General features: G+C 39.1%; 7 protein-coding genes across 7 annotated transcripts; 3 read left to right on the top strand and 4 right to left on the bottom strand.

Moving 5' to 3' along the window:
* The first annotated feature begins 1268 nt into the window (after positions 1-1268).
* On the top strand, positions 1269-6369 carry LOC125178373. The gene is made up of 3 exons (XM_047881956.1): positions 1269-1276; positions 5528-5699; positions 6139-6369. Exons 1-3 carry the CDS (start codon positions 1269-1271, stop codon positions 6352-6354), a joined length of 396 nt encoding a protein of 131 aa, XP_047737912.1. The 3' UTR covers positions 6355-6369.
* An 8355-nt stretch (positions 6370-14724) lies between these two features.
* On the bottom strand, positions 14725-25492 carry LOC108665303. The gene is made up of 12 exons (XM_018152041.2): positions 25086-25492; positions 24375-24559; positions 23740-23885; positions 22966-23087; positions 22146-22325; positions 21621-21835; positions 21211-21374; positions 20581-20690; positions 19917-20038; positions 16071-16412; positions 15196-15625; positions 14725-14745 (listed from the first exon to the last, which is right to left on the bottom strand). The coding sequence occupies exons 1-12, from the start codon at positions 25281-25283 to the stop codon at positions 14725-14727; spliced, it is 2235 nt and encodes a 744-aa protein (XP_018007530.1). The 5' UTR covers positions 25284-25492.
* Positions 25493-39370: 13878 nt separating this feature from the next.
* Positions 39371-40605, bottom strand: LOC108665306 (myosin regulatory light chain 2). Its single transcript, XM_018152044.2, has one exon. The coding sequence runs from the start codon at positions 40550-40552 to the stop codon at positions 40043-40045; it is 510 nt and encodes a 169-aa protein (XP_018007533.1). The 5' UTR covers positions 40553-40605; the 3' UTR covers positions 39371-40042.
* A 78-nt stretch (positions 40606-40683) lies between these two features.
* LOC108665302 (BLOC-1-related complex subunit 5-like) lies at positions 40684-49937 on the bottom strand. Its single transcript, XM_047881955.1, has 6 exons — positions 49910-49937; positions 49120-49293; positions 48174-48281; positions 47509-47684; positions 44928-45116; positions 40684-43657 (listed from the first exon to the last, which is right to left on the bottom strand). The coding sequence occupies exons 1-6, from the start codon at positions 49935-49937 to the stop codon at positions 43442-43444; spliced, it is 891 nt and encodes a 296-aa protein (XP_047737911.1). The 3' UTR covers positions 40684-43441.
* Positions 49938-66538: 16601 nt separating this feature from the next.
* On the top strand, positions 66539-75132 carry LOC108665301. Its single transcript, XM_047881954.1, has 11 exons — positions 66539-68437; positions 69046-69093; positions 69811-70131; positions 70395-70513; positions 71157-71265; positions 71591-71685; positions 71929-72042; positions 72501-72520; positions 72591-72694; positions 73739-73897; positions 74523-75132. Exons 1-11 carry the CDS (start codon positions 66859-66861, stop codon positions 74615-74617), a joined length of 2763 nt encoding a protein of 920 aa, XP_047737910.1. The 5' UTR covers positions 66539-66858; the 3' UTR covers positions 74618-75132.
* Positions 75133-77737: 2605 nt separating this feature from the next.
* On the top strand, positions 77738-85773 carry LOC108665300 (cytochrome P450 302a1, mitochondrial). The gene is made up of 11 exons (XM_018152038.2): positions 77738-78071; positions 78567-78804; positions 79367-79460; positions 79820-79916; positions 80209-80407; positions 80635-80800; positions 81596-81703; positions 82038-82178; positions 82952-83152; positions 83816-83921; positions 85042-85773. The coding sequence occupies exons 1-11, from the start codon at positions 77882-77884 to the stop codon at positions 85077-85079; spliced, it is 1578 nt and encodes a 525-aa protein (XP_018007527.1). The 5' UTR covers positions 77738-77881; the 3' UTR covers positions 85080-85773.
* On the bottom strand, positions 84558-99386 carry LOC108665304 (the record flags this gene model as incomplete). Its single annotated transcript, XM_018152042.2, is given in 12 exon segments — positions 84558-86695; positions 86864-87460; positions 87762-89181; positions 89529-89640; positions 89805-92161; positions 95343-95543; positions 96289-96372; positions 96375-96458; positions 96917-97051; positions 97315-97490; positions 97895-98480; positions 99171-99386. Coding segments are annotated over 12 exon segments (6234 nt in total), but the record flags the coding sequence as incomplete, so codon positions are not given.
* Positions 99387-105560: the final 6174 nt, after the last annotated feature.

Below are 105560 nucleotides of genomic sequence, written 5' to 3'. Positions count from 1 at the left end.
TAGAACGCACTAGATCGCATTAGAAGGCACTAGATCGTAATAGAACGCACTAGATCGCATTAGAAGGCACTAGATCGTAATAGAACGCACTAGATTGTAATAGAACGCACTAGATCGCAGTAGAAGGCACTAGATCGTAATAGAACGCACTAGATTGTAATAGAACGCACTAGATCGCATTAGAAGGCCCTAAATCGCTATAAAATGCATTAGTATGCACTAAAATGCTCAAAACCAGATGAGGACGTACGCCGGGACAAACCAGATCACCCAGATGCGGACATACGCCAAGACAAGCCAGATGCGGAAGTACGGTACGTCGGGACAAGCCAGATGCGGACGTATGCCGGGCGTGTGCGCCAGTAACGTTATATAAGCTCTTTGTATGCCGCGTTGTACGCTAGTCGCCAGTAGAAGGGCTTGGAGCCTCGTTTACGCCGGATTAATCCGCGGAAAAAGGCACCATCCTGGGTATGGGCCATGTGGATTGTCGCCTTCTACTATTCAGTTTTGTAATTAATTTCCAACCGAATTGTGATCTATGAATAATTATTCATAATATTGCCAACTCTTAGAACCTGAGTTAACACATTAGAAATCTAGTCAACGTGATGCAGATATTTGTTCGTGTGTGATAGCGTTGCCGCGCATTCATCTTTAAACAATTTTAGGAGCACGGCGCAGGCTGGCGCACGGTGCACTTTTTTACCGGCATATTACGGCGCACGGCGCAAATTGATGCAATGATAATAAAAATTCCCACGCACCTGGCACATCTTCCTGACTGTGGAAAAATAGGCAATTTTCCTTATCTATTTATATGGCATATAAATAAGGAAAATTGCCTATTTTCATCTGTAATTTCTAAAAATCTTCCAATCATTTTTACCTGTGATTTTAGGAAACTTTTGTTAAATATTCCAAATTGCTTTTGAAGATATTAGACATATTTAATATTTTGATGCTAAAATGTTGCAAAAGACCTCTAACCCTCCTTACGAGTTACGCCTTCATTTTCAGTAGAAGGCCAAATTCCCGAATGAACTCTAGGAATAGGGGTTGAAATTCCAGGCCACACTGTACTCAGTCCATAGTGGCAAACCACAGCTTTTTCAGAATCAGTTCATTTTCAATTTCCTCATTTACCCAAGATTTAAATCAATTCCTTATGTATGATACTGCTGGTGTCCAGAATACTTTACTGGTCTACTTATAGGACTCACAAATGAACTTGAGGGAGAGTCTAAAAAACTCTCTGCTTTGCCACTATGACTCAGTGAGTCTCAGTCTACTGACTCTAGTCAGTCTAACTGTCTAGTGAGATGAAATTTGTAACTGGCATAAATTCTTCATTTACCCAACTCATGGTTGTCTTCCCAGAATTCTTCACAGCATCTGCCAAGACTGCCATTCTTGTTCTCTCAGTTACATACACTCACTTGCATTGTTTGGTCCTAACCTTAGCAAAGGTTGAGCAATAAAATCAAATAGCCTATCTCTCATAGTGGCAAAGCAGAGAGTTTTTTAGACTCTCCTTCAAGTTCAATTTCAAGTCCTATAAGTAGGTAGACTAGAAAAGTATCATGGATACCAGCATCATCATACATAAGATATTGGCTTTAATGGCTTAAATCTTGGGTAAATGAGAAAATTAAAAATGAACTGATTCTAAAAAATAACTGGTTTGCCACTATGCTATCTCTTGCTTAATGGTTTGGGTGCTGGTCCAGACTCCAGAGTGGTCCTATAAAGTATAAATTTTGTATTGTGCAACCATTTAAATTAAATAGTATTTCTTATATTATCACCTATAATTAATTTCTGCTTTGTATTTATCTATCTGCAAAATTAATTATCTGTCGAATTCGTTCATGAATAAAATTATAAATTTTAAATAGGTACCTACTCATTACTAGGGGGTAGGGTAGGGTCCCGGCGGCACGCGCAATATCCGGTAGCGGAACGGGCCGGAACCATGACAGTTTCTGTAACTTTCTGATAGGCTCAATTGTCACTGCACTGAATAGTGTAACGTAATGGGCTTTTCAATTAATTGTCTTATATAAACTTGAGAATATATTACCTATCCTGAATTCCTTGCTGGACTCACTAACTAGTAACTACGGCAGTCAGCAACCACTAACCAGTGAGCCAGAAAGCAGGTGGCAAGTGCATCACCACCAATTTCCGGATCATACTAGGCCTCATCTATTATACCGGAAAGCCTGAAACATTGTATTTCGCCGCAGGAGATGCTCATGCGATTTCAAACAAGTCTCATCAACATATGCTTTTAGGCAACCATGTTTTTAGATCCAAACTTAATTACAATTAACGAACGTGAAGTAACGTAACGAAAAACGTGAAGCAACTGCGACTATTCACCGTAATAAAGGTTTAAGGGAAATGGCCAATCACGCCACGAATTTTCATAATGGAACCAATTTAAAATGGGTCAACTGATGCAGAAATTGGCCACTATTATTCAAGCTTAGAAATGTTAGTGGCGCAATCAAAAGGAATTTTTCGGTTGATGTGGTCCAGTNTATTATTATTATTATTATTATTATTATTGTTTGCCTCCAATTAGTGTGCTTTTACCTATATTGTTCTTGAGATTGCATCAGTATATCACATAGGGTTAGAACGTTTATATAACATGAGACAAGATTTAAGCCCTAACGACTGGCTCAATATAAGGCCACCTCTTTGTATTTATCTTGTAGAGTGCACTTTGAAGCAAAAATACAATGTTTTTTAATCATCATTATCTATCCAACGTCTAATGACTCTTTAAATTTCGAACAGATTATTTTCACTACTTATTTTTCGTTGGCTGTCATACATAATAATACGTCTCGGACAAATTAACGGCCGGACTCGCGGCCGGCCGTTAGTTAACAGTGAAAAAACTACATAAATTTATAACTTGCAAAAAACTACAATTTTATTTAATAAGATTCAGGTGAAATTGCCCCAATATTTTATAATATTCCTAAGAGATGCATCCATGGAGATTTTATAAGTTTATGTAATTATAAAAATATCGAAAATATTGATCTAATACTAATAGCTGACTCGCAGTCGTAAAAACCAAAAGAAATGACACCATACTTATGACTTTCGTGTATGAGAAGAAATGAATGTAAACGTAGGTAGTAATGCAATTATTCCTTAGTTTCATTCACGATAATTCTCACGATTCCATATTAGCGAACCCAGTCCACGTTGAACTCTTATAAGGGGTCAGGGGAACATGCAAAGCACCTGGAAAATGGACGATTCTCGTTCCAAGTAAATGGATTTTCTTAAGTTGGGTTCGTATTTTTTCAATCATCGGGTGAAAAACAATTTTTTTACATTGGATCAACAGCCAGCATTTGCAGAACTGTTCTGCCATCAAGGTATTATCGACGCGGCTGGTCATGGCTATTAAATGAACTGGTCATTAAACCAATTTTATTTTTTGTTGCTCCAACAGCAGAGAACAATTCCCTAAGTTTCTTTAATGTTTTTCAACGTTAAGCTGTGGAATTCAGTTAGTGGACATTCAAAGCAATCGATCGAACTCGAACTTCTTCGACTCTAGCATTAGAGTGCATGTGCCTTTGATAGCATTCTGCATACTAAAGTTGTTGACGAAGCTTGAAACGTTGAAGCAAACTATTTCAAGTTCATACTTAGCTCTAATTATCAAACTTTTGTCCCAGTCCAAACAGAGTATTCAACTTTTTTATTTAGCTGTGTCACGTCAACCAAATTTGTTATACTCTGTCTCCTTGACACTGGGGAGTCGTGAATTCGCCACCGTAACCCCAGCACAATTCTCCGTACAAAGGAAATTAGTTGGTGCGGACGGAAAAAGTACATCTTAAAGCAAAATTCAAGAAGCTTAAACCAACAACTCATAAAAAGAGAAGTGAAATGCATTCTTGTGCTTCTGCCGGGATCCTGTTTTTCTGGCATTTCATTCTGTGGGGGGAAGGGAAGTCGACCTTTTGGGTAGACTCCCGACGAACCACCACCTGCAACTCGCCGTCGGACGAGCTGTTGACCGTTACAGTGAGCACCCACCTTGTGTGTAGCATGGTCTGTGCTACTAAACACTGTGAGGCGTTCGAATTCGAAAACGGTAAGCGGCGACTCGTTCCAAAATTTGATGAATGAGCCAACAGAGCTTTGACAATATACTTTAAGTTGAAATATGTCTGAATACTCTAGCCGTTCTTCAGCCATTCATTGCGAGTCGAAAAAAAATTTTGATCGGAAACTATGCAATTCATATACATTACAACGTTATTATGCTGAAAAACATTTTAAAAGTCCATATATATTGAATCTGTTGAGTATGATCAATCCTTGCAAGCTCCAGCAGCTATTTTATTTATATATTGCGACGGCCTGCGTTAAATTTCAAACAGTTTCATGAGGTGGATTCAATATAATATAATATAATGTAATATAATATAATATAATATAATATAATATAATATAATATAATATGGCTGCTAATCTACAATGATATTTTGGCTGCTAATCGACAATGATATTTCGGCTGCTAATCTACAATGATATTTTGGCTGCTAATCTACAATGATATTTTGGCTGCTAATCTACAATGATATTTTGGCTGCTAATCTACAATGATATTTTGGCTGCTAATCTACAATTGAGTTATATACTTAATAAACAATAATAGCAGTTTCAGCGTTTATTTGGCCATAAGCCTGTCGATGATAATTAACATTGGAGAATCGATCATAACATCGCTCATGACGGTACCTTCATTGATAAAATGATCTGTAAAATTATATATCAAGCATCTTTTCCTACCAAAATAAATGCCTTCATTTCATTTGTTCTATATTAACGCCGAATCTTTAACTTCTCGAATTTCTGAGTCGATCAGTAGCTTCTCGCAAGCATAAATTCCATGTTTCTAGTAAAGCATGTATAAATTTATTCATGAAAGTATAAATTCTTTGTATCTAACAAAGCCAACATAAATTTATTCCTCAAAGTATAAATTCTTTGTTTCTAATAAAGCAGGTATGAATTTATTTAATAAAGTGTAAATTCTTTGTTTCTTGTAAAGCAAGAATAAATTTATTTATGCAAGTATAAATTCTTTGTTTCTAATAAAGTAAGTATAAATTTATTTATGAAACTATAAATTCTTAGTTTCTAATAAAGCAAGTATAAATTTATTTATGCAAGTATAAATTCTTTGTTTATAATAAAGCAAGTATAAATTTATTTTTGAAAGTATAAATTCTTTGTTACTAATAAAGTAAATATAAATTTTTGTTCCTAATAACCAAGTATAAATTTTTTGTTCCCAATAAAGCAAGTATAAATTCCTTCGCGCAAGTATAAATTATTTGTTTCTATTAAAGCAGGAAAAAAGTTATTTATGAAAGTATAAATTCTTTGTTTCTAATAAAGCAGGTATGAATCTACTAATGAAAGTATTAATTTTTTGTTTCAATATCGTGTAATAATTTGGCTTGTCCAATCCTCCGCTCAGCACCAAGGAGTTCGCTGTTGACGGCCGCAATGACACCAAGTATCACTCGGACGCGACAGGAGCGTATAAGACCCCGTGGCTCCTCGTCAACTTGGAGGGAGCCATGTTGGTGCAGAAAGTCCGACTGCTTCCTAACGTTGGTGTAATGCCACAGCGAATTAACAACTACCAGGTGAGTTAAACAGTTGATCAAATAAGTTAACGCACCATACATAAGGAAAGTACAATGATGAGAAACGTGAATATATAGCATATAATAAATAACATCTAATAGGAAAAAAATATAACTCAGTACTCCCTGCAGTGAGTGACAGAGCGTATTTTCTCGTCGACGAAAACGTTAAGTCACGGACGGACAGACGGACGGACAGACGGACATATGGCGAGCACAATAGTGCATTTTTCCATAAATGAGAAAATGCGCTAAAAATTATTCTCCTAATTTAAGACTACGATGCGACGCCCCAGCTTTGGGTTTTATCAAGTAAATAGTTCTAGATTTGATGTTAATCAAACATGAACATCATTTCCATAGTTAAAGCTTCTGTCTTCAAAATTGTGAACAAATTCGAGGATTAATTAATTATTTTAGTCTCTGAATCCAATCTCAGATTCTGCTTGGCAACGACGAGCCTCCCACTGCGATGGACTTCAGCCAGTACGAATTGGTGGGGGCCATCCCCGGGCCGGTCCCCTTGGGGGAGAAGTGGTACGAGTTCGACGTGTCGCCCCCCCGCTGCAGCCGCTACGTCGCTGTGTACAAACACGTCGCGACTTCTGACTACATCATGGAGATCACGGAGATGGAAGTCTTTGTCTGGAACTAAGACATTGAGGCGGGAACCAGGGCTGCCAGACGGTCTTTTTTCCTGACAAATTCCACGGTTTAGTTTTTTTAAATCGCGTTGGGAGGGTAAAATTTATGATAGGGGTACTTCCTAATTATTTTTTAAAAACTGCAATAGAAAAAGAAATTGAATTTTTATACCGGGACCTACAGATATAATAGTATATATTGAGTTATAGGCCTTTTTTGCCTTTTTGTTCAATGACATGGCCGTTTTTTGGGCCGTCTGGCAACCCTGGCGGGAACAGCATCGTCATGGAGATCTCGGAGATGGAAGTCTTTGTCTTGAGCTAAGACATTGAGGCGGGAACGACATCGTCATGGAGATCACGGAGATGGAAGTCTTTGTCTTGAACTAAGACATTGAGGCGGGAACTAATAAACCAAATCCATTCGTCATGGAGTTCACGGAGATGGAAGTCTTTGTCTTGAACTAAAACATTGAGGCGGGAACTAATAAAGAAAATTCATTCGTCATGGAGGTCACGGAGATGGAAGTCTTTGTCTTGAACTAAGACATTGAGGCGGGAACGGCATCGTCATGGAGTTCACGGAGATGGAAGTCTTTGTCTTGAACTTGGTTCTTGTTTCAAGTTCTAGTAATCCTTCGGGGACCTTGTATAAACCATGAGTATACTTGTATACTTTACTGAGGTCCCCACGCAGACGTCGATAACTGAGGCTTGGAAGCTTCATAATCTTCAATCTTTCTACATAGGACTTGCCCTTCAAGCCTGGAATTATCCTTGCAGCACGTCTTTGAACATTCTCTAGTAAATTTCTGTCCATTCTCTAGTAAATTTTCTCATGTAAATTTCTTTGTCTTGAACTAAGATATAGAGGCGGGAACAGTATCGTCACGGAGATCACGGAGATGGAAGTCTTTGTCTTGAACTAAGACATTGAGGCGGGAACGGCATCGTCTTGGAGATCTCGGAGATCGAAGTCTTTGTTTTGAACTAAGACATTGAGGCGGGAACGGCATCGTCATGGAGATCTCGGAGATGGAAGTCTTTGTCTTGAACTAAGACATTGAGGCGGGAACAGCATCGTCATGGAGATCTCGGAGATGGAAGTCTTTGTCTGGAACTAAGACATTGAGGCGGGAACAGCATCGTCATGGAGATCACGGAGATGGCAGTCTTTGTTTTGAACTAAGACATTGAGGCGGGAACAGCATCGTCATGGAGATCACGGAGATGGAAGTCTTTGTCTTGAACTAAGACATTGAGGCGGGAACAGCATCGTCATGGAGATCTCGGAGATGGAAGTCTTTGTCTTGAACTAAGACATTGAGGCGGTAGCGTGCAAAGAATCCTACACTCACTGTCACAGTAAAAAGAAGAACCGAAACTGCAGGAAGAGTGAGGAGTGTAGTATTGGAGCTTATGTCAGATCGGACTTACGAACGGGATGCTTTGATACTTATTCTTTGACTATAGTCATCGATGATGTAATCTCAAATGATAGGCACGCACTGTGTTGATAAATATCTATAGAAAATATTTTAAACTGCATCCATTTTCGTGTCAATTGATTCGCCGAAAGCAGGCAACTCTGGGCAAGCGGGCCTTCCGCAAGCATAATTTGACAGAATTAGCCAAGCGACGATCGTGGGCCACAAAATTTGCTGCCAGCAGGCATGATAAGCGACACTTCCCTCGCTCACTCACACTCTCCTCACATATACACCTCTCACTTACACTCCCCTCACATATACACCTCTCACTCACACTCCCCTCACATATACACCTCTCACTTACACTCCCCTCACATATACACCTCTCACTTACACTCCCCTCACATATACACCTCTCACTTACACTCTCCTCACATTTCTCTGCCACGTTAGACCCATTATATTATATTGGTTTATAATTATATTGGTTTATTTCCATTCTTAAGTAAACCCTGCATTCCCCTTGGCGGTCCCCTCCTGAAAAGGTCCCTATGCAAGCAGCGCCATGCTTATCTGACATTTTATTACTGTTATAAAATTTTGGATTCCCAATATACAGAATGTGCAAATAGAAGACATATAAGTTATCAAATGGCCTGAGTAATCTCCCGCCAATAAATCCTGTTTGCTGTGCAGAACTTTTCTTCTTCAGTTATTAATGCTCTGTAATAAGTAGCGTTAGAATGAAATTATAACAGAAATGTTAATCAAGTAGGTAATGTTAACCGAAAAATTTATTTCGGGCCGTGATGATTTTTTGTGGCATTTGAATATCAAAAAGTATATTTTAAATATCAAACTGACCGTTGAATGGGTGTTGGTTTCAAACTAACTTTATGTTCGAACCGATCTTTCCATAATTATAGTAAATTAGTTTGGATTTAGGCATTTCCAATCTCTTATAGTATCGTCTTTACCTAGCATCGTCGTGTTAGCCTGATCACTATTTTACTTCTTTAATCGTTACGTAGGTGACATGAAATTTTATGTACTCGTATAATATTGTGTGTTCATCATATTTCTACACCAATAAACGTTTAGCACCTATTTGACTCCTACATCACGTACACCTTTTGTGAGGCTGTCGTTCCGTCAAGAAGTTGAATTTTCAGTTTATGTCTGTAAGTGTAACGTTCTCATGGAAGGAAACCTCAAAATTAAGATCCTGGAATTAAAATGGCAGCTTGGTTTCGACTCGATCGATATTTTGTTCACCTTCCTAGATCGACCGAATGTTTAATTTCTTTACTCATTTCTTTAGAAGCCGCGCTAGAGGGAAGAGGCGATAAAAGAAACATGTCATGGTTTTCGAGACGCTGATACTGGTGATGTCGACATCACGTTCCATAGAACAGCTGACGGAGGCTATGCAAACAACGCACTCTACGGAGGAGCCGAAATAGGTGAAAGAGGCATTATAATAGAGGTTTAAACGTTCAAATGGTCGTTACACCTGTCGCCGATTCTTCACATCGCAGAACACTCGCAGCTCATTGCAGTCTTAAACACGCAACTCACTGATCCAATTCAGCGGTGCTTAACCGCCCGGCCTCCTTGCCGATTCTGACCAGAAACAGGCGCACAGAGCTGGGATCGAACCCGCGCCTCTCTGCGCCAATCTTGGTACTCTGAACTTTAACCACTGTGCCACCCTGCCCTGTGTTCTATTGTGAGTTTACGGCGATCCACGAAGTAAAATTCATCGTGCTCTGTGCTAGAACCGATGTATTAGCAGTTGAGACTGAGCAGTAAATCACTGTGCTCGACTCATCGCCACGCGGTGGTACGTTAATGGAGGCCTTAACGAACACGTGTCTTCAAGATGAGTCACACGCATGGTCGGAAGCTGGCGAAGAAGAGATCGCCGTCACGTTTATAAAGATTGTGATGCATTTCGCTTAGACTTTTCCTTTAAAAAACAGCACGAATACTTTTCCATACCTAAATTTTTGGATTTGATAAAGTAATGTTTGGATTTCTCCCCGAGAAGAATCGGAATTCGTCCCGGAGCGTGTTGGAACGCTGATATTGACCTGAAGATGGAAAAGGTTATTAATTTGTTGTATAATTGGTTTGAAAATTTATTTATACAAGAAAAAACCCAGTTTGGTCACTGTCAAGTAATATTCATTAAAAGTAACGGACAATTTTTCCTATAAATTTTCTCTCGAAACGACTTCTGACATATACTCCCCTGCCTTCAACCTCATCGACTCAGAAATGTGAACAGATTCTAAAAAATCTCTGATTTGCCACTATCATGAATATGGGATGCCACAGAGGCCTTTGCCCTCAGGTTTGTCCGGTCCAACCCCTGCTGCCTGTCCGGATGTGAGGCGAGTGGTGTCTGGTGAAGAACTAAGTCCTCAGAAAGCGGACAAAAGAAGAAGAATATGGAAGGCATAGTGATAAAAAGCATGATAGATCAGTTGAGTTAGAAAATCTTAACAACAACAGTTTGCTGAGCAGATTAAGTAGTTAGGTTGGTGGGTGCCGACAGAAAATTTAGCCTTTTGATCTTGTACAGAATATGAGAACTTGAAGTTAGTTCCTCCACTCAAATTCCAAGTCCAGGTAGGCCCAGGTCGGGGAAGCGGGTAGTTGAAGGAATCTAGGGTCTGAAAAGTTGTACATGACAGTGGAATGAGAGGGAAGTAATGCTAAATTTGTTACTTGTCCTAACCTGTTACTTAACAGGCAACAGCGACAGAGTTATGCGTGCTTGAGTGAACTCTGCACAACGAAGATTCTGCCCATTGGCTATAAATTTGAGACTGACGCTGTGGCCACTGTTCACAATCATCACAAAGCAGTGAACGAAATCAATAAATTCTAAGTCTTCAGTCCTTCGTTGCTCTCTTTATAGGAAAAAACTGGTCCAGACGAACATAATTGAGCCATTTAAAAACTGGCACGCAGAACCACGGAACAACATCACTTGTATCTTCAGAGACACGCTTGTCATGATTGTACGGTTAAGGCACATTTCAAAGGCACCTACAAATTATAATACACTTCGTTACGACAAGTAATGGCAAGTCATATCACATGGTATTACGATCATTAAGCTACCGCAGATTCTCGAATTAATGCATTTAAATTTTACATAATCATATAAGTTACATCATCTAATAAAACTTATTCTCAGACTTCATTAGATATTTTTGGCTGAGAGTTCCAGACAATCAAAAAAAATTTGTTATTCTGGTTGGAAATGAACAATGCATGACCGCCTGCTGTAAAAATTTAGACTAACTACTTCGGCATCTAGTGAATAACTCTAGTGAATTTAATAATAATTAAAACCAAATATTCCTGATAGCAAGCCGAAATATGAGTGTGACAACAATATGTTCGGCATAAGTACACATTAAAATGCCATACAACGTATCCAAGTAAAAATATCCCTACAACTCTATCATACAGAATATCATTATAGATTTTCAAAATAAATACTGGAATAAGGTAATCGTAGATTGAATACCAGCTCAATAAGAAGATTGCATCAATTGACAGTTAATTGTGACAACATTAGGAACGAAAGCGTTGCAATTAACCGACTGCTCTGTAACAAATTTTGCTCCCGTTGTATTAAAGTAGATTTTTAAAAAGTGGTTTGCGTAACAACATTTGAAACTTCTAGATAACTAAACACTTGTAGAATTAATGATTGTGCTAAAATAGAGCAACAAGTGCATTAAGGCATCACTTTTTTGCAACAAAATAACAAACGCCGGTAGAATAGGTTGGCAGGAAACGAAAAATCACATTAATGCTGAATGCAAAAGATAAGACAACTGAATTCTATCATTTGAACTGTAACCTAATACGTCACTCACGCGAGGTATTGACAAAAAATGGCAGTGTACGTAGTTCAATTGAGTGACATAATTGAATGAACATGAAAATAAATAAGCTATCAATGTAGCAAAGATACAGAGTACCCTATGGTTTTCCCTCTCCATGAAGGGCAATATACTCGAATTCGTCTGTATCTTATAGACTTAAATGTACTACAGACACATGAAATTACTATAAAATATAATTATAATATCCAGATCATTCTCACAGCAGCACAAGTTCTTGCATCACGTGGTCGTTGATTATTCAAAAAATACTTCAATTATTCAATATTAAAAATACTGATAGCTAAACGCAAATTACTCAATTAGTCTATGAAGCAAGAAATAATTTACACAACTGCCTGAAGCAAAGGAATAAACTCAAGACAAAGACTTGGCATCTAAACAATCTAATACAGAGAACTTAAAATCGAAGCCACAAACGCCAACAAATTTCTCATACCGGACAAAAACCACGTATTGGTCCCAAACCGTTAGCAATCTTACTTTTAAATTATCTTAGAGACAAAACGAAAAATCTCTATTTGGGTACCAAGAGAATTTCTCAGACTCTTACATAGCCCCTGAATGCAACGAAACTAATTGGTCATAAGAATTATGATATTAATTACAATTAGGCATTGAATAACGGAGAGATNACGTACCCCCGTGATGCTTCGTTCATGCTGTAAATTTGTTCACAGACTCGACAAGGACATCGGTATAGTAGCAACACCTAATAAGGCACGTACAAAAAGCTCAATAAATATTTGATACTAAATCTACAGATGAATATAGCGAGACCAACCAGCCATCCAATGACGACGCAAAATCACACAGATCAGGCCGTAGACAACTACAGCTTGTGACAGAAGAGAATTGTTCGCCATTATTGGAAAGTTAAAGAAAGTATGAAAACTTTAAATTCACGAATAAATTCTAAACAGCTGCGCAGGAACCGTTATGAAATAATCTGATATTTGGGAATTCAATTATTTTGCCGTTCATGTCGAGTTCTTAAGGCAATTAGGGGGAAATTGTAGCCAAGTATTAGGTTATTCATAAGGAAGGTAGCTAGTTCACGGACATGGCACTGACGGCGATAACAAATTCGAAATATTGTCGGAATATTTTGAGAAGGTTCACAGCTAGAAAAATAGGTTTACATTTACTCTTACGTACAAAATAATATTTAATTGAGAGATTATGCTCTTCACAAGCGACTCAAGTTGACGCCAACGAATACCTTACGGTGACAATTCATTTCAGTTCAGTGGTTGGCAACGTAGAACAAAACTGAGGATTCATTTACATGTATAATGATTGCCAATCTAATCTACAAATTGGCACGAATGAGAGAAAGAAGATAAAGAGCACCCATTTGTTGTCATGTAGTCGCCACCATGAGCCATAATTGGTATTGATGATCCCACATTACAGGTGAATTATGAAATAGGAGCTGAATGGGGTTATATGAAAAAGGAGGTGAAAGGATATATGAAACAGGAGCTGAAAAGGTATATGAAATAAGAGGTGAAAGGATATATGAAACAGGAGCTAAAAGGATATATGAAACAGGAGGTGAAAGGATATATGAAACAGGAGCTAAAAGGATATATGAAACAGGAGCTAAAAGGATATATGAAACAGGAGCTAAAAGGATATATGAAACAGGAGGTGAAAGGATACATGAAAAATGAGGTGAAAGGGTATATGAAACAGGAGGTGAAAGGAAACAGGAGGTGAAAGGAAACAGGAGGTGGAAGAGGATCTGAACCAGAAGCTGAAAGGGGATTTAAAACAGGAGATAAAAGAAATGTAAAACAGGAGCTGAATGGGATAAGGAATGTAATGAGTCGAAGAAATATGATATTACGCCTCAATATTTCTCAATATTTTTAAACAATCTATGAAAAATTTCTGATGATTTACATGAATCATCACATTGACCGGTTCATCAATAGCTAAAAATATGACATTCTTCCAGTAAAAATATTAAATTTAATGTTTAAAATTGTAACATGATGAAACAACTCCGAAAATTTATATGAATTACTAATATATTAGGCAAATCGCACATCGAATTTCCAGAAGCTTGAGCATTTGAAAAAAGAATGTTTTTGTTCGTCGGTCAGAATATTAGTTATTTTAAATGACAACCGTGAAAGGAAAACGTTCACAGATCCAATCATTTAAGTTTTAGATGGTTGATGACTAACAGCAATCGGCGGTGTCTAGCTTAAGATTTCGTAAGAGGACTTTTCGTATCACAAACATCGATCGTGCAAGTCAATTAAGAAAAAGAAAGATTCTCAAGAACAGATCCAGTCGACTGAAGAAGAGCAAGCAAACAAATAACAAATGCTAAAACAAAACAAGCGTTTAACGGATAACACAAAAGACGGGCAACAAAATGTACATAATTACACTACAAGAAGCTACCTAAAATGATCAAGAAGAGATTTTAGAGCAGAAACGTAAGCACAACTATCAGTTCGACACTCACGGATAATGGGACCTCAAGAAAATGAACCCCACTGCAGAACTAATATTTACGAAGAACTGAATGGTTTCAAGAACCGAAAACTCAAAAGAACAGATGATTCTGATGAACTGAATATTTTGTTGAACACTCTAAATAACTTAACGTTTTGAAGAACTCTACGCACTGCAGAACTTAAAGCTCAATAGGAGTCAACTGAGTACAGCTCTCAGTTTCCTGAACGTTCTAACAATTACGTGACCAGTGCTAACGATGACGTCATCAGTCCTGGCGATGACGTCATCAGTCTTGACGATGACGTCATCAGTCCTGGCGATGACTTCATCAGTCCTGGCGATGACGTCATCAGTCTTGACGATGACGTCATCAGTCCTGGCGATGACGTCATCAGTCCTGGCGATGACGTCATCAGTCCTGGCGATGACGTCATCAGNGGACAGTGTAACATCACGCAGGACAGTGTAACATCACGCAGGACAGTGCAACATCACGCAGGACAGTGCAACATCACGCAGGACAGTATAACATCACGCACGTTTGCCTGAGTCACTCGTCTCGCGCGTTGTCCTAGCGGCATCAAGGGAATAATGAGATGCGTTAGCCAGAGCTTCACGAGTCTGTATGAATATAGCAGCTATAGCTGTTCAAATTCTGCATACAGTACTTGGTACGTTCACGATAAAATAAGAACTTTCACTGAGGTGGACCAGCATATAATTAATATATGACGATAGGAAGTAACTTAAGCCCCTGAGAAAATAACGAAATATGTAACACGTTCCCATTAGAAGATTTTTGTTCAAAATACAAGTTTGACTCGACAGAAGATAATGTTACACGTTATATTGTTCTAACATGTAGGTATTTGGAACTAATCTTATCTTCTAGCACGAAAATAATCGAACTAGCTACAGAATACAAGGCATGATGTTAAAAAATTCTAACAATGCTGAAAATGACACAAATTTTCTTCATAAAGACAAAAACGAAAACCGGCTTATTTTATGGATCACTTACGGTAATTTGAGACTTCAGCTTATTCAGCTGCTTGAGCGGTTCTCCGACAGACTCAGTGGAGAGCAGTCGCTTGAGAGCTGTCACGTCATAGCATCTTCCTAGGCCAGCATCCAAGCTCTTCTGACGTCGGTACTCCTGATACGTGAGCTCCCCAGCAGCGGCGCCCAGCGGCTCCATGGAGCGCTGACGGTGCTTGTACCGTACCTGGCGGTGCACAGGAACGTCGTTCGTCTCATCCACTCCTGCACCTGCGACTTGTCCTGACAGGCTAGGGTGCTCATCGTATAGAGTGCCACCAGCAGCACCTTGGTAGTCGCCGTAAGCACTAAACCCAGGCGCCGCGCTAGGAGCAACGTTCAGGCCTTGGGTGACATTACTCACAACTCGTCCGCGGTTGACGGGACTGTCGACAATATCGGCCGGATTGGATCTGTAAAACCATGACAATTAAATACAATGTTCAATGTAACTGTTCTCATATAATAAAACTCGTTTGTAGAATTCGTAAAAGATTTATATTAGATGATGAGATGTCGCCCCTCATTAATGCTCAAACCAGCAGAATGTTGCCCTCATGCCCCGCACGCTACCTCATGCCCCGGACTCACAGGTCAGGACTGTACAGCGCAGGGCAGTAGCTGTTGACGAACTCGACGGGGTCGTCATGTCCCAGGGCGCTGGGTTGCAGGCCTCATGCCTCGCGCTACCTCATGCCCCGCACAGCTCCCTCATGCCCCGGACTCACAGGTCAGGACAGTGCTACCTCATGCCCCGCACGCTACCTCATGCCCCGGACTCACAGGTCAGGACTGCGCTACCTCATGCCCCGCATGCTCCCTCATGCCCCCTACAGCTCCCTCATGCCCCGGACTCACAGGTCAGGACTGTACAGCGCAGGGCAGTAGCTGTTGACGAACTCGACGGGGTCGTCATGTCCCAGTGCGCTGGGTTGCAGGAACTGCAGGTCGGCGCTGCCCCGCTTGTCGGCGCCGGGGGGGAAGAGTTCGTTGGCGAAACTGACTGGGGGAGTGGGCCCTGGGACTGGGGACCCGCTGGTGCGCCGGGACCGTGACTTTTTTTGTCTCATGACGACATTAGACTGAGGTAACTCATAATTGATCTCAGGGCGAGGGGAGTAGTAAGGGGAAGTGGGGATTGAAGTCGCACTTTCAGGGGACCGTCTTAAAGCCGACGACAATTCCGACATGTCCAGGAACCTGTTAAGTAAAATAGGATATTATAGTGAGCTGTAAACAAAATGGATCTAAAAAAGAAGTGAAACACAAACTGGACCTGAAAAAGAGCGTTGTTAATATTGGGTCTCTTATAGTCAGACCCCAACTAATAATTACGTGGAGACCAAAAGCCATTTCTTCTGCAGATTCGTTCACCCACTGGAGTGCGGTGGCATACACGGCCATTAATCTTGCTTATTGAAATTAACAATTAATTAACAATGAGTATTAATCGGACGTTCCTCGCTAATTCGGGTTATTGTTTGGAAATATTCACTGTCATATTTGTATTTACAAGTCCGTAAATGCATTTACAAATACTATTTTCAAATCGATCGTTGACATAGTTTCGGCGATAGCTTCAAAATCAGAATTGCGTTTCTCTGGTTTCTAAATTTGTCTACAGAGAATTAAATTTGATGCTTTAGGTCACTAGTTTTCTTTTCTATCAACATAGCCACTCTTCCAGTTACTGGAACTAAATGCCCACTTTAATACTATTGATTTTTGGAGGTAACTTATTCAAAATAGTATAATTTTAATTACTGAAATAACATTTTTTACCTGCTGTCTGAGTTTCATCCATTGATGTAAATGCTCCATGTATGAGAGAATTTATCTTGATCTACCAACTCCAAAAGTAAACACATAATCGGTCTAAATTAGTCTGCCTAACTCGGCGTGCATTGATTTGCTTAACTCGGTCTACATTGGTCTACCTAATAAACAGGCATGGACCACATACTTGTTTGCAACACACGCACCTTATTTGAACTTATTTTCGCCCAGTAAAAGCCAGAGTCTGGCTCCGATCATCCGTATTACAAAGTGTAAAACTCACTTTTTATTACTCGCATACGCAGTACAAAATTTACAGTGTACTCTACTCTAAAGTTGACTACAAGGCAATATAAAAATTCAAAATGATCGGTGGTGCAATACTATAATAATATCCAAAGTTTCAGTTACTCGCCTCGTGACTGCACATGCTTGGAAAACTCCGGTAGGTAACAACAAACAGCTCACTGAGGCCAACTTTATTGGGTACAAAAGTACAAAAGCCTAGTTGAGTTTACGATCTTAATCTCATTATAAATTATCCATAATAAATAATTCTATTATTCTAGAAAATTCTTTCTTGGATCAAAACTGTGAGGCAATTTTCCAATGAAAAAAATTCTGACAACTCTTTTATACTTGGAAAATTCCCATATATATTTATTTTGACAACTCTATATTTTTGACAAATCTTTTATCACTCTTCCGCCTGCAGATGCAGCATAGACATAACAATAAAATACGCGCAAAGTTTTCCAAACATGAGCAAGACCGGCGTCCTACAGTCAGTATAAACCATTTATGATACTCAAATATGACAAAAAATTTTGTTGAAAAAGATGACTACGTTCCCAGTTCCCATCTCGCAAAGTAGCATTAGCAACTTGCCCCAAAAAGAGATTTTTAATTAAACCAAACTAAAGTTGAAAATTCGTCATGATAAATGATTACCCACATCAGAAAATTTACGGTGGCATTATTTTTAGAAACTGTAAGATGATTTAGAGTATCAAAGAACAGAATTGAATAAATATGTCAATAACAGAATTAGAAACCCAGTCGTTAAACTCATACATATTGCCAGTCATAAACTATTTGTACAAAAATATGAATTCAGAAGATAGAGAGCAACGTATGCGATAAAATTTACAATCAAAATCAACCCTGAGGGTTACAATGAAAGTTGTTTTGAGACTCGTACAAAATAATAATAGATAAGACACCAATGTATGCACATGTGAGCTCCTCTCAGATCCCACATAGACATACTGAAAATTGACTATTTACATCAAACACATACCCTTCATTTTAATCATTATTAGAATGAACTGTACAATGTACAAGGACAGACAAATTCTTGACAGAAATAAAGGGCAAAGGGAACAAATGTATATAAATATAATTAACTTTAGAACGAGATCAGACAATTGTACGCAACAAATACTCTCCGGTACCAAAAAAAAAAAACATTTGGTGGAAATTAAACTAAAATAAGCAAATGATATTTATGTACTAATACCATTACTGACTCCAAGAGGGAAGGGAGAGATGAAACTATCTAGTGTGAGAGTGTGAGAGAATCAGAGAAATGTACAAGTGCTAATCTATTAGAGAGATACTACTAGCCTTTGATCAGAAGAAATGAACATAAACAGGAAGACTAACATCTAATTTGAGCAAAGGCATGTCTTCTCACAATAGAGATTTATCTTCACTATGATATGCATGAATTTGAAAAAGTGAAGGAGGCTCATAACATATTTTGTTTCATAAGCTAAAGAATCTATACTTTAAAATATAAAGTATTAAGGCACCCATTAGCAAAACACGCACGTGAATAAAACAAATCCAAAACAAGCAATAGTTACGCAAAACAATAAAGGGTCTGATCTAAAGGCTCAGATCCTTTATTAACTCAAAATTCAACATAGTAGTGAAGTCATTTTCCCCAAGTATTGCTTTATTTATAGATCAAATGTTCTCGGATGTGCCTCAGTTCCATTATTTCATATAAGCATTAGCTGGAGACTTGAATTATTGTTTGCCTAATTTCTTTGGTAGGCAAATAAGTCGTACAACTAATGGCATACATCAGCTACAAAACATGAATCCGTAAGATTTTCCATACAATATTGTGGTGCATACAAGCCCACAACACGCAAACAACGTTCATTGTGTTAAACGGTTAAATTTATATCTAACAGGCTCTTTAATAGAGTTCAGGCATCCATTATCTGGTCCGCAAATGACATGGCCTCAACGCTGCCCGATATATCAGCTAAAGAAACACTGCTCTGGTCCCTTACCAAGCCCGGCGGCAGAGGGAACACCTCGTCTGAGTAGCCACTAGAGATGCTGTCTCTGGCTGTCAAACTTCCAGTCTCAGAAAACTTGCTGCAATCACGAGAATTTTCCGACAGCGAATCAACTCCTGAGCTGCTATTTTGCAGCTCAAAACTATTTCCCAAAGACATACTACGTCCAGAAACAGATTCTCTCGTGTGATCAGATGACCACGAACTGTAATTATTTGGCAGTAACTCAATTGAACAAACTTCCTTCGTAAACCTACGCCGTTCTTCGAGTGTGAGCTCTCGATCAACACCACGGTTGGCACCAATACCCTCGGTTTTTTCAAGCTCCAATTCTTTAACCATGTCATCAAGGACGATACGAGACTTGGCGACTTCAAGAGTCTCTTCATCACAATTTTGTTCATCATGCAGATAATTTAAGGAAGGTTTACGTTCGATTTCTTTATCTGCAAAGGCAGCACTACCATGCATAGGAATATTATTTACATTGACGGAAGAACCGTGGATACCATTAGGATTGAATTCAGAATGCCCGGAAATACTCGCACCATTAAGCTGTAAGTTAGAACTAAGACAAGGAGGAGACAGGTCAGGAACATTACAAGCCATGCACCTGTTCTCGTTCTTCAGGTCAACGGGGTTGAAGTAGAAGCTCTTGATGATACCCATGCATCGGTTCTCGCAGCTCTGTTTCATCCCTGAGGAGCTCTCATTGTTGATTATTTCTTTCGACACCTGTTGAGAAATCGGAAACGTAAGATTATTTTTTTCGACACCTGTTGAGACATCGCAAACGTAGAGGTACAGCTTGAACATGAAGCTAAATATTCCTGTGTATATGTTTAAGTACAATAGAGTATTAAATGTAAGCTGTACTATCGCAAAGTTCAGAATATTTTTCATAAATCACAGGCTAGAGGCACAGCCAATTGCAAATTGGCTCAAATGTTAAATTTCTCGGCATCTTCTCAGAGCAGCACCACGCAGGGTAGAGAGGTGACCTTGAATTTTAGGCCAGTACATGATCAATAAAAAAACAAGACTGAATGCTCCAAAAAGCAGCAAATGATTCACTTTAGACTACCAATTACTAAAATCTAATGTAAACAAAAGAAACCCGTTTACTTACGAAATAAGTTCAAAAACAAAGTTAATAACTTATTTTGAAAGTAAGCAATATAAACACTGAACTTAATTCAACTATTGAGTGGCTAGTGAGCTCATTCAATTAGATTCAATACTAGTAATGTTATTCAATTAAGCATGCGTGTAGGTACCAGCTGCACAAGTTTGTTGAGGTCCTTATCACAGGCGTGGTTCATGAAGACTTTACACAGAGCCTCTATGAGCCACGTACCGCGGTCGGGGTCACGTAGAGACACGTATCCTGCGCAACAAAACTGAAGATTAATCACTGTCATCAGGCAACATATTGGGCAGCATATTCGCCTTGGTTTCAACAGTTAGTATCTAGCTTCACAAAAAAAAGATGCTTCAAGATTCCAGTGTTGACAGGTGCTGAAAATACCTCGATACTAAGTAAAGAAGTGTGTATAGGATGAACAATTGATAGATGTATCGTGTATGTATCCACATGTATACTTTTTGGTTCAATGAAGAAAACTTGTCAATGCTTCTCCTAACCAAGTAAGTCTTCAGATCTGTCCTGACATTAGCAATGTTAGGTGCAGAAATGCTCACCTCTATTCTTCATCTCTTTTGTAATACCGTACTATCATAAGAATAGTTATTGATTCAAGTACATTAATCCCCTCAACACAAATGATACTGAGACCTGTCATTTAATAAATGTACAAAAATTGTTTCCATTTCTTGTATTAATTTTCAATATAAATCAATGAGTGATTGAAGCAGCATTTCTCTTCCGGACCAGACAGCAGGCTGACCTTCAATACATGGGTAGAGGCAGAATTGGTCTGAGTGCGTGGGCAGGTTCTCCAGACTATCGGTAGAGCCCTTCTTAGCAGAGTCAGTCTGGATGTTTAGCGATACTTTAGTGAGAGATAGTTTACTAGGGTTGCCGGCCACTCCACCGTCCCACAGCACACCTCTGTGGATATGCTATAATATTAATCAAGCTTATAAGACATGAACAGTAAGTAACAAAAAACACACTAATTTTAATTGCTGCAAAGGTTCAAGCCTCAAAATCAGAAGTACCCCACATGTTCAAGAAATTAAAAGATGAATGTTTATGAACTAACTAACTTGGGCATTAACAAGTAATAAATGGATCCCATTAAAATTTACAAATATTTCCTGCTGACAGCCAAGCAGGCACGATGGAACTTCTCACCTACAAAACTGGAAAATGAAGAGCTTGAGTTTGGACATAAGGGCTGGGCAGTTGAGGTTGTTGAACAAGTCCTGCACGTCACGGGTCTTGATGATGAGTCCGTCATCTGTGATGAATCCATCGCCTTTACCGTGACTCATGATGACAACAATGCACGAGTGAACGTCTTCGTGCTGGGAGTCTTCCCGAAACTTGCGTAGAGCAGCAAGTGTATCCTGAAGATAATGTTCATTAAAAATATCTGAATTGAATTGCTAGGTGACAACAAGGAATTAATTTTTGGATATAATTAGACAAGGGAGTTAAGTGAGAATTACTCAACAATGTTTGGCTCTCTAGATAACTCAACAAATTTGTTGACTTCTGCAATAATTTTAAAGAAAGAATTGGATTGAATAAGATTATGCAGATGGAGAGCAATGTACTCGTTAATAATTCAACTAAATATACAGAGAATTCTATGTATGAATGAAGAGCATGGTTTAAGTAGTCTGTAAATAGAGCTAATTAGCGATGAAACATTACTTTCTTGTCGAGGTCAACGTAGACGTGAGGAACATGGTAGCCCATCTGCTCAAAGAGTTCCTTGAGGTTGCGCACATCAATGTGCGAGCCTTGCCTCGGCTCGTGGTTTGTTCTACTGTTCTTGAAGGAATAGTCAGCCAGGAAGACAAGACCTCGAGGAGAGGAACAGTTCCGGTAAATCTAAAACAAATAACAGCAATCATTGAAACCTGTTTATACATATAGTGTATATAATTGGCTAAGGAAACTTTAGTTTAACCTTTAAGAGTTAGATTAAGATTAAGGTTACATTTAGATCAAGATTACGCTAAGGTAAGATTGGTTGTTAAATTGCTGGAAATTATTTGCAGATGAAGTCACCTGTTCTAAAGCTGAATTCATCATTTCAATATGTCACAATGTCACATTTCAATACGTCACTAATCTCAAATCATATAATTGTCTAACTTCTGATTATGAAGAAATGAATTTAGATTGATCTCTCAGCTATAAAGTATAAAAATGACCCAATGGCAAACTATTAGAATCCAAATTAATGAGAGTTAAATTAGGGTCAAACTGGACAACCACAAAAGAAGATTATCAAAGTCCTTACATGGAGTAACCCATCAATTAAATCATTTCATTTTTACATGATTGTCTCTGATGTGATAATGAGAAAACAAACAAATTTATGGCATTACACTACAACAATGAAAAATTTAAAATTTACTACACTTTCACCCATAATTGCCTAAGTATAAATGAACATAATAAAATTCTTAAAATCATTCTCAATGCAAAATTTGAAAGCTTCATTGAGTTCATGATGTTAACAAACCTCTTCATCAGAGTCTTCTCCGTCCTGAGGCCCGTGAATCTTGTTATTATATCGCACTCTGATGTTCAAAGGAGCCTGGGAATTGTCCAGACCAAAGCCCTGTGAAGTACTCTGCTGCAGCCCTGGAGGAAATATAACAAACATGTTGAATTTTTTTATTTTAATGCAGTAGATACACGTGTGTACATGTACAATAACAAGATATATGCTCTACTGTTGTGTAAATAAAAAACTTTCAAAAACCATGTTTTCTTAATGGACAAAAAATAAAAAATTTAACTCTCACATAACATTAAAGTTATGAAGAATGTTATGTAAGAGTTAATGTTTTTCTTTTTTGTCCGTTAAGAAAATGTGGTTTTAAGGTTTTTTTATTTATTTTATTTTCTATCTTTTAGTTTAGCAATCGAAATCATTTTCCAGGGTTGGCAATTCTGGATGTTTGACAAAAAAACTCGATTCCCAAACCCAACCCTGAATTTTCAATTTTTTTTTAATTGAAAAATTTTATATTTAACACATATTTTTATTATTACTTCTGATGATCAAATCTTGAATTGTTAGGCAACATAAGCGTACATGCCAAATTTCAAGTTTCTAGGATCTTCAGAACTGCTCTAAATCAAGGTTCAAATTTTTGGCGAGACAGACGGACATGAAGCAAAACTAAGAAAAATGTGGTGAAAATAAATGAATTAGCAATGAATAATGGTGAAGTGAAAAGATTTATTTAGAAATACTGCAATGAAGAGCACACGGAAGATAAATACAAACCAGCAGAATTGAGAGAATCTCCTGAGGCAGCACCAGGGTACGAGGCACTTTCTCGTAAGCGAGGCGTGTGTTCCGAGGAGAGCGCGTTGCCTCTTGCCAAGTCTGGGGAGTGGATGTCAGCAGAATAACTGTCTTCTTTGTCTTTCCTGGAAGCAATGGGCAAGAAAATTAATAACAGTTGCCCTGATGCATCCCTTTACTAGTCTTATCTGCAATGTATGTACATTGAGGATATAGTTAATAAATAACAAAAACAATTGCATGAAAATTCATTGAGATAGAATTTTTTTAATAGCTTTTACACTTGCTGCAATTCTACATTTTGGCTATTGCAAGATTATGTATTGAACCACAGCCATTATGAGAGTTACATAATATTCATAACCTAAACTGATAAATGACCTCACCAATCCAAAGCAATTTTTAAACTGCTATAGAATGAAGTTGCTGGAGCTTACAATAGCACTAGTAACTGGCAGGTAAAAGCAACAGCTATAATGTTCACATTTAAAAATGTGCAGATTCCAATACATTCATAATATAACACTAGTACCTATAAGCTGTTCGATGTTGATGGATGCTAAGAGCAATGTGTTCATGTCAAAAAATTTAGATACAGATGCTTGTACACTCACAATATAGCACTAGTAAGCTGTGGGTGGATGCTAAGAGCGACGTATTCATGGTCAAGGTCCAGCAATGTTCTGAGCACTCCAACCACATAATTTTGCCTCTTCTTCAGTTCAGGAATCTTCAATATTGATTCTTCAAGATATGTGAAGAACTTCAGGCACTTCTCTTCATGGGTCAGATTCGAAGCCTTTGGATAAAAGATATTGAATTAGGTACCTGTCAGTTGTGTATAAGTAAATACCTGATATGGAAATTCTTCAATGCTCAATAGGTCTAAACCTTACTATGGAGCAAAGCCAAGTTCACAATTACCAAAGCAAAATATTTAACAAGTAAAAGACACAAATATCAAAAACATTTCCAAAATTTAAACAAACAAGAGCATTAGTTGATCTCAAATTTGGCCCCAAATGACCCATAATCTATGCAAGTAGTATAAATGCTATAAAAACCATTTTGTAACTCTACAGCAACATCTGTAGATCTATAGCCCTTATTTCGGTAGATCAGAAGAAAAATACATGCTCATCTGACTGCAAGAAAAGATATTTTCTTCATCATCTAAAACTGAATTGATGACTACTTATAGACCTATAACATTTATAACAAGCAGCTATCACTTTAAATAGGCTTTTTGAATACTTCAATGTTAATATTAAATATTGTAGTAAAAGTGATTACAGAACTTCATTTTAAAGTTAATTTGCACTCACCATCAGGCCTGGTATATCACTCTTCTCCAACAGATTATTTTTGGCTAGAGCTAAAAGCAGCATTGACAAAGCACCATGCTTTGAATCAGCAAGCATGCGCCCCAAAACATCTCTCCGGTATCTGAGGTTGTCAACACAATCCTCAATACCGGCTTCAGTAGCCGATGCTAGAATATTATCACTCATTGCAGATGCCATGGTAAGTTGGAGCAACTGACTCTTATTAGGAACTGCCAGTCAAGTCACTGAATTTGAAGTAATTATTGGGCTAAATAATGCAAAAATATTCATGAATTAAGTTAATTGAGCAATTTCAAAGATATTACATTCTAGATCAACTGTAATTTGGAAGAAAAACTAATATTGAATATGAAGATAACTTAAACTATGACCACAGTATGGTAGAAATTCTGGGCACCAGGAAAAAGTTATTTGAATTAACGTCTATTAAACATGAGAGGAGCACATGAGATGCCTCAATACTGCTGAGATGGAAATGAACTAAAAATAGGCATCAAATTTCAGACTGATAGAATATCAATATTATGATGACAGCATGTCTTGTTCAAGAGGAGATAAAATAGATAATAACATGAAAGTTGACCTATCAGAAGATTTCCCTGATATGGAGCACATGCCTAGGTGTTGATGAGTCAGGGTGTTGGTGAGTCAGGGTGTTGGTGAGTCAGTAGGAGCGGCGGCCCTGGCAGGAGCTCCTGACGGGGGGCGGGACGACGACCCGCCGCCCACCGTCCCCTGCAGCGCCTCCCGACTCTGCTCACTGCCCATCCTGGTGTGCTGGGGCAACCACATAGGCTTAGTAGGCTTAGAATCTAAAATGTAAATAGAATTGTTTGAGAGATTTAGTAAATAAATTAAAAATATAATAGTTTGGGAGATTTTAAATGTAAAATAAATATCGAAAGTTTAATAAATTAAAAATCTAGAATAGATATCCAATATTTTGATAATTTACAATCTTAAATAGATATCGAGTAGGTAGTTTAATAGATCAAGAATCTAAAATAGGTATAGAATAGTTAAATAGATTGAATGAGGAGCTTTTCCTAAAGCTATTAGGTAACCGCATAACCAAGAAGAAAGAAAGAAACTTAAGCTGCCTGTGATCACATGAGACGAAAAATGATACGGATTGAAGAGAACTGTCATTCAACAACAGAATATAGGTTCATTAATGGCAGGTTCAAACACTCACACCAAACACTAACAAACCTAACATCATCACCGAAAGCCAGATAATGATTTTGTATAGATACATCCGAGGAACATCGCTTGTGGTCTCTTATTGAAGAGAAATTATGCTGAAACAAAATAAGAGTAATATTTTGCCTTTCACTTCTCAATGGAAATTATTATTTAACTAGATTTGTTATCGCAAAAGTAATCCAGCGTTTTCTTCCATAGATTGATATACTTTATATTAGACTGATCATGTCAATATTATTAGATATACTAGACTCAGCATGATATATTAGACTGATCATGTCAATATTATTAGATATACTAGACTCAGCATGATATATTAGACTGATCGTGTCAATATGAAAATATTTGCAACGCCGCGGCTACTTCGTCGAGGGCGACATAATTTGTTGTCCGAGTTTCATTGGGACTTCTCACAGATCAGTAATAAAAGTTAAAGCATTCCACAATACTGTTTGTAAAAAGACAATACATCGTAAACGCTCGCTATAAGTGATATGGTAAAAAAATCATTAACACATAAAAACCCTGAGACAACATCAAATTCAGTGGTTTAATTATTATCTTCCGTTTAATAAATGAAGATCAATGTTATCTTAAATAATGTATATTTTACTGGAGTGGAAAACAAATTAAGTATTGCGTGGGAGGGGCAAAGGGTTGAGGGGAGCAGTAAGGTCACCACGTGCTAGCCGTCCATTCAAGCCACTTCTTATAGCATAACAAATAAGTTGGCTGGCACTGGGTGGTTATTTCCTCCCAGTGTTGGCACCAGGCCATGATAGTATCTGTAGTAACAACCCACCCTTGGCAAGCCACCCAGCCACCCCCATGCGGGTGGTGACGTCACCCAGCCACCCCCATGTGGGTGGTGACGTCACACAAACACGTGTAGGAGCCCAGCAACCCTAAGGTCACGAGAGAGCGGGGCGCCAGCGGCAGGGCGTGTATGCAATTATTTCGTATTTTCATGACCTAAATTTAATTTTATCTCTTATTTGGGTTCCTATAGGAACCTATGGGAACTGTCACGTCANTCAACACATTTGCGTACAGCGTTCAAGTTCAACACATTTGTGTACAGCGTTCAAGTTCAACACATTTGTGCACAGCATTCAAGTTCAACACATTTGCGCACAGAGTTTGAGTTCAACAGATTTGTGTACAGCGTTTGAGTTCAATACATTTGTGTACAGCGTTCAAGTTCAACACATTTGTGTCCAGCGTTTGAGTTCAAAACATTTGTGTACAGCGTTCAAGTTCAACACATTTGTGTCCAGCGTTTGAGTTCAAAACATTTGTGTACAGCGTTCAAGTTCAACACATTTGTGTACAGCGTTCAAGTTCAACACATTTGTGTACAGCGTTCAAGTTCAACACATTTGTGTACATCGTTCAAGTTCAACACATTTGCGCACAGCGTTTGAGTTCAACAGATTTGTGTACAGCGTTCAAGTTCAACACATTTGTGTACAGCGTTCAAGTTCAACACATTTGTGTACATCATTCAAGTTCAACACATTTGCGCACAGCGTTTGAGTTCAAAACATTTGTGTACAGCGTTCAAGTTCAACACATTTGTGTACAGCGTTCAAGTTCAACACATTTGCGCACAACGTTTGAGTTCAAAACATTTGTGTACAGCGTTCAAGTTCAACACATTGGTGTACATCGTTCAAGTTCAACACATTTGTGTACAGCGTTCAAGTTCTATACATTTGTGTACAGCGTTCAAGTTCTATACATTTGTAAACAGCGTTCAAGTTCAACACATTTGTGTACAGCATTCAAGTTCAACACATTTGTGAACAGCATTCAAGTTCAACACATTTGTGTACAGCATTCAAGTTCAACACATTTGTGTACAGCGTTTGAGTTCAATACATGACTTAGTTTCATCCTGTGGTCCAGACGAATGGTTCGAGGCGGTCTGGTATAGGTAGCAAGTTATTGAGCGTATCAAGGGTCTCTATGAGAGTGTTAAGGTTAGCATGGCAGGTCGTAAGAGAGTGGCTTAGTTCTGAGACGTGACTTAGACGCTCGGCGTGTCGGGCGAAGGCTCGCTGTCTCTCCGTCAGGATGGACATCACCGTCGCCAGGGTTGCGTCCACCTGACCGAGTGATATAGCTTGACCAAATGAATTACTAAATAATTACCAAAGGACCAAATGAATTACTAAGTAATTACCAAAGGAGCAAATGAATTACTATGTAAATCACCGTCGCCAGGGTTGCGTCCACCTGACCGAGTGATGAAGCTTCGTGTACATCGAGTGTCGGGATATTAGCGTTGAAATTATAAATTACGGAGAGAGTAGCATTTAATTGAATAATTACGAAGATATTAGCATTGAAATGCGCAATCATGAAGATATATTAACATTAAAATGTGCAGTCATAAAGAGATTATCTTTAAAATGCACGTTGCACATTAAGGAAAATTAGCATTGCAATGGACATGAAGATGGCATTGGAAGAAAGCAAGCATGGACACTACGAAAATTGTATCTCAGTACGTGATCATGAAACGAGTACGTAGTGAACAAACGTCTTGGCATGAGTCGTGTAGAAACACGGCATGCCATCAGCCTACACAATGCTACAGATGGTCAAGATCAACATGCCATCATCGTAGACATTATTCATCTGACCAGTTTCAACACACCATCATCGTAGACATTATTCAGCTGTTCAGTATCAACATGCCATCATCGTAGACATTATTCAACTGGCCAGTTTCAACACGCCATCATAGTAGACATTATTCAGCTGACCAGTATCAACATGTCATCATCATAGACATTATTCATCTAGCCAGTATCAACACGCCATCATCGTAGACATTATTCATCTAGCCAGTATCAACACGCCATCATCGTAGACATTATTCATCATTATTATTGGAAATTGGATTGCCAATGCCACCATGCACATACCTAGGTACCTAATACCGAATAAAATTTTTATCAATATTTTTTATAATTTTGTGCATGAAATTTCCAATAAACTGCATGCTTAACCATTTACAAACACAACAGCTGGGGAGTGGTCATGCCGCCATAAGTCATAACCCAGGTTTTTTTTGCCACAGCTAAGGTAGTGTCAGACTCAGTGTGTCACTAGTCAAGTGTGTAGTGTGTACAGTGTACCTAGCTACTATTTGGGTAATGTATGTAAGGTATTTGGGTCTTTATTTACTCACGGGTAGCTCCAGACCGATTTGCCAATTAGCTAGCGCCAATAAACTAGCTATAGGCCCTAGGTATATAGCCTACCTAAAGTCAATTCATCATTCATGATGATGATGTCATCGATCTCTGAGATCACATTCACAACTCCTACAAATACACAATTACATACAAGTTGACAATACCTACACTAAATTGCAAGCAAAGTGCAAACATGTACATTTTTTTGTTTTTACTGAAAACAATTATGCATAAATTACAGCTATTACATTACAGTAATCACACAGCACGACAGCAGCAGCTAGCTAACAGGATACACCAGCATCATCAACCAAGAGCCAAACGTCACAATCGGAAACGAAAAGTGATAAGAGAGCGGAAATCTCGTTAAACGGGTTGCCGGTAGGAGGCTCCACCGCCCTGCGCCGCATGGACTAACTCACTAACAATCTAACACAGTGGTTCCGAAACTTTTTCAGGCTGGCGCCCCCTTTGGCTCCCCAGTAAATCTCTAGCGCCCCCCCCACTCACATATAAAAACGGTTGAACTAATATAGTTCAACCATGTTGTATTATAGTTGTATAGTTCAACTATACAACTAATGGTTGAACTAATACAACTATAGTTGTATAAGTTCAACCATGTAAAAACAAACGCCTCTTACTTGATTTTTAGTACGCTGCAGTTTAAAAAAAAAAAGTTTAAACACAAATGTGTACTTCACAAAAATAACCCCATTTAGTAAACCAATACATTTTATAGAAGTTTTAACTGTTAGAAATTCAAGACGTCTCGGGACAAATTTACGGCTAGACTCGTGGCCGGTCTCGCGGCCAATATCCAAATTCAATTATCAAGGAATATCTCCCAAACTAATGAACGCAGCTCGATAAAACTTGTAACATGTACTCATTAAGACCTAACGGTGATGTTTAAGACGTGAAAAATTGAAATTTCACCTGCATTCGGGATTTATATGTCGATATGCGCCGAAATTTGCAGTGACCAAAGAATTTCTTCCACACTACAGCAACAGATTCGAGCGAAATTTTGGATATAAATTCCTTAATTGCCAAACGGTGATTTTTAGCTCGTGAAATTTTTTACGATTCGTAGTCATGTGCTGCCCGTGTTGTGTACAAATCGTCAAACAAACGTTCGAACTTCTGAGTTCGATTTCGGACTGCTGCCCCTTTCTTTCTCACCGCCCCCCATCCTCCCAGATCTCTCCACTGCCCTCAGGGGGGCGGTACCACCCACTTTGGGAACCACTGGACTAACATATGTGATATATCAAATCATAGTGATGTCGGAACTGAAGAATAAGCCTGATGTTGCCTGTGGCCGATACCAGTACTCTTCGTGACTTGTTCACAGGAGATCTGTAAACAGGTCCTTCGACCGGATCTTTCCAAAATTGACAATAGTTACAAATAGCTACTAGACCAGACTACTAAAGTTCGATATGGTGCAGCGATGTAATCAAGGAGGCTTTTCCACATGTGGGTGATTCGAAGCTAAAAAAACGTTGTCGGGTGGATGAGTTGCAACGCAGTATTTTAGTTTATAGGCGTATCCCCTGGTGTTGGTTCTTGTTTAGGATTCTAATAATCCTTCTGGGACCTTTTATAAGTCATGAGCAGAGCTGGGCAGCGGAAAATGTAGCGGCCGCTACATGTAGCGCGCTACGGCCAACCTCTGGTAACAACTAACATGTTGACACTACTCACACTAGTAACAGGCTTAGGTTGACACCATTACACCGAAATCTTTCGTACAGTTTTATTCTGTAATTTATATTATGTATGTATCATGCTGGTTTTTAAATAATATTTAATACTATTAAGTAAAATCTAAAGGTTTTATCTATAAATGTAGCGCTAGCGCTGTAGCGGCAAAACCTCGTATCGCTACTTAAATATGTAGCGGGCGCTACCGCTACAATTGCTTAAACGTAGCGCCGCTACCGCTACTGAAAATGTAGCGACCGCTACATGTAGCGCGCTACTGCTCACCTCTGGTCATGAGTATACGTGTATACTTGAATGAGGTCCCCACGCAAATGTCGATAACAGATTGGTGGAAGCTTAATAAAATTTAATCTTTCTTCGTAGGATTTGCTCCTCAAGCCAGGAATTATCCTTGTTGCACGTCTTTGAACACTCGCTACTTAATTTTTGTCCTTCTCAAATTTCGGTGACCACACAACGTTTCCAAACTCTAGATTCGGGCGCACGACAACAACAAACAACTGCTTCATCGCTTCTGCAGCTAGGAACTCGTATGAGCGTCTGATTAGACCAAGACGTTTATTGGATGTATTAGCTTTCGTTTCAACATGCTTAGAAAATTTCAGCTCCTTGTCGACATAAACTCCGAGATCTTTTTCCACACTAGACTTTTCAATCATTACTCTCTCGTTGTAACCATGTCTTCTCATACTGTAATCTTGCTGTTCATTGTTCTCCCCGAGATTAAATACTTTATACACTTGTCAGCATTAAACCGCAGCTGCCACGTTTCAGCCCATTTAACAAAGCTGTCAAGATCATCTTGCAATTGCACTCTATTTGACGCATCCTTCACTGTATTATAAACTTTTGTGTCGTCGGCATACATGGAGCACACGCTTGACACTACTTCTGGCAGATCGTTTATACAAGCAACGACCAAAACAGGCCCAAGAACGCGCTTCCTTGTTGTACGCCACTGCATGCTCACTGATTCCCAGTTCCGATCTCTTCACTCAATAACGTAACCCTCAAAACTTGTGGTTCTTTTTTCACTTGCGACGTAGTCGAGTTACTTCTGGACTATCACGTTATCAGCCGCAAGTCACCAGGAACATACATAAAAGGAACATACATTTATAAGTTTCTTAATGCGATGTACTTATCTCGTTTTCCAAAATTAGAGGTTATTTGTAATTATTTTGATGTATAAAATACTCAGTGGTAATGAGCACTTTGCCTTCGTTCCCAACTTGTAGCTCATGCGGGCCAAAATTCAATGTGAACATGGAATATTTTCTCAACTACTGAACTTTGAATATACAATCTTAATTACTTAATGCCGAAATTAAGCTCATGCAAAATTTTAATATAAAGCTGTATTCGCGAGCTATACGGCTGTACGAAGAAACGATTGATATCTCTGTGGATGATTGTTAAATTTGTAGGGAATATACCTACAATATTTCAGAAACTAATAAACGCAGCACAATGAAACTTTGCACATGCGTTCATTAGGTTCTAAGGGTGATGTTTAGGTCGTGGTAATATTATCGATTTCGACTATATATGTACTAAAATTGCAAATTACCTAACCAAGTGCAGAGGAACGATTATTTAATTAGTCACTGAAGTCTGGGCATCCAGAACGAGTTAAACTGAAATCGCTAATTCTAGTGATGCGGTTATTCTGCGAATGATTAATAATTAATGCGTATTTTGTGCGTGCCCCAAGACGAGTATCTGATAATAACACATTTTATTGGAAACGTGCTCATCACGGCGATAACAACGTATTTCAGTGGAGGGCAGCAATCAGAGAGTTTAATTAAGGCTCACCATTATTGAACAGAGCGGCACTTATTATTAAAACACTTCTCTGAATATTAAAAAAATTTAAATAGATACATATTTTTTCATATTTGAAAAACAAATTTTAAATTTTGTACATGTGTATCATAAGAGACACTGGATTCTTTCAAAGTATTGTCTTTAAAAAGTAATTTTTAAACGCATATTATTTTATTACAACACTTCTCTTTAACTTCACTTCTTGTTGTATCTTTGTTTGTTTGTCTGCTACAAATCTTATAATCGATATTTAACCTCTCCAGTCGATTTGAAATTTTGCACACTTGCGTAAAGTTGGAGACACTGCATGAATCAATTGACAGAATATATAATTTAGAATTTTTTATATATAGAAAAAAGTTAGAATTAATTTTTTTAATATATGAAAATGACTTTAGAAATTCATTGTACATGTGTAACATCGGAGACATTGGATTCTTTAGAAGTGTTGTCTTTGAAAAGTAATACGTAAACGCTTATTATTTATGTCTACGCTTACTGATAATGCAAGGTACACCCTTTCATGTGGTAGCTTATTTTATTTTCTTCATTGCACTCATTTATTATCATCGTCTGGTTTCATTTGAGCAATCATGTGCAATTCACTCAGTGTGACACACATACTAAAGTCATTCCTGGTTTACGTTTCAATTCAGTCTGTGATCTTCAGTCAGTTTGCGTGGATCACTCGGTCTCGTTGAAAAGAAATTCCTGTGATCCGACTGCTATTGGTTAAATTCTTTCGCAAAATTTCATACTTGAGTGGGAGATGTTACTGATTGTATGAATTCACCACTAGCAACAAATTAATATTGAAAAGTATTCACATTGACTGAGTAATAATGACACGAATTTTTTATGGCATCTCATCTTCAACGGAATGCTTATGTCAATAGTATAGTTACGGCTCAAATCCTGTCGAGTGTTCAGTAACTACAATGGAGTGGGGTCAAACAACCTTACCTGAAAAGCCTGTGTAATCGCAATTTTTCACATGTACGCTTCACGTTATCTTTCTGTTAAGACCTTCAGTGATCCGACCGAAGTTAACCTGGAGATAAATGGTCATTCGTAGTTGAAACCTCTTTAGAATAGAATAGTGGCGAAATACTTCGGTGAGTTTAGTGCTGCAATTTATTAGTCTTTCATTATTGATTTTGATATATTCTTTGGGTTAACTTGGATTTAATATTGCTTATATTTGTTTATCTTGTGTATTAGATAGCTAATATTTCTTATGCCATACTTGCAGAAATTATGTTTTCAAGATTACACAAATAAAACTCCTTGAAACCTAAGTGTCGAAATTTCGCCTAAGCCACTAGGGCTTAACAGCCCGGCAATTATTATTGCCAAAAATTCATAGAATAAGTTCAACAATTTATAAAATCGCCCGCGCGGCGGCAATGCTTCTAGGAAGAGAATAGATGAAAACTTTGTCTTGACTAATGGAAGCCGATCTTCGTTTGATAATTTAACGGTCATTGTATCGAAAACTCAAGGTCATTGGGGCCGAGGTCGCCAGAGAGTCTTTTTTCCGGGCAAATTCTGAGGTTGTTTTTTTTTCAACTGCTTCTCCGACTACAATTTGTGATGGCTGTACTTCCTTGTTAAAATTTAAATAGTGCGAAAAAAGTAAAATGGAATATTCAATCCCGGAATCTACAAATATACTAGGATATATTAAGTTAATGGCCTCTTTTGTCTGCTAAATTGGCCGTTTTAAGGCCATCAGGTAACCCTGATCGTGGCATGTATAAAATTGTTTGTGTAAACCTGAGTATGACATGATCACCGTTGCATGGCTTACAATTGCGATAGAATAGTGGACATAAGCATAGGAGAAGGCGTTCCAACCTCTTTTCTCATATTCATTCACCGAAGATATTTCCCCCGTAATCCGGACTTACTACAAAACGCTCATCCGATAATGGCGAAACATAATAATTAAAATATTACCACTCACTTACTTGGTTAAGATGAGGCGCGTCACCGACTAAGTTTTCGTACCACTCACGTACAACTTGATGATACCATATCCAAGCCATGTATGATTACTGAACATCACGATCATACACTCGCGTCGTGGGCATTTGCATCCCAAACTGAGCTATTCTCACTCCCCGCTTCGGTTCGGTCACTCCCCGCTTATACAAAACCATCACCTCGTACGTTGGTACGCACCGAGTAGTGAGTGGGTTAATTTGAAACTATCAATGAACACAGAGTCGAGGAAATAGTAATCGAATTATATATAATGAGCTATACAGTGTGAACTTGCTTACAAGTGGGCGGATGATAATTAATTTTTTCACATGTGAGCAAATCTGGTATGTGATTATGAGTATAACGGTGTGTAATGAGCTGAATGTGCCTTAAGGCCCGTTCACACTAGGGGCAACACACGAGAATCAAGTGCCTCAAAGCGCATGCAGAGGCGCTTTGCAGCCTCTGCATGCGCTTCTTGACCGATTGACGAGCTAGCGATTGACAGGGGCCATGCCTCATGCAACACAAGCGCGGCACTTAGTAGATAGCTATTAAAGAATTGATATCACTTGTATGCTTAAATCGCAAATTATCTAAGAATTTAAATTAAATTAAAAATTTAAATCAAATTAAAAATCTAAATTAGTTAATTAAAGAAATTCAGTTCGTTCTATGGTTTCAATGTATTAATTTGTGACTTCTGATTTGTGATTCTAGATTCTACGAACTGACGATGGAGCTGGGTCGCCGAAACGTTTTCTATAAAGATATGAATTTTTGTGGACTATTCTTTGCTTTTAAATTCTTAGTTAGTAGATAGCTATCTGTGGTCTAGTAAGGTTGATTGTGTACGCTGGTCCGGCACACCAAATGTCGACTAACAGCACTCTCGTTTGGAGTCACTCTCTAGTAGAGCGCCTAATTGATCTTTATAGAGAACACTAATGCCTATGGAGTATTCGGTCATAGGAGTTCAAAAATCGAAATGCAAATGATGTAAGTTATTTTTACATGACGTGTTTAGTTTATGTGATTTTAGCAACACCTGAAAATTTATGCATTACCGTTTAGCGATTTCAAAGGATGATATAATATCGGTACGAATATTGGAACTTTTTGTTTAAGAATAGACTATATTTTTTATAAACTGTATCTTTTCGAATTTGCTAAGTCTCTAATTATGATGCCTATGCTAAATTCTCGTTTACAACTGGCATAGTGCGAAGAATGACGGACCGCAGCACACCCGAGAACAATGGCCCACAGCTCAAATTCGGTTACATCCATCCTCATTGACGTCTAGGTGGCAACTAGTGTTCAAACTTTCAAAGCGCGCGGTTTCAAACTACCGAGTACAAAAGTAGTGTGAACGGTTGTGCGCGGTGAAGCACTGCAGCAAACGACTCAAAGCGCATGTCGTTGCCACTAGTGTAAACGGGCCTTTATAGAAAGGTAACACTTGAGAATTTGCCAATTGTCAATTGCTGATAGGCTCTTAGCATCAAGTCAATAATGATAAGGCAGTCAGCAACAGACGACTTTTCTGCTTTTCTGCAATAATAAAGTAATTTTACTGTATATTCATTAATTGATTCACAGCGTCTGCGCTTTAGCTATTATCAAGTTTTCTTTGCAAAAGGGATGAAAGTATAGGGGGGACTCACCTAAGACGATATAGCTGTAATTAGAATATGTGTTGATTTTTTATGGTAACTACTTAAATTACCACTGATTAAATTAATGATGTTTTCAATTTTTAATCTCATTTAGTACCATATAAACGATAAACGATTTTTGTTTTTAAAACGATAACATCAGTGTTCTTTTAGTGGGTTTTGTAAAACTGGGCAGAGTGGCCCAGTGGTTACAGTTCAGAGGACCAAGATTGGAGCACAGAGGTGCGGGTTCGATCCCAGCTCTGTGCGCCAGTTTCTGGTCAGAATCGGCAAGGAGGCCGGGCGGTTAAGCACAGCAGAATTGAAGCAGTGAGTTGCGAGTTCGAGACCGCAAAATGCTGTGAATGTTCTGCGATGTTAAGAATCGGCGACAGGCCTACGGCCTAAAAAATCACTAAACTTAAATTAATTCAATGAAGAATGTGTGATATCGAGTGAATAATTGTTACAAAATGCCAATATAATTAATTTTATTTTTTTTACAAATGAAGAAGCGTGATACTAATTTCCCGTGGAGTTATGTTATTCAAAGGTACATGAAAGATGTTGCCATCTGTGAAATCGCTAAGGGTTTCGATGTATTAAAATTTTTTTTTCTACAAAAGATTTGGTAATTGTAATTTATTAGTATATCTTGGGAAAGTAAATGAATAAAAATAATAAACAAAATGGGTTAAATCACATATTCAGCTCAATAATTCAACCCTTCTTATTTCATCATTACTTTATCACTGATATATTTTTGGATAGAGAAAAACCTGATTTGTGGGGGCGACATAAATAGATACAGTTATCAAACTATCAAATCTTTGGATATTGAGTACTTTTTTTATTTGTATGACTAATGCGAAATTCTTCGTAATATCAATTTTGCAAACTGTATAAACACGGAACATCTGACGTTGACATTTGAAGCTCCCGTATCAACCGATTCGACACTTTTACGAACTCGCCTGCACACCAGAACTCAAAACCTTTAACGCTCAGCTCGCCCAGTCATAACTTCTTCAAAACTGAACTGATTTCATTCAAATTTAAAATTTGAAAAGCGAGTTCGAGCGAGTAGCGAAAAGCGTCCGAGTGCGCAGGCGAGTTCGTAAAAGTGTCGAATCGGTCCGCTATTAGCTCCTTTGTCCTTAATAATACACGCAAAGCATGTTTTCTTGGGTTTGAAAGTAAGTTTTTCGAAATACTCGAGTACTTTCAAGTTATTTTGCACTAATTTCATCTTCAAGATTTGCGGATCGATTTCCACCTATTAATATAACACTATTATTTATTTTTATTGCAAGCCATCAAGTGCATAAATTCTTCCGTCATATCTAAAATGAGTTACATGACCTCGAGAAATGTTCGCATGTGAACAACAGGTTTTCGGGACATAATAAAAAGTCAGGTCTACAGGTTCATAATTGAAACCAACTCATTATTGAAATAAAAAATTAAGATTCCTATAAATCGCTTAGCGTTCCAAAAGAGCGCACTGCCGTACAAGATGCGCGTTTCTGACAGCCACTATTATACATGTGCATCGTTGGTCTATAGAACCTGGTTTCTGACTCAAATCATTGTTCGCTCATGTCAACCAACCTCAGCTCATAGTTACTCGATGACTTTGCAGATGATAATCACCAAGCAGGCAGAAGAATAAATCCTGGCTTCAGTAAGAACTGGGAATTGTTCCTGCTTTCCAGCGTTGGTTCTTATTATTAAGTTGTCTGAATTCTCTAAACTAGTCCTTGCTTTGATCCCACAACAAGTCAGCCCTGAATTCTCACACTGCTACGGGATCGTCAACACCCCAACTTATTCTACGTCCCACACATTAGTTACTATTGTCCTTATTCTCCCTCTGTTTCCCACAGTAGACCTGAATATTCAGCCAAGATCCCTACAGCAATTAAGATTCGTGTTAGTCAGTAGGATTCAAGTTTATACTTTGATTTTCGGTCGCATGCAGCGCGGCCTAAAATTACAGCAAACTGTATAGTTAACGAACAGCCATGCAAACATTGCAGAGAGTAGGCTTGGCTCCCTGTAATATCAATTCTTCGTATATATTGTAAAAACTTGAAGCTAATAATAATAGAATGTTTAACAAATAATTATTAAAAAGTGTAGTATAGGTACCTCTTTCGATATGGATGGCGATTCTTTGAGATTAGTGCTGACCTGAGATTTCATGTTAAACTTTTAGGTGTATATTTAATTAAAGATGCTTGAATCTTTCAATGCTCTGCTCGCGAGGATACTGTGAAACATCAGTTTTTTTCAATATGAGCGTACATAATTTATGCAAAAATCACTCGAAATTTATTGAAGACATTTTATTCCTATCCTGTTTTGTTCTAACATAGTTTCACAGCGTCAAATCTGTCCCCGCACAGTATGTACTCGTAATAATTAGAGTAGTTCGAGCGTGAAAGGAAGTGAGCAGAGCAGACACCGAAGTATATTCCGATGTTTTCATCAGTTATACGTGCACTAAAATCCCAGTTAATGGCGAATTGCTTTAATTATAACCTTGCAAGTAAACTGGGGTACTCTAGGCAATATCTGTTGAATCTATCCGCTTATAAATTTGATGATAGTTTGCAAGCAAGTTAAAACAGGATGAAAACTAATGTTTCTGTGTAAATATTTTACTCAATAAGATTAGGACAAAATTTGATCAATGAGCTCTGGATGAAGCAGAGCGGCGTAGATGTTGGTATTGGCAGCACCTCTCCTGGCGATGGAAATGCAGACTTAGGGGGCCTATGGAGTGCGTCCGTTGATTGAGTCTGGGCCAGCGAGAACTCTAGACTTGATACGCTAGCAGATGTTCTTAATTAAAGCGTCTTAATTTTTGACGCTTAGGAGCTACGATCGCCTACACGGGCCGAGTGACAACCATCAGTGCCAGGCATGAAGCGAACGACACAAATGCTTAGAACGACAGTAACGAAGGTTGACAACGAAGTAAGGAAGACGAGGGTGGCTGATCCCCTGTGTGGAAGGCATGCCACCCCCACAACACTGCTGTTTTCCACTGCAGGGGCGGTGCTACCGACACCCAGGGAATGTGGCCACTCCTACCCATCCTCAGGACAGTTCCGTTCACGATTGACACAAAAAACAATATTCTATCCAGATGCGTTGGCACTTCAGTCCCAATTGTTTTATTTTCAGGTGAGAGAGCGAAAGAACTCGAGTGTCACAGCTACATGGGGAAATATCCACTTGGCCTTAATTGCATAGTTCACCAAAACACTTCCGAATGGCGGTACACTTCACATTAACAACTTTCTCAGTCACTTTATTCGTCTTCGCTTCCGGCGGCGAGCATGGCGATCAGAGCATCGCTGTCAATCATTCCGGTATCTTCATCAATTTCGACATTGGCTAAGACATCATCGACTTCCTTTGCGGTGAATTTCTCACCAAAAGCCATCAACATGATGCGGAAATTATCAGGGTCGATTTCGCCGGGCTCCTTCTCGAAGGCACGGAAAGCGTTGATGACAAGTTCGTCATCATCGACTTCACCGCCGGACTTGTTAGCGAACATGGTGAGGAAAGTGGTGAAGTTGATGGGACCGTCGGCCTCACTGAGCATCTCGTCAAGTTCCTCTTCAGAGGCGATACGTCCGATCTCGTCAAACATGGCGCGGAGATCGCTCTTGTTAATCACACCATCGCGATCACGATCCATAATTTGGAATCCATCTTTAAACTCAGCCACCTGCTTCTGAGAGAACATATCGAAGACATTGCTTCCTGACTTCTTCGCCTTCTTGGACGACGAGCGGGATCCCTTGGAAGGCATGGTGGCGACCGTAGCTGTGATGCACTGGCGGACCGCGCTCCACTTCACTCCCTTATATCACTTTTGTGATGTCGCCAAATGTTCACTAAGACCGACCAAAATTAGGCTGGGCCACAATACGGCTGCCCATTGCACGCTAGCCAAAATAACGGATGCCGTCGCGGTCACTCGCGCGCTCGAGCGCAGTTCACGAACCGAGCTTGATCTGGGCAGATGCTACTTAGGGGCCATAAGATCAGATATAACTACTTTATTATAAGTTTTCCCTTCATTTACAAATCAGTTTTAAAACGAGCCAACAAAATTGCACTTACAATTTTGAGCCACAAGATCAGACATAACTACTTTACTATAAGTTTTTCCTTCGTTTACAAATCAGTTTTAAAGCAAACCAACAAAATTGCAAACTTACAATTTTGAGCCACAAGATCAGACATAACTACTTTTTTATAAGTTTTCCAGTCATTTACCAAATCAGTTTTAAAACGAGCCAACAAAACTGCACACTTGCAATTTTGAGCCACAAGATCAGACATAACTACTTTATTATAAGTTTTCCCTTCGTTTACCAATCAGTTTTAAAACGAGCCAACAAAACTGCACACTTACAATTTTGAGCCACAAGATCAGACATAACTACTTTATTATAAGTTTTCCCTTCGTTTACCAATCAGTTTTAAAACAAGCCAACAAAATTGCACACTTACAATTTTGAGCCACAGATCAGATATAAATACTTTATTATAGCTTTCCCCGTCGTTTACAAATCAGTTTCATAACAAGCCCAAAAAATTGCACACTTACAATTTTGACTGCTATTAGCGCCAAGCAAATACACCACATGCTAATAAAAATGAGCAACCCTCAACCGCCAAATGTGTTCACACTCCATTTGTGACGGATTAATCACCTGAATAAAGCTTCCGTGAATCAAACCTCATAGGAATAAAACTGTCAACATATTCAGAGTCAAATGTTCTCACAACAATCATTCACTAGTTCCCTAGAATGGCAATTAAACTAAAATAACGGACGCTCATAAATAACGAACCATGACGTATATATCAGTGGGTTATATGATAAAATAACTAAGACTTCAGCGCTATTTGCAATGAACCGCATGTGAAATACACTAAGACGTAATAAATGCGCGCAGCAGTCTTTATCGTAACAAAATGGTATTGGTTCGACTTCTGTATCATATGGGACTAAAAATGGAACAAGCGCACCTAATCATAGAGGAAATGATTAGCATCGATGATAAGACAAATTGATCGAATACTTTACGGTAATACATTTGTACTATAACAAAAAATTTGTATTTCTTAACATTTTATAGACTGTAGCAATTTTCCAATCAACCAAAAATTTCAAAATTAATAAAAGACGCCTTAGTATTTCCATTAATGCAGTAATACCTAATAGATCCAAACGTTCTTTTCTAATAACTTCAATGAAGGCAATGCCGCAAGTCCAACTGAATCATGAATACAAACTATGAACGGATAATACTATTCTTGGCCCACATATTCAAGGATATTCAATCAATTACAGCACAAATTGAGAAGCGAAACATAAGCGCCCCTGTCTCAGATACAAAGCTATCTTTAAGATCAAATTTGGACACCACATAAAACTCAATACAACCATTTTTTCACATCAAAACATGAAGTAAATAATACTTCAACGTATGACTAATTATAAACAGTAAATATATAACATAATTTTTGAATATATAGGTGCTCCTGCGGCGTGTCGTGTCGGCCAGAGGACGACGCTCATGTTTGGACACCACATAAAACTCAATAAAACCACTTTTTCATAACAAAACATGAAGAAAATAATACTTCAACGTCTCATTAATTATAGACAGTAAATAGCAGAGATATTTTTTTGAATATATAGCGCGTGACGTGTCAGCCGAGAGGGCGACACTCTTGGTCGCTTGCCAAGCTTTCGTCAGAGACGTGATGTGCAGAACACCCTTAACTTGCGCTCTTTATGTGCACAGCATTAATTACATACACGATGCTTTAAGGCAGCTAAAACACATCGAAAAAACATCAAACTTTTTTGAATGCTATACGCAACAATTTGCTAGACTAATTAACATTTAGCATCAACACAACGTAAACAAAAGTTAAGGGAATAGATCGACTTTAGAATAGATATACATACATACTATGAATACACTTTTTACGCTGATTTAGCGCTCGAAGAATTGCTAAAAAGACTGGGATCATAGTTTTTCTAGTTAGAAATGCACACAAAGAACTAGGGAGCAGAAGGCACCTATACTCTTGCATATGTTCACATATAACCTCTGCTGAGGCTGCATTCCGTCATAAAGGGAAATATCAAACACGAATTCTGTGCCTGACAAAATTATACAGCAAATAGAAGAATTTAAAAGCCGTGGATCGTGAGGAAACGAGGGGGATAAATGCTTGAGTCCGACTAAAGAACTTTCAATAAATATTGTGATATAAATTGTCGGATATTGGCGCTAGGCAAGGAAGAGGAGGCAATCTAGTCCATTGAAAGATGTCTCTTTAAATCAACACAGGTAACTTTTAATGAAAATAATATTACATCGACAAATACAACAAGAGGATAAAAGATCTTATCTTACTGACACAAAAAAAAAACTCCAACAAAACGGAGCATCGACGATTGGAATTTTTAAGTATATAATACAGATCAATAAGACATAAAAACTATAAATATTTCGTCAGCAGAATGCTAATATACATATTCTCAATGAATATTTACATACAAATTCGATGTCTAGGGATGAGATATGAACTAGAGATCCGTGCCTATAACTAATAATAAGACTGAGAAGACAAAGTTTAAAGAACCTACACTTACGCAAGGTAAACGCAAGTTTCATCCTGTGGTCCAGACGAACGGTTCGAGGCGGTCAGGTATAGGCAGCAAGTTATTGAGCGTGTCAAGGGTCTCTATGAGAGTGTTAAGGTTAGCGTGGCAGGTCGTGAGAGAATGGCTTAGTTCTGAGACATGACTTAGACGCTCGGCGTGTCGGGCGAAGGCTCGCTGTCTCTCCGTCAGGATGGACATCACCGTCGCCAGGGTTGCGTCCAACTGACCGAGTGATAAAGCTTGACCAAATGAATTACTAAGTAATTACCAAAGGAGCAAATGAATTACTAAATAATTACCAAAGGACCAAATGAATTACTAAATAAATACCAAAGGAGCAAATGAATTACTAAGTAAATCACCGTCGCCAGGGTTGCGTCCACCTGACCGAGAGATGAAGCTTCGTGTACATCGAGTGTCGGAAATGATAAATTACGGAGAGAGTAGCATTCAATTGAATAATTACGAAGAAATTAGCATTGAAATACACAATAATGAAGATATTAGAATTAAAATGTGAGATTATCTTTGAAATGCACGTTGCACATTAAGGAAAATTAGCATTGCAATAGACATGAAGATGGCATTGGAAGAAAGCAAGCATGGACACTACGAAAATTGTATCTTAGTGCGTGATCATGAGATGAGAAGTGAACAAACGCCTTGGCATAAATAGTGTAGAAACACTAGAAACACGGCATGCCATCATCCTACACAATTATTCAGCTGGTCAAGATCAACATGCCATCATCGTAGACACTTATTCAGCTAGCAAGTATCAATACGCCATCATCCTAGACATTATTCAACTGGCCAGTATCAACACGCTAACATCGCAGACATTATTCATCTGGCCAGTATCAACATGCCAACATCGTACACATTATTCATCTTGTCAGTATCAACATACCAGTATCGCAGACATTATTCATCTGGCCAGTATCAACATGACAACATCGTACACATTATTCATCTTGTCAGTATCAACATACCAGTATCGTGGACATTATTCAGCTGGTCAGTATCAACATGCCAACATCGCAGACATTATTCAACTGGCCAGTATCAACACGCTAACATCGTAGACATTATTCAGCTGGCCAAGATCAACATGCCAACATCGTAAATAATTATTCAACAGGGGCCATACTTTGAAAATTCGCTAAGTGAACGTAACTACTTACGTTTTATTTCCTTGTCTGTGATTGGTGGATTTCGCTTGAAAGGCCGTCAATGATTGGCTGATGAACTTACGATCTCTTAACTTTTGAAAGTATTGGTTCTGGCCAGTATCAACATACCATCATCCTAGACAATAGTTCAGCTGATCATTATCAACATGCCTACATCGTAGATATTATTCAGCCACAATAAGGGACAGGACAAGAGACCTGCGTCAAGATCAACATGCCAACATCGTAGACATTATTCAGCTGGCCAGTATCAACATCCCATACATTATTCAGCAACAACATTGGACAGCATAACACACCTGTTTGATGGCTGCGGTGATGTCGTCCTGCTGAGCAGCTGTAGCAGCAGCAGCAGCGTGCAGGTGCGTCTGGTAGCAGCGGGCGAGGGCGCACAGGTGCGCGGGACTGATGCGTTCCAGCACCTCGGGGTCCCGCACCGCTGGCGCCGTGAGCGCGCCGCGCATGATGGGCAGGAATGGCTGGATGCACTGCGTGGCAAAATTAATAATACGATTTGTTCGATATTATGAAATATTTCACGCTTTATACATCATCAGTCGCATGATGATGCTCTAAGAAATAATGCGCTCCAGCACCTCCGGGTCCCGCACCGCTGGTGCCGTGAGCGCACCGCGCATGATGGGCAGGAATGGCTGGATACACTGCGTAGCAAAATTAATAATAAGATTTATTCCATTTTATGAAATATTTCACGCTTTACATTCATCAGTCGCATGATGACTGCAAAATTGACGCTTTAAGAAGTAATTCGCTCTAGCACAAGTAATTCTCTAGCGCGGCGTAAACAATAATACGAGTTATTCTATAATATGAGATGTTTCACGAGAAAATGCGCTCTCTGTTACTCACTGCAGTGAGTACTGAGTTATATTTTATATCAGCTAAAGAATAATACCTAACGAAAATTCAACAAATCTCCATAGGAAGAGAATTTTTGTGCTAGCATGATAGGCAGGAATGGCTGGATGCACTGCGTAGCGTAAACAATAATACGATTTATTCGATATTATAAAATATTTCACGCTTGAAAATGCTTATGTGAAATATTTCACGCTTGAAAATGCGACCAAAACACCAGCATGAGTTTTTTCACGATGCATGTTCGGCATAGAATTACAGGTTTTAAAAAAATTGCTTAATCAACAAATATTCATATCGAAAGCTTGGGCTGGTCAATGATCTTATACCGCCCAGATCACTCGCACAATCAAAATAATTTGGCATATGAGTTTGATCCCCAAACTTTGAATTTAATCCTTCAAATAATCCCCTTTGCATTGCGCCAAATAATCTTTTATCCGACAAACGATTCATACAAAAAAAAAAATAAAAAGAGAAATATAAGCTTAAATTAAAATGAACATCAAAAACCTCATTTGGTCGGAGTTCACAAATTGCACCATAAAATACCTCAAATGATAATTTAACCATCAGTGTATTAACTTAAAAATTCAATTTAATTGGGAAATTCAATGTGTTCTGCCAAGCAGAAGCGGTTTGGGCAATCAACACATTAACAACCTAATTGGGGCATATGCCCGGTAAGGGTTAATTGAAAACAGGTTAGTGAGATCGGCATGCAGTCTGCAAACTCCACGCATGGAGCTGCGTGCTCCTTGCTTGGAGCTGCGAGCTCCACGCATGGAGCTGCAAACTCCAAGCATGGAGCTGCAAACTCCACGCATGGAGCTGCAAACTCCACGCATGGAGCTCCGTGCTCCACGCATGGAGCTGCGTGCTCCCCGCATGGAACTGCAAACTCCACGCATGGAGCTCCGTGCTCCACGCATGGAGCTNGCATGGAGCTGCGTGCTCTACGCATGGAGCTGCGAGCTCCACGCATGGAGCTGCGTGCTCCACGCATGGAGCTGCGAGCTTCACGCATGGAGCTGCGAACTCCAAGCATGGAGCTGCAAACTCCAAGCATGGAGCTGCGTGCTCTACGCATGGAGCTGCGTGCTCTACGCATGGAGCTGCGAGCTCCACGCATGGAGCTGCGAGCTCCACGCATGGAGCTGCGAACTCCAAGCATGGAGCTGCGAACTCCAAGCATGGAGCTGCGAACTCCAAGCATGGAGCTGCAAAATCCACGCATGGAGCTGCGAGCTCCACGCATGGAGCTGCGAGCTCCACGCATGGAGCTGCGAGCTCCACGCATGGAGCTGCGAGCTCCACGCATGGAGCTGCGAACTGTTTTCTTCTAATGGCAGCAGCAAACAATGAGCGCCATATAAAGAGCGTTCAGTGCAGCCATCTGATCATGTTATAAATCATGAACGATAATTGTTTTTCTTCATTTTAGGAAATTATGAACAACAGACAATGTGTGACATTAAAATGCAGTTCCAATGTAAAATGGTGAAAAAATAGTTCTTCATTTCATTAGTTATTGTTTAATAAGCTTGCACCTGGGAACAATTAAATTTACCTTATACATAATAGAAGACATATTTACTTATATGTAATAATGAGTAAATTCGCTTACCTAACATGTGCTCTTCTACCTATAAATTATCTTATTTATTAATATATTCTAGCTAAAATTATATTGTATGTTACAATTATTTATTAAATATATTCTATTAATATGAATTATATTGTATATTACAATTGTATATTAATTATATTGTATTTATATGAATTATATTAAATATTAATATATTCCAGCCAAAAATATATTGTTTCTTACAATTATACATTAATTATATTGTATTAATACAAATATATTGTATTATATGAATTATAATATATATAACAATATTCTAGCTAAAATTATCTTGTATATTACAATTACATATTAATTATATTGTATTATTATGAATTATATTATATATTACAACATTCAAGATAAAATTTAACCTGGAGCCTGGCGAGGTCAGCGTCTTGCTGGGAGTTGGTGGGCGCCTCCCTGACCACCACCACCTCGCTGGGGCGGCCCACCGCCCCGCCGCTCTGTGATGACCGGCGCCCCAGGCGGCGGTGGGAGCCCGTCCGCCGCAGGGCGCCGCCAACGCGACTACTGTGCTTCGGGGAGTCTGAGGGCATGAGGGCATGAGGCACGAGGGCATGAGGGCATGAGGGCATGAGGGCACGAGGGCATGAGGGCACGAGGGCACGAGGGCATGAGGGCATGAGGGCATGAGGGCACGAGGGCACGAGGGCACGAGGGCACGAGGGCATGAGGGCATGAGGGCACGAGGGCACGAGGGCACGTGCTGACGCTACTTAACACACGCACTTCAGGGGAGTCTGAGGGCACGAGGGCACCTGCCTACGTAACTTTGCGTGTCAAGCTACATTCACGTTTCATTAATCAAGCAAGCCAATAAATAATAAGTAACTTATCACTGTTTTAGGAAAAAAAATCCGCCTAATATTCTAAAGGTTGAAACAGTAAAGTAATTTTATTCCAAGCAAATCCCTCGCATTATCCACTAGGAAGTAATCTCTCAGAAAAAGGTTTAATTATGACAAGTAATTAGTTTGCTTATGTAATTAGTTTAGCTGTAAATAAGGCTACTGACCGCCTATAGGACGGTTGACGGTGTAGGAGATATAGGGCAGGTCTGCGTCTGAGCAGATGGAGGGTCGGGGCGAACTGCTCACTGAGCGGTCCACGCTCGGGCCGGACCCTGCAATTGCCAGAGGACCAAATTATTTAATAAGTAACCATATTACCAAAGGACCAAATGAATAACTAAGTAATTGCTAAAGGACCGAATGAATTACTAAGTAATTATCAAAGGACCGAATGAATTACTAAATAATTACTAAAGGACCAAATGAATTACTAAGTAATTACTAAAGGACCCAATGAATTACCAAGTAATTACCAAAGGACCAAATGAATTACCGAGTAATTAACAAAGGACCAAATTAATTACTGAGTATTTACCAAAAGACAAAGTGAATCTCGCTCTATGCCAAATAATTCCGGAGCAGAATGGGCTACGGGAAAACAACTTGATACGACTAGAAGACAAGTCTTAGGAAGTCACTAAGAGGCATTTTAAACAGGGCTTATGCAATGTAAACTACGAAATAAATCAGGAATATAATTTATTTTCCCTAAGTCGATAAACCAAAAGTAGGACCAAAGGACCGACAAAATAAATATTTCTATTGTTAAATAATAATTGATTAAACGATACACAATAGAGTATAAAGGTCGCACTTTTTAGGTCGTGGTGACTTGTCCAGAATCCTTGCACCCTCTCATCTGTACCTGACCTCCCAAATAAAAATATCTTTAATGTTTTCTCGTTGTTTCTCTAACCTCGAACAGCTACTGGTTAGCTGTCAATAAAATGAAGAACCTCATTACGTGTCAAATAGAACACTCGAGCCTTTAAATCAACCTGGCGAAATAAAGTCGGAATACCGATAAATTAACGTAAATATAAAGTACAAAGGCCTTCGAGTTAGGCCTTTATATAAGGCCTCGGTCTTCGTTCGTTTACAAACACAGACCTGCGTGGGCGACAGGCGGGTGAACAGACCTGCGTGGGCGACAGGCGGGTGAACAGACCTGCGTGGGCGACAGGCGAGTGAACAGACCTGCGTGGGCGACAGGCGGGTGAACAGACCTGCGTGGGCGACAGGCGGGTGAACAGACCTGCGTGGGCGACAGGCGGGTGAACAGACCTGCGTGGGCGACAGGCNCAGCACGATATATTAGACTGATCATGTCAATATTATTAGATATACTAGACTCAGCATGATATATTAGACTGATCATGTCAATATTATTAGATATACTAGACTCAGCATGATATATTAGACTGATCGTGTCAATATGAAAATATTTGCAACGCCGCGGCTACTTCGTCGAGGGCGACATAATTTGTTGTCCGAGTTTCATTGGGACTTCTCACAGATCAGTAATAAAAGTTAAAGCATTCCACAATACTGTTTGTAAAAAGACAATACATCGTAAACGCTCGCTATAAGTGATATGGTAAAAAAATCATTAATACATAAAAACCCTGAGACAACATCAAATTCAGTGGTTTAATTATTATATTCCGTTTAATAAATGACGATCAAAGTTATCTTAAATAATGTATATTTTACTGGAGTGGAAAACAAATTAAGTATTGCGTGGGAGGGAAAGGGTTGAGGGGAGCAGTAAGGTCACCACGTGCTAGCCGTCCATTCAAGCCACTTCTTATGACATAACAAATAAGTTGGCTGGCACTGGGTGGTTATTTCCTCCCAGTGTTGGCACCAGGCCATGATAGTATCTGTAGTAACAACCCACCCTTGGCAAGCCACCCAGCCACCCCCATGTGGGTGGTGACGTCACCCAGCCACCCCCATGCGGGTGGTGACGTCACCCAGCCACCCCCATGTGGGTGGTGACGTCATACAAGCACGTGTAGGAGCCCAGCAACTCTATAAGGTCACGAGAGAGCGGGGCGCCAGCGGCAAGGCGTGTATGTATTATTTCGTATTTTCATTGCCTAAATTTAATTTCATTTGTCAATTGGGTTCCTATAAGATCCTCTAGGAACTGTCACGTCAATGCAGCACGACTCCCTGCCCTATAGGAACCTATAAAAATCGAAGGTTCCTACAGAACCCTCGATTTTTTTTTCGTTTCATATATGAAACGCGAAAAAATCGAGGAAACGCTTGTGTTTGTCACATCTTCAATAATGAGTTTTCAAAAACTTTGACGTTGATATACATTATTTTACGCCATATAAATATATGACAATTTGTAATACATAAACACATTATCACGTTTATACCTCGCCGGTTTCAAATATTTGTATACATTTTCAACACACATTGTTCGTCCTCAAGCGCGGAACGTATCAAGATTCTTCACGCACCTATAGTGGCAGCGACTAATTTACATGTGAAAGCGGCTCCACGTTTCTGATGAAGTTGTGTCATGGGTAATAAAACTTAAAAACACTCCGCACCTCATTATGAAATCTGTTGTTTAACATGGAAACAATCAAAGGATAACTCAAATCAACAGTCCCATCGTACAGCCCTCATCAATGTGACTGTTGACATTGAATCAACGGCCCTCGAATCAAGAGCTCCATTGTGCAGCCCTCATTAATGGGACTGTTGACGTTGAATCAACAGCCCTCGAATCAACAGTCCCATTGTACAGCCCTCATCAATGGGACTGTTGACGTTGAATCAACAGGCCTCAAATCAACAGCCCCATAGTACAGCCCTCATCAATGGGACTGTTGACGTTGAATCAACAGGCCTCAAATCAACAGCCTCATTGTAGATACCAATGCAATTCGTCTTGAGTCACAAGCAATACTTACTTCATACGACTTACATAAGATAAATATTATTTTAGTTTCGATAAATTCACTCCTCACAGCGAGCATAAAATAGAAATGTAAGTAATTCGATTATTTTTTAATTAAATTCTTTCAAAAATGAAACAATTACTACTGATTTCTCATTGAATGTGAAGTAGAGGCAGCCTGGAGACAGTGGAGAGCGGTGAGCAGTTGAGGCTGCATCTCCATCAACGACTTGAATAAATTATTATTATTATTATTACTATTATTATTATTATTATTTTTTTTATTATTATCTCCTTCTTTCTCGAAAACAGCTTTGCTAGCTACTCTTCATTAACTAAACATCATGAATTTTTTTAAGTAAAATTCTTAAGTAAAAATTGTTCACTTGAGACGTCGAGAAAATTTTTTGGAGTAACAAGTGAAAACTATGAGTGAATGGCCGTATAACAATACGCGAGCTTCGTACAATTTAATCATAAAACTATTTTAATATTGATTGATATACTTCGTTCGTACTGTTTTGGTCATACATAATATTAAAAATTATTTATAAAATTCCTGGATTACTCTCAACACACTTCTTGTTCAAGTTCAACACATTTGCGTACAGCGTTCAGGTTCAACACATTTATTACAGCGTTTGAGTTCAACACATTTATTACAGCGTTTGAGTTCAACACATTTATTACAGCGATTGAGTTCAACACATTTATTACAGCGTTTGAGTTCGACACATTTATTACAGCGTTTGAGTTCAACACATTTATTACAGCGTTCAAGTTCGACACATTTATTACAGCGTTTGAGTTCAACACATTTATTACAGCGTTTGAGTTCGACACATTTATTACAGCGGCGAATGGCAAGCAATTCATCAGGACCTCCATACACTAGCGTTTTATATAATATATAACATCTAGCAAAATACGGTAGATAATTACATAAATTAGATCCAATATTTGTATATGTATGCAATGGTTGAACTAAGCAGAGATCTATGCAATTTTCGTAGCTCGCATACCTGGATCTGAGAATAGGAAACAATATTGCGAATAATTTCAATTGCCGTCAAACATCCCAAAAAAATTCAATAATACCTTTGAATCTTTGAAATGAAGTGCAATCTTTGAAATAAAGTACTTTGAAATAAAGTACATATAAAAACAGCTTTAAGGCTGGCTGCCGTACAAATGTACCTTGAATAGCAACTGCAGGGATGAATCATAACATCTCTAGCCCCCATATACAAGGCCAGTCCCCCCATCAGGAGTAAAGCATATCTATTGTACAGGGGCAGCCCCAGCAGCAGCAGGAGGAAGACCTGCAGNAACATCTAGCAAAATACGGTAGATAATTACATAAATTAGATCCAATATTTGTATATGTATGCAATGGTTGAACTAAGCAGAGATCTATGCAATTTTCGTAGCTCGCATACCTGGATCTGAGAATAGGAAACAATATTGCGAATAATTTCAATTGCCGTCAAACATCCCAAAAAAATTCAATAATACCTTTGAATCTTTGAAATAAAGTACAATCTTTGAAATAAAGTACTTTGAAATAAAGTACATATAAAAACAGCTTTAAGGCTGGCTGCCGTACAAATGTACCTTGAATAGCAACTGCAGGGATGAATCATAACATCTCCAGCCCCCATACAAGGCCATGTCTGCCCCCCATCAGGAGTAAAGCATATCTATTGTACAGGGGCAGCCCCAGCAGCAGCAGGAGGAAGACCTGCAGCGCCGTGCGTGCCAAATATGCCGAGGTTTTTGTGGCACTCAGTGGCACTGATCACAGCTTTGGCACTCCCTGCCGTTCATACGAAGCTAAATTATAGAAGTTCATCTTTTGTGTGTAGTTTTTTATTCATGATACCAGCAGCATACTTCTTATTACCCACAGCAAAATTCTCATCACCCACAGCACACTTCTATCTCTAGCCATATCCCACAGCACGCCATGGGATGTGGCTAGAGATAATGTTTATAATGCTTATTAGTCATCAGATAAAACACGACAGTTCCTTGAAGATAATGGCTTATTATTAGTTGTAGGTTATGAGATAATACACGACATTTACTCGTAAATAATTGATAATTATTAATTATTAATTGTAAAACTTAATGCCATTTACTGGCAAACAATTACTCGGTATACTTCATCACTCGTACGCCATGATGAGAAGTAATACGGTGCACTTTTTACTGGTACGCGGAGATGAGAGGTAATACGGTGCACTTCTTTACTGGTACGCGGTGATGAGAGGTAATACGGTGCACTTTTTTACTGGTACGCGGTGATGAGAGGTAATACGGTGCATTTCTTTACTGGTACGCGGTGATGAGAGGTAATACGGTGCACTTCTTTACTGGTACGCGGTGATGAGAGGTAATACGGTGCACTTCTTTACTGGTACGCGGTGATGAGAGGTAATACGGTGCACTTCTTTACTGGTACGCGGTGATGAGAGGTAATACGGTGCACTTCTTTACTGGTACGCGGTGATGAGAGGTAATACGGTGCACTTCTTTACTGGTACGCGGTGATGAGAGGTAATACGGTGCACTTCTTTACTGGTACGCGGTGATGAGAGGTAATACGGTGCACTTCTTTACTGGTACGCGGTGATGAGAGGTAATACGGTGCACTTCTTTACTGGTACGCGGTGATGAGAGGTAATACGGTGCACTTCTTTACTGGTACGCGGTGATGAGAGGTAATACGGTGCACTTCTTTACTGGTACGCGGTGATGAGAGGTAATACGGTGCACTTCTTTACTGGTACGCGGTGATGAGAGGTAATACGGTGCACTTCTTTACTGGTACGCGGTGANTTACCCACAGCACACTTCTTATTACCCACAGCACACTTCTTATTACCCACAGCACACTTCTTATTACCTACAGCACACTTCTTATTACCCACAGCACACTTCTTATTACCTACAGCACACTTCTTATCACTCACAGCACACTTCTTATCACCCACAGCACACTTCTCATTACCCACAGCACACTTCTTATCACCCACAGCACACTTCTTATCACCCACAACACACTTCTCATTACCCACAGCACACTTCTCATCACCCACAGCACACTTCTATCTAGCCGTATCCCACAGCACGCCGTGGGATACGGCTAGAGATAATGCTTATAATAGGATTTGGTTTATGAGATGATACACGACAGTTAATCGTAAGTACCGTAATTGCTTATTATTAGTTGTAACACATAATGTTATTTACTATCACACAATTACTCAGTGTACTTAATCACATCAGGGATAATGAGGTGCACTTCATCACTAGTACGTGGTGATGAAAGGTAATACGGTGCACTTCTTTCCTGGTACGCGGTGATGAAAGGTAATACGGTTCACTTTTTACGTCATAGGGGTGATGAGAGGTAATACGGAGCACTTCTTTACTGGTACGCGGTGATGAAAGGTAATACGGAGCACTTCTTTACTGGTACGTGGTGATGAAAGGTAATACGGTGCACTTCTTTACTGGTACGTGGTGATGAAAGGTAATACGGAGCACTTCTTTACTGGTACACGGTGATGAAAGGTAATACGGTTCATTTTTTACGTCATAGGGGTGATGAGAGGTAATACGGAGCACTTCTTTACTGGTACGCGGTGATGAGAGGTAATACGGTTAACTTCTTTACTGGTACGTGGTGATGAAAGGTAATACGGTTCACTTTTTACGTCATCGGGGTGATGAGAGGTAATACGGTGCACTTCTTTACTGGTACGCGGTGATGAAAGGTAATACGGTGCACTTCCTTACTGGTAAGCAGTGATGAGAGGTAATACCTGTCTCTTATACACATCTAGATGTGTATAAGAGACAGGCACACTTCTTATTACCCACAGCACACTTCTTATTACCCACAGCACACTTCTTATTACCCACAGCACACTTCTTATTACCCACAGCACACTTCTTATTACCCACAGCACACTTCTTATTACCCACAGCACACTTCCTGTCTCTTATACACATCTAGATGTGTATAAGAGACAGAGGTAATACGGTGCACTTCCTTACTGGTAAGCAGTGATGAGAGGTAATACGGTGCACTAATTTACTGGTACGTGGTGATGAAAGGTAATACGGTTCACTTTTTACGTCATAGGGGTGATGAGAGGTAATACGGAGCACTTCTTTACTGGTACGTGGTACTGAAAGGTAATACGGGGCAATTTATACGTCATAGGTATGAATCTCTACCGCTACATACTTTCGTTGTATTGTAGCAGTCTCCTATTTGTAGTGCATGAAGCAAGAATTCTTTCATTCAAGATCATTTTAATCGATCATTAAATACTTTAATTACATTTTTAAAATACAAACTTATTGATACGAATTGAACGTTCACTACCCCTACTTTTATGAACTACATTAATTATCCTTATTAACACTTCGTGATTAGATAACTTAAGAGACAACGTTCTAGGCTAGCAGAAAAATAGCATGGCTCCAGCATATACATATGATATTTCCACATTTCCTTCCTTCGTCTCTCTGGTGGGTCACCCAGTTCTTCAATTTCTCTATTTTTATTCTATTTCTGTCTTCTATTCTATTTCCCTATTTTTCTATTCTATTCCTCTATTTTTATTATATTTGTTTTCTATCCTATTTCTCTATTTTTCTATTCTACGTATTTCTCTATTTTTATTATATTTCTGTTTTCTATTCTATTTCTTTATTTTCTATTCTATTTCTCTCTTCTATTCTATTTCCCTTTTTTTCTATTTTCTACCCACAGTTTGTGCGTCTTGGTCTCGTCGTCCTCGCCCAAACGTTGGCTAAGTCGCGGCTCAGTCGAAATTCTTGGACGCGCGCCATGAACACCAACGAAGGAGAAGCTCTTAATTTCTAATGCACTCTTTGGTGCGACCTACTTCAGGATGTACAAGGGCCATACTTTCAAAACGCGTTAAGTGAACGTAAGAATACTTAAGCTCTATTTTCTTGTCTATGGTTGGTGGATTTTGCTTGAAAGGCCGTCAATAATTGGCTGATGAACTTACGATCTCTTAACTTTTTTTGAAAGTATAGGCCCAGGTGCGAGAACAAACTGCTGCTAACTCTATTATACTATAAGCTGCGCTTCAAAGCATTGCCTGTTTTATACTATTTATTTCACTATTTATTATTTTACTATTTATTTGTATTATATATACTATTTATTATATATTACTAAGAAAACAAATGATTTAATTCAAGATAGACTGTCCGACACGATAGTTAGTATAGAAAGTCTGTAACTAAACAGATCTTTGTATATTCAATTAATTCCATATCGGGCAGGATTAAAGCGTATATAACGGGTTTGTCGGTATCATTAAAAATGCATGCGTGTATTTTTTTTATTTCAATATTTTTTGTCAGCAAATTATGCTTTCCCAGAGCTTCTTGTCCCGACCCAAGTACTAAGGAATAAAGCAGGTACTCAAATAAATGAAGGAGTAATGTTCTCCATATAGTGACACACTTCCTACACGTAGCACTACTACTTTTTTCCGTGCTAAACTGAACCCACACAAGAGCAAAATTTGCCGTAAAATTTGCCCAAAAATTGCAAATCCTGCATTCATACGACAACTTTTTGCCGTTTGAAAATTATATACCTATATTCATTAGAAAATTCTGCTAAGGTGCAATCGGAATTAATAATCACCTTATAACTGACTATCATCGAACGATTTCTGAAAGTGGACACATGAGATTACGAAAAGAAGCACAGATTAAACATGAGTTCAAATCAATTATCCCACACGAGAGGAATTATTGATCGCTGCGTGTTAAGGAAATGGATCCCCTCTCTACTTTCGACGTAGGTACTTTCATCGCTACTTTTACTAACGACTGGCCAGCTACGAACACCAATTATATATAATTATATATAATTATATACTACTTTTTTCTATGTGATAATGACGTGAAGTGAGCTTCACGCTCAGTCATGCACACGATTAGCTGGTATGACGATCATGATAGATGTGAGCGCATGAAAGTTGTTCTAACACGAGATATCTTTCTCATGAACATACGTACGGCTTGTAACACAACATTTAGAGTACGACGCTTAATTGAAATACCACGCTTGTAATGCCACGCTCGAAATACCACGCTTGAAATGCCACGCATATAATACCACGCTCGAAATACCACGCTTGTAATGCCACGCATATAATACCACGCTCGAAATGCCACGCTCGAAATACCACGCTTGCAATGCCCCGCATATAATAACGCTTGTAATACCACGCTTGCAATGCCCCGCTTATAATACCGAGCTCTAATTACCACGCTTGAAATACCACGTTTGAAATACCACGTTTGAAATACTATGCTCACAATACTACACTTCTAATACCACGCTTGTCGTACAATACGCTACGCTACGCTTGCACAAAATACCGCGTTTGTAATACCATACTAATAATTATGTTTGTAATGCCACGCTCGGAATACCGCGGTTGGAATGTCGCGCTTGTAATACCACGTTTGACATACAGCGCCTGCAATACCTTAGTTGTTATACCAAGATTGTAATACCACGCCTGTAATACACGAATATAATAATACGCGTTTACACCTTGCCATCCATACGATAGTTCGAGGTGAACTTATACACTACACACCAACAGGCAGCAAGTCCCAGGCCTCGGGCTCCCAAACATACGAAGCCCTAGGAACATATACACTACGGTACACACCAACAGGCAGCAAGTCCCTGGCCTCGGGCTCCCAAACATACGAAGCCCTAGGAACATATACACTACGGTACACACCAACAGGCAGCAAGTCCCAGGCCTCGGGCTCCCAAACATACGAAGCTCAGTGGAACATATACACCAACAGGCAGCAAGTCCCAGGCCTCGGGCTCCCAAACATACGAAGCTCAGTGGAACATATACACCAACAGGTAGCAAGTCCCAGGTTGTAACACGAGTTGCTGTTCAGGCAGGGAGAAACTGTCGAGGGTTTGCATGGGTGACTCCAGCAGTAGGTGCGCCTGGCACACGGCAGTCGTCGCTGGAGCGGGCCACATGCGAGCCAGTAGGCCTGCTGCTGGATCAGCGACAGTGTGCAGGCTTTCCAGTTTTGGTTCATAAGCGGATGATTTTAAATACGATATGAGTAACGGTTAAACATGGAAATATTTACAATGAACGTGTTTCATGAAAGTGCGATAAAATTTTTGGTCGTTGGAAAATAATAAAATTCGCATTTATTTGATGTCATTTTGGAGATTGAGAATTTAAATTCAGAAAGCAAGTGAACGTTTCATTACTTTTGACATGCAATTCTCTGAAAACTGACCCAATTCCGCAGTGTTAACAGAAACCATCACAGACGGATGTATTTAATGCTTTAACTCTCAATTCTACTAAAAATATTCCATTCGTGTAGTACGTAAATTGTGAATGCAGCATATTTTCATTTGATCTCACAAGATCCGAGTTATTGATTGCGATGTTATATCTTCATCCTTGGTAAGAAGATGTTGGTAAGGACTATTGTGTTCGAATGAAACTTGAGAAAATCATAAGCAGTTAAAAGACATGCATGTGATCGGATTTTGAAGACAAATGCAAACCGTTTCACTGAGAAGCTGATCAAGATAAACAGGTTTGTGTTTGAAGAATGTAAATAAGTTCAAGTTTAAATCGTTCCATTCAGGCCTAATTTTAATATCAATGCTTCAACTCGACATGTAAGCGACAAGCTTTTCAATTTCGTGAACAACATTCTAGTGGAGAAACATAGACCGAAATACAATTGAACTACGGACAAGATTAACAATAAGCAAATAAATGTTCGTTAAGCCTGCGGTCTGCTGAATTGATTATATGTGTGTATAGTATTCAGGAAAAGTTCATGCAAACAATTGGGTCACCATTTAATTGAGATCAAATTATTTCATATTTTCCATCTATATCTAGACATTTTTATACACACTTTTACTGTACTCCAATATTAGTATCAAATCTGAACTCCATTTACAGCACCATCTCCTAATTTCTTTTTTTTTTTGCAATTTCAAAAAAAAAATGTTCTGCTTTGAGATCTCTGCAAAGTGCGTTTTCTACGTCGTTCTCATTCTATGTTACCTTTCTTTTGTGTCCAAGATCAGATGAGACATAGCGAGTGAATAAGAACCGGTCGGATGGTTCACACTCCAAAGCGCTCCATGCAGTGAAATCACCGTCCAACCAACAAAAAGCTGTACATGCACTTTCTTCAACATGAATAACGAGAGAATCTGGTACAACGGTCCACTGACCGGTCCACTGACGGTCCACACTCACTACTTTATACATGAATTTAATATTATACAGAATACGCCTATTCATACGGGGCACACTGCATGATTATTCATGCACTTTCTTCAACATGAATAACGAGAGAATCTGCTACAACGGTCCACTGACTGCTTGTAAGCTTTAACACTCACTACTTTATACATGAATTTAATATTATATAGAATACGCCTATTCATACGGGACACACTGCATGATTATACATTGTAATTTAAACTAGACCATGAATATTCAATTACATGCATACACTATACGGATCATTAATTCGATACGGTACATGCTGATTATTTTTTGTACTATAAACTAGACCATGAATATTCGACTAAATATATAAACTATACGGATAATGAATTCTATTATGTGTGGACTTCATTAATGCATGTAACGAAATTATCATTTTCAATCGTCATTGAACATTTCTAAGGCCTTTCTATCGTACACCAACAGTGAACAGGAATCGATGTCACAACAAAAGCTCAAATAATCTCTAATATTCTGACCAACATTAACACAGCAGTCTCGGCCCACTGTGGTTAAGCCATACTCTAGCAACGCTCCACTTGCCATCATATTATTAACGAGTAGGTATATAAGAAACATGAGTATATAACAAAATTATTTGTTATAATTCCTATTTTTTAATGAATTGAATTTTGCTGTCAGTGCGCTCACATGAGGTAGCAGAACTAACTAGGATTCCATACCGGTATTGTTTTTTTTATTTTTTTTTTTAAATCACTTGCTTTGAAACGAATAGAAGTAATCATTTTTCTCAAGTCCACCTAATACATAGTGTATTTACAATATTTTAGCATTTTCATAGATTCTATTATGACACTGTCTAAAAACTCTCATGTCTATTTGCTGGAGATAGTTGCCTGTTTTAAAAATCACTTGCTCTGACCCAAATAGAAATAATCATTCGACCTCAAGTCCACCTAATACATAGTGTATTTACAATATTTTAGCATTTTCATACAGATTCTATTATGACACTGTACAAAAACTCTCATGTCTATTTGCTTGCGAGAGTTGCCTGAAGCGAAACCTCTATTTCTTTCTCCTTTCGCGGGCGACGTAAGGAACTCTCGGTCACTTTTTCCCTCGCTCGTTGCCGGAGAAAGTGCGATAAAAAAGCGTATCGGAGGTGCCGGCTCGCCCGGACCGCGGCGGCACAGCGGCCTCAATTCGGTCACACGAATATTTTTTGTTGGCTCGCGGCATCAGGGCCCATACTTTCAAAAAAAAAGTTAAGAGATCGTAAGTTCATCAGCCAATCATTGACGGCATTTCAAGCAAAATTATACCAATCGTAGCCAAGAAAATAGAGCGTAAGTACCTGCGTTCACTTAGCGAGTTTTGAAAGTATGGCCCCTGTCCGTAAATCAAGATCAGATATTAACGCTTTTTATCTTCATGGTATCTTGCCAATGGATGATAAAATCAAGAATAAGCAGCTGGTTTAATTAGCATGATGAGCAAGAGGCCATTAATCGACAAAGATGATAAATCGCAGAGAAATTAGCATGACAGTCTCGTTGCTATCAATTAATAATGTATATATAATGCAGCAAGCTTAACGGCAGTTATTGAATAGCGTGGATAAAACGAACATCAGCATGAGAGCATCGTTTCAATTAAAAAATAGCGTCTACAAACGTAGCAATTTTACCATGATAAGCTTATGACCATTAATAAATAACATGTATAAAAGGTAGCTAGCTTAGCATGATAAGCTCATGACCATTAATAAATAACATGTATAAAACGTAGCAATTTTAGCATGATAAGCTTATGACCATTAATAAATAACATGTACCCTACATGTAAAAAAGGTAGCAATTTTAGCATGATAAGCTCATGACCATTAATAAATAAAATATATAAAAGGTAGCTAGCTTAACATGATAAGCTTATAACCATTAATAAATAAAATATATAAAATATAGCTAGCTTAGCATGATATGCGCGTGGCAACTTAAATGCGCAAGAGGAGCGGAAACACGCGCGTCATGCACCACACTCGTGCTTGGCAGTGTGTAGGATCGCGTTGAGCAAGCAGTACGTAACATAGTTACAGGCAAAATTATTGTTACGATATGCTGGCTCAAATTGATCACATCGAGTCAACCATAACGCAACGGTTTTGCGCTTACAATAATTTTATGATTTATAAGTTAACGCATGATATTTGGTTAAAGATAATTTTATGATTTATAAGTTAACGCATGATATTTGGTTAAAGATAATTTTATGATTTATAAGTTAACGCATGACATTTGGTTAAAGATAATTTTATGATTTATAAGTTAACGCATGACATTTAGTGCTCGCAGCTTCGTTCGTTCCTAAATAGGTGTTGGTGGAACGATGATGAACATACTTCGTTGGTATTGCTTTATTCTTACATAATACTCAAGTTTAAATAATAGTCATGGTTTATTCTCAGTACGACGCACCTCTTGTTCCAGTTCAACACATTTGTGTATAGCGATAGTAAATGCAAACAATTCATTCCTAATTTAATTTAAATATGGTTCGGTAAAATTTAATTTAATGGAATCCATTGCCAACTCAAATAGAATGCGCTAAAATAAATATTTTTAATTCATTTTCTCTGGTCTTCGCTTAAAATTGCGTAAAATATATATTTTTATATTACACAAAATGAATAATATTGATCATTGAGCCGGAACACACTTACGAAAATCACGCTCAAACTCATATAAAAACTCATACACGATCAGCATTCATTGCACCTCATACGAGTTCTTCATTAGAAACGTTCACATATATAATCGAGTGAAATTCTTGCAGCTAGAAAACTGACCATGATTATTACGATTTTGAAATACACTTAAAGTATTTAAACTAGGTATTGCTTTTTCATCAAAATTTGATTTAAAATTTACGTTATCACAAACTGAGGAAACAAACTATACAACTCATCACATATGCGGAGAGAAATACGTAACTAAATCTGCACTCTCACTCAATCCATTTACAGCTGAAACGATCGCATGATATCACGAGGAACGAAATCTGTATTGCGTGTCCATACCACATCTCCCTGCGTAGTGCATGCAGACTGGAACCTATTGCGCCACATGCACGCTAATCGCCAGCCAGAGAAGTGACTTTCACGAGTCAGGCCTGCGGCCGAATCTGTCGTGATTTCAATATATGTTTCTTCCGCTTCTGCATTTTAACATGGTACGCTAAATCGATAATAATTTTTTTTAAGCTGTCAACAAATTTGACTTCGTAACACAACCAATGCAATTGCCGCTATTTAGGAAACGCTAGAATAGATAGTGAAGAAATTATTTTCAAATTAGTTCGTGTTAACATAGATATCAGAACAGCAACGAGCAGACGATCTGCTCAATTGAAAATCGCGAACGAAGTTTCGGTGGCCATAGAACAATGAACAGCGGCATATGTCTCTCCTAATGAATTTTGCACGGATTGACGACGACTCAACGATTGCACGGAAGCGACGACTCAAAAACCTTTCCATTCTAATTGTACTATTCCGGTAGGTATAGCGTGATGATTTGTCCAACTAAAATCAGTCGAGTGGTAAAGCGTTGTCGACAAAATGTTCGTGCGAGCTTCCGAAGCTAGTTAATTAAGCAAAACCCCAGTGCCGATACGCACACCTAGGCCTAATCTGAGCCAAGGCCGTGATATGTTCAATTCGAATGAAGCTTCCGGCAGTCAAAGTATTTAAGCTATTGTAGAGAATGAAGATTTAGAAGACCATAACATAACTTACAGGAAATTCCTATTGTAATGACATCTAATGTCAATTTTTGAACAATATTTTCAACGCAGGCCTATGTCTCATTACCAGCCTTTTCAGCTGTCATCTGAATTCAATTTTTCTCATAGTCAACTTTTTATCGTAACGCTGCCAAATATGCAAACTTTTATTCAACGTAAATGTTGAAATTAATGATAGTATAACTTTCATACATTTCTAATTAGGATTTCTAAAATAATTTTTATTGCAGTGATTATGGATTATTAAACAGGATGATTAATTGCTTACACTGTGAATAACATGTAGAGAAAGTAAAAATTTTAAATTAACATTGCGGTGGGGGATGATTTAAGTAAAAACTGTTTTAATCAATAACAAAGATACCAGCATCTTATTTAATTTTATTAGAAATGATTGAACTAATTGAGAAGAGTTGTACGCAAATATTAAAACAAAATAAATAGTGCCAGGAATTTAGCTCACACATGGGTTGGACAAAATAAAGGAAACGCCTGCCATTTTCATATAATAATTTTTGAACATGTTATAATCAATGAAAACTGGATATATTTTTATGTTTTATCGCTTATTGGTGCCGTAAATTGCTATTTCATCATTACACAGATATTTTTAGTAAATTTTTTGTGTCAAAAACCTAACCTATGACCTATAAATGGCAAACCTCTCTGACTTTCAAAGAGGCCAAATTGTTGATGCCCGTATGACAGACAGGTGCTAGTGAGACAGAAACTTCCCGAATGCTTGACGTTTTTATAAGTACCACTGTCTTTAAAGTAATGACTGCTTTTGAATGAGGAGGAAAAAAGTCCTCAGCAAAGCGCATGTGCAGGTCAGGCCGAAAGTCGAAGTTGTCCAAGTGACCAACGGTACCTAAATTGAATTATGAACCACAATCGAAAGACCACGGCTGTAGGATTTACAGCAGACCTCAATGGACACCTACCAGAACCCAGTTTCCATAAAGACTGTCCGCCGAGAGCTGTACATGCAGATTAGGATTCTATGGAAGAGCTGCATTTAGAAAACCTCTGGCTTCAAGTACAAATGCTTCGATGCGTTTAAAGTGGTGTAAAAAACACCAAAAATTGGTCCTTTGAGCAGTGGAAAAATGTGATTTTTGCTGACTAATCATCGTTTACCTTATTTTCAACCTCTGGTCGCTTTTACGCTTGCATAGCAGCCAAAAGAGTTACGGAGGAATGAACAGCCGTGACTATTTAGGAATTTTGGAGGACCAAGTTCATCCAATGGTTCAAGCACTGTTTCCGGAGGGGAATATCATCTTTCAAGGTGATAATGCCCTGATCTATACAGCTGGAATCGTTAAAAAATGGCACGAGGAACATTCTAATGGAGTTGAGCATCTCATTGGGCCACCACAATCACCAGACCTGAATATTATCAAGCATTTATGGTTGACATTTGAGATGCATGTCATAAGTCGATTCATGCCGCCATCGTCTTTAAAGAGCTGGAGGGAGTTTAACTGAAAAATATAACTCAGTACTCACTGCAGTGAGTGACAGAGAGCGCATTTTCTCGTCGACGAAAACGTGAAGTCACGGACGGACGGACAGACGGACATGGCGAGCGCAATAGTGCATTTTTTCCATAAATGAGAAAATGCGCTAAAAAGGAGTTAAAATTCATTTGGAAACAAATCACAATTTGTACCAATCAATGCCTCAGATAACCCAGGCTTTAATTTAGTATGATGTAAAAAGGTGGACCTACAACATACTAAGATATTTTACGCGGATTTCTCAGGCGTTTCCCTTATTTTGTCTAACCCCAGTATTTCGCATAATTATTGTGATCGCGTACCGCTTGTAGGTTCCGTGTAGTCTTATCTACAGGTATAGTTCAGTCTTCAAAAAAAAAAAAACACTTCCAGTTTTCCTTCGTAAGGATATGAACGTAAAACTTTAAAATCTTTCCCAAAATGGGAGTATTTGACTCTAGCATAGTTCAAAAAATTCTAGGCTTGGATAACAGGCAAACAGGACTTGCACATTTTTAAAAGAAAACAAGTGTATATTCCACGTGAGAATTTACAGCATACAAGTTAGATTTAAACGAAAGTTAAAAATGATGCTAAACATAGAGTGCATTTAAGTCTGCAGTACTTATAATATTAATTAGTTAATTTACACTTTTGTGAAGTTTATTTCGTAACAAATTAACTATAGAGCAAAAACCTCCCAGAACAGACGAAAAAATGGACAGAGAATCACAAAAATCGTTATACCAACTTTGGTGAGGACATATATCTTGTAGATGCTATTTTAAGTACTATTTCAGTACTATTTTAAGTTCCGAGAATAAGTACTTTTTAACACTAGTTAATCAGCGTTCCGCTTTACGATCAAAACAAAATTGAAGAAGACCATTCTTTACCAGCGCTTTTATGCAACATTTAACCTATTATTATGTATCAAATATTCCATTTAACATTTGAATGATTTGACGGCAGGGACGAGGCACCTGTGGTAAATCATTTCCAGATTATACAGTAAGAAGCTGGGAGTCTGTAAATGTTATTGTAAAGCAAAAAATTACCTAGATAAAAATCGTTCTTTACCCTTAAAATATACGCATAACACTAGTAAGCACTAAGCACGCTCAATGTCTCACGTAATACTAGCAGTAGTACGTATCATCACGTACCACTAGTTCCATAAGTACTTGCCATCACTAAACACTAGTGGGTCACGTACCACTAGTGCACGCAATCACGTGCCACTAGTTCCACTAGTACATGTCATCATCACTCAACAGTCAACACTAGTGAAGCACGCACCACTAGCTCACGCAATCATGTACCGTACCACTAATTCCACTATAGTACATGAAATCACTTAACACTAGTGGCTCACGCACCACTAGTGCACGCAATCACGTGCCACTAGTGGTGCGCAAACACAACTTTTGAAACCACAACTAGCGACAGGCCTATCCAGGCCTATTTATTTAATGCCGAAGATACTATACACTGCTTTAGCTGAACATATTTTGCAACGTGCAGTCTACCCTCAAAACATTTTCTGTACGAATCATATAAAAGAAAACGTTCCAAGGGCTACTTTGCTATTGTTTCAGATATCAGCAGAGCGGGCGCACTTAGAATATTTTTGTTTATATAGAAATATACCGCGGCAAAAATCCCCTTGTCAAACTGCCGGATTGTAAATAGCAATTTAGAACCAATGCTAAGTAAAGGAACAAACTTTTATAATTAAGGAATATAGTTATAACTTATAAGTAAACACATCTTTGTTGGATATGTTCTTGTAATTAGCGAGTTTCCTTATTTATTCAGTTATTGGCTGCATAGCGATGCACTTTATGAAAATTTGCAACATAAACGATGATGAACTCTCATCAGCACACATAATATGATTTTATATTGTTTATATATATACTATTTATTGTGTTTATATTTGTGCACGTTATTGTAAGCCTGCTTTCTTATTCACAGATAAGCTCAATATTTTTGCTATTGTAAACTTGTCATTTTAATGAAGGAAATGCGTAAAACCACCAAAGAAGATATGGACATCAAGCACAGCAATTCCGTATAAAAGTCAATCCTGTCAAGCCTATAAAGCATAGGTAGAATGAATGGAACGATAGGAAGAAGTTTCAACTTATGCCGGACACTTCTATAAGTTTCTCAGTAAAAAGCCAGCAAAGCAAGTCAATTTCTTTAGCTGGGCGCAGAGGTGTGAAACGAACTCTTATATTTTATAAACATAGGCAAAAATTTGAAAAATTTCAATAATATAATGGAAAAAATTAAACATATTATCATCATGAAGTCGAGTAAGATTCGCTCTCTCCCCATTTTCCTACTGCTCATCCTGATAGCAGGCACTACAGTAAACAGCTTATCGCCCGAAGAATTCAAGCGGTTATACGAGCAGTCAGACGGATCCCAGATAGAGAGGAGACCTAATACGAGAGAAAAAACAATATATGGCTACATTGCCCCGACCGAGAGACCAAACGATCGATTTGTTCATGGATTTGCAGATTTTGGATCTGCGTTCATTGAACCTTACATCGACAGGCCTTTTACCCCGCCTGAGATTGCAACAATAAGTATTCATGACAACAAGCCTCCAGACAGATATGCATACAATAGCCACGTGAGTAAGATAATTCCAGAAAAATACAAGCATAGCTTGCAACGCCACAAACCCACACATCAGACATATTCTACCAAGTCTTCAAGTCAACACATCAAGTCTTACAGACCAACTGCTGCTACCCCTTCCCACCTGTACGACAGATACACCGACACAACGCGTCTAGAACACGTTCAAAACCTCGTGCATTTGAGAAATGTACATTCACTTGCACAATCAACAAATTTACGGAGAAAAATACCTTACGGTTACACGAGAGATGGGAAGAAATACTGGGGCACATTCGCCTCAGACGATAACACGGATGACAAAAGCCGTCGAACTTGGACTGCACACGCCATCGTAACAGACCAGGAAGGTCAGGAAAACATCCTGATAGAGCGAGGAGTGCGGTATAAAGGTCCAAATCCTTCACTTTATTCCAGCAAGAGCAGATACAATGCGATCGAAATTGACGCTAAAACGCCAGAGCCAGTGAAAGATCGAACTTCTTACTGGGACGTCAAAACATCAGAAAGTCCACTCACTGAAACGCCTATTAATACATTACTGAAGCCAAACAAATTAAAAGATGTTTTTCCAAAAAGTAACCTTAGCAAAAAACTCGAAGGGAGAAAAGTAGAGCCACAAGAAGAACGAACGCTATTACGACCATTCCCTAATCCCGTCACGTTCAGAACGAAAGTCACGGCGAATGTCGGCGTTGAACCAGGCTTCCCTCAAATTGCTTTGGCGACAATAGAAGAACCGGCTTTCAGTATCAACCACTTACTAAGTCAAGGCTTTGTAATTGCTCCGCAGTCTACGCCTCAGAATTTTCAACCCCTCATATCGCCTCCATTAAATAGTGCCTTTGGTAGTAGCTACACTTCAGCCATCTCTACCACCGCACAAAACGAGCTGGATGCCGTGTTGCCGCAACCAAATCCTCCTTTATGGGTAGGATCAACTGCCCCAACGCAAGACTCATCGTACAGCTACGTTAGCGCATCGTACGGAACTCCACCCACTGGATCTCCTTCTTACGCAACACCTTCCAACACACCATCCTCATACGGGGGTAGTTCCTCAGGCATGGATAACTCAAGCGGACCAGGGTATCCATCAGGAGGTGGGAACTACAGCGGGACAGGGTCCTACGGGCGTCCTGTTCCAGGAACGAATAATTCGTATGGAGGTTACGGAGTGCCCAACGGTCCAGACAGGGTGTCGCAAAGTGAGTGAAAACGATACAAATATGTTTAAGTTATGTACAGTGTATAAATGCACAGTTAATGTTATCGCTGCAAAAATAAATACGCTTATTGTTATATAAACAACGACCAATACGGATCATCTCACAAACTTGATAACCGACAAGTGTGACAAGACAGGCTGCTCACAGTGAAACAAATTTACGCTTGAAACGTTTTGAATATAAGTGCCTTCAAAATGCAAGACTCCAAACAACTGAATGCGCAAAATGACAAACAAACGAAAACTCATCCCTCCACTACGAATTCTTGACGACAAAGTAGACAAGAGACATCAAAAACGAAAACTGACAATGAACCGACGCAGACGCCACTCGCAACTGCAAAATTTGCCGCATTTAGTAAGTATACAAAAAAATGCATGAAACATTGTAGGTCTAATAAATAGTGTATTTATATAGCTAGTAACTGAATTGCACATAAATTTAATAGTTTAAATGTTTATATATACTTTATAGTTGCTCACCGACCGCTTACAAATAAAGCAAGTTATTTACTTCAATGATAGCATGAAATAACGCTTTGCACTTTATCCTCAAACTTGACGCTGTCTCTGCGATCGTCCCGTCAGTTGTACGACTGCTTCAGGAGCTCATGAGGAGCTTCTCTGGCTGGACAGGTGGGAGCTACGAATATAATAATAAGTTGTGAATGAGCGTCGCTTGAGTCTCATATACATAATAAACATAGGAAAACAATTCAATATAACCGACCTTTTCACATTATAACATGCACTGTTCACATTCAAGTAGCTTTACCTTTACACTGGTTCCTAAAATGCACAGCGTAATTAGGTATGAACGAAGCGATGTGTTTTTGTGATATAACATCTGCTGACCAGTAGATATATTTAAGCGGTCGCAACGATTAACTTCCAAGTGCCTCGTTTTGCAAGTCCGCAAACTGTCGAGGTAGCGACATGTAAAAAAGAAGTGATATCCCACAAAACATACTTTATTTATGGCAGATACTTATACTCTGAAATTTCGTCAATGGTCCAGTCAAGCTATCTGAATAACTCGGTAAATAATTTTTAAGATTAAACATGACATGAGAAAATCAAAATTAGGCTCAGTGCACGTTGGAGTTGTTGCAAAAGTAAGAAGAACCGCTAAAATTCTACCAAGATAGAAATTAAAAAAACTAATAACTTTTCGAGGTGAATTCTTTGATATTTTCGCTCCATATTAAATATGTAACAGGGTGTAAAAATGAGGAAATTGGAAAAATAATACTTTTCGCGGTGAATTCTTTAATATCCTGGTTTTATCTTGAATATGTAACAGGTTGTAACAATGCGTCACACAAATCATAAGCTGTTATCATCTCCCCGCAGTTTTCACACTGGAGAAGTTGTTTCGTCTGCTCAAGGATAACGCGGAGCCACCAGGCGCAGATATCCCCTGCACGGACAGGCGCGGCATCGCTGGCGTGTGTATGACAAGCGATGTGTGCCGTAACATGGGCGGCACACCTACTGATGAAGGCTGCACCAGCACCACCATGTGCTGCATCCGTGAGTTTAAAACCCAGTGTATTATTCATGCATTGATGGCGTGTGTACAACAAGCGATTTGTGCCGTAACATGGGCGGTACACCTACTGATGAGGGCTGCACCAGCACCACCATGTGCTGCATCCGTGAGTTTAAAACCCAGTGTATTATTCATATCAAGTTGAAATATCTACAACGAATCCTCGGACATCACTTTCATCGAAGTATATGTACTTCATCACTTGTAAAAGATTTCTTTCTGAAGACACAAGTGAAAGATCCGTGATAAATTTTACACACTGCCATGAATCACATAACAAATAGAATATTTTCACTGTCTAAAATTTTAAGTCGCATTTAACTGGTACCTATCACACTACTTCTTGCCATTTTTACGCTGATTTGGCTTCTGCGGATGTATTTAGCTTTAATATTCACAACAGCCCAGCAGCCAGCAACTGCAAGCAGCGCTACCTGCATCATCAAAGTTAACAAACTACATCGCAACATCTGCTCACTTAGGCTGGACTTCATCAAGTTTGAGGTGCGAAACTCATTTTAAAAAGATCAAGCAAAATGAGTACCTATAATTCAATCAAGTTCGAGATTCCAATACCACATACCAATACCAAGTTCGGTGTACGAAAAATTTGTTGTCTGGTACTAGGTACAAAACTCATTGCATCAAGTTCGAGTTACGAAACTCAATGAACCAAATTCAAAGAACGAATCTGATTGTATTAAGTTCGAGGTATGTCAATTATTCAGTTACGCTCGATGCGTAAAAGCCATTTAATCAATTAAGACCGAGGTTCACAATACCGTTGAACAATTTCGATGTATCAGATCCTCTCCCTGAACGTCGAGACACGAAAGCCTTTCCATCAAAATTGAGGACGAAAATATTTGATTTCGTCAGCTCAGTTCCGTCAAGATCATGTTTCATGATCTTGACATGGAAACATGATGAATAATTTTAATACTGAGTGAAAAAATTAAATAACGTTGGTATATGAGCACTACTTTTTAAAATATTCTGCGCTGAATAATTCCAGTAAAAATAATACAATGTACATGGCGCCGATGGGTATAGAATCATATGAATTGCCTTAACCTATCATTGCTACAGCCATGAAAATTACTTCAACTTATCTCATATATAATTAAGTTAACCACTGTTTGTTCAGCTTGCACCTCCCGAGGACGGCGTATGTCAGAAAGATCGCCTGGCTGTGTACGGACAGAACCTCAACAGCGGCATACCCTACCTCTGCGGCCTCAACACAGGCCAACACAGTGGGCATTAATATCTTCAATTGATTATCTAAACGAATAGGTTTACAACTAATCGCTACTTTCGGAACAAGAACATGGGAGCGAAATACAATCGTGCCTGAGCGCTTGGTGTAAATTTTAACTGACGTATAACGTCTTGATATTTACCTTAACGTACCTTTTCAGAAAAAATTATTCAATTTTTTAGTAAAACTTACTAATGAAATTTGAATAATTTCGTTATATCTAAACCATGTAAACTGTTTTCTTGAATTGTTCAACTAAATTTATTCGAAATTATACATCGCTACCTTCATCATCCATAACCCAGCAACATTTGTTGCAGTTTACATAGATGTGGACACCGTGCCAGGGCCGCTGGAGCTTCACGTCGTGTCATCGGGAGATTTTGCACGACAGTGGCAAATACAAATAGCTCAGGTGAGGAAGAATAACTTAGATCTGATGTCATTTCAATTGAAATCTACAGTCAGGATGAAAAGGCAATCTAAAAATATTGGTAGATACGAATCTGAAGTCATTTCAATTAAAATCTACAGGCAGGATTAAAATTCCATCTCTAACTATTGGTAGATACGAATGCAGTGTAACGCTTGTGTCGTTGAATCATTATCACCAGTTAGTTTAAAGTCTTAGGAGAAAAATAGTCTGGTATTTTCACAGATCGAGTGTGACAACCCGAGCAGACCGACGACCAATTGTCTTCAATATTTCACGGGAACAATGAACAACATAACCAGCTTCAATTACAGGACAGACGGAGAGACGACGTATACGGTAACAATTGGCTCGTCCCTTTGCTTTACTCCTTATTTGTAGTGCAGGCAGCAATGCATTCTAACACATGTACTCGTATTATTACCTATGGCATACACATGAATTAAAATGTTAAAATTATATTCAACCCAGGTTTAAAAGGTCAACAATGCATCTGATTATTAGCAGTATTCAAATTCAAGTTGATCCAAATCTGAACACAATTTCGAAGTGTTTTAAATTTCTGTCAACAGAGTAATCGAGCCATGTTTCTCATGTACCGTATATCGAACAGTTCATCAAACTGTTTTCGCTACGTGTAATATAGTCATGAATTATATCTCGCATTCTACTTTTAATAAACCTCAATCACCACTTCAATTGATATTGATTGAAATACTGACACTTCGATTTAAATTTTTAGCTTTTCAAAATAAATCTCTACTTTTTCTTACAAAAAATATTTTTTGTGTTCACAGAACTTTCAGAATTATGCAATGTGCATGCGCAAGGAGCGCGGATTCTGTAGCATCCAATACAGCAACAATCCTCCGCCAAGANTATGCAATGTGTATGCGCAAGGAGCGCGGATTCTGTAGCATCCAATACAGCAACAATCCTCCGGCAAGAGTGCAAGCGGCCTTCGATATCGTCAACATGGCAACCCTATCAGGTATGATTACTTCAATCCGATTACATGCGATTATTAATACAATATTAGGAAGGATTACTCTATAGACTTCAATTTTGGAAATATTTTGACCAAAATATCATGCAGGTCTTAATTAAGTCATGAAATTATATGCATTAGGTTATACTGCCTTCACAATGCCCAAGTAAAACAATAAACGAAAGCCCTCAAACAAAATGAGCCGCAGAGCTGAATTAAATATAGAATGCTTAGTATCCGTACATAATTTATGGCGCATTCAGTATTAATCTTAAGATCTCAAGACTATTTTAAAAACAACTGAGGAAAAATGTCTTAAGTTCAATTGTCGCTCGGCGATGAGAATCTCACCTCAGAACGCGGCCCAAAAAAAAACAGATATATATTATTGAGAATTTGCATGGCCAGAAAGATCTGTGACAATCGCACATGATAAACAGCAAGTAACAATGGCAGCGGCAGGCTAGTGCGAAGACGTCTCGACCGGCGCAGAACAATGAAACATACAATTATCTCAGGTCGACGTATAGCTCTGGGAATTCGGGTTATGAAAGCAGTGATCTGCAGGCATGATAGTCACAATGGAGCATTCAGCCTACAATAATAAACAGTACAATAATAAACAGCTCGCAGACTTACGCACTTTTAAATGATTTCCCTTAGGGCTGAAGGGAAGATAAATTTTCTTCTTTGTACCTCAGTCAATATAATTTAAACTAAATTGACTGCAACGTACACAAATTAACACTTCTATCTTCGTACCTTTACTCTCTAAGTTTATTTTACGTACCGTAGAGCAAACATGTTTTGTGCGTTATATATACTTGTTAAAATGTGATATCAAACGTACGTGTTTACGTATATAATACCTACACCAGTTCGAGTGAGAATATTTCAAGAGAACATAGGAAATTTAATCAAACTAATGAACTAGTGTCAAATGTAAGTGTTTACCTTAATAATACACCAGTTCGACGTGAGAATATTTCATGGGAATACAATTTGATCAAATTGATGAACTAGTGGCATAAATATTACGAATCACAGACGGAACCGAAGTGCCGACGGTTAACGAAGGAGAAGCAGGCGTTGGTATCCAGCAATGTCCGCAAGACTATTTGGAGTTAAGCGGCACGAGACTTTGTGGCATGATCCTCAACGACGGCTCCAAGGACCCTAAGTTTACCAACAACGCGCCTGTCACCGGTGAGCAAAACATGTTTCGTATCTTTGATACCATTTGGTACGGTTTCCTAAAACGATTTTGAGTGCTCAAAAATATTTTAAGTGCCGTAATTTGTAAGTCTAGCAAGGCCGTTTAAGAATCTAATAAAAGATTTTTTGATTTATGAAGTGAACTAGTTTCATGGAAAAATTAATTAGGATTTGAATTGGCATGTGTTTACTGAATATGTTGTTCAATGGTATGATTGGCATGAGTTGAACATTGAAAATGAAACACCAGGTTTAGGACTACAATATTTCATAAGCAAGGTGTAGGGCTTCCATTCGGATACATAATATAATATGTAATATAATCTTCCATAATACTATCAAATGTTTGGACCATATGCTACATAAATCCATCCTGAATATTTTGACCAGAACTGAGCTCTCACCTTGCTTATTGAACCCTCACACTCATAGCTCACAGGTGCAATATGCATTAAATGACTATTAGCTAGCAGACTGGTCCAAATTAAATCCTTTTACAGGTGTTTCACTTCCATTGTCCAACCGTTTTATATATGTACAAGAGATATTAACATATTACAATTTTATAATTACATTTTGATTGCATAGATGACTAATCAGAGTTTCAACTATGCAGATAACACAAATGGACCTTTCTTTGCAAGATTTGTGAGTGATGGTAAGCATGTTGGTCGTGGCTTCAACTTACAATACCAGCAAATACCCTGCTAAAACCATCTTGTGACATAATCAAGCCCAATGCAGATTACTATCATTGGATTATGATATTTTCATTTCTTACATGCATTCACTATTAAAAACAATCCACTATAAATAAATGATAATCCTTCAATCTGATTTTTGTGATTCCATTCAATTAAAGAAGGCTTTTTTCTCATACATACATTATTCTTACACAAATTTTGTACAATTCCAATAAATAAAAAATAGTCAATTGTAATTTTGAAAAATCAAGCAGCTACATTGCTAAAAACATTATAACAGCAAGCAACCTCAGCAACACTTGAGAATATGTGAATGCAGTATAAAAGTCTGAATCTCTTAATGCCAGAAACATGAATAAATTCAATTCAAACATTGCTTATGCAAGCATGTGATTGTATATAATTTCTAATATGCTTAGGGTTTAAGTTTATGGAGAATATTTGTTATCTATTATTAGATTATGACTTTTTTATAGCTAGCACATACACTACTAGTATTTTTTTAATATACCATTTCATTTATTACATCTTTCATTTTCCTTGTTTGGTTTGAGTCAAGTGAAATAAAAATAGATACATGCATCTTGAAAATGTTGATTCAAAAGTAGCAGGATTAAAAAGTTTCCACTTAATATTCAAATCTTGCAGCTTCAAAATGATATATTTGGACAACTTTGAAATTTCATGGCTAGATCATGCACTTAGATGGGTTTATTATCAATTAGAATGAAGGTAATCTATTGAGTGAGTATCTCATGCCCATGGCTCCAAATATTGTAGGAAAGCTCTAGTTGAGGGTTTAACCCTCTAATGCCTAGGTGTACTGTAGCATTGCCTTTCAAATATGCTCCATAATACAGCAATCCCTTGATTAGCACGGTTTTGAATACCGCGGTTTTGATTAATGCGGAAAAAAAATTTGCGACCTACCCTTAATCTACGCGGTGCCAGTTTTGATTAGCGCGACTTTTTTTTCACAACACATCATTTTCCTGCCTCTAGCCAGAGGTGTTACGTTCGTAACAAAAGTGTTACTTTTTGCTTATGTTTAGATCTTATGTTGTTACTTTTGTTACGACTTTTGGAAAATGTGCCATTAAAAAAAGTTGTTGCAAAAGGGTTAAGGCTAAGAAAGCCATGGTCAGGAAGATGTGCCAGGTGCGCGGGAATTTATTTTGTCATTTTAACGACCTGCGCGGTGCGCCGTACTACGTTGGTAAAAAAATGCGCTGTGCGCCGTACTTTAGAAAGCTAAAATAGTTCTACTATTTTAGTCGACAATATAGGCAAGTATATTGACTACGCGAGTCGAACTGACAATAATAAAATGTAAGACATGTCCGGGTTACTTCTGACTCTTCCGGTTGTCCGCCTTGTCGGTTACGGAACGTACAGTAATCGTAAACTGCGGCTGTTATACATACGAAATGTAAACAGACGGTGTTCAGTGTTGCCATATGACTTTGGAGAAAATTTCTTCTAAAATAAAGATGGCCGGGATTGCGCGAACACGTGCGCAAAGATAATCAATTTTCATTGCATTGCGCCAACTGTGCACAGCAATAGCTTAAAAAAAGTGAAAATGCACGGGAAAATTTACCGAAAACATACATCATCCTGAGTGTGGTAAGAAAGTAGATTTATTTCACACCAAAACATAACAGGGAAATTGAGGGAATTAACAACTAAATAACAAGAGAGTAAATTATGTGCTTGAAATCTATCTCACGATATAATTCTTAAAGAGATATTATAAATTTTATCAATTAGGTAAAATAAAATATTAATATCCATCTCACTATGCAGACTTGCAGAGTTTATTAATTTTTTTGCCAAGATTAGATTTTTAGACCCAAAGTGTGGCTAGGCCTAATTTTATTAAGGATTTGTAGTCACAAGCCTAAATCTACCTGAATCTACCTAGATATTTAGAGCAAAAATATGTTTCAAGATCTTTTGCACTCTGAAGACATAGATTTATAGAAAAGCTGTTTTGCTAAAGATCTTTAGATGTTTGCTTACTCTGCACAAATGCTCACTCACTGCACAGTGCACTGACTGCACTCTACTCCCTGAGTCCCTACTCCCTCCCTAGTAGTATCTAAACTCTGAAAGTCTGCATAGCTAGTAAATTTTTGGCAATTAAATTAGAAATAATGCTAAATGAGGATTATTTTTTTACTTCTTACCTTTTTTCAATTCAAGCCTTCAAGTTCAACAAATGTTTCAGCCAAGTTTTCTTCTATGCTTGAATAATGCTTCTAAGTTCTAATAACAGGAAATAAGTACCGGTAACACTTATATGAATGCAGAATTGCAACCTGGACTGAATTATTTTAAAGGCCAATTCAAATCTAATCTTAGTTCATGACTCTCAGAAATTATCGAAAAAACTCTGAACCAGTTCGCGCAGTCAACGAGACAACGACAACAATCAGTTGACCACTTGCCACTCCTATTCATCGATTCAGTGTCAGTCACAATAGACTGGATACATATTATATCAACTTTAACGGTGAACAATATTTCGCAATACGGATTTAATATTAAAACGTATCTTATGAATCACCAAATTACACTGAATGCTCTGGTCTGTTGAACGGTAAGATTACAGTCAAATATCTCTATAGACGAAACTCTCACCTGGTACGGAACAGAGTAAACACTGAGACTTTTCCATTACTGCGGAAAGCTGCCATACGTGGCCTTCAAAAAGAGGTGGAATAAATATCGAGGCAAAAAATCATGACGCTCGTGTGTTCACTGTTCAGTCTAGAGACCAGATTGGAAGGGTGAGGTTATGGGCAAATGCTTTCCCTTCACTACCCATCAATATTATTTGCTTTGATAAACGAATAATATTAATGGCCTGGACTTTGCCCTGTTGATAAATGTGTACACAATTTAGAGTGACTTTAAGTTTATTAAATTTTATTGGGATTTCAATTCATCTTATATTTTTAATAACAGTGTTTTGTATCACTTTATAAGTTTATTCATTTAATCTAATGTTCACTTGAAATATGTTGCTGAGTGCAAGAAATCATAGGATCTTGACCGAGTTAATTGCCCACTGTTCACAAATCGAATTCTAAAATTTGTGTACCCATTTTTCTTCATTTTTCATAGACAATACTACCAGTAAGGTTTGCAGATGTTCTATTAATTGAATTAGACTTATCAGACATATTGTTAATTAGACTTTATGCTTTTCATTTACTTATCATATGTATCATCGAGGCAAGATGAAAACTAAAACATTGTACGAACAATGAACATTTGTGTGGTCAAGATGAGACCAAGTGTGAGTCGTTCTATAGTTTCAGCGGCAGCATCTATAAAACGCGCCCCTGGCGACACACAAAATAAATGTCAGGAAGTAAAGCCGTTCTTGCAAATCCCTGGACCGGTCGCACTACCTCTCATCGGGTCTGTATGGAAATATATTCTCCCGGGCCCCAGTGAGTATCGAAGCTAAACTCGGGTTAATTGTTTATTTTTGAGCCTGATAAAATACTGAGTTCCTAGACTAATCATCAATCAATCACAATCCGAATGAGGTAAATATGTTTTGAGAAAAAAAAAATATAATGTGATAAGGGATATAATTGGCTGGGTTTTATAATTCCGTTGAAAACTCGAAGTCACAACACAATGATCAAGTTAGTTGATCTAAAAGCGTTCTTTTTTGCGATGGGTGAAAGCTGCATGAGTTGGATCTATATTTGGATATATTTAGTTGGATCCATATTTGGATTTTCTATCCTTACGTTCAAATCCTATATTATCATTCATTTGTGCTTGTTGACGCAGTGAGCCTCATTTCATCTTCATACACGAAGTATTCGCAAGGAAAAATTACGCTGAGAGTACGAGATTAAGAATTTTTATGATGATAATTATAATAATATTACATTTTAGAAGGTAAATAACAGAAGTATTTTATGAAATGGCAGACCGGTACGATCCGGAGCGCCTACATGAAGTGGCGTGCCAGAAGTATGACGAGTTCGGACCTTTGGTGCGAGAGACGCTGCCTGATGGGTCCGGTTTGCTGTCCGTCTTTGACCCTGACGACGTGCAGAGCTTCCTTCTGCAGACCCGGATCCGGCCTGACAGAAGGTCCCACCTCGCACTGCAGAAATACCGTCTTGACAGGCCTCACATGTACAGTTCTGGAGGACTATTACCAAGGTGCAATGTGATAGCACCAAGGAAATGTAATAATTTTAATAAGAGAAGATCCCCATCTTTTCGGCGTTACGTTTTTCCTTTCTAGAGCAAAGGAGAAATACAATCACTAAATTTTCATTAATATTCTCCGATAAATTTGAGTAATTATTGATTTTTTAGAAAAATGGCATTAGCTTTGCCACTTTAGAATAGTGCAATATAATCAAAATCATTCGACTTTGCATGCATGGTAATAAACCGATGTTGCGGTGGTAAGTGACACTGTGCAACATGTGCTACCGCGGTTCAGACTCGTAGCTTGGCCGAAACGTTATAGTATAAATAGACATAATTTTCTCCCAGTTTTTAAAGCAAACTATAAACATAGATAAAAATATTTTCAGCATAGCTATTAACGTAGCATATATAGTTTATATACACGCTGTTATCAGTAGCAGAGTTGTTAACATGGGCGGTTAAGACGAATTCCACAAGATTTATTGTTCAAAGGCCGACATTCGGGAAAATTGTCGTTTATAAGATACTATTATATTATTGCTTAATTTTTTCATTGCGATTGCAGTAACGGAGAAGATTGGTTGCGGCTACGGCGGCCATCACAGGCAGTTTTTGGCCGGCCCGACGTAGTAGCTTCCCGCCTGCCGCAGGTTGACCAGGTTCGGGAGTTTACAAATGCTATTGTAAATAATTCCGTCCATTTTACCAGAGTTATATTTATACATATATCTCTAAATTAATCGATCTTTAGTCCACTTAAAATCTGCTAAAAATCAAGGTCGTCCACAATATTGATGCAAAATTACTGATGACAAAAAATATAACTCATTACTCACTGCAGTGAGTGAGAGAGCGCGCATTTTCTCGTCGACGAAAACGTGAAGTCACGGACAGACGGACGGTCAGACAGACGGACAGACAGAAGGATATGACGAATACAATAGGGTATATTTTCAATAAATGAAAAAATTAGCTAAAAATACGACGTTTTATGCCAGTCAATGGTGTTTTCCCGCAGATAGTGCGGGATTTCATCTCTCTGTTGCGAGCGCTACGTACAGCAGATCTTCAGGTTCCAGACCTGCTGCACCGCATCAAGATGATGAACATGGAAGGCGAGTTCTCGAGTTGTTCCACTGCCATTATGGATTCTTTTTAGATTTCATAAATAGCATGGGTCCGGTATAATCAAAATCTGGATTTACAGTGAGAAATACAATGAGTTTACATGAAATCTTTATCGAGTAATATTTTCATCCTTGTAAACGGAGTTCACGGAACTCTTCCAAGCTGGAAATTAGATCAGTTTGAAAAAAGAAGCTCAAATGATGTATGCACAGTGATTCTTCCAAGCTGGAAATTAGAACAATTTTATATATGCTGTGAGCTCAAATATTGTACGCACAGTGATGCTGATGGTGTTGTTCGGTGAGCGCTTCGGCTGCGTTACGGAGCGTCCCTCTGCCCAGTGTTCGGCCCTGATGGAGGCCGGCGGGCGGTCCACGAGGGCCATATTTAAGACGGACAACGGCCCTCTACGTCTCTATCGTTACGTCTCCACGCCCCTATACCGACAGCTGGTCGATAGCCAGGACTATATATACAGGTACACTCAGCTTATGAGTTGCAATTAAGGCAGAAGGAAGCATTGAAGCCAGTAAAAAGATGAGTAATATCGGTAAATTAAAGCTTGTAAAACTACATGCATTTAGATAGAGTTGAGCTCTTTTTAAAAACTTGCCTGTTAACTCATAGGAGATATGGAGTCCTGCACTCAAAAAACTACCGCACGTTGTTATGACAGAAAATAAATGTAATCTTTCATCCTGCAAGTGTGGCGAAGCAGAAGTACGAAGAAGCCAAATCCCGCAAGGGGAGTGAAGAGGCGCCCTCGGGTGGTGGCACCACCGTCCTGGAGGGCCTGATGCGGGCTCAGCAGCTGGGGGAGCGGGAGGTTATGGGGCTGCTGTGTGATGCTCTCATGGCCGGCGTCGACACCGTGAGCTCATCATAATATATAATAATATAATAGTAATAATATAATAATAATAACAGTTTCAGCGTTTGTAAGGCCATAGGCCTGTCGCCGATTCTTAACATCGCAGAATATTGTTGGGGTCTCGAACGCACAACTCACTGCTTCAAGTTTGCTTTGCTTAACTTAACCGCCCGGCCTCCTTGCCAATTCTGACAGGAAACACGCTAAGAAGACGGTCCTTGGGAAATAAGTGTTGAAACTAGACAAAATATGTATCTTTTGCATTGTTCACGCCTTCACGGACGCAATGGAGACGGTGCTTGAGAAAACCAATTTAGATTGATATTAGACAATTTGGTCCACAGTTGGGAACGAATAATCAACTTCGTTACAAGATAATGTGAGAGTCAATATCATATAAACTATGACCTAATAAAGTTTTTTTAAATACTTAGATCTCCGTGATGGGCAAACAGTTAGGTAACTATTTTATCAAAAAATTTATTTGCTGGTTCAAATTCACTAATTACAATGAACAATTTTCTTTGTAATGTTTCATGACCGTGTTAATAAAAAGCAATTACATTTATTTAATCCCTATTTAACTACTACCTGGAGTACTATTCCTGAAAAAAAAAGGAATTTAAATAATTTCCTGATTCTTTTTATTTCACACATAATCGATTCTTCGAAACAATTTCGATTTCGCGCATAACCGATTATTCGACACGATTTCGCGCATAAATTTCCATTGCTGAATAAAGTGATATAAGTTCATGGATTGAACGCAACTGACTATGTGCACGTGCGTTCCAGACGTCGTACGCGCTAGCGTTTGCGCTGTACCATCTCGCCTGTAACAGCGGCCCTCAGCAACGGCTGGCCGATGAGACGCACGCTCTGATGGCGACATCGCATGGTCGGGTACGTCTTGTGTTGAGCTCATGCATCGCTAATTTAGTGTTAACATAGTAGACGGAACTACCATTGCTTGGTCATGTCCAGCATTAGACGGCGGGTCTACCTATCATCAGTTATGATCCTTAATATTTATAGTGTGCGGATCTTATAATGTTCAGGATTCTAATTGTAAGAAATATCAATCCACGGCTAAGTGTTCAAACTGTTAGTTGCGAACAATTTCGATTATAAAACAGGTGCATCCATCGAAATTTTGATGAATTTTAGTACTTATTTTGTCTACTTTGATTAAAATAGATGAGATTATTTCAAGACTAACCTTGTCTTACGAAAGCAGGTGACAGAAGATGTATTGCGTGCGGCAAAGTATACGAGGGCGGCGCTGAAGGAGAGCATGCGACTTATCCCCATCTCCATAGGAATCGGCAGGATCAACTACTCCCCCATCCTGCTCCGGGGCTACCACATCCCTGCTGGGGTATGAGTAACTTATCCCTGCTGGGGTATGAGTAACACATCCCTGCTGGGGTATGAGTATCACATCCCTGCTGGGGTATGAGTAACACATCCCTGCTGGGGTATGAGTAACACATCCCTGCTGGGGTATGAGTATCACATCCCTGCTGGGGTATGAGTAACACATCTCTGCTGGGGTATGAGTAATACATCCCTGCCGGGGTATGAGTACCACATCCCTGCTGGGGTATGAGTAACACATCCCTGCTGGGGTATGAGTAACACATCCCTGCTGGGGTATGAGTACAAGCTTTTGACGTTCTGATTGTACGATGCTGCCGTCACGATAGAAAAAAAAACAAGAGATTGAGACATATTTTATAACACCAAAGCCATTATCGGCAGATTTTGGACGCCTTTATCGGCAGGCTTTGGATGCATTTATCGGCAACGCAAAAGGAAATAAGCCGGAAAATATAATAATGAAATACACAAGAGTATTTTTCCACGTACTTGCGGGTCATTCAAAGTTAGATCAGACGATGCTTTCACGGTAATTTTATTAAAACTGCAGCGAGTAAAGCCTCATGACCTTATATATGGTCATGTTCAATTAAATGAACAAGTTTTGTTAGCATGCGTGCTCGGTAAAATGAAATATGAATTTTCAAATATTGAAATAATCACGCAGTTTTCCATCCACTGCTTTTCATTTTGATTCATAATCTAAGCAATTGTCCATTTTATAGCCGCAGAATGAAAATAAATGTTAAAAATCCTCCTGTATTCCTGCAGACAACGATAGTCTCGATGAACCAACACATCGGAAGCAACCCGCTCTACTTCCGCGACCCTGAGGCCTTCAGGCCCGAGCGCTTCTTGGAGGACAGCGCCGAGCTCCACCACAGCCACGCGCTTCTGCCCTTCGGTCAGGGCAGCAGAATGTGCATAGCGCGCAGCATTGCTCGTCAGGCTGTCCACACGACATTGCTACACGTTAGTGCCATAATTAAGTAAAATACGTAAAAGCCTGTACGCCCTAGCGTAAAAATACGCCTTAGCCTAGGCACTAATTACTATTGTACAGTTCACGGCGTTAATTTTCATTTGTCCACACGACATTGCTACACGTCAGTGCCATAATTAAGTAGAATATTTATTGCCTGTACGCCCTAGCCTAGGCAATAATTACTATTGTACAGTCCACGGCGTTAATTTTCATTTGTCCACACGACATTGCTACACGTCAGTGCAATCAATTTGTAAAATATTTATTGCCTATACGTCCTAGCCTAGGCAATAATTACTATTGCACAGTCTATGGCGTTAATTTTCATACTTCTATAGCTACCAAACATTTAGGACAAAGAGCAATGGAGATTGTTAAAGTCAGTGGGATTTTCGATTGATGATAACGTCTATTGATAATAACGTGCATGAAATTAAATATCTATTTGGTTTCTGCACGGATGTAGAGTAATGAAAATTGCGATATAATGGGAGAAAAGTTATAACAACTTGAGAAACCGTACGGTTGAATGACCGGGATTCGGCTTCACTGACTGATTTCTGAGTACACTTGCGTCACTGAATAATGTTCGTAATACTAGTAATACAAGACTGAGAAAATTGTCACGACTAAGGCTAACTTTTTATCAGATGGTGAATAATTTTACGTTGAAGTGGCACGGACCAAAGTTGGGGTGCAAGGTGCGCTTGATCAACGAGCCCGACGCGCCCCTCTCACTGTCCTTCACTGACAGGGGTGAGTACACTCTTCACGTTCATCAAATTACTGTTAATACAATTGTGCAATTATTATCAGCATTTATTAAAGTTTGTGTTTTTATTTGTCGCTGAAGATATACAGAGTTAATTTGTGTGCGCATCCACGATACTTATAATTTCGTTGCCAACGAAATAATATTTTTAACAAAGGAACCTTGGGACGTTGACAAATGGGTGGATGAGTTGAGGTTTCCTATATGAGGTTCGAGATTGAGAATGAACTTTTTAGAGGCCAGAACGAGTTTTTGTTCAAAAACATTGGATAGTAAGCCTGGAACTGGTTGATAATAGAGCTAGAGACGAAAAAACTATGGCCTTAAGCTATAGGTTTAATAGAATCGCTTCGATGCTGTAAGGTAACGCTCATCTATTATTATCCATCTTATTGCACCATTCATCACAATCAATCAACTGTACCTTTCACTACAATTCATTGCACCATCACTATTACTTAAAAGCGCGTATGTGCAAGAATTGTACTATTTTTCCCATACCCTATTGATCTCAAAAAGTTTCATTAAACCCACTCATGAAGTCAAGATTTACTTTCGAGTAAAATCAGGCAATAACTGTGAAAATTCGGAGAGAAAGAAATAGCAAATAAACGCAAGTATACGTGTTAAAGTTTATTTTAAACAACTGCCTTATAGACTAGAAATCTTCGAACGATCATCGTCAGCTTTCGCAAGTGAAATCGGTAGCCGAAGATTAAATGCAGCAACATACGAGAAATAACTAAGCCGGGGGAAGTAATTAACGCGAAAAACATGAACTGTAAATGGAAGACATCTAAAATATAAAACATATAAGAAGCATTTTCGAGGAAGCCCACCGCAATCAACGTTTGAGCTGATACGGTCTATAATGTTAGTCTGAATTCATAACGAGTCACGTAAATGTTTTGTGTGAACATTGTAACAGAACTACAGAGTTACATAAACATATACGACTGATGTCAGAAGGTTGAGCAGGAGCAAATGTACAACAAATAATCCTATGTATAAATTTACATATGATTTGTTGATATGTAGATTTTGTAGTAGACTGTTTTCTGGTTAAGTGATGTAACATAAGTTAATATTCAATCATATTTTCAGAGGTAAAGGCGTCCGTCTCTCCACAACCAGCGGGTTGATCTGCTGCCTGACAGAAACCCAACTCAGGAGGAGGAGGAAGAACGTTGGAATGTTGGCACCTCTAGAAATATTTAATCCGCTATTTTAAATTAAAATCAATCACTGACACGAGTTACCACCCATGTTTAGACACTGAAACTTGACATTTAGACGGTCAATTCTATCGCCGATGTAAAGTTCATAATCTGTGGCATTTCAAAATTTGAGTAGCAAATCCCAAATGAATCTATACCGAGCAAGTCACACTTAATCTCATTCCCATTATTCGCGAAGAATAACATTCACTAGAAAAACACGGACTCATGATTGCTCCACCAAAGGCCATTTCATCATATATGTGTTCATTATTAATACACCAGTGTTTGAAAGTCTTGCCAAAACCGACGAAAATGAAGTCTTGTGATCATTCAAGTGGATTCAAATGACAAAGTAGAATTTCTTATAAAATAAGAGCAAGTTCACAGCACTAGTGTGCAGCTCAAGCTTCAGAATTGAGTTATTGCCAACCTTCTGAGAATCTCTAATCTCGAATAATTCTAATGAATAAGCTTATCTTCTAAATTTGATCAAAATCCTGTGCTCTATAACGAGTATCAAATGTTCCATTATTCTACTACCTCAGTGAAGGAAAATAGATTATTTCGATGCATATCCAACAGTAACATTGATTTATCAAAAAATAACATCGCAAAATACGGGTTTCATTATCGAAAGAGACTAAAGTTTCGCACATCGAAGATTGGCTTCTCGAGATTGAAAACGACACAAATACCGTCGCTAGGTCAGCACCTAGAGCACGCGATCAAACGAGGACGGGAATATTTTCAGGTTAAAATCAATATATAGTTCAAAGCCTTCCGAAAAGATGGCAAGAACGAGAGGTGGTGGAAATTTGTTTGAGAAGTTCAGTCTACCAGAAGAAGGCAGGATGTAGTCATCCCCGCAGACACCAATGGAGATCATGTAAACATTTATCTCGAATGTCAGCGGATAAAGTAGGTGATGCAGATTCTACAGTACTCGTTCAATGCGTGTACTATACAGCGAAGTAACGCAAATAAATGAATGAGGATAAGTAAATATCATGAATTTTTGAGCTTCCCACCTTGGATGTCGAGGTTTACGTGCGCAATGAAACCTATCCAGAACAATAGAATAGCTCAAACTATAGCCATCGAGAAGCATCTCTTGTTTTGTCATAAAATCCTTTCCGACAAAATTATTCAAAGCCGATTCGAAATAACTGAATAAATGAAGTTATATATCCAAATTTATCCAGCCAGCCTCAGCTATAAAATGAAATCGCCAGTCATTCGAAAACTAGAACTTAATATACGATCTCGAGTTCGTTAGTTAAGCGACGAGTGTCGATCTGCCGCAGCTCTAGACGTGGATTCATTCCTCGCCTCGAGGTTGCCTTTAGCTCGTCTCAGGACCTGGTGCGTCTTTGTGAGTTGTCTGCAGATGGCGCGCTCGACCGACTGCTTACGTGCGTTCGCTTCATTAAGTTGCTCAAGAGCTTCCGTGAGGCGCGCGTTGCTGCTCTGTAGGCGCTCCTGTAACGCCTGCACTTGTCTGCTTAGAGTCTCGTTAGTAGACGCTAGTGAACTGTGACCTGCAGGATACAACACGCGTGAAAAAATGGAAAACGGTTCCTCCTTTCGTTTGAATTACTTCAAAATTTATAACAAAATGGTTATAAGGTCACATGTAAGCTCAGAAAATATATGTCTTCAGGAACTAAGTAAAGTGAAGCAAGAACGGATAGGTCTTGGGAGCTTACTTTGTACGGCACACAGCTGACCAGAAGCGACAGGAGGAAGAGAATGTCGGTCGGAAATGACGACATCGATGGGCAGTTCCAACGGCATCGCACTGATGTCAGAGCTAGACGCCGATGCGCCCTTAGGAGAACGCGTTTTGTTCCATTCCAGCGACGAAAGTTTCTGCGAAGACTCAGGCAAGTGATCATATTTCTTCGAGTCATGATTAGAGACGTGGCATATGACCCGTTCAAGGCTGGACATCTGACCATTGTCGGAAGAGCCAAGACCCAAGTCAGGGCTCTCACTGCGCCGGCTGGCGGTGTCGTCGTCAGGTCTCTCCAGAAGGTCTGTGAGAGAAGGCGACAAAGGACCTGTGTTTGTCGCAACTCCGGACAGTACGAGGTTTGGATCAGAGAAGCGCAGGTGGCGCAGTGGGGATGTCATGGCACTGGAGGCTCCGAGCACACGTTGATGTTGCCGCTCCCGAGAGCTCAATGCACTCTGAGCCGCGGTAATTGACAGGAACGATCTCGAGAGGGAGTTCCGATGCGATGTCGGGGACAGGGTAACAACTGTCTCCAAAAGGTTTTCTTTGTTTTCATCCCATTTATGGCCTGGAAGTAAGAATATAAAAATTACATCCTTGCCTTAGAAAGCTTACAAGTACCAAGAATACAGAAACATCGAAAATAACAAGAAATGCTACATTTTCTTAATCTTTTTTTTTTCAGCGTCAGTATATGGGGATTAAAATACAAACAATACAAGTAGAAAGCAAGATAGATTTAAAATATTTAAGGCGTTCAATTAAACACGAAGAAACGAATTACATCCAACAAAAACTACCTCAGCACATATGATAAACGAGGTGCAAAATGCAGCATAAAGGCGGTAATAATAAGAATAACATCCCACCTTCACGATGTCTGTTGAACGCATCTTGCTTCGTCTTGAGCACCTGCAGTTCACTTCTTAGTTTGATGCTAGTTTTTTCGGCAGCAAGAAGCTGCTGCAAAGCTTCTTGCAAGCGTCCCTCTAGCTTCATATAATCCTCTTTGGAATGGCACTGCTGCTGCAGCTGATGAAGCTTTTGCTCCGAGCTACGTAGACGATCTTGCAGTTGTTTTTCAGCTTCCTGCCATTTATGCTCAGCATTGCGCAGTTTATCAGAGCATTCTTGCAGAAATTTCTGCTGCATCGAATATAATTCTTTTGCATTTTCTTGACGCAGAAGCGATAATTCCTGTTGTGCTTCTGAAAGTTTTAGAGAACATTCCTGCTGCATCTGCGTCAACTTTTCCTCCCACTGCTCTTTGATAAGACGAAGTTGTACCTGCGTCTTGACTAACGCATCCTCAGTAGAGCGTAACTTCAAGCAAGCTTCTTGTTCACTTTCATTGATTTCATTATAAAGCTTCTGCAAATGCGAGTAATCCTTCTGCAGCACGGAATAGTCATCTTGCAATAAGGCGTGGTTCTTTTGAAGTTGGTGCACAGCTAAAGACCCCAGACGTGATTCCCCTGCACCGTCGCCGGAATGCTTGCGAGGTGTCTCCTTTGCCACAGATTCCAGCGTTATATCAGACTTATTGCTGAGTTTTTCAACCGCAACGTAGCCAGCAAGTTTATCCTGAAGTTGGGCTTTTTCCTTAGACAGCTGCGTGTTCAATGACAGCAAGTGACTGCATTTGGACTGCAGGTTCCTGACTGTAGATTGAACTTGTTGCAATTGTTCAGAGAGAGAAAGTGTAATCGTTAAGCTGCCTTCACAGAGGCTATCTTGAAGACGACTGGTTTGGGACTGCGCGGATAAAAGTTCAGCCTGCAGCTTGGACTTCTCTCCCAATAACACGAGTCTGTCTCTAGTGGCTTTTAGAACTTGTGTTTCGCTTGTTTGTAGTGCCGAATGAAGATTGCTGATATCGGGCAAATGAGCTGCCTCTTGTACGCAGGCGTACATCTTACTTACAGCTCTGTGTTGCTCTCGCAGGCGAGACTCGCTTTCCTCGAACGCCTTCGTCACCTCAGAAAGGCGCTCCTGGAGCCGTGCTTCTCGCTCCTCATGGCCGGACGACGCCTCACGAAGTTTCGTCTCTGCAGCCAGACACTTGCCCCTCCACTCCTCCACCTCCTTGGAGTGCTTCAGATCACAAAGCTCGAGCTGAGCAGTGGCCGAGTTTAACGTCATCTGAGATTCTTTGAGCTGCGCTCGCAGCTCGTTTACGATCTTGGCCTCCTCGTCAGCTCTACGCTCAGCGACGGAGCAGCGGTCGCTCTGCACCTGTTCGCATCGCTGCGCAAACGACAACTTGTCTCGGGTCAGCTGCAATGTCTCCTGTATCGTACAGAGGGCAACAGTCAATTTAGAATTTAGATTCTCCAAAAATATTTGAGTCAGCTGCTATGTCTCTTGCATCGTACAGAGGGCAACAGTTAATTTAGATTATTCAAAAATATTTGAGTCAAATGCTATATCTCCTGCTTCGTACAGAGAGCAAACAGTCAATTTAGTTTATCCGCATTTTAAACTATTACAACTAAAAATGAAGGAAAAGTGACAGAAATAGTTATTACATCCAATATAAATCATCGAGCTCATTGAATCTTGAATAAATTACAAGTTACTTCTATGAAAGAACTAAACCAAGTTAAAAGCTGTACAATGCGCAAATATGACCATACCTGAGCATTGAGCAGTGCGGCTGTGATATGCGCCAGCTGAGAAGGATCTTCGTGCATGCGACTGCAAGACAGCACCGCAGCTTCCAGCTGATCTCGCAGCTGATCGTTGTTGCTAATTATAAAATCAAAATTAAGAACAAAAAGGCAAGACCCAATACAACCTATTTATGAAAATGAATACATAATCATCATCTCCAAGAAATACATCGGACTAAATTTTCTTTTTTGTTTTGCATTTCAAAGTGATCATATCAGTGACAAAATAATGCAACTCACCTGATGCTCTCTTCCAGTTTGGACCTAAGGCAACGTATTTCTTGCAAGAGAGGGGCAGCCATTACAATATTGTCTTCGGTGCCAGAGAAGAGTCGACGAGGTTTCTTGACGCTGGCGTTGCCGTATGTAGCGCACAGCCCGCTGCTGGGAGTGTCGGACGATGACACGACGTCGGGCTGCTCGCTGGTGGTGGTGGTCACTGCCTGAGTTCTGGGAGGCTGGCAGTCGCTTTGCTGGGGATCACTTGAAGGACTCAGCTGCAGGCTCAAACTCTGGTAGATGTTGAGCTCAGCTTTCAGAGTTTCGTTGAGATGCTCCAGAGTTCGTAGCTTGGCCGTAAGTCTGCGGACTTCGCACGCGTCTGATCGTCGTTTAGGCGAAGGCTTTATGGCACTGCCAGGCATCAAGGTACCGCAATGAGGTCCCACTAACGGCATCACACAGCTCGAGTGGACTGTGGTAATCGAATCAGGCGGGAGCAACAGTTCCTCAGTATCCGACTCGGAGCTATGCACAGTTCCGAACGCTGCTCGCGAGTGCCGGGACCGAGACCGGTCTAAAGTGGCCGCGAGACCACTAGTTTCGAGACCAATGCGAGCCAAAGATACGTTTCGATCTGGTTCACTCCATGCCTCGCTCTCAGAAGGAGAAGCAACCACATTGCGTATCTCATTTACTGATTTAGTTGGCGACCCTTTATCAGAAGTCCCGCTAGATCTCACTAGACCCGAGTGCGGGGACAGTAAATTAGTAGTGACAATCGGCTCTTGATTGGAAGTAGGCTCATCACAAGTATGTGGCTCCGTCTGAGGATTATTCTCTGTATTTATTTCGTCGGGCCTAACATTCTCCTCGATGAGCGGCGCCATCTTGCCATTCGAAAGCGAGTCTGAAGACAGATAAGAAGCAGAGAGATCAGGTAGTGAGGACACCGACTGTCGCGGTGCCATTGCCAGTAGAGTCTGGCAGGCTACTTCAAGTGACATACGAGGAGCGACATCTTCAGAGCTACGTAGAGTAGAAATGTTACTGCTGTTAGAGGCAACTGCAAGTTTATGTTGCAATTCAGCAATTGTGGTTGTATAAACGAGCAATTTTTCAGACAACTCCTTTTCACGTTTAGTAAGATCATCATTCATGCCGGTCATCTGAACGAGAATGTCATCAATTCTCCGAGTTCTTAGCTCAATGTCGGGAAGAAGCGGGATGGCTTCGGACGTAGAAAGACGCTCTGCTATTGAGGAAGTGCGCAAAGATCTATCTGGCAGGTTTAAATATCTGGAAACCTCAACACTTTCATAACAGTTTGATGCATCACATAGCGTTTCCCCTTCAATGTCCTCTTCGAGACTAGAGTCGAAGGCGCTGAGATCCTCCAGGAGTGACTGCGAGAGCGTCTGAGACAAGGCACGAGAATCATTCAGGGACTTGTGGAGCGTGGTCCTGGTGATCCCTGTGAGTTTACTCAAGTCGATGATGCCGTGGTCTTCCACCTCTAATAGTTGTTCCAAGAACTCGGCGAGCTCCTCAAGACGACCGCGCAACAGATCACACGCGTTACTAGACTCTGTCAAACGGTGGCGCAGACGGTTGCACTCTCGCCGATATTTACTGACGATACCGTCATAATTCCTATAAGGAGTTGCAGGAAGTGGTTGGCTCTTAAGAGCTTCTCGCAGCTCCTTAATTTGTTCAGAGAAGTTGCATACAACAGTTGGTGAACAGTTCTCCTCGATTCCAACCCTGGGAGCAGCGTCGGCGCCAAAAGGTTTATGAGGTACGACGTGGGACGGTTGCGCTGAGGTGATGGTAACTTGCACCGAGGTCGGCTGACCGTTTTCACGAACAACCGAAGTTCCATCACTTTTTACATTTTCAGTATGTTGTTTAGCCGATAAAAGTAGCTGAGTTTGAAGACGAGCAATGTCGTTCTTTAATAGCTTCAATTCTTTTTCTAGAACATTAATTTTGCAATCTTTCTCAGCCTCACACTCCTTCAATTTGACTTTGAGCTCCTCTATTTCTGAGTCCATGTTCAAATTATCACGTTTACTTGACAGAGCGTCTAACTGTTGTTGCTTCTCGCATAGAGTTTTCTTTGTACTGTTAAGCTCAGCTTCAAGAGCATCAATGCATTTTTTGTTTTCTTCAAGAAGCTGCTGGCGCTGCGAGAGTTGTTCCTTCAGCGCGCTCAGGTCTGAAAGGCGTTGGCGCTCGGCCTCTTCCTTAAGTTTGAGCGCCTGGCGGTTAGATGAAAGCTCTTCAGCTTGTTCACGTAAACTGTCTTCAGCTCGCTTCAGCTCTGCGCTGAGGGCTGCTAGCTGCTGCTTCTTCTGCTCCATCTCAGCCCACAATCGCTGCACACACCACATATATTGGTTAGTACGACTACAGGGGAGAGATGGGCTAATCCAATTAAAATTGCTCGATTTAAAGTGAATTCGTAGTGAAAGAAACGGACATTGATAATCAAATAAACCTCAACTGGTTTGACGAAACTATATAAGAACTTTACATTTTATCATTAATTGAGAGTTGGTTGCATTGGTTGCTAGAAAAAAAGGCTCCCAGTAGAAATACGTGTTAAATGTTCAAATTTGTTTCCGGCTTGGAGGCGATGTGAGAAAACTTTTTGGGATTGGAACTGAAACGTGAAATTCTCCCATCTCTCTGGAACCTCAAATGTAAGTTACTAACATTTAATGTGGAGCCCAGCACAACATCTACACGTACGACAAAGGAAAGCTCAGACAGAATAAAGAAAAAATGAATCGCACGAGTTTACAATTCGCGCCTTATTCGGAAAATGAAATCAATCTAATAGACCATTAGGAACCCTGCAACATAATTCTAGGGAAGATTATACTTCCATTATGGTGCTGATAGTTCAAGATGGTTAGTAGCTATACAATGTAGGTGCAGACAGATGAGAAGTCATTCAGTACCTACAATATTATTCATATAGGAGAGAAGCAGGAATTTAAGAAAATAAAAAAAATTAAAACTTAACCGTGAAAGAGAGCAAGTCATGAAAAAGGTTAAATCTAAGATATGAATAGAAATCCCGATACGAAAAAAGAAGGAATTGGTCGAAATACTACAGGAAGAACTACACAAAAATAGTGTCTTGTCAGAAGCACGACTCGTTAACCGAAATCATAGAAACAAATGTACTTGTGCTGCACAAGTAAATAGTCTATTTAAATGTCTTCCAGAGAACCATACGCAATATTCCGAACAAATAATTTCAGAGTTAAATAGCAAGAAAGCACTACAAATGAATTGATTAGATACTCACCATAATTTTGAGGAGTTATAATATTATTCCAAAATATAAAATAAAGTTAATAAAAATTCAAATCCCTAACAGCTGAAAAATTTATTGAAACAAGTAAATGAACAGACAGATAAAAATCCACAATCATCAGATGATGCCTCCATGAAACGGTTTTTCAGTAGATGTCGATATTGGCGTTTGAAGTCAATAATCTATCCGATGCTTCATTGAATCTATTAGCGGCAAAAGAATGTTTATTAGCGGCAAAAGAATGTTTGTCGTTAAATGTGATAAATTTGGTTCTATGCATATTGGTTAAAAACGCTAACCTTCTAATTTTGACTCGTTCTACATACTAAATTCATACTTGGCGGCTCGTGATCGAATCAGATCGCTTATTTGCTTAACAAGACGGGGTGTAAAGATTGCAAAGGAAAATTATTTAGTACTCCCTAATGCTGGAAGAAGACAAACAATGGAAGTCTGAAGAAGAATGGTCGCAGTTAGAGAAATGTCGGACAGACATGTTCTGATTTGGTGATTCGGTTCCGGTCACAATAATGCGAGGCAAGGTCTGGCATGAGCTTCCATGGTTTCTTTGTTCTTCAGTCGCTCTGCAGACATTGGCGAGAGAGGAGCTCGCAGCTCGCCTAATGCCTCCTCCGTCGCGCGCTACGGTAGCGAGTCGGGAACCGCGAGGCAAAGACCGAGTATTACTAGAGTCTTGCGAATGGAAACTGAGTGCGTGTGTCGCTGGCTGACAGAGATGCGAAGGCTCCATGGAATTAGTGCTCGACGCGTGTTCACAATCGTAATCTTGCCGAGGTAGAATATCCGGTAAATTATCATTGTTCTGTGAAACAACTCCGTTTAAACGTGCTTGGTCGCAAGAGTCTGGCTGAGCTTTTTGCAACGCGAACGAAGCACAGGACGAACTTCGCGCCATGCGTTGGTTGGGAATACAGGGCAAGTGTACAGTGTGGTGAACACGAGCTGGGAACAATTGCTCTGAAACCAGGCATGGAGACTCACAGTCGTACGATGCAAAAAGCGAATACGCATCTCCAGAGTCGGGCATGACAACTGGACTTATGCGACCTACGATACTTCTGGACTGTTGACTGACATCCTCACTAGATGCCATTCTGTATTGTACTTGATCCACGGAAAAGTTTGTTTTGAACGCATTTTCTTGTACGAGATTACGGGACAGAGAGGCGGTCTCATGTGAAGAGCGACTTGAGAAATACGCTGAACCGTCCGTTGAACACAAATCGTTGGCATTTCGTTGTTGATTCTCAAACCATTTATCTCTAGAAGACGAGGCAAACTCTGAGATCCCCGTCTTTTCGTCACGATTATTATTTTTTGCACTTTTGAGCTGGTTGTTTGATCTGGAGCAGCTACGCTGGTAATGTTCGTATTCAAGGGGATTAGATTCGGCCTCAGCACTGACTTGCAAGTCGGGTATTGCGGCTAACTTATAGTACTCACGTGCATCATTGCCACACAATTCTTCGTCACTCGAATTTTCAGATAAATTAGACGAGTTCGTTAAGCGCGAAGGCGACTCACGAACAAGTGAGAATTCATCCGCTCGAGTGTTTCGTGGACGGATAACCGCACGATTATCGTCAGAGTGAACATGCCACGAAAGATGCTGTAATACATTCTGCACTCGTGACTTCGAAGAATACGAGTCGTGCGGAGGTACATCAAGCTTGTTTTCTTCTCTGGAGTTGCGTTCATGTCGTTCATTTTCGATGAGAATATTTTTAGGCTTGGTTTGAGCAGGTCGAGTTGCGCTAGTTTGAATTTTTAGATCATGGCGACGAACCTGTGTAATTGGCGTCCGTCAGGAGAAGAAATGAGACCAGCACTAAAAATAAGTCAAGATAAAGTGGTGAAAAAGCACAATTTTGTACAAATTTATGGTTAAGTAAGCGATAGCTTGGAAAATTAATGCAAGCTTTAAAAATTATATGCAGCAAATAGCCGTGTCAACATATGCCGACCATACACACACACCAGCCACGACAGACACCTTGTGTGCCGTGATACGTTTTACTTACTGTGTAGAAACGTGACCCGAGGCACCAACTATATGGATCTTTCCACCAACTAAATATGAAAACATTCACAAGTTCTCAAGCGTAGGTATTAGTTACAGCAAACAGTGCAACAACGGATCCATTTATTCATCCTTTCATCCTTACCGCACTGGGAAAAATTGGAGCGTCACAAGCCTAGCGGGAACTGACCTCGTGCTCCTCCTCGACCATTTCCTTGATGGAGTCCTCGCCGCGGTCCGCGGTCTCCGCCTCCCACTTGGCCTTGCCCAGCATGTCGAGCGTCTCCTTCAGCTCCGCCACGAGGTCCTTAATCTTGCGGTCCTTCTTCTTCAGGTCGCGGCGCAGGTTCGCGATCTCCTTGTCTCGATTCGAAAGCTCCGTTGCAAAACCCTGCGTTGAAAAATTCTTAGTCGCTGCAAAAAGCTTAGTGGCATGAACTGATGTTCTCTTCGTAATGCTCATTAAACGTGCATGAAAAATGTAGGTATAGACATGAACATGAAAAATATCTTTATATGGGGAGATTAAATTTGAATCGAATTGAAACCAGAGCTGCCAGTAAGACAGGATGCAAGTAAACAACAAGTAGTACCGCAAGTACGAAACTGAATAAATTCCAAGTAAATTATGAATTAATAGAAGACTATGATGGATTTGTCTTTAATTAGATAGGAGAAAACAAGTTGCAAATGTGCGAGATGCTGTTACAAATAAGCAAATATTTCACTCTGGATGGCAGCGTTCGAAGGAGTATATAGTAAACTAAACGACGCAGATAATTTTCAATGAAGTATCACTAAATGAAATTATCAGGACCACAACAACGGTTATTAACCTTAAAAAGATACATTAGCATCTTCTCAAACTTCAGGAAACCTATCAATATTAATTCACTGTGAAACAGTGCAATAAAATGTTCAGGAAATATATTGGCCCGGTCAACAAGATATAAAACGACTTGTATAAGAAACAACATATAGGAGGACTCGTATAATAAATTCACTGACAGATATGGCGGTACAGCTCTTGTCGTAGTCCTGCTGCAATTCACTGTCAAAAAGTGTAATAAAATATCAAGGACTATATTGACCCGTTCAACAAAATATAAAACGACTTGTATAATAAATTCACTGACAGATATGGCGGTGCAGCTCTTGTCGTAGTCCTGCTGCAGGTGCAGCACGCGCTCCAGAGACTCGGCCAAGCTGTTCTCCAGCTCGTCTGCTCGATCTGGCCCGTCTTCTCCTCGATAATTCGGTCACGTTCCTCGATTTCTTGAACTTTTATCGAGATTTCAGGCTCGACCTGAAGAAAATATAAGTTTTGAGATTAAATCATAACTCAAAAATGATATTTTTTGATCTCTCTAACATACTCATACTCATGAAAACCTCAGGTATAAGCGAGAGAAACCCCCATATGAAATTGAGAACGAAACCTCATTGCTAATCGGCGCGGTCAATACTCTAGCTTGCAAAGGTTTTCAAAAACACTGGTGCCAGTTCTAAGTCAACACACGCTGATTAGTTTATCAAACATGCCTCCTAAAATTCAATGCTGCAAAGATTAATTCAAATTTGTGTAGTCCTCACACAAGAATGGCTTCTTTAATTAGAAGCATATGAATAAATTTTTGAAGCGATTGCCCGTTCATTTTTGGAGCCCCAGTGAACCGGTCTTATAATGTCAAAAAGATTATTTCATTTTTTATGCCCAAACGAACCGGGCATAAAATGTCAAAGGGATTACTCAGCAATTCATACCCTATTAAGGTCACGGTGCAGGCTGGTAATTTCTGCGTCCTTGACCTCCATCTGCCTGATGTGCTCGGACGCCTCCTGCTGCAGCGCATCTACGCGCTGCTCTCGTTCCACCACCTCATTTGTCTTCAGCATCAACTGTAAGAAATGCGAACATTACTTTAAAATTATTAAACCCAAATCCTAACAAAATTAATCAATAACAGCAGCAAATCTCAGAAGAGAAAATAATCTTCCACACACAAACCCAAATCCTAACAAAAGTAATCAATAACAGATTAACAGCACCAAATCCCGAAAGAGAAATAATCTTCCACACAGAGATTACATCAGTACTATTATCAAGCTATAATACATGAAATTATCTTTAGTTCTGGAATTATATTTTATTTCCAAGTCACCTCGCGTCTCAGGTTCTCCAGGTCTTGGCGTAATGCAGCAGCTGTTTGGTCTCGTTGCTGCAGCTCTTGCTGCAGCTGCTGCACGCGTGTCTGCAAACTGCTAACTTGCTGCTGCAGGTATTGAGTCTCTGCAGCTGCAGACTTCCCAGAGTCTGAACTGTTGAGACTAAACACTCCTGACGAAACGAAAAAGCGATGCATTTATGAAAACCTGGCACGGAACTGTCATTGTTAATGAATTTAAATTCATCTACTTAATTTTTTATAAAAAAAGTAATAATTATAATTTCCGCACTGGAAATGAAATCAAAACTAGGGAGAGGTTAGTCAGACGGTGTAATGCCGGGACTAAATAAATAAAAGCCTGGATCAATTAACCAATTATTGAACCAACAAAAAAGTATAATTCTCAAAATAATTCCTTAACTTTCGGGGGAATGAATACTCTCATCCCGATATATAATCACGAGGTCATGCATCCCATAGCCAACACCACAAATAAGCTCCTTAAATCAAAGCCAGGAACAGATGAGAACAGCGACAATAACGATGCAAGATTTTATCAACCAATAATGATTACCTTGCAGAGAAACAGGAGGCAACATGGCGGCCAAGACGCTGTTGCTGTTGGGAATAAGCGGCTGCTGCTGAGCGAGAGGAGATAACGTGTTGTCCAAGCATAGAAGATCCTTCTTCGTGGCATCTTTGTTGTTGGTAGGAGAGTGATGGTAGTGGTGATGTTCCGAGTAGCCCTTCTGATGTTGCTGTTGTAGTTGCTGCAAGTTATTGCTGGTAGCTGGTAAGGTGTTGTTGATGTTGTTGTTAGTGATGTTGGAAGTATTGACGGTGACAGCGGGGTTGGTGTCCAGCGTACAGGCGTCAGGGGCGTGTGTGGTGTCGGACGAGCTTTTGGTGCGACTCTGGTCCGGCGATGCGGGAGGCGCAGCGGTTTTGGGGTTTGATGAAGTATTCTCTATGCGTTCAGAGTCAATTGAAAACCTGATATTTTTAGAGCCATCTGCACCCCATGAGCTTGCATCGTCAGCTAAAGAGGTGTCTGGGAAGGCAAGATCACAGAGCTGTGTGAGCTCTGGCAAGGCCGGAGCAGAGTGGCGTCTCAGAGCAGACTCCAGCTCTGAGCATCGAACCGAGTACTCAGACACCATCTGGAAACGTGAACAAATTTAGTGCAATAAACAAATGTGATGCCCTGAATTCTGCAGTTAAAGAACAAATTCCGTGATAAATTTCATCTAAAATCTCAATGAAGAGAGTTAATGATGATGATTTTAAAAAATTGTGTTGCCAAGAGCTCCAGATTTGTGACTATTTCTAACTCGCAAACCTTCAGAGAGTCAATAGTAATCGAGTGGCATTTAATTTACGCTAAAAAAAATACATTGTGGTAAGTGCCACATTGTTTGACAAATTAAAGACCAAACATTATAACAAGTATCATATTATCTGACTCAACAAACATAAGTATTACATTATTCGACACAACAAAAGCTGAACATCATACTAAAAAGCACCATATTTGTAAGGAGATAAGCTGATCAGTTTAATAAGTACTTTTCTGCATTGAATCAAGCATGTACACATCTATTGACATTGCACCAAATTATTTATATTAATGCGGCCATATTTTCGACAAGACAGGTAAAAACAAGCAATAAATGAAGTGTCAAAAATGTTTCATACAACAATTAGATTTGAAACCCGGGTAGTTATCCTGTTAATTAGATAATGAATAGATAGAGATAATCAAAATGCTTTGTGCTAATGTGCGCAACTTTGAAAATGATAGTCGCAACTTTCAAAGAATGTTTTAAAGAGTGACTCATATTCAGACGCACTTGCTGTTGAGAGGCAACAGTGTGCTGCAGCTGCTCCAAGACATGCTCCTTCTCCTGCAGGAGTCGCTGCAGGTTCTGTACAGCGCGTTCGTTGTCCTGCAACAGCTGTTGCATCTGCAGCTTGCAGTCTTCCTCCAGCTGCGTGATGGCAGACGACGCCTGCGACAACAACTGCTGCTTGTCGTACAGCTGTCGCTTCAGTGACTCGTTTTCAACCTGTCACGAAAATGATATATTAGGATTTATATAAATTATATAGGTAATAGTTGGCTGTCCATGTTGAATAATCATTAGCATTTCGTCGCGTATAATTGCTTGTATTATGGTAAAATTGTTTTAAAATTTATCCAACAGAAAAGACGATTAAATATTGCAATGCGTTTTGCTCACAGTTGAAATTCATACTACATCTATTTGCGGTTGGGATCTTTGAAACATGAATTATTGCGGAATTAAAATTACTTCCGGTTCAAGACAGGGAACTTCGTTGACTAACCGTGACTTTCCATTGCATATATTTTGGCTCCCCGCTAAGGCTAAATGCATCTCTTAGCAAGGCTGTCATGCCCAAGGTCATGTCACTATATGTATGCATGGTGCTGATATTTACACTTCTCGTTGGTACAAACGTTTTCTGAATTTACATTGACAGACAGACGTAGTGAAATTTTCGCACTGTTGAATGTAAAAATCAACTAATTTTTCAATTGCCTAAGCCTATTAATAAGTGTATTGAGGTATGGAATTGGATTCAGATTTGCTCATCATTTGGCAGAGCTACGAATCAGGGTCTTGAAATAAATGACAGTTCTTCATTAAGAACGACCAAACTTAAAAAAATATATAAAAAATATAACTCAGTACTCACTGCAGTGAGTGACAGAGAGCGCATTTTCTCGTCGACGAAAACTTGAGGTCACGGACAGACAGACGGACATGGCGAGCACAATAGGGCATTTTGTCCACAAATGAGAAAATGCGCTAAAAAGAACAAGATCGTATTTTTTTGTCCTGATCATTGCAAATGAGAGTCTTGATCACCTATAAGAACAAATTATAAGCTATAATTATAAGTTTATTAAACTCGGATAGCAAAGCAGGGGACACTAGGGACATAAATAAGCGGAGAGCAGCAGCAAACATCGCTCGGTGACGCGCGACTCCTGGCACACCACGCGGTCTAAAATACCCTCGACTGACACATGCATTAAAACAACGTCAACAGGGAGTATGCAAGTGCATTGTAAACCTAAACTTAGTTCGACCATCGTCAGTTATTAATTGATTCAAAACAACACGTGATATAGTGATAGCANGTAACCTTACAGAAATATTGCTCTACCAAACAAGGAAGATCAAATAATATTCAAAGACCGAACTTTGCATGACGTTCATGTTAAATTTTCATAAAAATATGGATGTGTCTGCAATGTTGGTTTCGTTTCACTTCAAGCGTCTAATAGAACCTGGTGGGCTAATAAATCACAAGAATATCGGTAGGATGGAACGAGCATTTGGTGATGAAAGCCCGGCAAGGCAAGGCTGCTACCAAACTTTTGACAATAATTCTACCGACCAACGGCATACATGACTTTAACATCGCATATAAATCAAATGGGCTCACAAAAATGAATGATTTTGTAAGATTAGTGTTGAAGATTATACGATAAATGTGATGACACGAAAAATGTGAAAAATGAACATTGTACGAGTAATGACACAAATGTTTTGTATAATATATACTGCGTAATTTGGCGATTATGCCAAATTACATACCTATACATAATATACACCCTATAATGATCGATATGAAGGTACATGCATCCTCGCCAGTATATCACACAATAATATATCGATTGCAACAATATTCACGGTCATTGCAGTTAGCTGGGTTGTATTCGTCAAAAAAATAAGTGATCACAATTTGACTTCGAATGACGTGTCCATGAGTGTTGTCCATATTAATTTAACAATAATGATATTAAGTCCAACAATGAGTGGAATTAAACTACACAGTAATATTAAGGAAAATAATTTTATTAAAATAATTAAAGTCTTAAAAGAAGACATGAGCGCTCACCTGATGTCGGACTCGCCCAGGCCGTTACCCGCCCCAAGTGCCCCGCCGCTCGCGCCCGCCACCACGCCGCCGCCAGCGCTGGACCCGCCACTCCCGCCCCGCCACCCGCCTGTCATGACAATCTTACACCAACACCAACACAGGGTCTTCTTATTCCCCTGATAATCACTGTAATGTTAGTTAAGTATGGCCTAAAAAATGAACAATTGTATTAATATCGTAGTACCTACTCTACGTACAATAATTAATGAAATACAGCACTGTAGATGCCATGCACTACTTCAGAACAATTTTTAGGCTCAGCGAACTGGACCTTTTAATTCGTAGATAGGAAAAAATTCCTAAGCGTCAGTGCGTTTACTAACAATCTTCTTTACATTAATCGATGACGGTAATAACAAGCAAAATGAAGAATTTCTGAAAGCAGAATAAGTGCTATTTGTAAAAATATTTACATACAGAAACCAAATAAATTATACATGTAGAAAAAAAAATTACTACGGAAACAGTTAAATTCGAATGAAATGATTTCTAGCGCAAGAAAAATATGGATATTCTGAAACAACAAGAACAGAGTTTCTCAGGAGTGACGAAGCTGCAACAAAAAATAGGAGAAACAATTCACTGGTATTGGTTGATTTAACTAGAACTGTTATATTTAGTTATCTTCGTAATTGTTTTTATGACCGCTGACCTGCCGTAAAGCCGCTGCCCGCTGAGTCGAGACTGCCATCGTTCAGAGGTCCGCTCGGGCTCGTGCTGGACAAGGAGCAATACGAAGTAGTATTAGAAGAATGATATGAATAAGCAGGTTTGTAATTATCATTTTAAATAACTTAATAATAAAAATTAGACCAGCATGTTGATTATAATTATAACCAATAACAATTAGTACAATTGTATATTGTAATTGTTCAGCTCGTGCTGAACAAGGAGCAATACGAAGTAGGATTAGAAGAATGATATGAATCAACAGGTTCGTGATAATCATTATAAATAACTAAATAATAACAAGACCAGCATGTTGATTATAATCATAGCCAATAACAATTAGTACAATTGTATATTGTAATTGTTCAGCTCGTGCTGAACAAGAAGCAATACGAGGTAGGATTAGGGGAATGATATGAATCAAAAGGTTCGTGATAATCATTATAAGTAACTAAATAACTAGACCTGCATGTTGGTGGTAATCATAACCAATAACTAAATGATAATTAGTGTTGGCTTTCTCTGGTCATGTAAGCACGGTAAGAGGAATACGTTCGTGTAAATGCAAGAAAAAACACCGTATGCAAATGAAGTCTAGTGTCATCTTTGCTATTTAAGAGTTATTGGTTATGATTATCATGATTATTTTGCATTATTGCTGCTGAGTACGACGATGCCGATGTTATAAAAGCTGATAACAAGACCAACAGAATAATTTATTTTTGCCGAGTTATAAAATCTACTCCAGAACATAACTAATTAAGAAGAATACAGATTATTTTTTAATGAATAATGAATTCTAACTTGACTTTCAAAAGAAAAGCTCTGCGAATAAGTTTACAAAACTGTCACCTGAAACAAAGATAAATAGACAAACAAACAAAAAGTCAGAAACAAAGATAAATAGACTCAAGAAATTAAAGAGTGAGAAAAACAAAGGCATTAAAAAGTCACGAGTGTCCAGTTAGCAAGATGAATAGACTAAGCAGACTCACGAGTGACATAGTGAGCGATAAAGCTAAGTTCAAGGCGGTGCCACGAGACAAGAAACTAGCGGGCTTTGCGAACAAAAAAAAAAAAAAAAAAAAAAAAAGTGACACACAACAACATTAATACACAAATATTTTTATTGGGCAGTCATATACTCGTACGATTAACGATCATAAATAATTGACTTTTAGAATATAATTACAGCTACTGTGGTTCTCAAGCGCACATTTAACTACCGTAAAACAGCTTGAGCCATTAAAATAAATATAAATGAAACAACATTCCTAAATGCAACAATAGTCTAATAAATTAAAAGTACCTATATCACATACAAGTAAACTAATACTCTCAGATTAAGCAGAAGATCTAGAAATAAAATGGAATTTTAAAAACCACGACAGATTCTACAAGAAAACATAAATAAATTGTCTACAAAGTTCGAAATAACTTCAGCCGAAAGCAACTCATCATCAAGTTGCACCATACACTGCATGTAAGAAAAATTACCATTAACGGTATTACCGCCGTTTCAGTGGCCGGTCGGCACGTGAAAAGAAACACCGTGTCGCCGTTTTTATTCTAATTTAACGCTAGAAATCAGTAAAACATCTGATAAAAACGGCGAAATAGTTTATTTTCACGGGGCGACCGGCCACTAGAACGCCAGTGGGACCGTTTTTTCACCGTTCTTTCTAACAGTGTTAGAACTATTGCTATTACGTTACTATTGCTGGTGGGGGAATCTAATTTAGATAGTGAAGGACTGAAGCTCACGTGCAGGGCTTATGAATGGCAGTGTCAGCAGCCGGCGCACATGATGCAAGTCGCGTGCCAAGTTAGCTCTTGCAAACTTAAAAGCAGGCACTTTAATGTGTGCGATCAATATCATTGTTTTAGTAAATACCGGTTGTATTAGTAATATACCGTATCAATATAATCGTTCTAGTAAATACGGGTTGTATTATAATTTATCAATATAATCGTTTTAGTAAATACGGAATGTAATAGTAATTCATCAATATAATTTTTGTATTAAATACGGGTTGTATTAGTCATATATCAATATACTTATTTGTAAATACGGGATCAAACTTACTCTGATAAATACGGGTTGAATATCTACGATTCGGAAATGTGATAACGACAAAGAACTTTCCATCTAAAGCATATAATATTAGTAATATCTCTGGATTCAGATATTCCGGTCGGCATATATGCTCATTTTCCTCAAAATTTTCCCATGCACAGGTCTTTTCTTCTAAGTAAATCCTACTTAATATCATCCTTAACGCTCATGTTCAAATGAATATAGCACACAACTTGCAACATATTAAAGAATGTAATCACCAAATTTGTATGCTGAGCAGCGAGTTAAACAAACAGCATCAAATCTCCGACCCTTGATCGTAAAAAAAATTACTCACTCAGTCACGACGCTGTTGTGCCGGCGTCCGCAGCTACGACACATCACGCCGCACGTATTAAATTCCTCTCAAAATTATCGNTAAAATTATTAAAATATGAGGATATTGCCAGCCATTGTATTCAAAACTCAGAAGTGAAAAAGAATATTGTTCGGTGACGGTTGCGACATTTTTAAAGAACAAATGACGCTTTAACTATAGTTATGGCGTCAGGGAAAAGTCAGAGTTACACGGAAAAATATCGATTATTTATAGTTGAAAATGACCAAAAATAAGAATATAGCTTCTGCTCGTTAAACAAAAATACCAGACGTCATTCAAGAAACATGGCTACGAACATCGCCAAGGCGTTGCAGTGCATGATGACGAACATATAGAAATTACGCAAACTACTCATTAAAATATATACCATTCTAAATTAAAGCTGTCAAAGATCTTTAGTATAAATGAAAATATAAAAAAATATCAAATGATCAACTAAAAAAGCGACCTGAAAAATAAAATATTGTTATTTAACACGGAGATGATTATCGAGAAATATAATAAAAAGATAAAATTACATAAAATACAACAAAATCAGCTCAGGGAACGGAACAATAAGAAACGAAACAAGAAGTTATGTCTCATAATCGAAGCTATATCTCGCGTAAACAAACTGCACAGTGGTAGGCTAGAGAACAAAGCCGAAGCCTTATATGTCAAGCCACGTTTTGACAAAATCAAACTACACGGTGGTTTACTGTACGATGGTTCGCTTGAAAAACAGCATGAGCCTCAAAATACCAAGCCACACTCTGACGACAACAAACTGCGCGATGGTTCACTATAAAACGAGCAGCAGCCTCATATACCGAGCCACGCTCTGACGTAAACAAACTGCGCGATGGTTTACTTGCGAACCAATCAGAGACGTCCACATGCGACGCTGTAACAACAAACAAGAGCCGTACAGACGAGCGAACTCAGGACCTAATGCATGTCTAATGCTTATGCTTCTTACTGATAAAAGAACATTGGCTTGGTCTTGAGAATATAATGTGCCATGCGGGTCCTTGAGTTCATTAGGAGAGAGGCCGAGCAGGGAACTCGCTATTTTAAACATAGTGTTAATTGATGAATTGTTTAACCACCATTACACACTCTAAAAATACAAGTAAATAAAGTAAAAGCATTATTAGAAATGCC

The sequence above is a fragment of the Hyalella azteca genome, unplaced genomic scaffold (genome assembly GCF_000764305.2).
Source record: "Hyalella azteca isolate HAZT.00-mixed unplaced genomic scaffold, Hazt_2.0.2 contig9241, whole genome shotgun sequence".
Lineage (NCBI taxonomy): Eukaryota > Metazoa > Arthropoda > Malacostraca > Amphipoda > Hyalellidae > Hyalella > Hyalella azteca.
The sequence above is the reverse complement of the archived record's forward strand: the minus strand, read 5'-3'. Positions and strand labels throughout refer to the sequence as shown.

Bases quoted from the DNA above. Each gene is read 5' to 3' on its own strand.
- LOC108665302 (XM_047881955.1), bottom strand. From the start codon at position 49,937: ATGGGGGTGGCTGGGTGGCTTGCCAAGG. The intron at 49,294-49,909 runs GTGGGTTGTTAC...TCGCCCACGCAG, and splicing joins GGCTGGGTGGCTTGCCAAGG to GTCTGTTCACCCGCCTGTCG. The intron at 43,658-44,927 runs GTGTGTTATGCT...TCACTCGGTCAG, and splicing joins TCACCGCAGCCATCAAACAG to TTGGACGCAACCCTGGCGAC.
- LOC108665306 (XM_018152044.2), bottom strand. From the start codon at position 40,552: ATGCCTTCCAAGGGATCCCGCTCGTCGTCCAAGAAGGCGAAGAAGTCA.
- LOC108665303 (XM_018152041.2), bottom strand. From the start codon at position 25,283: ATGGCATCTGCAATGAGTGATAATATTCTAGCATCGGCTACTGAAGCC. The intron at 20,691-21,210 runs GTCAGCCTGCTG...TTTGTTGCGCAG, and splicing joins CCTCTACCCATGTATTGAAG to GATACGTGTCTCTACGTGAC. The intron at 20,039-20,580 runs GTACCTACACGC...ATTTCTCAACAG, and splicing joins TCAACAAACTTGTGCAGCTG to GTGTCGAAAGAAATAATCAA.
- LOC125178373 (XM_047881956.1), top strand. The intron at 5,700-6,138 runs GTGAGTTAAACA...ATCCAATCTCAG, and splicing joins AGCGAATTAACAACTACCAG to ATTCTGCTTGGCAACGACGA.
- LOC108665300 (XM_018152038.2), top strand. From the start codon at position 77,882: ATGAACATTTGTGTGGTCAAGATGAGACCAAGTGTGAGTCGTTCTATA. The intron at 78,805-79,366 runs GTGCAATGTGAT...TTGCGATTGCAG, and splicing joins TCTGGAGGACTATTACCAAG to TAACGGAGAAGATTGGTTGC. The intron at 83,153-83,815 runs GTTAGTGCCATA...ACTTTTTATCAG, and splicing joins TCCACACGACATTGCTACAC to ATGGTGAATAATTTTACGTT.
- LOC108665301 (XM_047881954.1), top strand. From the start codon at position 66,859: ATGGAAAAAATTAAACATATTATCATCATGAAGTCGAGTAAGATTCGC. The intron at 69,094-69,810 runs GTGGGAGCTACG...ATCTCCCCGCAG, and splicing joins GAGCTTCTCTGGCTGGACAG to TTTTCACACTGGAGAAGTTG. The intron at 72,043-72,500 runs GTAACAATTGGC...TTGTGTTCACAG, and splicing joins ACGGAGAGACGACGTATACG to AACTTTCAGAATTATGCAAT.